Source organism: Sinohyriopsis cumingii, chromosome 6, assembly GCF_028554795.1.
Source record: "Sinohyriopsis cumingii isolate HCF-2022 chromosome 6, ASM2855479v2, whole genome shotgun sequence".
NCBI classification, from domain to species: domain Eukaryota; kingdom Metazoa; phylum Mollusca; class Bivalvia; order Unionida; family Unionidae; genus Sinohyriopsis; species Sinohyriopsis cumingii.
The window spans coordinates 74,076,937-74,221,115 of record NC_142966.1 but is presented as its reverse complement, the minus strand read 5'-3'; the positions used below and the strand labels follow the sequence as shown (position 1 = coordinate 74,221,115).

Genomic DNA, 144,179 nt, shown 5'->3' with positions numbered 1-144,179 from the left:
GGTTACATTACTTGTGCGACAAGGAAGACAAGTGGATTCAGCATGCCCGCAACGGAGGGGGCGAAAAGACCATCGGAACGTATTCGGTCGATGGCTGGGACTTAGAAAACCCCAAGATCGTGTACGAGTTTAACGGTTGCTTATTTCACGGATGTCCCGTCTGTTACCCTGACCGTGGCACTAAAAATCAGTTTTTGCAACGAACCATGGAAGACTTGTACCAGGACACTTGTCAGCGACGCCTAAAGTTAGAACAGCAAGGATACCAAGTGGTGGAAATGTGGGAACACGAGTACGATCACCGTATGAAAACCGATCCCGAGTTTAAACGCCTCGTGGAAAGTTACCAGTTCATGGACCCGCTGAACCCGAGGGATAGTTTGTACGGAGGAAGGACCAATGCCACCTGTTTGCTGTACCAAGCCGACGAAGAGATAGGAGAAGAAATCAAATACTTGGACGTGTGTTCGCTGTATCCCTACGTGTGCAAATATTGTCGCTTTCCTGTAGGGCACCCGCAATTGTTAACGGAACACATCGACCTGAAAAACATTCGACAATACGAAGGCTTGATCAAGTGTAAAGTTTTGCCTCCCACGAACCTATACCATCCCGTCTTACCTCACCATTGTCAAGGCAAATTGATGTTTCCCTTGTGCCGTACTTGTGCCGAAACGTGCAACCAAGATCAACCTTGTCAGCACAGCCAGGAAGAACGGGTCTTGACGGGAACCTGGGTCAGCGTAGAATTGTTCAAAGCTTTGGACATGGGATACCAACTGTTAGAAGTGTACGAAATTTGCCACTTTCCCAAGACACAACAGTATTGCAAGGGTGATCCCAGTCAGAAAGGTATTTTCGCAGACTACGTGGATGCCTTTTTGAAACTGAAGCAAGAAGCCAGCGGCTATCCTTCCTGGTGTCACACTCCCGAAGACCAAATACAATTCAAAGAGAAATACTACGAACAAGAAGGCATCACTTTGGACCACATCGAGAAAAACGAAGGCAGGCGATCGTTTGCCAAAGTGATGTTAAATTGCTTGTGGGGTAAAATGGCACAACGACCGTGTTTACCCAAGACGGAATATTTGACAGAACCTTCCCGCTACTTCCAGATGATTCACGACAAAACCAAATACATGAAACACGTGGACGTCGTTCGAGAGAATTTGATCTTGGTCAATTACGAAGAAGATCTGGACTTTGTGCAAGACGACCCTTTTGGAAATGTCATCATTGCGGCTTACGTGACAGCCCATGCTCGCTTAAAATTGTACGAAGCTTTAGAACTGTTAGAAGAACGCGTCCTGTACTTTGACACGGACAGTTGCATTTACATCCATCACCCGATTCAACATCACCCTAACATCGAAGGAGACCGTTTAGGAGCCTGGACAGACGAGCATCCCGACGACAAGATTCTAAGTTTCGTCAGTGGCGGTCCCAAAAATTACGGCTACGAATACCGGGACAAACAAGGAGAAGTGCACACGACGTGCAAAGTGAAAGGACTGACTCTGAATTATCGTACCAGTCGAGTGGTCAACTTTGGGGTATTGAAAGAAGCCTTGCAATCGGGAGAGGATGGAAACTTTAAAGTGACCACTCACCAACCGAACAAGATTGTACGTTTACCCACTCACCACATCGTCAGTCGACCCCTGGAAAAAGTCTATCAAATCGTGTACCAGAAGCGAGTTCGACTTCCCAATCATTTCACCTTACCGTACGGTCACGTCGGTATTGGTCTGTATATAAAAAAGGAACCCTAGGCAAGATCGATAGTTCATTGTGACTACCAAGACCGAGCGAACAAGATGAATACTTTGAAAGAGACATCGTTCCAGTTTGGGGATTGTAAAAAAGCTGTATCTTTCTCTAGTGTGACTAATACTGGATGGATAAGACCCAGACATTGCGACGGAAAATGTCCGGAAGGAAACTGCGATTGTCCATGTGGTTACCATTGTAATTGCGTAACGGAGTTTGCAGACGAGTGCGATTGTGAGCCTTGCGATGGGACCGATGCTGTACCTTGTGACCTGAGCGATGCCGTAAAGCATCATGGGAACTTTAGTGCCCCTACCCCTGTCATGGAAAGTGATGCTGTGCGTGTCAAACCTGTGGGATGCGAAAGCGATGCTGCTCGTCCTCTTGGACATTTTACTGGGTTTCGTTTTAAAGGGGAATGTCGACCTTCACGTTTACCTCCCTACGGATGTCATCCAGCCCTGAGCAAACTCCTGCCCATTTCACTCAACCCTCATCGAAACGAACCTGTGAAAAACGAATATTCGTTTCCTGTGCGTTTGTCGGAATACTGCGACTTTGAAAATCGTCTTCAATCGTTCAAAGGAAAATGGCCTAAGTATCTGGGAGGACCGACCCCCGAAGAATTAGCCAGAGCCGGATTTTTCTACTTGGGCGAAGGAGATAAAGTCAAGTGCTTCAGTTGCGATGTGTCACTTCACCACTGGGAACCGCAAGATTCGGCCTACGTAGAACATGCTCGATGGTCACCGAATTGTCATTACTTACCTTTAGTGGGACCGAGACATTGAAGTAACTTTTTACCATAATAATCTGTTCATGGATACTTTACAAGAGAACATTCGTGCTTTGCCTGTGGAGTTGAGAGAACGCATTTATCGAGAACTGGTCAAAATACAAGTGAAACGTAAAGAACAATTGCATCCGATACGTCACCGGTGTTTGAACCACTGGTACCTGAAGGCTATACAAGGACTGATTCAATTGAAAGTGTCCATTGGACAGACATTGATCAACGACCTCCTGGTTATAAAAAGGAATGGTTTGGTATTGACGATTCTATCTACTACATTGTAAACGTACTGCATCGAATTCCAGAGGAAGAGTTAACGAATTACCAACATCTTGAACACAATGTCAACTTGGTGAAAGAGGAAACTTCTGAACGAATTGTAATGTGTAGATTAGTGACTCAACGATTTAAATTCGACACTGAAGTGAAACCATGTTTGTGCAAAGAGTACATTTCTTGTGTCAGACCAAAGAGGATTTAGTATGACCTATTCATGGATACTTTGCTAGAGAACATTCGTGCTTTGCCTGTGGAGTTGAGAGAACGCATTTACCGAGAGCTGGTGAAAATACAAGTCAAACGTAAAGAACAATTGCATCCGTTACGTCACCAGATCTTTAACCACTGGTACCTGAATGGTATAAGAGAACTGATTCGTCAGAAATTGTTTCAGTGGTCAGACCTTGTTCAACACTTTGAGTTAGTGAATGATCGAAATGTTCATTATTTTGGTTACTTCGAGATTCACCTACAGCAATACATTGAGGAAGACAAGTTAAAGGATTATCAACATATTTTACGTGGAATCTACTTAGAGGAAGAGGAAACTTCTAAACGAACTCTGAAGTTTCGGTTACAGTATGCAAGATTTAGATTCCCTACTGGAGAACGAAGATCTCTGGCTAGAAAGTACGTGTATTGTTTCCGAAACAAAGAGACTATAAAAACAGGCTGCCATGCCACGACTTATGTCACATGTCATCCAACAGATTCCGTGGAAGGAACTCAATGACCATATTCAAACCGTGGATCATTACCATCGATTATTACAAGAACTGTATCCATTCAATTTGGGACGACAAGTGGTGTGTGTCTTAGTGACTTGTTTTTTGGGATTTCGTTTACCAGCCGATTCTTTGTGGACTCTTTACGATCAGTACTTACCACCTCCATGGCCTTAAATGGTCACGAAAAACTCCTTTTGCTCAAAGCCTTGCGTTTTCATCTGGATACTTCTCGACCTCTACGGGAAAAAAAGATTCGTCAACTTTTAGCTACCCAAGACGTGTATGACGATGTGTGTGTAGCTTGTGACTTATATCCCCATTGGACAGATGTCCGTGCCTGGAAAGAATGGGATTTTGAGGCTTGGACCCAAGAAGTGGCCCAGTATGCACGAGAGTTGTTCAAGGAAAAAAGTTACTTTTCAACCCGTGTTAGTGACGGTGCCAGAAGAACCCGTCACCCAGGACAGGACTGTCGTGGACAGACCTGAAAGACCCTTTCGGGAGGACACTTGTGTAACCTTACCCCCTGTTGAACTGGTTAGAACATTACCCAAAAGATGTGATTGTTGTACAGACACTTGTGTTTATTCCACGTTCATCGTTATCATGTGCCTTTTATCCTTGTACTTAAGCCTTTGGCTTTTATGTATTTTTGTCTTTCGTATTCATGTTTGAAAAAAAACATTCAATAAACGTGTTCTGAAAAAGTATATAAACTCTTGTCTTGTTTGTTTTCGTGTCACAAGTGACATTTCTCACACCATGGCTACCTCTACTGTCTCTGCTCCCTCTTCCTCTACTGTCAAAGTCATCGACGAACACTTAGATCGTGCCAGTTGGGAGGCTTTGTATCTTCGCCATCCCTTTAACATGCTCATTGCTGGACCTAGCGGTTCAGGCAAAACCGAATTCGTCAAACGTTTGATCGAACATGAACATCATTTGATCGATCGGCCCCCTCAACGGATCGTGTGGTGTTACAAAGAGTGGCAATCGGCGTACAACCTCTTGCGAGAAAGTCAAGGCGATTCCATCGTGTTTGTGGAAGGCATTCCTAAAGAAGACGATGGCATCGTCTCTGACTCCCGTCTAACCCATTTGGTCATTTTCGACGACATGTTAGGAGAAGACGAAGAAGAAATTAAATTGTGGTTCACGCGCAAAGGGCATCACCGTAATGCCAGTGTCGTTTACATCACCCAAAATTTGTTTCAACAAAGTAAAGCCCATCGCACCATCAGTCTCAATGCGCATTACGTGGTCTTGTTTAAAAGCCCTCGAGATAAATCGCAAGTGCAAGTCTTAGCCAAACAGTTAGGAACGCCTTGGCTGACTCAGGCGTACGACGATGCCACTCAAACTCCACACGCCTATTTACTCGTCGATTTGAAACCTACGACCCCCGAGGATTTGCGATTTCGTACCCACTTGTTTCACCACTGGTGCCAAGACGGAGGGCCTGTCCTGTACACGTCTCCGTCCTCGACTTCATTTCACTCCCCATGAAAAAATCTATAAAAACCTCAGACCCTTTTCGTCTGTCTCACACAACGTCAACATGACGTCCCTTCAGTCGCATCTTCCCGTCAAATTGATTCGTGCCTTGTATGGCATCAGTCGAGAAAAAGATCCACAAACACGAGCCCGTGTCTTAGAAGCTAGTCTCAAAGAAGTCTTACGATGGTTCACGGTGACGGCACGTCAATTACTCCAAGGAATCATTCAGATTCCTCATCAAACCCAACGCTTTTTCGATCGAAACAAAGTCGCTTTGGTCCAACTGGCCGATCCCCGCATCGACACTCAAACCAAAAAACAAATCATTTTGAAACCTGGAGGGAGCGGTACTCTAGGAGGGGTCATCATTCGCTCACTCTTAAGATGGGATCCTAATGCCCCCAAAGTTATCCCTAAGACAAAAGTCCAACGAAGCCCCAAGAAGAAAAAGAAAAAGACCAAGTCCCCAAGAAGAACTTCTTCAGTGGCGGGACCCTCCTCTTACCACACACCACCACCATCACCCCGGAAAAAGAAAAGAAGCCCAAAGAAAAAGAAACAGAGAAAAAGTCCTCAAAAAAAGAAAAGTCCACAGAAGAAAACTAGTCGCAAGAGAGGCACTTCGGCCAGGACGCAACCTTACACTCGCAAGCCACGACCTGCCACAGCGTCTCCGGCAGCCTCACGTTTGTCCACTTCTCCGTTGATGTCACCAGGAACTGAAGAGTACTTGGAGACGTTGATTACACCAAGAACTTCTCCGTTGATGACCCCCAAAAGAACTTCCCCAGTGGCAGGACCTTCCAATTTAGCGGCAGTGGCTGCTGCTCACAAAGTACCTTCTCCCAAAATCAAAGTTCAAGAAAGATCGGGCATGTTACAAAGTTTACTGGATTTGTCCAAGCAAGAACTGGCTCGATTTAGTCCGTTACGTACCCCTGCACGACGTGTCATGCCTGTCCTCAAACTGATAAAACGTAAAGACAATCAGTGGCGACGCGTTCCAGTATAAAAAAGGCCTGTGACCGAGTAGGGTATCAGTGTTTTTAGGTGCTCCTAAAGACTCAAAGATGTCACCCTCCAGAAAACCCCAAGGAAAGAAAAGAAAAGGACTACCACCACGTTTAGCCAAACATGGGGACCTGTTATCTGTCCTGTCCAAAGCTTCTCCACCCCTACGAAAAAAACTCATTCAAACGGCCTCCAAAGAGGTCATCGATACCGTGTGCGAATGTTGTTTGAACGTTTTGAAAGGCACGATCCCTTTGTCCAAACACCAGAAACAATGCTTAGGCAAACATCGTCACGTTCTTCGGAAAATGGTTCAAAAGAAAATTCCCATTCGTCAAAAAAAGAAGATGTTGGTCCAACGTGGAGGTATTTTACCTCTCTTGTTAGGCCCCATACTGAAAGGAGTCTTGGGAACCATGTTGGGAGGACTGGTGGGAGCAAGATAAAAAGGCCTTCGGAAGTCCCAAGATCTCAGAATTCACCCCTGACAACCCCATGGAAGGACGAAAACTAGCTTTAGTGCCTTACAAACGATGGATGGAATACCATCGGTGGCAAGAACAACGCACCCCGCATTTACCTCCCAATCCCAATTTGAGCGAGATGTCCCAGTTACAACACGAATTGCAATCCTTGCTGGATCGCCAAGATTTGTCCGAAACAGAAAAATCTCAAAAGTACGGTCAACTCTTGCAACGACTGCAACTCTTTCACCAGAAAGCTTTAGACGAAACAGCTTTACCCACTCTGAAAGATTTTAAGACCTTGATGAAAAGTCCAGCACCATCATCATCATTACCACCACTACTGTCATCCCCAACCGTCACCAGAGATGCCACCCCACAAAGACCTGAGGAAGAAGAGACGCGCGAAGTGTTTCAAACACCGTCAGCAGCTCCCATTTCGAGTAAGATTGCAGCATCCTTGTTGACCCCGTCCCCCACACCCCAACGAGAAGAAATGAAAGCTTGGGTTAAAAAGATGATGTCCACGCCTCCTTCGACAGAAGTGAAAAAGAAAGAAGGGAAACCAGAAGCGAAAAAAGAAAAGAAAACCAAAGCCATTCCATTGCCACCTCCACCACCACTACCTTCGACTTCTACTCCCGTAGCCCATCGGACACGTAAATCCGTTTCCAAACCACCCTTTCGACCCACCCAAAGTAGCATCACCGAAGAGTGGGTGACTTATTAACACACCAACACACAAAAAAATAAAAAAATGGAAAAAGTCTTAGCCAGCATTTACTACGATCCCTCGCATCCTGCAGGTTACGCAGGAGTTCAAAAATTGTATCGTGCTGCCAAAACTCGACTGAAAAGTCTCCGTTTACCTCAAGTGCAACGATGGTTACAAGAACAAGCTACCTACACTTTACACAAACCCATTCGACGCAAGTTTGCCAGAAGTCGCACCCGAGTGGAAGGCATCGATCATCAATGGCAAGCCGATTTAGCCGATGTCTCTCATTTGGCCAGCTACAATCGTGGTTACAAATATTTGTTTTGTGTCATCGACGTCTTTTCCAAATTTGCTTGGGTCGTGCCTTTGACTTCCAAATCCAGCAGCGAGTTAGTGCGAGCCCTGCAACGGGTGTTGAAACAAAGCGGTCGTCGCCCTCTTCGATGGCAAACGGACAAAGGCACCGAATTTCTGAACCAAGCTTTCCAAAAAGAATTAAAGAAACGTGACATTCATTTTTTTACCACCGAGAATCCCGAAACCAAAGCCAGCATCGTGGAACGTTTTCAACGCACTTTGAAAGAACGCATGTGGAAATATTGTACGCATCACCACACTCTGAAGTACATCGACATCTTACCGCACCTGGTGCAAGCGTACAACCAATCTTACCATCGAAGCATCGGACGTGCCCCGCAAGACGTGACTCCCGACAACGAAGTGCTGGTGTTCGAGCGCCTGTTCGGTACGTCCCCGACGAGGGCTGTCCCCAAGAAAAGTGGAGAGTTGACCGTAGGAGATTGGGTGCGCATTGGCAAAACCAAACGCACTTTCGACAAAGGTTACTTACCTAACTGGACGACCGAACTGTTTCGCGTCACTGGACGAGTACATGGCCGTCATCCTGCCGTTATAAATTGGAAGACATGAACGGAGAAGTACTCAAAGGAACGTTTTATTTGCCCGAGTTACAACGTGTCACCAAAAAAGAAGACGACGTGTACGACATCGAAAGCATTCTCGAACGCAGAACCCGTAAAGTGGGCAAACGACGTGTCAAAGAAGTCAAAGTACGTTGGAAAGGATATCCACCCAGTTTCGATTCTTGGATCGACGCTTCGCAAGTCATCGACTATAAAAAGAAGAAGTGACCATCGTGCCCTTTCACACAGCAGCAGACGCAGCTACGTCGACCAGTCCTTCTTCCCCTAGTTCTTCTGTGCAAGATTTACAAAAAACAACCCTTGTGGGTGTGGTGTGGAGAACGTGTGCCTAAAACACAAATCGTCTTTTTCTGCCAAATCTTCGTGGTGTATTGTGTCATCGGGGCAGCCATCGCCAATTTGAGTTTGCAACAAGGAGACAAACAATTGTGGACCATTTTATTGAGCAGTTGCATCGGTTACCTGCTTCCCAATCCCTCCCTGAAATTCTCCTCGAACGGGAACGTTGTGTCCAGTGCCAGTGCCAGTCACCACTCCAACATCCACAACCAAAACCCCATTTTGGGCGGAGACACGCCTCTGACATCCACTAACCCCTCGGACAGCCACAGAACTCTGGAATTATGAGTCACCAAAACCAATTTTACTTAACTTTACCCAGTGACAGTTCCATGGAGGTGTTTCCCAACAACACGTTGTGCTGTTACACGGCCAAATTACCTCAAGCCATCGCGTTAGATCACGAAGCCCATTGGGAAGTGGCTTTGGTAGAAATGATTCACCCGACCCAAGTCCACAATGTCCTTCCCAATCAAAATTATTTTAAGGTGGAAGTTCATGACCAACAATTGCAAGTGGAGTTGGATAAAATTGGCACATCTACCAATAGAACCTATGATGAGAAAACTAAAACGTGGACCTACAACTTGTCCATTCTGCCAGGCTATTATTTCAGTGGTCATCATTTGGTCAGCGCCATAGCCTCCAAGTTTAATGGCGTGTTTGGGGAAGCTTTTAAGAAGGACAATATCAAGAACAAAAGTGTCACCATGGAGTACCACAAAGTAGCTCGTCGCTTCTTGATGAAATTTGAGCGAAGTAAAATCGTGTCCATTGAATTTTGTCCTGAATTGTTTGACATGTTGGGCGGTGACATGGAGATGAGGAAGAAATTAGAACAAAAAACACCACCCGAATTACCCATCATTTACGACAACGTGACTTTTGGCCAGTATTTTCGTACCCCGGTAGAACTGAACCAAGGACTGAATTTGATCTTTGTGTACTCCGATGTAGTGGAATACAACGTGGTGGGACACACCTCCGTACCGTTACTGCGTGTCATTCCTTTCAAAGTGGATTCTGCCACGAACGCTGACGAGGAAGGTGGAAACACTTACCACGTCCACCGCGAATTTGTCCATCCTCACTATTTGCCTGTCAGCAAGTCGTATTTGGACACGGTCAACATTACTATAAAAGGAGATTTGGGACAAAATATTCCATTCACCAAAGGAAAAGTCACGGTGAAACTCCATTTTCGAAAACGGTTCTCTCACGATTCGTAAGTAAGTCATGTATCCAGTGTACCAAGGGGTGGCTCGACAGCGAGGACACGGTTTAGGAGACATGTTAAAATCGGCCTTTCGTTCGGTGGCCCCGGTGTTGAAACCGATGGTGACACGCGGATTGCACGCCTTGAAAGATGCGGCACTGACGCAAGGCAAAGAATTTCTCCAAAATGTCATCATCGACAAACAAAACCCTAAAGAAGCCTTCATGAGGGCAGGTAAAAATGTCTTGCTGCAAACGGGCAAAGACATTTTGGGCCGACGAGACACACCTATAAATGCCCTGCACGCTACCGAGTCAGGCATTCAGCAAGGACAAGGCAGAAAGAGACGACGAAGAAGAAAACACCCTTTCACCAGACTTCAAGCGAGAAAGGCCAAGAAAAGAAGAACCGTTCGAGACTTAGACGTTTTCGATTATTGAAACACAGCAACAACAAAAAATGATGCACCGAGAGTCTTGCGCTTGTTCCAAGACGGAACTGGATCTGTTTGCCATGCCCCCCACCATGATGACGATGCAAGAATCCCAATGGGTGGAATTTAATCCCATCTCCTCATTGACCGATTCCGCTCCCATCGAGTTTGAAATCAAGGGGCAGCCCGAAGATTACATCGATCTGAATAGCAGTTACTTGTACTTGAAAGTCCAAGTTCTAAAAAAAGATGATAAAGGAGTAGAAGACGATGATAATATAGCTCCCGTCAACAATTTCATGCATTCCTTGTTCAGCTCAGTGGATTTGTACTTGAATAACAAACTGGTCAGCAGCAGCATGGATACATACCCTTACCGTGCCTACCTGGAAAATCTCTTGACGTACGGAACAGATGCCAAGACAAGTCATCTCAATGCCTGTGTGCTGTGGGTAGATGACGAAGCGGAGAAGTTCGACACAACAGATGGAAGCAATTCCGGCTTTGAGCAAAGAGAAAACAAAATCCTAAATAAGAACAGTTTAGAACTGATGGATCGTTTGCATTTGGACATGTGGTTGCAAGAGAAATATTTGCTGAACGGGGTGAATGTTCGCTTGAGACTGAATCGCAGCAGTACCACTTTCCATTTGCAGGCTGTTGATTCTGCTAAGGCTCCTAAAAGCACAATTTTAGAGGCCAAACTCTACGTACGACGCGTAGAAGTGTTACCTAAAGTGGCAAACGACATCAGTCAGACGTTGAGCAGAACGACTGCCAAGTATCCCATCCGACGCGTGGAAGTGAAAACGTTCACCATTCCCGCTAACCTTCAATCCATAACCCAAGATCATCTGTTTCAAGGACAGCTACCCAAGCGTTTAATCCTTGGTATGGTCGAGAATGAAGCCTTCAACGGAGCCATCGCTAAAAATCCTTTCAACTTTCGACACTTTGGCGTGTCCAAGATCGAAGTCAGTCGCGATGGCAAGACCTTGTGTACCCGACCTTTCGAACCTAAATTTGATGACGAGAAGAATTACTTGAGATCGTACTTGTCCCTGTACGAAGCCACCGGCCAGTTAGGAACCAACACCACTCACGGCATTGAGTATGACGATTATGCAGGAGGCTATGCTTTGTGGGCTTTCGATTTCACTCCAGACCAAGGCAGCGACGAGGGACATTTCCACCCTATAAAATCCGGCCAGATTCGTGTGGAACTTCAGTTTGCAGCACCACTGAAACAGACAGTGAACGTCATCCTGTATGCAGAATTCGATAATACCATAGAAATCAACAGTTTGAGAGAAGTCATTCTAGATTATTAGAAGCTATGGAAGACTGTTATCCCTCTTTACCTAGTGGAGAAACTTTAAAGATGGAATGTGAGGAGACCGTGGAAGGAGAAGAATCTCAAGACAAAGAAGATATCATGATGAAGTCGAGATGGCCAGAACAAGAAGCCCATTTAGTCTCCTGTTTTGCCAAACACTTGGTCGACAAAATGACGGAATTGATCAAGAAAAATTGCTATGGATGTCAAAACGATCATCCCAGTCAAATTCAACACGATAAATGCCTGATGTTAAGTCAAGAAGAAAAATTGGACGAGTATCTGGACGAAGCTTGGAGTCTCATCTCGAACAAAGACGTGTTGCACCAGTGGTATAAAGACTTGCGTGAACATTCTTGTCCACCATTAACCACTCAAGAGATCCATCGTATCGAAGCTCTCCTGAATCAAAGTGAGGAAACAGAACGAATAACCGTTTATTCGTCAGACATTTTCAAGCAAAAAGTCAGGATCGAATTGACGACGTATTATTACCTGTGAAGAAAAAACACAAAACAATGGATACCTGGGAACTTTATTACCTTTTGAACCACAGTTCGTATACGGCTTCTTGGAATCCCGTCGTCTGTGCTAAAGATGAACTCCCTCATCGCAAACCTAAAGACCATCAAGCTTACGTGATCAACACGGACGACAGTCATCTCCCAGGAACCCACTGGGTAGCCGTCTACTTTCCTCAAGAAGGATGTGTGGAATATTTCGATTCGTACGGATTGCCCCCTTTGGAAGACGATATCATCGACTTTATGAGAAGAAATGCTCAGACCACCCGATTCAATAATGTGAAATTACAAGGCACAGATTCCTTGGTGTGTGGACAGTACTGTGTGTATTTTCTGCATCATCGCAGCCTGGGCTATTCCTTAGAACATTTAGTGACTCATTTCGATCCTCGTTCTTCTGCTAGAAACGATGTGAAAGTAGATCGATGGTTTTGTGACCATTATGCTTATCTTTTGTCTCAAGCTAGGAAACGTAGTGTCCATCAATGGCCTAATGATTTCCAACAGTGGAAATCACAATTTCATTCACAACGTTGTCAGCCTTGTTTAAAGTAGTTAGTAATTGAAGAAAAAAAATTGTTTGATGTTAAAGTGTTGGATTATTGTTAAAAATGTTGTTGTTTAGTGTTAAGTGATTTTTGAATAAAAAATGTTGTGTTTAGAAAAAAATGCCTTTGTCTTTTGTTTAGCTATAAGAATGTTGGATTGATGCTCTTTCATTTCTTACTATCCCTCTCATGAACGTTGCGGCTCGAAAACCGTGTGGGGGATGTTTTCCTTCACGTCCGCGCTTTCACTTTAAGAACCGGGTTGTTCCCAGTCTAGCCATCCATTGTCGACTCATCCTCCTAAGAAGATGTGCTCCAAACTAGCTAAGCTCAACGAAGCCTACGTGAATTTGCATAGGGTCAGACACAGTCTGATACCGAAGCCAGAAGAAATAGAGAATGTGAGAATGTTAAAAATCACTGAAGACCTGATAGAAGAGCTCTTCAGAGAAGAAATGAACAAGGAGAAAGAAGAATGGACAGAGAAGTACAGACTTCAGAGACAGCAGCAACAGCAGCAACAACAGCAACAGCAGCAGCAACCTGAAGCTGACAGAGGCTTTGTCGATTGTCGTATCGACACCAAAGAATTCTTCTTCTCTTTCCGAAGAAGCAGACCTATTGCCAGAAAGTCTATCCTCAGAGGACATCGCATTCTTAGAAACTAAAAAAAGAATGCCATAGCAAAACAAAAAAAACAGCCCTTTTCAGGGCTACCCAATACTCTAGAAAAGAAATAACGATCGATTTGCCAATGTGTGTAGGTAGAGTAGTGTGAAAATAAACACTAACTCTTTCTTAAAAAATGTGAGGGTATGTGTTTGTGTGATTGTGTTGGTAAGTGATAAAGTAGGTTGGTGTGGATAGTAGATTAAAATGATGTTTGTTTTTTTTTTGGGCTGCTTGAGGTGTATATTTGGGGTTAGATTGGATTGCTTTGAGTATGTGGATAGTCTATTGAAGTGATGGGTAGCATAAAAAAGTGAGCGAGTGTTTCTTTTAGGTCCGCGCGTTGTTGTTGTTTTTTTGGTCATGATCTAGGTAAGATGAATTTTATGTTTTTAGGGGGATGTTTTCCTTCACGTCCGCGCTTTCAGTATAAATTGAAACTCGTTCGGCAGTCCAGCTACCCTTGTTGATTGATCAACACAGCCAGAAGAATGACTAGCAGAATAGTGAAACTGTTAGAACTCCAGATGCACCTGGAATATGCCAGGCGCATAGTAAACGAACTATCAGCGGAGGCTATCGTAGAAGAAGCAAGAATAAAGAAGGAAGAAGAGGAGAGAAGACAGAGGGAAGAGGAGGAAAAGAAAAGAGAAGAGATGATGTCGTTTAATATTCCTGAAACAGAGGATTGGGGTGCTGAAGCGAATCATCCTCCCTCTGCGCTCCCCAGAAGAAAGGTGAAAGAAGATTGGGGAAGAAGATGCGTGTGCGGCGCCAGGCCAGGAAGGTGCAACCATTAGATAGGTGCATCTGGAGTTTAAAAAAACAGCCCTTTTCAGGGCTACCCAATACTCTAGAAAAGAAATAACTATTAATTTGCCAATGTGTGTAGGTAGAGTAGTGTGAAAATAAACACTAACTCTTTATTAATAGTGGAAGTGTATGTGTTTGTGTGTTTGTAAGAGCTCAGGTATGTTTGTGTGAATAGTAGATTATGGGTTTTTTAGCAAATGTGGAGAGTATAGTTAGGGTTATATTATATGAAATGAGAAAGTAGGGGGATGTTTTCCTTCACGTCCGCGCGATGTTGGGTCATCATCTAGGTAAGATCCATTTTATGTTTTAGGGGGATGTTTTCCTTCACGTTCGCGCTTTGAGTATAAAACTAACAGTGTTGGCCATTGGAACCCATTCTACGGAATAAGCAAACAAGAAGATGCCAGCAGCTTCAGCTTTATACAACGATCTTATGGGAAGTTGGTATTGGATGGTAGATGGATTGAGTGTAGTAGAAAGGGTTGAACAGGAATGGAGGTATGCAGTGACAAAAGACTTCGTCTCAAGACAAGTAACCAGCCTCCACTTATCCGTAAATATTGTAGAAGAAATGATAGAGGATGAGGAGAAGAGAATCAGAGGTTTAATTAACCCACCGTATGTCAAAGTGGGTAAGTTAAAAGAAGCGATAGATCATGTGACGAGTGCAAGGTGCTTTCTAGAAGACATTGTAGAATGGACAGATTGGTGTTTCGCGAAGTGGGGGTTAGAAAAACTTAAGAAAGCTGAAGAACTAATGAGGAATGTGCTGACCGAAGAGGTCAAGAAGATCAAAGAAAAGTGGTTAAAGGAAAGAAAAGAAGAAGAAAATAGAAAAAAAAGGGATGAATTCGAAAAACTGAACACAAACTGGATGAAAATCCAAGAGAAGTTCCGGGCCATGGGCCACCCGGACTGGTTGCCGGAAACAGAAAAGAAAAAGAAGAAAGGAATGATGGACAAAATAAGAGGATGGTGGAAGAAGTTAAGAAGTTAAAATAAGAAGAAGAAAAAACCCAAAGGCCCTTTTCAGGGCCCCCATATTTCTCGAAAAGAGATAGTCTTTGAATTGCCTACCCCTTTTTTAAAAAAAATTTTTTTAAAATTTAAAAAAAAAAAATCCCATGTTAAATTCCCCTTGTCCGTAGAGTGACCCACGATTTATTCCCATGTTAAATTCCCCTTGTCCGTAAAGTGACCCACGATTTTTTGCCATGTTAATTCCCCTTGTCCGTAATCTGACCCACGATTTTTCGCCATGTTAAATTTCCATTGTCCGTAATCTGACCCAGGGGTCCCTGTAATGCTAATTCCCATTGTCCGTAAAGTATCCCCTTTCACTACTCATACACACAGACACACACATACATACACGCATACACATACACACATACTCACACACACATACACACACACACACGCGCGCACACACACAGACACACACACACACACACACACACACACACACACACACACACATATATATATATATATATATATATATATATATATATATATATATATATATATATATATATATATATATATATATATATATATATATATATATATATATATATATATATATATATATACATATATTTCTGTATCCGGCGTGCTATACTTTCAGTTGCAAATCATTATTTATTGGAATGGTATTTTTCATTTATTGACAGCTTCAACGAAACAAAAGATTTTACAAAACGAAAACTATTCAGACCGTTATAAATACCCTTGCTTTTATATTGCTTAATCAAAGTATTTGTTTTACAAATGTAACAATAAAGAATTGCATAAAACATTAGGAAGATGAACGATCCAAATAAATGTAAAAGTTCAAATGAATATGTGGCCTATTAAATCAATGTAAAATTCAGGATGAATATCTGGACTATTAAGCAAATGTGAGTCCAGCCGAATATGTGGCCTATGAAAAAATTTAAAAGCCCCGATGAATGTTGCCTACTAAATAAATGTAACAGTCCCGATTTATATGTGGCATATGAAACAAATCTTGAAGTCCAGATGAATATATGACCTATTAAATAAATGGAACAGTCCAAATGAATATGTGGCCTATGAAATAAATGTAAATAGTCCAGGTGAATATGTGACCTGTGAAATAAATCTTAAAGTTCAGATGAAAATATGGCCTATTAAATAAATGTGAGTCCAAATGAATATGTTGTATATGAAATAAATGTAAAGAGTCCCGATTAATATGAGGCCTATGAAACAAATGTAAGAGTCCCGTTCGATAGGTGGCCTGTTAAATAAATGTTAGTCTTGATGCATATGTAGACTAACAAGTAAATTTAAAGGCTTTAATAAACATGTGCAGGTATATATAGCCTATAAAAATTATTAATGAACATCACTGTTGAAACTGCTAATTGATAATGGTCATTCCTATTGTACGACTGTATTACCCAGTAAGTGAGGGAAAATAAATGCCTTGCACGTGTAAAGACTTGATCTATTTTACTCATTCACTTACTTGGCCTTCTACTGACTGACTGACTTGTTTCAGGGACATTACATTTGGCGCACAAACGCGTACTTTGTTTGTATTGCTTTAAAGGGTACATTAAAAGGTACCTAAAATACACGAAAGCCCATCATTTCGTTATTTCGTTTCACTCATTTGCATCAATCTTTTTGACGTGTGAGACTTGTTGTGACTTCCAAATCAGATATGTTTCTGTAGTTGTTTGAATGGTGAACAAAGATCATGCCAATAAACATGTTATCAAGGAAGTAAATATCTATTCAGTGCTGTACATAAAAATAGCATCATTTCATCAAGGAAGCAAATGCTGCCAATAGGAACTCACTTTCTGAATAAATTATAGATGAAGTAGACACGGATTCGAATCATTATTATCCTTAGGCGTGTATGCCAAAAGATATTGTAGAATAAAGCTAATTCAAATCTAGTTAATCAGATTTGGGTGAACTCCAACGATTTACAGCTAAATTTGAAATGATGCTAACAATCAATATCTGGTTCAGGCATAGTTTGAAACTCAGGGCCCATGTTTACATCCGTTCAAAGCGACAATATGAAATGCTAGGCAATTCAACAGGCTTTCAGAGGTATAATATGAAGTGCAGGGGCCATGTTCACATACATTTAACAATAGTAAAAAGGTGTAATGTGAGAACCCGCTCTAATGGCTTAGTGGTTAGAATGTCCGCCCCTGATACTGGAGATCACGGGTTCGAACCCAGGTCGAGTCATACAAAAATACTAATAAAAATGGTACTAACAGCTGCCTCACTTGGCGCTCAGTTTTAAGAGGTTAGTGTTAGTAATGGTCGGCCTGGTGTGAGGATAATGTGACTGGGTGGAAAAACTGGCACACTGTAGACGTCATAGCTATATGACTGAAAAATATCGTATAGGTACGTTAAAATTCTAGATAACACAGAAACACACACATAATGAAATAAGAGTAAAATTAAGATACAGATTTTAAACATTCAGTGCTCAACGTTTACTTAGAAGTACCAATGTTTCACATTTTGACTAAAGCAATGCACACCTCTAGTTTCTACTTGTCTTTGTCTTCAAACCAAGTAGCAGCAGGGAAGGCCGGCGTACCAGTTTTCGCCGCGGGGAGGAACCTTCCTCGCAATTGCAGCAGGCCAGGTCATTATTTCTTTTAGTGCCTGCGTTTTCTTCTGCTCCATAATTGCAGTGAGGGTTATCTCATCATTATTTCTAGGACTGCAGTTCCTTTACCCGCATTAGCAGTGAGGCCATCCCACTGTTTTTCGCGTTGGCGGAAACGCAGCCCCCACAAAAAAACCCGCAGTACCAGTCTTCCATGCTACACCTTTGCAACGGTGTAAAACGAGACTTAAAATACATTTTGCTACTATGGTAATATCACCCTTGCGGAGCCTCGCTGTTAATGATTGCCAAAAATAAACTGAGTGTAATTCCACACTTCGTACCTGTTATGGTCACACTCTTCTGTTTGACCAAATAATAACGGAAGTCAGTCAGATCTGTCCGTCGTTTCCCCGCATAAATCCATCTTGCCACATACCTATTCAGTGTGTCGAATCTCAGGAAGAAATCAAGATTTGATAGATTTTACTAATCTTTAGTCTAGCTTGAGTCTCTGTTGTTCTAGCTCACATCCAAAATAATACTTAATTCATGTTACAACTTAATAACGGGACTAAACAACAACATGAAGTAAGTCTTGTGCTGGTAATGGAGGGGTTATGCTATTGTTTCTTTTCAATATTGCAATTACCTTTACACATTATTTTCACTTTTATATGTATATAAAATCCTAAGGCATAACCTCACAAGAAAAACAAACAAACAATCAAACAAACAAACAACACAAAAGGTGAAATTAGATTTAACGACACTACTGTTAATGTCCGAGTACACGATGAACTTAAAACAACAGAACAAATTTAACGTCGCTGATCAATACAAACATTTCCTGTTAGCGATTTATCGTGGAAAATGGATGTGCGTGATGTTCGCCACGCAGTTATTGGACTTGTCAATTAAAAACGCGACCACATTGACAAGGAGTTATATAATGCCATCATTTATATTGTTGGATAAACTGCGAACAACGACGTTGAACGAGAATTATAAGGAATCAGTTAAACAAATTATTTATTGACGCTATTGAAAACTTGAATTATTGGCTACATCTAGACCTGAACGTCGAACGAATCAGTTACGGCTTTGAACAATTGCAAACTAACAAACTGTCCGGAAGATATACATCTCCGTCAGAAAACATATTTGTAAAATTCAGACATGTGTGACTGATTCGTTGGCGACGCTACCGGCGAGTGACGTTGCTGTGTTTGTTCCGCTCGCCACCTCTACTGAAAGTTGAGACAGCGCTGTCACACGAATAGGAATGTATAAATGCATCACGAACGTAGCAAGGCAGTTGTGAGAAAGTATTGCGTCTGAAGTTGCTAAGGATAAATCCGTCACAGATAAAACCGCTGCGTTGGAGGATGCCAGAACTGGAGTAAAAAAGAATATTTTAGCGTTGATTATGTCATCGCAATTCTCTACCATGGGTGATATATCGGTGGCGTATTTTATCCGTTGCCTCTTGAGACGGCACGTGTTAATGTTTTGGTCTGTTTTATGTTATCTGATGAGTATTTGTCTTATGATGTATCATCAGATGATCTCTGCGATGCTAGACGTAGCTGATTTTATATGAGAGACTGCTTCAAGTTGTCAGCGGATCACGTTCAAACAATCGCAGCTCGATGTTTGTCCAATATCAAAGAGATAATCAGGGGTTGATATTTCTATTGCGGCGCTGTGCGTTGGTACATGAACAGTATTCTTTTGGATTCTTTTCCGGTTGTACTGTTGCATCCACGATGAAATTCATCCTTGATTTGCTCAATTTTATAAGTGCCAGTTGGAATTTCTACTACATTCCAGTCAGTCGAGGCATCGGGTTTGCTTTTGTACTAGAACACCAGCGAATTATTTGCGGGTAAATATAAATGGCCAACTGTAATAAAACCTCAACTGAGCAAGTTCAGTGCCGTTATCAGGGTCGGAAATTCAAAGTGCATTTGTGGACCTCTAGACGAGGGAATAGCGGCGATTTGCCAATCAAGTTAAACACAAGTGTTTCACAGCCACATATTGGTGTATCGCTCAGTGTTTGAGAGGGCAGCTGTGAATACCAGATGGTGTTACCGAATATAGACGCAAAGGTAGTTTCTGCCTCCTGTTTTTATCCGAATTATCGTCTGGGTCTTCCACCTGGACGTTCATCGATCCAAAGTCCATGTAAATGGCGTATGGGACATGCATATATGGCAATGTTGGTTCTGAAAGGCTATGATGACACTTGTGCTGCCTTTCTTTGCTAATGATACTGTGGCTTTCGCTTATAGTGAGGCAGTTCTTGGTGTAGTCTTCCAAAATGTTGTCCTGGCTGAAGATGCGAAGACAGCAGACGGGCTTTGTTTGTGTTTGTGTTGCATATATACTATACGGGTTATATCGTTAACCTAAACATACTGTCTCTTTTATAACTGACAAATTTGACACTATATATGTCATAATAGTTTAAATTGTCATTGTATATTCTCAATTGACGGCGCAAAAATGTACATTAGACCCCACGCTAACCATGTCAAGATCATATTCGACGTGATAACTGAGTTTGAAACCTGCATGTCATCGTACTTGGGTACTTTGGGGTCTGCATTCGCAGAGAAGTCACGGACATAAACAGCAGATCTTTTCATTTCTCGTCATACCATGTTAAATAAAAATTATTGTATAACACTATCATTTCTTGTTGCTGTGTGCGATGCCACATGAAAACTCGCACTGCAAATCCAGCGCGGGTTCAAACAGGTATTGACTGAAGTGCGCTTATTGGGACTTGTTTTCAGTGTGGAGCAAAGAAATTCACTTTTAGGAGAACTACTAGGGAGAAAAACACTCGTGTTTAAAAATGTCAGCTATCATATGACTGCTGAATTAAATAAGATACCCGGACCACAATAGATAAAATACTCTGGTGAAAAAATCTTGTAGCGATAATATCCACTGTTCGATGTCAGGGGAAAACGTACTTTAGTGCAAGGATACACACTCATCAGGCGTTTCTTTATCTGGATCAGATTTGTTGTTTGCTTGAATTCACTTCATTGCTGAAAACATTCTGCATCCATTATTTTTTAGAGCATTTTCGCCCTTTTTCATGATTTGAACCCATAACCATAGACCAGTAACTCTTGGGGCTCAGTCTTCCATATTCCTTGGCAAGTTTCCCCGAGGACTCATCTTTGAACTTATAGACAACCATTTTTTGTTCGTTACTAAACAGTGGGTTATCTTCCGGATAATCACTGGTGTCAAATTTGTTTATCAGCTACGTCTCATCCATGTTTTGCGTACACATCACTGTTGGTACCTTCATCAGCTAGAGTTTCGGACTACATTTTATTGTGTTCAGCACTCCACCTCAAACATCAATCGGGACCGGAAGGGTGTTAAATTCACAATAAACAGTTTGGTTGATTATTGTATATGAACCTGAAATGTAATTTTGCATTGAGATAATAGGCATGCCAAAATAATTTCTTAGTTAAGTCTTCTTCTCTATTAGAATTGAATGGCACGCCGGAAAAATACATTAACGCATCCTTATACAAGAGTCAATCCTGCTGTAGTAACAGTTAATATGGAGCATCACTATGACTGCATGAAAATATCAATCTGTCTGCCTACCAGCGGTTGTGCTGACAACTTGAAACTACACGGATGTTCAAAGGTTGTGTCTGTATTTGTGGCTACACTTATATGCAGAGGTTGTCAGTAATCTCTTTTCTATAATTCTTTTACTACTTCTTGAGCAACGATGCAAATCATGACATCGGTTATTGGATGTAGTCACAGCGTATCTGCGTTGTACTTGCTTTGTACCCTCGTATGTACTTGTCACATCAACAAGCAATCTCAGTGACTTGAAAAATAAATGTGAGCGTGGACAGCAGATTTTGTGGTCGTGTATGCAATTGTGCCTTGTACTTGCATTCTAATTGTACATGTCATATTGACGTTGACGGACAACCTCGGACACGTGAGTATTATGGTAATTGAGGTTTAGGTTTGATGCCGATTTAGGTTAATGTCTTCTACACCACATGACTTTCCTCTTGCATTGGAGAGTCACGACAACATTCACTCATGTGCGCGTGATACACGCTTTAACCTAGATCGGTAACGAAAATCTAAAGCTGCTATTATCATACTAGGGCGTTTTATTTAAGAGTACTTTGCTGCGAGCTAACAATTTATTAATTGCCAACTCAGATCACTGGTCAACCAAATGTTTTCACAGAGCTGCTAAAATTACCTGATTACCACTATTATCACTTGCTAGGTGTGAGGTTTATGTGATTTATAGCCAGATCAAAAGCTTGTCTCATCCTGTGTGGGTAGCGCCGACACCGTCATGATTGCAAAATCGTCTGATCATTACATCGAAATATGTTCCTATATAATATTCATGATTGTTTTCCTATATGTTGGCATCCGTTAGTCTCGAGAGACGATGGAACTGCGCCCATGAGAGATGTCCCGGTTGGTGGTTGTGCAGCGTCTGTTGTGGCTAAGTAGTCCAATGCGGGAGAGGCAGTCCCTGCTGCACTTGCTGCACTAGAAGGTTGTGTCAGGTGTTGGTTGGAGCTACTTCTTCTTCCTATGCGATCGTCTTTCATCAGCTAGCAAGCGTTGCTTGTCCTCTCCGGCTTTCAGACCAGTGATCAGAGCATGTCGCCAACTTTATCTGACTAGAGCGAGCTCTTCCCAGGTGTTGAGATCGATATCATGGGCTTTCATGTCATGCTTACAGACATGCGGAGATGTGGCCGTCCGATCGACCTTTTGCCAGAGGCTAGTTCCGAATAAAGAATGTTGTTGTTGTTGTGGGGTTTAACGCCATTTTTCAGCACACGATATGATATACATGGCGGCCAGTATTAATAGTGGAGGAAGAACCCGGGAAAATCGCGGAAAGAACCACCGACCCACGAGAAGCTACTGGCAAGCTTTCTCACATACCCACATTGGCTGAATCCGAGACTCGAACCGCCGCAGACAGAGGTGAGATGGCAGTGATCCGTAACGAAGAGCGCTTTAGACCACTCGGCCGAATAAAGAATGTCTTTGGGGATCCGTCCGTCAACCATCCGACGTACATGGCCCAGCCATCTGATACGGCGTTGGCGGAGGATTGTGATCATGCTGAGAATCTTGGCATGCTCGAGCACCTCGTTGTTTGTTACTCGATCGCTCCAGGTGATCCCGAGTACGCGTCGGAGGCATCGAATGTGAAAGGCACTCAGTCTTTTCTCTTGTGAGGCGTACAGAGTCCAGGTTTCACTGGCGTACATGAGATTGCTTAGCACGCATGCACGGTACACGGTGATTTTAGTGTTCATGGTCAGCATGCTGTTGTTCAACACTCTCTGCGACAACCTGGAGAGAGTTGTTGATACCTTTCTGATCCGCTTGTTGAGTTCAGCATCGAGAGAGAGGTTGTTGGTGATGGTAGAGCCAAGGTACATGAAGTGACTCACCACCTCAAGTTCGTAGTTGTTGATGATGATGCTTGGGGGGTCCGCGTCCTGAACCATCACGTTTGTTTTCTTTAGGCTTATGGTTAACCCAAACTCATCGCATGCTTTAGCAAAGCGGGCCATCAGGCGCTGAGGGTCAGCTCTTGTGTGGGTGGCTAGAGCAGCATCGTCTGCGAAGAGCATGTCCCTGATGGTTACTTCACGCACTTTGCTCTTTGCCTTTAGTCGTGCCAGGTTGAACAGTCTGCCGTCTGATCGTGTGTGCAGGTAAATCCCTTCTGTGGACGTCCCAAAGGCGTGCTTTAGCAGGACTGCGAAGAAGATGCCGAAGAGCGTGGGGGCAAGGACACAGCCCTGTTTAACTCCACTGCGGATGTCAAAGGGGTCGGATGTTGAGCCATCGTACTGCACTGTGCCTTTCATGTCATCGTGGAAGGACTGGATCATGCTTAGCAGTTTTGGAGGGCAACCAATTTTCGCCAGCATTGTGAAGAGTCCGTCTCTGCTTACCAGATCGAATGCCTTGGTGAGGTCTATAAAGGCCAGGAAGAGGGGTCTGTGTAGTTCTCTGCATTTTTCCTGCAGTTGCCTGACAGAGAAGATCATGTTGATTATGGACCTCTCTGCGAGGAATCCGCACTGTGACTCTGGGTAAACTCTGTCAGCAAGTGTCTGCAGTCTGTTCAAGATGACGCGAGCGAAAACGTTACCCACGATGCTGAGAAGTGATATGCCCCTGCAGTTGTTGCAGTCGCTTCTGTCGCCCTTGTTCTTGTACAGGGTTATGATGTTAGCATCTCTCATGTCCTGAGGCACTGCACCCTCGTCCCAGCACTGGCAGAGGAGGTCGTGCAGGTGTGTGAGCAGCACGCTACATCCACACTTGATGAGTTCTGCTGTGATGCCATCCTTCCTTGGGGCTTTACCTAGAGACAGTTTCTCTAAGGCCTTCTTTAGTTCGTCTACAGTAGGTTTCTCATCCAGATCGGCCATGAGAGGGAGGTTTTCAATGGCGTTGACTGCATCATTGGTCACGTGGTTCTCTTTGGAGTACAGTTCGGAGTAGTATTCCACCCAACGCTTCATCTGCTTGCCCTTGTTGTGGATGGTATCGCCTGTGACAGACTTCAGTGGTGCTGTCAGTTTCTTCGTGGGACCCATTGCTTTTTTATGCCATCGTACATGCCTCTGATGTTTCCAATATCTGCTGCTGACTGGATACTCTGACAGAGCTGAAGCCAGTATTCACTGGCACACTGCCGTACTAATCTCTGCACTTTGCTTCTGGTAGACCTGTATGCCTGTAGTGTCTTCTGACAGGGGGATCGCTTGTATTGCAGTTGAGCACTGCGACGCTCTTCTATGGCTGGCATGAGTGTGGCAGAGATAGCATCAAACCAGTCATTGTTCTTTGATTGCTTCTTACCAAAGATCCGTGTGGCTGTGCTGTATATAGTCTCTCTGATGTGATCCCATTTTTCTTTGGCACTGCCGTTGGGGGATTCTGAGTCAAACGTTTTGGAAAGAGCATAGGTGAATTCCTCAGCCTTGTCTGGATATGATGTCTTGCTCACATCAATGCGTGGTTGACCCTCTTGCCTAGAGCGGTGGATCTTCTTTGGCTGAAGCTTCATTTTACAGCACACCAGCGAGTGGTCGGTGTCGCAGTCAGCACTGTGGAAGGTACGGGTAAGAAGCACACCCTTCATGGCTGACCGTCTTGTAATGATCAAGTCCAGCTGGTGCCAGTGTTTAGACCGGTGATGCCTCCAAGACACTTTGTGCTATGGCTTTGTTTGAAAGAATGAATTGGTGATGCTGAGTTCGTGGTACGAGCACATCTCTAGAAGGCGCTGACCATTCTCATTCATCTTCCCAACTCCAAACTTGCCAAGACAGGAGGGCCAAGAGTCATGATCGGCATCCACCCTAGCATTGAAGTCGCCCATTAAAATCAAGTTTTCTTCCTTGGGAATTTTGTCGATGAGCGAGTTTAACTCATCATAAAACTCATCCTTGGTATCTGTGGAGGATCTTAGTGTGGAAGCGTAAACGCTGATCAGGTTGACAGGTCCGTTTGAGGTGTGGAGGCGGAGGAATAGCCGTCTTCCATTTCCTTGTTGGCAGGGTTCTATCATCCCCAGCAGAGAGTTCCTGACAGCGAATCCAACACCAAACTCTCTGGCTTCGTCTGCACTCTTTCCTTGCCAGAAGAATGTGTAGTTCTTTTCTCTGAGGGACCCAGAATCTGGTAGTCGTGTCTCCTGTAGTGGGGCGATGTCGACCTGGAGCCTTGCAAGTTCGTCGTTGATGACTGAAGTCTTACGAACATCACTGATTGTCTGGAAATCATCTGAAAGCCCAGTCAGCATGGTCCGGACATTCCAGGTACCTAGCTTGAGGATTGAAGTCTTCTTTTTTATTTTTATTTGGTTATTTCTTGGTGCAGTAGTTGCAGTCCGCTTGTCAGGTACTCGATACCTTAAGCCTTACGCACCCAGCAAGGCAGGCGAACTGTGGCGGGACGGCACCTTATTGGCTGGGGGCTGCCCAGTTTGAGGCGGGCGGTAGCTGTCCAGTGAAACATGTTGGTCTCTCCCACCGTCAGAAGCAACCCCTGGCGTCTGGCTCTACGCCAATCGAGCGGTGACTTATAACCGGTAAACTGCTGCTTCCGGTGTTGTGTCGACGCTATGGAGCGAAGCTGGAGTGTCCTCTCCAGGGCGCAAGCCTTGGCAGGGTGATATGGAGAATCAACTGTTGCCCATGCAGATGATCTCCCCTCTCCACGCAGCTGATGGATCCAAGGGAAAGGACAAGCCGATACGTCATGGCACCAGCTGCGTCGCAGGAGTTGCCGGGATGACACTGAAATCAATGCCAAGTCGCCTTAGGGACTCCGTCTCCGGATTTTCTGTTGGGGTTTACTCCCTTAGCCTTTCCCACGAGAGGGTATAGTCGCAAGGCAGCAAAGGTTTGAAATCGGAGTTTACCTTCTCCTAGATGGGCGACCACCCAAGGTTAACGAGCCCCATCTGCCCGAAGCATCTGGTTTTGAGGCGCCAGAAGTTCGCCTGTCATCCCTTCTTCAGTCAGTTTGAACAGGTTCTGCCACTCGTGAAGGCCTGGAGCTGGATTTGGCTGTCAGAGGCTCTATCAGTCGCAAGCGATTGGGAGATTTCCAAGGGAAGTGGGTGCTTATCTCCCACATCCGCCCCCGGCGATGACAACCCTTGAAACCCTTGGGTTTCCTATATACTGTGAAGTTAATGAGCAATAGATAATTGTCTATGTTATTGATCAGCTGGTGATATGTCTGTTTCTGCGCTCCAATTCACTAGTGTATGACCTAAATTGGCAAGCTCAGGAGTACTGGAAGCTGGACACAAGGATCGGCGAAGCGATTCATCATTTCATATGGTTTAGCGCAAATGCCACGTGTGCCGTCATTACTGTTTACACTGTACATGACTGAAATATATATCAAAAGATGTACAATTGGTCAATTCCTTGTAATTCAGACATATATGATAATTGGCTGCCTAGGGATTTGTCAACTCCGTGATTTACTATGGAATTTGTATCCGTGTACAATCGATCGACGAATCGCCAGTTCATTTGTAAACATGCCCGATAATTAGGATAGGATTTTCTTTAAAACGGATGAGTTTTTGTGGGTTTTTTTTAGAAAATTTTTAACACCTCAATATAGTAAAGTTGGATTTAACGAATAATGCATGACAGATGTTGAAATAATAGGCATTTTGGAATATTATGTAGTAAAATTCGCCAATGTGACAGGCCATCAGTTAACAATGCTTCCTAATTTAGCCTAATGCTAGAAACTATTTTAAGTACAGCAGGATAAACAGTTAATTTAATTTTTTAATTCCAATAGTGCGCTCTAATTTTATCTGGAAGAAAGGGTTAAACAGTTTTAAATGACCGTGTATTTTCTGCATGATAGGACGGACTTTGCATTATTCTTGATGTCCATTAGTGTGTTCTCTTTAGGTGTGATTCGAATCAAAAATTGTGATCGACATGGACTATTAGAAGACTAGTCATTTATCTTTCCTGGATGGTGGTGGTTGAATGGTTGAACATATCCTGACAATTTTCTATCTCCCTTTCTCATAAATCTAACTGATGAACAAACATATCTTGAATGGATAAAACTTATAATGCGCCGTTTCTGTTAGTGTGTTAGTTTAACAGAACATCGAAATATTCATTTTTTTTTCCATTTCTATTTTATTGTGGTGCACAATATTTGGAACAGATCTGATACAGTTGGATGGACTGAAGGGTTGACCCATAAGTTACGAGCGAAAAACAAAGGAAATAGATCGATGGTGTCTCAACGTTTCGTATCATCCTTTTCTGTAAATAGGAGAGGTGACCCGAATGACAAGCTGGCTTCAAAATCTTCAATGCTCCCCGTTTTCAAGTAAATTCTTATGTAGTATGCCGCCAGTTGTCGGTAAACCCTTATACCGAAATAAAGGTAGGTCAGTTGGTGGGATATGAGGCCCTGGTTCCTCCGAAGAAATTAGTTTCACTCGGATGGGACAAAAACAAATGGTGAAAACTGTTAACACCTCTCGCCTGAATAATATAATATCTTTTAATGGTTGAATAAGAGACGCCAATTACAGATGGTATCGAATAAATGGGTGATGGAACGCGTACTCAAAGCCATCGTCTTTGATTGGTGAGCTGGTTATGGCTGTTCTGATGTGGACAATTGATGACGTTTGATAAACTGTGCAAGACATTTTAATTATTAATTCTGTTACTAATATATTGAAGAATAAGTTGAAGCTCTAACAGGTTTGCGAAAGATAGAATCCGCATTTGTTGAAGGCTGAGCAAAAGCAGACTCGAGCTGAAATCGTCAAAGAAATAAACGTCAAATATCTAATGGCACCCGATACCTTGGATGAGATTGTCACAGGTGATGAAACATAGATTTCCTTTTTTTGAAGCTGACTCGAGAGAAAATAACAACAATAACGTTTGGATCGGAGAAAATTAGTAGAGATCGCTAATCGTCCCACTTAGTTGGCTGTCAATTTGTTTTCACCATATATATAGACGCAAAGGCCCGAACATCCAGGTTCCTGTATCCGACTCTGCTTTTGTCAATGGAAATTTTTATGATTCACAATTGTTGCGAAACATTGTGGAACACTACGGATATTCCACCATAACGAATAGGCGCAACAATCCGCTGTTATGACAGACATCCAGAAGGAGTACACCATCCATTGTCACATTCTACAGCTCTTATTCAGCTCCAAGTGATCTTTGGTTGAATACCGTTATAAAAGATCAAATATTCCCCTAGGGGCAGACAATTTCAAGGCCGCGATGCGGTTAGAATCCAGTGTTCCAGTGTATGAATTCCGCACAGAATAGCATTTACTAACTGGATGATCAGAGCAGGAATGTGTAGGGTATGTTAAGGGTTGTACTGATGTACTGTTGGCTCATAAAGGACTTTGTTGTACGGGCCTTATAACTTTTAAATATCCACCGTACATAATAGAGACAGACCTCTTTCATATCGGCTGATGCATTAAAACTGATTATCTAACATTCAAATGGTACAGTCCTCGTAAATACTATTTTTATTTTCACATATTATGAATAAAATAAGAATCGTTTTCTAATAAATTTGCCAAAAGCATCAAACAACTACAGTATTTCACATAATGTATGGATGGTTGATAAAGCAATGGTGCAATCAATCCACACCAAACTCAAAATGCGTAGAACACTATTAGAAACCTTAAAGTGCATAAAATAATTTACTAAAGCCTTTAGTGCCATCAAAATAGAAAAGTTCTACTCACTTTACAGATGTCATCTGATTTGTTGTTTTGTCTAAATGAATATAAGCAAAACATAAAGCGATGCTAAATTCAATTATTCACTAGTTGTAATTGTAGATTTTAAATTATTGAATTTACCCACTGGTTTTGCGTTTAGGTGGCGTTAGAACTTATTGGCTTCTTTTGCATTAACCCTATATTGGAAATGGATATATCTAATCCTCAGTGATTTGTCTGAAGTTGTCTTTATGTTCTGGTGTTTTTTTATATCTTGTTCTTCTCAGTTCATAATTTAGATCTTCCAATGTTTTACTTCACTACAGTTGGTCTTCAATAAACTGAGTTTCAGTCGTACCGAAATTAATATTGCTCTTTTGTATCTCCCCCTGACTCCACGTCTTTATCAAAATTCTTGCCGTCGTCTTTTGAAGGCAATGCATCATTCTCTGTTGATGATTTTTCAAGGTCCGGTTCTTGATGTGCTTTGTTGCGGTGTTTCCTTTTCTTCTTTCTCTTTTTCTTTTTCTGTGATTTCCGTGTCTTCTTAGAGTTCATGGGATCTTTCTGTGTAGCACTAGCTTCCAATCCTGTTGTTAGCACTAGAAAGCAATTATTCTCGGTGTTACTAGTGTGATGTAAATCTAAAGGATAGCCAGCAACACTGATCTTTCTTGTGTAAAACAAAATTCTAAATTTATCAACAAATGATTTTTTTAATTAAACGTAAAAAACCCCAGGATTAACATTAATTTCATACAAACTATGTGTGGAAGAATGGTTTTCTTAACAGAAAGAGATTGACATGCAAACAAAAACATTTCCAAAGTCACATGATATCTATTTTGATCCTTTTTCTGTTTTGTTATCCCGAATGATAAGGGGTTATGATGAGATCTTTTTATAAGGTACATTGTCATTTATGTTGTGAAGTATTGAACAGAAACGGAAACACACACACACACACACACACACACACACATACACACACACACATATACATATATATATATATATATATATATATATATATATATATATATATATATATATATATATATATATATATATATATATATATATATATATATATATATTTAGGTACTTACAAAACCAATTATTTGCTCATTCGCAACATTAGTATATCCCTTAAAAACTAATCGAAATTTAAATAAAATTGATTTTCTTCAATAAATAACACGTATCTTTGATTAATATACATGAAATATAAAGAAAATTAATGTGTATTGTTTTCGGCGTCTTCTCCATATAACCAAAAAATGAGTGTCACACAAACCTACACTCTGGAGATGATGCCGCAGGAATCTGCGATTGCTCCTCCGTGTTGGGGGTATAGGAGATAATTCAAACACTGACCAAAAGCTATTACCTAACTGACTGTTTGTGGATGTGCACATAAGGCGGAAATGGAAACTACGATTTTCAATTTGTTTCAACCGAACGAATCTCTATTTTCTGCTGCTCTAAACCTATATTTCTAAATGAGCACACATTCCGCTTAAGTACATAATAGCTAATCTGCCCATATTTGTTTTATTTCTATTTCTCCCTATTCTTCTCTCCATAAAATGTATGTCTATAAGTTACATTATCACCTAACTGATTATTTACCATTTGGCTTTGGAGTAGCGTTCTCCTGGAGATATGTAGACTTCGTTCTTCTTGTTTGTCTTCCTGTGGCAGAAGAAGGATCATCGGCCTGAAATTAGTAATACTAGCGGTAGTAGTAGCAGTAGCCGTAGTAGTAGTAGTAGAGGAAATAGAAGGAGAAATAGTAATAGTAGCAATAATATAGTACTAGTAGTACAGAAGTAGTAAATGGGGGCACTTTACCGTCAATGGGAATTAGCATTACAGAGACCCCTGGGTCAGATTAGCGTCAAGGGAAATTTAACATGGAGAAAAATCGTGGGTCAGATTAGCGTCAAGGGAAATTAACATGGAGAAAAATCGTGGGACGGTTTAGCGTCAAAGGAATTTAAACAGGGTGGGACTTTATAGCGTCAAGGGAAATTGAACATGGGATTTTTTTTTTTTATAAAATTTTTTTAAAAAAGGGGTAGGCAATGGAAAGACTATCTCTTTTCGAGAAATATGGCTGGCCCTGAAAAGGGCCTTTGGGTTTATGTTAATATTAATATTAACATAGATGGCATCTGTCACATCTTCTTCTTCTTCTTCTTAAACTCCTTCTAACTGCCGGTCCATACACAAGTACCCTCTTGAGACATCCTTGTCTTTCTATGTAAACTCTCCTCATCCATTGACTAGTATCTGTCCTATCAACAACAGTCCACTTGGACCTGACATACATGAGCATGTCCGTCCTAAACATCATGGAAGACACAAGGGTGGATGACTCAACTGTGGTCCACATCTTGAAGCGACGAGAATAGGTGAATCAATGCAGTGAACTGCGCTTATTTATAGGTACAGGAAGGATTGAAACAGATTGAATTCATTCACCAATCCGAACACGCGTTACAAAATTCAGTCAGCTCGCATCCAATCCGAAGAGAGCAGTCTGTGACGTCACGTGGTCTATATAGATTCGTTAGCGCTTGTGTGCAGTCAATCTATGCGACAGTGATTCAACATGACGGAAACTCAGAAAACGATCCATTGGGGTGCACCAGCAGGGGAGACTGCCCAAAGGAACCCGGACTTACTTTCAGAAGAGGTACATTGGGATTTTGTGGATTTTCTTACCTCGCAAGAATTTGTTCCGGAACCTTCGTTACCTTCTTCATTACCGCAAGTGGAGAATTTTAGACAGAGACAGAAAGAAGAATTGGAGAAATTTATGCAACGACAAAAGGAAGCGGAACAAGCTTTTCTCCTACAGCAACAGCAACAGCAACAAGAAGAGGTAAGAAAAAAACAACAGCAACAACAGCAAGAAGAAATAGCAGCAAAGAAACAAGAGGGTGAAAATCAAACGGCTACGGTACTGTTGAACATTTTAGCGGAGTTAAGAAGTCTGAAACAAATGTATCAGACTTCTTTATCACGAAGACCTTCCCGAGCTAAACACGCCAACCCTGTGACTAAGCCTGTCCTACCACCCTTAGTGATTTCAACCCAATCATCAGAAGTAGGCCTTGGCCGTGGCAAAGGCTTAAGGCAGTTAAAGTTGATTGGTTAAACTCACTCCTACACCATAAAGAAAAAAGGCCCTTTTCAGGGCCACCCACATTTCTCGAAAAGAAATACAATTTCAATTTGCCAATAACTCAAAAATAAACCCCACCCATTTTACCCTTATAGTACGTGTCTGTGTATGAGTGCTTGAGTGTAGCTTCTTATTTTAAAATCAAAACTCAAAGACACTTACCTTATATCATTCATGTATTCTTTTATCCATTTTTTACAATCCAATTCACAATTCACCACAGAACACTTTAAAAAGTTCGTACACTTCTTCTTTCTCATTATTTAGTCTCTCTGTTTTTTGAATTTCTTCACCGTTTTTTTCCTCATTTTCTTCCTTTCTTCTTTTCTTCTCCTGTTTCTTTGCCTCTTTTAAATAGAATTGTCTTCTTTCTTCCTCTTCTTCCTCTGAAGAATCCCTCTCTTCTTTCGAAGAATCCCTCTCTTCTTCCGAAGAATCCCTCTCTTCTTCTGAAGAATCCTTCTTTTCTTCTGACTCCTCTTGTTTCTTTTTTGGGCAATCTGGAGACCAATGTCCTTTTTCTTTACAATAATAACAGGTATCTTGACTTTTGTCTTTTTTAGCCCCTGTTTTTTTTCTTTTTTGACGGTCTGGACACTCTGAAGACCAATGCCCTTTCTTCTGACAGATATAGCAAGTATCTTGACTTTTATCTCGAAAGGAAGGAGAGTAGTCCGTCGGCTGGTCTGAAGAGAATTTTCTAATGACCCCTCGCAAAGCTCTGACGAAACGTTCCATCTTGGTAGTCTCTTCCATCGTTGTGCTCGGCTTGAGAGTGAAATGAATAGTGAAAGGACAAGACACACACCCTTTTTATATACGCTGGTTTACCAAGACTATAAATTAGTCTGTGGTGTTTAAACTTGAGTCATTTGACGTTTTGCACTCAAGATGAAACGATCCTATTCATTCGAGAAGAAAGAAGAAGAAAGTAAGAGGCAGAAACGTGATCTATCGCCTCGTACCAGGGCTGAAATCTTGGCACAAATTCATGCCAGTGATTTTGAAGAGGACATGAGTGAACCAGAATCCGAACCCTCTAAACCAAGTTCACCACCCTTAGTCAACCCTGAAAAGTACTATTCCATTCGAGAGACGGAAAAGCGCTCCTCTAGAAAATTTAGAACCACGGCTTACACCTACACGGTGAAGTTTAAAGATTTCAAGGCCGACGTACCCTTGGAGAAAGCAGAAGGGTTTATCACCGAGATGTGGGATTCTTTGCTCACCGCACTCAAGCGACAATGTCAACCCAAAGAAGACGATCGCTTGACACTATCCATAGATCACGACGGTTTGAAATCCCCTGTTTGGATCGAGTTTAGCAGACCCGCAGAACTGACCCCTTCCAAAGTCATGGACAAGATACAACAGGTGCAACAATCTAATGACCAGTTTGACATCACCGATGGTAAAGCCACACTGAAAATGGCCCACGTCTCTCCTCCTCAAGGGACAGGACGCAAAAAGATGTTATTGGTGGACGACCTTCGCAACACCAAAAAGAGTCTCGTCCGAATTAACAACCCTCAAGACCAGATGTGTTTAGCACGTGCCATCGTGGTGGGACGAACCTATGCCAACAAGAACGACACGGTAGAATGGAAAAGAACCTGGAACACTATTCAACAATCCGACCGAGCCAAACAACGAAATGAAGCAGAACTCCTGTTGCAACAAGCCGGACTGTCCAAAGACACACCCTGTGGCATTCCTGAGATGCAAAAATTGCAAGATGCCCTAGCTCCACGCTACACCTTGAAAGTGCACCCTCAAGAAATGCGTGGAACTCTGTTGTTTCGAGGCCAAGATTTTAAGGACGGAAAATACATTCATGTCTATCATCACGATGACCATTTCGATACCATTACCAGTATCACCGGATTCCTGGGATACAGTTATTATTGTGAGAAATGTGACTATGGTTATAACAATCGAGAGCAACACAAGCATTGTGGAATGAAATGCCCAGGATGTTTGGCCTCTCCACCCTGTCTGAGCGAAGGACCAGTGCCTTGTTCGACTTGTTTGCGCACGTTTGTCAGTCCTACCTGTTACCAACAACATCTGAAGACGCAAGGTTCACAGCAGAAATGTGCTTGTCAACTCTTGAGATTGTGCCCAACGTGTAGACAATGCATACGTACCAATAGTACCAAGGCACACGTATGTTCAGGAAAAAAAATGTCACATTTGTCACCGCATCGTGGACTTGGAACACCAATGCTACGTGCAAAAATACCAACCCCCACTAGAGAAAGAGGACGGTCACAAGAAGAAAGGCAATTTCATCTTTTTCGATTTCGAATGCATGCAAGAGACCGGCATTCACATTCCTAATTTCTGCGTGGCTCATCGAGCGTGCGAGAAGTGCATTCAAGAACCTATCTTCAGTCATTGCCCTCACTGCAGCAAGATTCCCGGAGGGCGTGAAAAAATCTTTCGGGGACCAAACACGTTAGCCGATTTTGCCCAATGGGTCTTAGACCCATCGACAAGACGTGGAGCCAAGAGGACATCGAACGTTACGGAAATTGTCATCGTCATGCCACGGTGATGGCTCACAATTTCTCCGGATACGATGGACAGTTTCTTCTCAGATACTATACGGAACAAGGCACCGAACGTCCTAAAGTCGCTTTGAACGGAGCCAAAATCATTTTCATGCAAGTGGGACAAGTACAGTTTAAAGATTCGATGAGTTACTTGGCCATGCCTTTGAGTCGAATGCCTAAAACGTTTGGAATGACAGAAATGGCTAAAGGGTACTTTCCACACTTTTTCAATACGGAAGCCAATCAACATGCCGTTCTACCCCATTTACCTGAGGCTCACTATTACGACCCCGACAACATGCGTACCGAACAACGAGAAGCTTTCTACGCTTGGTACCAGGCTCATGCCTCTGACCCCTTCGACTTTCAGGAAGAAATGTTAAAGTATTGTCGTTCCGACGTGGACATTTTACGACGTTGCTGTGGAAAATTTCGAGAACTGTTCATGGAACACGGAGGGGTCGATCCTTTGAAAGAAGCTTGCACCATTGCCAAAGCGTGTTCCTTAGTGTACCGCCAACGATTCATGCCTGAAAACACCGTGGCTGTCATCAGTCCTCAAACGACCCAATATGTCAAGCGTCAATACTCGGTCAAAGCCCTACGTTGGTTACATTACTTGTGCGACAAGGAAGACAAATGGATTCAGCATGCCCGCAACGGAGGAGGCGAAAAGACCATCGGAACGTATTCGGTAGATGGCTGGGACTTGGAAAACCCCAAGATCGTGTACGAGTTTAACGGTTGCTTATTTCACGGATGTCCCGTCTGTTACCCTGACCGTGACACTAAAAATCAGTTTTTGCAACGAACCATGGAAGACTTGTACCAGGACACTTGTCAGCGACGCCTAAAGTTAGAACAGCAAGGATACCAAGTGGTGGAAATGTGGGAACACGAGTACGATCACCGTTTGAAAACCGATCCCGAGTTTAAACGCCTCGTGGAAAGTTACCAGTTCATGGACCCGCTGAACCCGAGGGATAGTTTGTACGGAGGAAGGACCAATGCCACATGTTTGCTGTACCAAGCCGACGAAGAGAAAGGAGAAGAAATCAAATACTTGGACGTGTGTTCGCTGTATCCCTACGTGTGGAAATATTGTCGCTTTCCCGTAGGGCACCCGCAATTGTTGACGGAACACATCGACCTGAAAAACATTCGACAATACGAAGGCTTGATCAAGTGTAAAGTTTTGCCTCCCACGAACCTATACCATCCCGTCTTACCTCACCATTGTCAAGGCAAAGTGATGTTTCCCTTGTGCCGTACTTGTGCCGAAACGTGCAACCAGGACCAACCTTGCCATCACAGCCAGGAAGAACGTGCCTTGACGGGAACCTGGGTCAGCGTGGAATTGTTCAAAGCTCTGGACATGGGATACCAACTGTTAGAAGTGTACGAAATTTGCCACTTTCCCAAGACACAACAGTACCACAAGGGTGACCCTACTCAGAAAGGCATTTTCGCCGACTACGTGGATGCCTTTTTGAAACTGAAACAAGAAGCCAGCGGCTATCCTTCCTGGTGTCACACTCCCGAAGACCAAATACAATTCAAAGAGAAATGCTATGCACAAGAAGGCATCTCTTTAGACCACATCGAAAAAAACGAAGGCAGGCGATCATTTGCCAAAGTGATGTTAAATTGCTTGTGGGGTAAAATGGCACAACGACCGTGTTTACCCAAGACGGAATATTTGACAGAACCTTCCCGCTACTTCCAGATGATTCACGACAAAACCAAATACATGAAACACGTGGACGTCGTTCGAGAGGATTTGATCTTGGTCAATTACGAAGAAGATCTGGACTTTGTACAAGACGACCCTTTTGGAAATGTCATCATTGCGGCTTACGTGACAGCTCATGCTCGCTTAAAATTGTACGAAGCTTTAGAACTGTTAGAAGAACGCGTCCTGTACTTTGACACGGACAGTTGCATTTACATCCATCACCCGATTCAACAGCACCCTGACATCGAAGGAGACCGTTTAGGAGCCTGGACAGACGAGCATCCCGACGACAAGATTCTAAGTTTCGTCAGTGGTGGTCCCAAAAATTACGGCTACGAATACCGGGACAAACAAGGAGAAGTGCACACGACGTGCAAAGTGAAAGGACTGACTCTGAATCATCGTACCAGTCGAGTGGTCAACTTTGGGGTATTGAAAGAAGCCTTGCAATCGGGAGAGGATGGAAACTTTAAAGTGACCACTTATCAACCGAACAAGATTGTACGTTTACCCACTCACCACATCGTCAGTCGACCCCTGGAAAAAATCTGTCAAATCGTGTACCAGAAGCGAGTGAGACTTCCCAATCACTTTACGTTGCCGTACGGTCACATCGATATTGGTCAGCATATAAAAAGGGACAACGTCCAAGACCAATAGTTCATTGTTCATTGAAGTAACTTACCATGTCGTTGACGAAGAAGAAACCAGATTGGTTAGGAGTCAAATGTTGGACATCACCGAGGCCAGGGTTTTGAGGCTTGGACACAAGAGGTGGCCCAGTATGCACGAGAGTTATTCAAGGAAAAAAGTTACTTTTCAACCTGTGTTAGTGACGGTGCCAGAAGAACCCGTCACCCAGGACAGGACTGTCGTGGACAGGCCTGAAAGACCCTTTCGGGAGGACACTTGTGTGACCTTACACCCTACTATAGAACTGGTTAGAACTTTACCCAAAACATGTTGTACAGACACTTGTGTTTACTCCACGTTCATGGTTATCATGTGCCTTTTATTCTTGTACTTAAGCCTTTGGCTTTTATGTATTTTTGTCTTTCGTATTCATGTTTGAAAAAAACATTCAATAAACGTGTTCTGAAAAAGTATATAAACTCTTGTCTTGTTTGTTTTTCGTGTCACAAGTGACATTTCTCACACCATGGCTACCTCTGCTGTCTCTGCTCCCTCTTCCTCTACTGTCAAAGTCATCGACGAACACTTAGATCGTGCCAGTTGGGAGGCTTTGTATCTTCGCCATCCCTTTAACATGCTCATTGCTGGACCTAGCGGTTCGGGCAAAACCGAATTCGTCAAACGTTTGATCGAACATAAACATCATTTGATCGATCGACCCCCTCAACGAATCGTGTGGTGTTACAAAGAGTGGCAATCGGCGTACAGCCTCTTGCGAGAAAGTCAAGGCGATTCCATCGTGTTTGTGGAAGGCATTCCTAAAGAAGACGATGGCATCGTCTCAAACTCCCGTCTAACCCATTTGGTCATTTTCGACGACATGTTAGGAGAAGACGAATAAGAAATTAAACTGTGGTTCACGCACAAAGGGCATCACCGTAATGCCAGTGTCGTTTACATCACCCAAAATTTGTTTCAACAAAGTAAAGCCCATCGCACCATCAGTCTCAATGCGCATTACGTGGTCTTGTTTAAAAGCCCTCGAGATAAATCGCAAGTGCAAGTCTTAGCCAAACAGTTAGGAACGCCTTGGCTGACTCAGGCGTACGACGATGCCACTCAAACTCCACACGCCTATTTACTCGTCGATTTGAAACCTACGACTCCCGAGGATTTGCGATTTCGTACCCACTTGTTTCTCCACTGGTGCCAAGACGGAGGGCCTGTCCTGTACACGTCCTCGACTTCATTTCACTCTCCATAAAAAAATCTATAAAAACCTCAGACCCTTTTTCGTCTGTCTCACACAGTGTGAACATGACGTCCCTTCAGTCGCATCTTCCCGTCAAATTGATTCGTGCCTTGTATGGCATCAGTCGAGAAAAAAATCCACAAACACGAGCTCGTGTCTTAGAAGCTAGTCTCAAAGAAGTCTTACGATGGTTCACGGTGACGGCACGTCAATTACTCCAAGGAATCATTCAGATTCCTCATCAAACCAAACGCTTTTTCGATCGAAACAAAGTCGCTTTGGTCCAACTGGCCGATCCCCGCATCGACACTCAAACCAAAAAACAAATCATTTTGAAACCTGGAGGGAGCGGTACTCTAGGAGGGGTCATCATTCGCTCACTCTTAAGATGGGATCCTAATGCCCCCAAAGTTATACCCAAGACAAAAGTCCAACGAAGCCCCAAGAAGAAAAAGACCAGGTCCCCAAGGAGAACTTCTTCAGTGGCAGGACCCTCCTCTGACCAGACACCACCCCGGAAAAAGAAAAGAAGCCCCCAGAAAAAGAAAAGTCCACAGAAAACTAGTCGCAAGAGAGGCACTTCGGCCAGGACGCAACCTTACACTCGCAAACCACGACCTGCCACGGCGGTGACTGCGTGTCCGGCAGCTTCACGTTTGTCCACTTCTCCGTTAATGACACCCAGAACTGAAGAGTACTTGGAGACGTTGATCACACCGAGAACTTCTCCGTTGATGACCCCCAAAAGAACTTCCCCAGTGGCAGGACCTTCCAATTTAGTGGCAGTGGCTGCTGCTCACAAAGTACCTTCTCCCAAAATCAAAGTGCAAGAAAGATCGGGCATGTTACAAAGTTTACTGGATTTGTCCAAGCAAGAACTGGCTCGATTTAGTCCGTTGCGTACCCCTGCACGACGTGTCATGCCTGTCCTCAAACTGATACGACGTAAAGACAATCAGTGGCGACGCGTTCCAGTATAAAAAAGGCATGTGACCAAGTCGGGTATCAGTGTTTTTTCGCTGCCCCTGAAGACTCAAAGATGTCACCCTCCAGAAAACCCCAAGGAAAGAAAAGGAAAGGACTGCCACCACGTTGAGCCAAACATGGGGACATGTTATCTGTCCTGTCCAAAGCTTCTCCACCCCTACGAAAAAAACTCATTCAAACAGCCTCCAAAGAGGTCATCGATACCGTGTGCGAATGTTGTTTGAACGTTTTGAAAGGCACGATCCCTTTGTCCAAACACCAGAAACAATGCTTAAGCAAACATCGTCACGTTCTTCGCCAAATGGTTCGAAAGAAAATTCCCATTCGTCAAAAAAAGAAGATGTTAGTGCAACGTGGAGGTATTTTACCTCTCTTGTTAGGCCCCATACTGAAAGGAGTCTTGGGAACCATGTTGGGAGGACTGGTGGGAGCAAGATAAAAAGGCCCCCGGAAGTCACAAGATCTCAGAATCGACCCCTGACAACCCATGGAAGGACGAAAACTAGCTTTAGTGCCTTACAAACGATGGATGGAATACCATCGGTGGCAAGAACAACGCACCCCGCATTTACCTCCCAATCCCCATTTGAGCGAGATATCCCAGTTACAACACGAATTGCAGTCCTTGATGGATCGCCAAGATTTGTCCGAAACAGAAAAATCGCAAAAGTACGGTCAACTCTTGCAACGACTGCAACTCTTTCACCAGAAAGCTTTAGACGAAACAGCTCTACCCACTCTGAAAGATTTTAAGACCTTGATGAAAAGTCCAGCACCATCACCAGTACCAGTACCAGTACCACCAGTACCCGTGACCAAGACAGAAAAAGGAGAAGAAGAGGAAGGGTTTCAAACTCCACCAGAAAAAGTACGCAAGTTAACAACACCACCTACCTCCAGAATTGGATGGATTAAAAAGATGATGGCCACCCCTTCTTCCTCACAAGAGAAAAAGAAAGTGAAGACAGAAGTGAAGACAGAAGTGAAACAAGAACCGATATCCCCCGCTTAGACATCCTTCTCCTCTTCGACGCCTATTGCTGGCCGCACACGCAAAGCATTGCAATCCAAGAAAATACCACAAGAGAAAAAGAGTAGCATCCTCCAAGAGTGGGTGTCTTATTAACACACCAACCAACACAAAAAAATGGAAAAAGTCTTAGCCAGCATTTACTACGATCCATCCCATCCTGCAGGTTACGCAGGAGTTCAAAAATTGTATCGTGCTGCCAAAACGCGACTGAAAAGTCTCCGTTTACCTCAAGTGCAACGATGGTTACAAGAACAAGCTACCTACACTTTACACAAACCCATTCGACGCAAGTTTGCCAGAAGTCGCACCCGAGTGGAAGGCATCGATCATCAATGGCAAGCCGATTTAGCCGATGTCTCTCATTTGGCCAGCTACAATCGTGGCTACAAATATTTGTTTTGTGTCATCGACGTCTTTTCCAAATTTGCCTGGGTCGTACCCTTGACTTCCAAATCGAGCAGCGAGTTAGTGCGAGCCCTGCAACGGGTGTTGAAACAAAGCGGTCGTCACCCTCTTCGATGGCAAACGGACAAAGGCACCGAATTTCTGAACCAAGCTTTCCAAAAAGAATTAAAGAAACGTGACATTCATTTTTTTACCACCGAGAATCCCGAAACCAAAGCCAGCATTGTGGAACGTTTTCAACGCACTTTGAAAGAACGCATGTGGAAATATTTTACGCATCACCACACTCTGAAGTACATCGACATCTTACCGCACCTGGTGCAAGCGTACAACCAATCTTACCATCGAAGCATCGGACGTGCCCCGCAAGACGTGACTCCCGACAACGAAGTGTTGGTGTTTGAGCGTCTGTTTGGTACGTCCCCGACGAGGGCTGTCCCCGAGAAAAGTGGAATGTTGGCCGTAGGAGATTGGGTGCGCATTGGCAAAACCAAACGCACTTTCGACAAAGGTTACTTACCTAACTGGACGACCGAATTGTTTCGCGTCACTGGACGAGTGCATGGCCGTCATCCTGCCGTCTATAAATTGGAAGACATGAACGGAGAAGTGCTCAAAGGAACGTTTTATTTGCCCGAGTTACAACGTGTCACCAAAAAAGAAGACGACGTGTACGACATCGAAAGCATTCTCGAACGCAGAACCCGTAAAGTGGGCAAACGACGTGTCAAAGAAGTCAAAGTACGTTGGAAAGGATATCCACCCAGTTTCGATTCTTGGATCGACGCTTCGCAAGTCATCGACTATAAAAAGAAGTGACCATCATGCCTTTTCACACAGACGCAGCTACGTCGACCACTCCTCCTTCACCTAGTTCTTCTGTGCAAGATTTACAAAAACAACCCTTGTGGGTGTGGTGTGGAGAACGTGTGCCTAAAACGCAAATCGTCTTTTTCTGCCAAATCTTCGTGGTGTATTGTGTCATCGGGGCAGCCATCGCCAATTTGAGTTTGCAACAAGGAGACAAACAACTGTGGACCATTTTATTGAGCAGTTGCATCGGTTACCTGCTTCCTAATCCCTCTCTGAAATTCACCTCGAACGGGAACCACGGGAACCTTGTGTCCAGTGCCAGTGCCAGTCACCACTCCAACCACAACCAGAACCCCATTTTGGGCGGAGACACGCCTCTGACGTCCACTAACCCCTCGGACAGCCACAGAACTCTGGAATTATGAGTCACCAAAACCAATTTTACTTAACCTTACCCAGTGACAGTTCCATGGAGGTGTTTCCCAAGAACACGTTGTGCTGTTACACGGCCAAATTACCTCAAGCCATCCCCTTAGATCACGAAGCCCATTGGGAAGTGGCTTTAGTAGAAATGATTCACCCGACCCAAGTCCTCAATGTCCTTCCCAATCAAAATTTTTTTGATGTGGAAGTTCATGACGAACAATTGCAACAGTGGATGGATAGCAATGTCAAATATGACAAGAAAACCCGTACACAAAAGTACACCACCTATCACTTGTTCATTTCCCCAGGCTATTATTTTAGTGGTCAACATTTGGTCAGCACCATAGCCTCCAGGTTTAATGCCGTGTTTCTGAAAGCTTTGGAGCATGTTAACAAAAGTGTCACCATGGAGTACCACAAAACAGCTCGTCGCTTCTTGATGAAATTTGAACGGAGTAAAATCCTGTCCATTTTATTTTGTCCTGAATTGTATGACATGTTGGGCGGAGACATGAACCTGAGAATGAGCATGATGAAGAAAAGCGAATTACCCATCGTTTACGACAACGAGTCTTTTAGCAAGTTATTTCGTGCCCCGGTAGAACTGAACCAAGGACTGAATTTGATGTTTGTGTACTCCGATGTGGTGGAGTATAACGTGGTGGGACACACCTCCGTACCGTTACTGCGTGTCATTCCTTTCAAAGTGGATTCTGCCACGAACACTGACGAGGAAGGTGGAAACACTTACCACGTCCACCGCGAATTTGTACTTCCTCACTATTTGCCTGTCAGTAAGTCGTATTTGGACACGGTCAAGATTACTATAAAAGGAGATTTGGGACAAAATATTCCATTCACCAAAGGAAAAGTCACGGTGAACTCCATTTTCGAAAACGGTTTTCTCACGATTCGTAAGTCATGTATCCAGTGTACCGAGGGGTTGCTCGACAGCGAGGACACGGTTTAGGAGATATGTTAAAATCGGCCTTTCGTTCGGTGGCCCCGGTGTTGAAACCGATGGTGACACGCGGATTGCACGCCTTGAAAGATGCGGCACTGACGCAAGGCAAAGAATTTCTCCAAAATGTCATCATCGACAAACAAAACCCTAAAGAAGCCTTCATGAGGGCAGGCAAAAATGTCTTGCTGCAAACGGGCAAAGACATTTTGGGTCACCGAGAAACACCTATAAATGCCCTGCACGCTACCGAGTCAGGCATTCAGCAAGGACAAGGCAGAAAGAGACGACGAAGAAAACACTCTTTCACCAGACTTCAAGCGAGAAAGGCCAAGAAAAGAAGAACCGTTCGAGACTTAGACGTTTTCGATTATTGAGAAAAGAGACAAAAAAATGATGCACCGAGAGTCTTGCGCTTGTTCCAAGACGGAACTGGATCTGTTTGCCATGCCCCCCACGATGATGACGATGCAAGAATCCCAGTGGGTGGAATTTCACCCCGTCTCCTCATTGACCGATTCCGCTCCCATCGAGTTTGAAATCAAAGGACAGCCCGAAGATTACATCGATCTGAATAGCAGTTACTTGTACCTGAAAGTCAAAATTCTAGATAAGACTGGAGGTGCTATAGACGATGAAGCAGTAGCTCCCGTCAACAATTTCATGCATTCCTTGTTCAGTGGAGTGGACTTGTACTTGAATAACAAACTGGTCAGCAGCAGCATGGATACTTACCCTTATCGTGCCTACCTGGAAAATCTCTTGACGTACGGAATAGATGCCAAGAACACTCATCTCAATGCCTGTGTGGTATGGGAAGCTGACGAACCTACCAAGTTTGAAATATTGGAAACTGATGAAAAGAAAGACAACAATGATGGATTTGTAGAACGAAGAAAGAGAATCACGGGAGCCGACACAAGTTTAGTACTGATGGATCGTTTGCATTTGGACATGTGGTTGCAAGAAAAGTATTTGCTGAACGGGGTGGATGTCCGCCTGAGACTGAATCGTAGTAGTGCCGCTTTCCATTTGATGGCTGATAGTGACGGTTACAAAACCAAAATCCTAGAAGCCAGACTCTACGTACGCCGTGTGGAAGTGTTACCTAAAGTGGGAAACGACATCAGTCAGACGTTGAGCAGAACGACTGCCAAGTATCCCATACGACGCGTGGAAGTGAAAACCTTCACCATTCCCAAGGGACAGCGATCCATGATCCAAGATCATCTGTTCCAAGGACAGTTACCCAAACGTTTGATCGTTGGTATCGTCGAGAATACAGCCTTCAACGGAGCTGCCGAAAAAAATCCTTTCTACTTTCAACACTTTGGCGTGTCCAAAATCGAAGTCAGTCGCGATGGCAAGACCTTGTGTACCCGACCTTTCGAACCTGACTTTACCAAGAAGAATTACTTGAGATCGTACTTGTCCCTGTACGAAGCCACCGGACAGTTAGGAACCAATACCAGTCACGGTATTACGTACGAGGATTATGCAGGAGGCTACGCTTTGTGGGCTTTCGATTTCACTCCAGACCAAGGCAGCGACGAGGGACATTTCCACCCTATAAAATCCGGCCAGATTCGTGTGGAAATTCAGTTTAAAGACCGAGACCCTGATGAAACGGTGAACGTCATCCTGTATGCAGAATTCGATAATACCATAGAAATCAACAGTTTGAGAGAAGTCATCCTAGATTACTAGAAACCATGGAAGACTGTTATCCCTCTTTACCTAGTGGAGAAACTTTTAGTGTTGGATTATTGTTAAAAAATGTTAGAGTTGTTGTTGTTTAGTGTTAAGTGATTTTTGAATAAAAAATGTTGTGTTTTGAAAAAAATGCCTTTGTCTTTTGTTTAGCTATAAGAATGTTGGATTGATGCTCTTTCATTTCTTACTATCCCTCTCATGACACTCACTAAACGTTGCGACTCAAAAACCGTGTGGGGGATGTTTTCCTTCACGTCCGCGCTTTGACTTTAAGAACCGGGTTGTTTCCAGTCTAACCATCCATTGTCGACTCATCCTCCTAAGAAGATGTGCTCCAAACTAGCTAAACTCAACGAAGCCTACGTGAATTTGCATAGGGTCAGACACAGTCTGATACCGAAGCCAGAAGAAATAGAGAATGTGAGAATGTTAAAAATCACTGAAGACCTGATAGAAGAGCTCTTCAGAGAAGAAATGAACAGGGAAAAAGAAGAATGGAAGAGAAGTACAGACTTCAGAGACAGCAGCAACAACAACAACAAGAGCAGCAGCAGCAACCTGAAGCTGACAGAGGCTTTGCCGATTGTCGTATCGACACCAAATAGTTCTTCTTCTCTTTCCGAAGAAGCAGACCTATCGCCAGAAAGTCTATCCTCAGAGGACATCGCATTCTTAGAAACTAAAAAGAATGCCATAGCAAACAAAAAAAACCAGCCCTTTTCAGGGCTACCCAATACTCTAGAAAAGAAATAACAATCGATTTGCCAATGTGTGTAGGTAGAGTAGTGTGAAAATAAACACTAACTCTTTTTTAAAAAATGTGAGGGTATGTGTTTGTGTGTTTGTGTTTGTAAGTGGTTAAGTAAGTTGGTATGGATAGTAGATTAAAATGATGTCTTTTTTGGTGTTTGAGGTGTATATTTGGAGTTAGATTGGATTGCTTTGCGTATGTGGATAGTCTATTGAAGTGATTTATAAAAAATTTTAAAATAGTGATGGGTAGCATAAAAAAGTGAGTGAGTGTTTCTTTTAGGTCGGCGCGTTGTTTTATGGTCATGATCTAGGTAAGATCAATTTTATGTTTTTAGGGGATGTTTTCGTTCACGTCCGCGCTTTCACTATAAATTGAAACTCGTTCGGCAGTCCAGCTACCCTTGTTGATTGATCAACACCAAAAATGAACACGAGACTGGAGAAACTGTTGGAACTTCATGTGCATCTGGAATATGCCAGGCGCATATTAAATGAACTGGCCGCGGAAGCCATTGTGGAGGAGGGAAGGATAAGAGAGGAGGAGGAAAGAAGAAACAAAGAAGAGGAGGAGAGAAGATATAAAGAAGAGGAAAGAAGATACAAAGAGGAGGAGAGAAGATACAAAGAAGAGGAGGAGGAGGAAAAGGAGAGAAGAAGAAGAAATTTCAGAATCCCAGAGAGTGAAAATTGGGATTCTGAAGCGACATATCTTGCCTCTGCTCTCTCCCCCCAAAAGGTAAAATGTAATTGGGGGATAAGATGTGTATGCGGCGCCAGGCCTGGAAGGTGCCACCATTAACCAGGTGTCCATGAAGTTCCAAACAAAAAAAACAGCCCTTTTCAGGGCTACCCAATACTCTAGAAAAGAAATAACCATCAATTTGCCAATGTGTAGGTAGAGTAGTGTGAATATAAACACTAACTCTTTTTTAAGATAGTGTGAGGGTATGTGTTTGTGTGTTGGTGCTTGTAAGAGCTAAGGTATGTTTGTGTGAATAGTAGATTATGGGTTTCTTTATTGTTTCTTAGCGTAGGTGAAGAGTATAGTTAGGGTTCTGTAAGCGCTCACGTACGATTGTGTGGATAGTAGATTATGAATTTTGTTTATTGTTTCTTAGCGTATGTGAAGAGTATAGTTAGGGTTCTGTAAGCGCTCACGTACGATTGTGTGGATATTAGATTATGGATTTGTTTATTGTTTCTTAGCGTATGTGTTTGTGTGTTTGTGTTTGTGTGTTTGTGTTTGTACCCGCTCACGTACGATTGTGTGAATAGTAGATTATGGGTTTGTTTATTGTTTCTTAGCGTATGTGGAGAGTATAGTTTGGGTTTTGTAACCGCTCACGTACGATTGTGTGGATAGTAGATTATGGATTTTGTTTATTGTTTCTTAGCGTATGTGTTTGTGTGTTTGTGTTTGTGTGTTTGTGTTTGTGTGTTTGTGTTTGTACCCGCTCATTGAGTCATCCACCCTTGTGTCTTCCATGATGTTTAGGACGGACATGCTCATGTATGTCAGGTCCAAGTGGACTGTTGTTGATAGGACAGATACTAGTCAATGGATGAGGAGAGTTTACATAGAAAGACAAGGATGTCTCAAGAGGGTACTTGTGTATGGACCGGCAGTTAGAAGGAGTTTAAGAAGAAGAAGAAGAAGATGTGACAGATGCCATCTATGTTAATATTAATATTAACATAAACCCAAAGGCCCTTTTCAGGGCCAGCCATATTTCTCGAAAAGAGATAGTCTTTCCATTGCCTACCCCTTTTTTAAAAAAATTTTATAAAAAAAAAAAATCCCATGTTCAATTTCCCTTGACGCTATAAAGTCCCACCCTGTTTAAATTCCTTTGACGCTAAACCGTCCCACGATTTTTCTCCATGTTAATTTCCCTTGACGCTAATCTGACCCACGATTTTTCTCCATGTTAAATTTCCCTTGACGCTAATCTGACCCAGGGGTCTCTGTAATGCTAATTCCCATTGACGGTAAAGTGCCCCCATTTACTACTTACAGATACTATAGGTTGACATCGATCTTATAGCCTACGTCCTTCAGTTTAGACAACTTGAGCTTCATGTCATCAGTGTAATGAAATACAGATTAGTAGGCACTAATGAAACTTGACGTTCCATATGTCAGATCAAATTAAATTGCTCACAGTATATTTATTTTAAGATATTTGTATAAACAATATACAGAGAATGTTCTTCAATATATCAATTGCAAATGGCTAAGTTTAAGTGATGTAATCAAATGTTCGAATATAAAGATGTATGTAGTACCAGTTACATTAGTAGTCGTAGTGAGTAGGCAATGAATAAGTACCGTGTTAATAAGTACCGTGTTAATAAGTACCGTGTTAATAAGTACCGTGTCAATAAGTACCGTGTCAATAAGTACCGTGTTAATAAGTACCGTGTCAATAAGTACCGTGTTAATAAGTACCGTGTTAATAAGTACCGTGTCAATAAGTACCGTGTCAATAAGTACCGTGTCAATAAGTACCGTGTCAATAAGTACCGTGTTAATAAGTACCGTGTTAATAAGTACCGTGTTAATAGTCAAGGAGGAGGAGAAGTAAATGCATTTATAGCAGAATAGCTAGCTTGTCTGTCGTGGTAGTATACTTATGAATGCATAATTTGGTTTTGGAGTACATCTTTCTCATTATCTCTACCAACCCATAAAGGAGATATCGGAATAAAACGCTATTAATATTAAAAACGCGCCAATGGCGTAGTATTTCGGTCGAGTTATATAGTTTGTACTACGGGTAGATATAGAAGCAGTGTTAACTATAAATATTATTATTATTATTATTATTATTATTATTATTATTATTATTATTATTATTATTTTATTATTATTATTATTAAGAGCAGTGACGGAAATATCGGCTAATAATAATAATAATAATAACAACAATAATGATGATAATAAAAATTATACGGATGAAATAAACAATGATTATGATGTAAATAACGATGATGCTAATGACGATGATAAAACTGTACTGGTATGATCTATACATATGGGCTTAAAATTAAACCTAGCTCAGAGTTTAGACAAGAGCGGTAGTTGTGCCCAAACTTAGACAGCAGTGTTCTAAGTCAATTCACACATGCACGTATTTATTACAGGTAATGATCACAGTGATCTTCTTTTTACTACACATTCCTTCTATTCTAATCAGGGTGACAAAAGAACAATCAGTCATTGTCGAACAGGAACAAGAGTATGAGATCTTCTGTTTGTTTCAGCTATTAGGTGAATTGAAGCCACATAAGTACGAACTTTTTATTTTGCGAAAACGTTGCACCCACTAGTGACGAGAGACAAGTGAGCTATCAAGGTCATATCGACAGGAAATTCTAAGTCTATCACGAGGAGCTCCCTTGACTGCTCATTTACAAGTCAAGAAAACGTATCATCACAAGATCTTGAATAACATTTATTGGCCAAAATTTAAAAGAGATGCATCTAAAAATCGTAGATCTTGTTGTACTTGTCCAATGGTAGGAAAATCCCATAAGAAGTTGCATAAAGTTCATATGTAACCTCTTTTTCCATTTGACGAAACCTTAGCAGAATAATGGTTGACTGTGTCGATCCCTTACCTAAAACCAAGTCGGGAAACGTGTGCGAACAAAATATTTCCAGAGGCAATTTATTTGGGGATCATTAAAACTGAAATTGTAGTAGAAGTTTGTTAAAGCCTCTTTAAATACTTTTTGGCCATTCCAAATCTGTCCAGTCTGATCATGGGTCACATGTTATGTCTTGAATTTTCCAGTAAATTATGCATGAATTAGGTTTTTAGCATTTTAAATATTCTGCCTGTCATATTGAAAGTCAATGGGCTTTAAAAAGACTTCACCAAAGTTTGAAAAATAAGATTCGGTTATATAATTTTGATGTAAGAAAAATTGGGATGAGGGTGTTCATATACTTTTGTTAGATGTTAGGGAATTAGTTCAAGAATCTTTAGGTTTTATTCCTTTTGAACTAAGTTTTGGACATCCTATCCGTGAACCATTTGGGTTATTAAAAGAGGAACTACTTTCCTAAAAAGGTTCCAAGATGAACCCGCTTGACCACGTCTCGGATTGTAAATGTAAGTCGTCACAGGGTTGTGAAGTATCAAGAACTAATCTTCGCTCTACTCAGCTAACAATTAAATTAAGTTATGACCGAAATACAAATGAATGGAATGTTCAGCCCGGTGACATAGTTCTGGATTTCTTGTTTCCGATGCCAAGATATATAACTACATGGACCAATTGAAAATACAAAATATGTCACCAATTTTGACATTTTAAAAGGAATATAGCATATTCCAAAAGCGGAAAATGCAAACTAAATGATGGCATTTCCAACTCCCGATGGACTCTGTCGATGTGAAGTGAAGCCAGTAGATATGGACACGTCTCCGTCAAACATCTAGATTGGATAATGTTGACAATTAAATTGTGTAAACGTTAGTTTTCCGTGCTTGTGTTACGTTTTAGAACATATTGTGGGAGACGGTGAAGTTAAACATCTAGAAGCTAAGGTTAAGGATATATCTGAATCCCCAGTGCTGCTAGTAAAAACAAATGATGCGATTTTGGGGTATGGATAGATATTATCGGAAATTTTGTTCTAATTTCTCCGTAATTGCCGCGCCTCTTACAGATTTGTTGCATAAGAAATCCAACGTTCTTTCAGCTGCAAACTGCATACATTATTTAAACTGTCTGTTGATAGAAGTGATTTAGTGGCTGTTGGAATATTGATTCAGTAAGATTATAAAGGCGAGACTCATTATGTGAGTTATTTTTATAACAAACGTAACAAACACATAAGACACTATTCCACAACTGAGAAGGAATATTTGGCTTTGGTGATGACTTTGCAAGATTTTGAAGTGAATATTAGTTCATCAACTTCTCTGATTACTGTATTAAGTGATCACAACTCCCTGACTTTCATTAACAAAATGCAAAACAAACCATTTTTCGAAGTGGAGTTTGATGTTGCAGGGATATATCATTGACAAGAGGAGCATCAAGTTAAAAGTAATCTGATTGCAGATGCCATATCACGTGTATATAATTACTATATTGCTTTATGTTGCATGTATTTTGTACCATTCATAAGACATCTTGTTATTTAATTTGCGACCAATATTGTATCAAATGTATATTTGACAAATATGTTAAAAAGACCATTATTACTTACATCTTTAATTTTCTTTATGAGGGGAGGCATTATGTACATTTAATTTATAGTGTGTTTGACTTCTATCCAAGGTATAATTCGGGCCTACCTGACGATTAAATTTCTTTAAATATATTTGCTTGCCTTGAAATTAGTTTAAACTATATAACAGAGAAAAACATAAAAAAAGTTTGTCAAATTCAACAAAAACGTTATCTCCCTAAAATACAAAGTGAAATTGAAAATTAACTTACAGTCATGTGAATTAAATCCCAAATAATCCTAAATGTTCTATTACATATCCAAACATAGACTATTTAAAATAAATTCAAATATTATTGGATGTATTGATGTTTTCAATGAGTACACGAATCAACAGTCTTTGAGACTGTCGTCAATAATTCAAAATTTTTGAACGATTGATTTACCTCAAAAAGTCAATGCTCACTTTGCAATTCTAATGGACAGAATTCCTTTTAAATTATAGATAGGTGAATATCTGAACAGACATAAAAGTGATTCCACATAACGGAATAATTGTTTTTCCTACTCCTTTATATACAGATTTTCACCTAACATATCAGACAATAAAATGCCACGGATGTGGGGTTCGTTTTAATGGATATTTCCATAAAAGAATGTCAAGACGTTTTTGTAACCAGTACCGAATCTCAGTCACGGACAAAATACTAGGCGACAGTTACAAAGGCAGGGAGGGGTATATGGACAGCCACTGCCCTGGAAAGGCTTGGAATGCAGGAAGTTTCTCTGGCCTACGGCCGTATGACCACCCACCAGTCATTCGTTCCCTTGGATTCTTTGTCTACTTTTTTTAGACCCATTACCCTCCCCATGATATTTGTGATCATATTCTTGAATCAATCCTTGATAATCTCCCATATAACACACATAAACAAAACTATTAAAAAAAATTATTTCAATTATGGTAGTAAAATGGAAGGAAATCCATCCATATTGTGTATATAATGATATTATTATTACCGACACAACTGGACCTGCCATCATCCATTTTGTATTTCCAGGAATAATCTGTCGATTAAACAAAAATGCAGATAAATAACTTACAACAAACTATGAGACGTAAAACTAAATTATAAATCCTATTGTATAGTTCAACTAAAATTTTTTGTCATTGTTCACTCATACTTCCAATGCATTTTTTTTAAATTCGCAAAATATGCTTAAAGTAAAATATAAAACACGGCTGTGTTTGTAACATGCGTTTCGGCACCATAGATTGTTGAGACTAGAAGTGTTCTACCGCTCAAAATAAAAATCATGGTTGCATAAACGGGAAAAGAGATATGTGTCTTATTGGTTTGCAAAAGGGACTATTTACTTGTTCGATTAGATTTTGACATAGGTAGATGGATACCAGAATACATATTTTCTTCTTATATCTTACGCTGCAAAGTATCTCTAACGAGCTAATACTTCCTATATTGTGATACACTTCCGACTCAAATAAAACGTGTCTATGCCTACTGTAGTATTTCAAATCAAAGAATGCAAACATCCGGTCAGACATTCATTACACTAAAGTTGGACATTAATGAACTCTTTCCATAAACTCAATATTTTATCATTATTCACTTAAGATCCTCTATATAGTAAAAGCATACTTGTAAAATACACTGCTTAAACATTTAGTTAATAGATATTATAAAACGAAATCACTACTTTTCTACTGTTGCCCCGACCTATGCCGGATAGAAATGATACGGAGATCGACATTATAACATTTATATTGGGGCACAGACGATAGTAACGTTTAGCTGTTTTGTTTTGAAGAAAGACCCAAATGAAACTTATATCAAGCCACGTAGTATGCAAGAAAGTCGCAAGAGATGTTTCCCAACAAAAGATAATGAAAGCGATATATATAGGACACGCAATATATAATGTAAGAACATGGAGGGACCATATTGCATATAGGGGTGGAAGGTTGGCTGATGGTTCATTCATTCAATCGTTTTTTCGTTTCATTTACCTTCTTAATCACAAGTCTTGCTTTCTTCAAAATAGCATGCAAAGGTGAGAGTGTAATGTATTTAGTATCAGACAAACGTGAACCCATATTCTGTCAAAATGACTATTAAGTTACGAGGCATATAGCTTTCATTTACATTTTTTTTGTCATCTAGCCACAAATATAACGGTGCAGCTTCACAAATGTTCCGTCATGATTCATACAATAAGACTGATGTGACACTATTTGAACATTTTATACAACAACAATGCGCTCTGTAATTCACTAAAACGCACATTTGTAGAAAGCAAAGATGAAGCATAACGTTACGAGTCATATACATATACGATGACACTAATCTATAATTTAAGAAAGTGCGGAACACTATGCATATATAAATGTTCGTGCTTCCTATTGCTAAGACTCAAGTTACTTATTGTATAATACTGGGGAAGGATTTGATTGCTTCGTAGGATGAATACGTCCTTAAAACCTGATTTAAATTTCTAAAACGATTTGGCAATAATACACATTAGTGTTTACTCATTAATGATCAAACCATTTTAATACGAGTTTTAAAAATACTTTAAAGTAAACAACCACTGACACATTATTTTTAAACTCAGTCAAAACTTAGGAAGAATTTGAAGGTTGAATTTCCTTTGTTAAAGATAGCAATCCGGATCTCAACCAGCTAGAAAAAATCTCATTCTTTCATTTATTCTAGAAATTCCACTATTATATTTGTTATATCAGCTGCACAAAATAGAAATTATGATGTAAAATGAAACCCAATAGAAAAAACAAAACAACAATAATCCTCATCCCCGCTCACTGATATGCTAAATTAATATATAAAATTTATATTACCAGTACGGGTGATTTTGCTGACGTCCACTCAACATCGTTCGATTGGATCTAGTAATTTAATAAATAAATAAATAAATAAATAAATAAATACGAGAAAAATTTTAAAAACATCTGAAGCACAAGAGTCTTATATAATAAGATTCAAAACTTGCAATATGATTATTAAGCAATTTTAGTTTCATTTACAAATCTCTTAAACGTTTATTTGTATAATTTAACTTTATAACATTCATTTAATTTCATATTTTCAGTTAAAATATTATAAAATTACACAAACATCATAAGTGTTTGTCTTTGTGTATGCAACAGTAGTCATATAAACCAGTTTTCCATTAGCACATTAGGACAGTGCGGCAGGAAGAAGAGGGTGTGTTCGCCCATCAGAGGTTGAAGTCAAGGGACATAAATGTAACTCCTACAAAAAAGATCATGGCACTTAGTGATCGCAGGGCAGACAAGGGGGCAACCGGGGATATATCCCGGGCCGAACAAAACTTTTTGATTTTATTAAAGAAAAATTTTCTGTGAACAAAAACTTGGAGAGGCCTGGGTGTTTCTTAACCCAGGGCCCGTGATCGCTCTATATAGTCGTGACATTGTTTAATCTCAGTCACTGAATTTCATTGTACAAGCACATTTGTATTAGTAAGCAAAAAGTTCCAAGATTACCTGATTGGATCTCGCTGGCGTATCATCCGAACAACACTGTATGCAACAAATTACTAGAATAATTAGGAAAATAAGACTTCCTATAACAGCAATGATGATCCAGACAAGTGGAAGTCCTAAAATGAAATTACAGAGCAAACCAGGGTGACGTAAAATAAACAATGCAAGGATGGATACATACATAGACAAACGCACACATATCAACATATACATACATACGCATATAGACGCACAAACGTCAGCAAATAACTTGAATAAAGAACGTGGTCGATAATGTCAATTTGAGTGGATTTCTAGAAATAGCCTTAACTTTTTGCATACGTTTACACTTCGCTATGTACAGTGCTACGATCGATAATTATCATCCCACTGACCTATTAGGGAAGGTAATAATCTCGCTCAGCAGACGCGCACAAGATTTCTTAAATCTAGGCTTGTGGAGAATTGTAAAGATGATTGTTATTGACAGATGTCTCTCGTCTTTCGGTATCATAGAGTTGAGATTTGCAAGATTTTCTTGACAATGCAAAAATCCGATGTATCATTACAGGTTCCACCTAATGAGTATTATAAGGTGCAAAGATGAAAACGTACTGCATGGTAAGACTTGACCAAACTGAGCTGCTCGTCTGACCTTTTAATAGAATATTCATTAGGTGTTAATTCACTCGAATAGTAAGTACGGCAATGTAGCGATTTCTCCTACGTTCACTTTGATCAATAACATCCGGTTCTTGATTTTATGAGTACATATATTGACGTGTAATACTTAGTCCACTCTAATACTGGAAACAATATTTAACACGATACGAATTTTGAAAAGTACACTTGAACACTGGAGAATGACAATATACAGATCATTGTACCATAACAGGAGGGTGTAGGTGCGAAATCTGGTAGTGGAATTTCCTAAGCGCATTTAATGTATAAAACTGTATCAGATTTTATGAAATCAGTATGCATATTTGATGTTTATTTCAAGAAGGGAAAACTAATGTCTAAACATAACATAATTTATGTGACGAATCAGTATGCATATCTGATGTTGTTTACCAGATGGCAAAACTGATGTTTAAACGTTACATACTTTACCTGATAAATCGTTCAGAATTCAAACCGTACCAAATTAAAATAGCACATATGCACAATTTTATTTCATATGCACCAATAAATAATGTCCCAATTTAACAAAAAAAACAAAACAACAGAATATCTGCATTTTAGGAGCCTATCAGTGCTATTGTGTTGCAAACATAAATTGTAATCATAGAACACCATTGTTGAACATTGGGGAACATTGTCAGATGATAAAAAAAATTCTGTAGCAAACGTTAATGAATTTGTTGGACTTGCTTAATTGTGCAAGTTGTCCTCAAAGTATCAGGAGTTATACGACGAAAGAAAACGCCCTTCTCTGTATAGTCCATATAACACACTTTAAATAGTGAATGGGATTATTTTGTTTAAGAGAAAAGGATCTGTAAAATTTCAACAAGACATAACATATTCAAAAGGGAAATTTGAATGTGTTGCAGTGCTTGCGGTATCTACTTGATCATGAGTGGAAGGATACTATATACGTATGGTACGAGCTGTTCGTTTGTTACTATGCAGTAGCAAGATCTTTTGAAAACTGTGATTCAATTCCAAACCATCTAAATTAATGAGCTGAAAGGTGGATCTCTTCAAGCACCCCCCTCCCAAGTACAGTATATTAAATTCGAAGTTTGAGTGTTTATAAATGTGCTTTGTTAACCACACATAGTTTGAATTTCAGGATCTGTTGACAAGTATATTATCTAGTCTGTCTGGCTCACGTATACTGCAGATTGACAATACAATTTACGCGAGTGTCTTGCCCTCTCAGTCAGATATGATGAACAACACTATGATAATTTCATATATTTGGCACATTAAAAATACAAAAAAGCTAAATTATGATACACGAACTAGTCCTCAGAGAGAAGACATAACTATTTCATGAATTAACATAACTACAACAGTCCCATTATTGTTCGTTGACCTGTCTGGGTTTACAATCTGTATAAAGGTAAAGTAAAACAAAACAAGTAGTCTTACAAATGAAGACCATTATATAAAATTTAAATTTTAGTGTGATATATTTTGATACATAAAACCATGGTATCCCAAATGTTATTTAAGATAAAAATATAGAAATTACATGTAATGACGATAACATTCAGCTATCCATCACTGATCTCATACAAAACTTGTTAAACAAGTATCGACAAAACAAGGAACAAATGGCGTATTTTTATGTTAAAAAATCAACGAATAAATATGTCGCTAAATCTATGGTACATCTGAAAGATCTAACACATTACGAGATCGAGCGATAAGGATTTGTGAGCAACAGGTGTAGAATAATATAATGAACTATTATATGAGGTAGTCGTTTTTAAATCAATATCGATGAATAGTGGCAGGAAGACATTTCAGTCATGTAAGCATGAGAATCAGACGTCATCAATGAAATACACCTTATCACTGACTGTTGTCTTGAAAAACTAAGAAAACAATAAGTTGTTATACAATATGTTTTCAGACATATATGAAGAGACAGAAAAAACTGGATAGACACAAATTGATGAGTGAGAGAGTTTCACAACAGAAACGTTTAAAATTTGTTGAAAAAAGAAACCACGAAATACTTTTCAAAATACTTAGGCGAATCCTGAAATAAAGAATAAGGAAGCATTCATTTCAAAATTAAATCAGAAATGCGGTGATACTTTTACAAAGCAAACCGAAGAATGGTATCCACTCACAACACGCAAATTAATATTACCACACTTGAAATATCCAATGCATTCCTAAGAGTAAGAGCAATTTATAAAACAAAGCATGAACAAAAATTAAAAAGCTTATGCAAATACTGACAATGTAAGGTTAATGTCATAGATTATTTAGACGAAATGATGTGATGGATTATGTAGATATTGGTGATCAACAGAAAACTGAATTGATTTAAATAATTGTCACAAGAACAAGATATACATAGCAGTATCAAGTTTTTGAACGATAGCTCCAAATGGGAAAAATATTAGGTTTAATTCACAAATTATACATTCTATACATTTTATTGCTTTGTTGACTCACTCTGAAGTTAACATTAAGGTATCAGAGAGAGAGAGAGAGAGAGAGAGAGAGAGAGAGAGAGGAGTGAGTGTATGTGTGTGTGTGTGTGTGTGTGTGTGTACCCGGTGGAGGCGGACTGGGACCTCCAGGATTCGGTGTACTGCCGACGTCGCCATAACACTGAATAGTTACAGCATCTGTCCTCTCCGTCGCTGAAACATTTAAAAATATATTACTATCTTCCCATTTAACCTTATTACATTACGAGAGTTATATAAGGTTACAGCGACTCACCTGACGCCAAAATGTGCCCGTGTTTTGTTCGAAATGCAGCATGATTTCAGCAAAATGTTATCGTCGAATTAAAAATCATTTAACAAAATATCTCCTCATTTCGGCTGATGCATACACAAAACTACATATGTGGTTTTTTTTTCCGAGTCGGGGGTAAGAATACCGAGGAGTATTCATAAGCAGTATGAATCGAGTTCTTTACCGGACTCAGAATAAAACACGAATGCAGTTGTTTACTTTTTATGTATCTCTTTCATATAAGCTATCAAAATATTTTATGGATTGAATGAAATTCTAAACGAATTGGGAATTATACAAGTTCATTTTGGCGCATCTAATAATATCGAGGTGACAGAAAGATCATAAATAGTTCCCATCTAGGCGCATGATACAGAAATACGGATTGATAATCTCTATCGTACGCCATAATAAATAAGTCAGATGACATGCGTGTGAAACAAATATTTGTCAATAGCAGAAAATAGACATACGCCTCGGCCAACGGGTTCGGTCAAGATCTTATATTTTTCTTTCTTTTTCCCGGGTTGATAGCTACTCAAAAGTACACAGTGTTTAATTATGAGTCAGTGCAGAGAAAGAGCTACATATAGCGTATGAATATGTCGAGGCCCTTACAAGCCTTATATATTACGAGTTCTTTCCCCTGACTGAACAAAATATGAATGTGGTTTTGTATTAACTCACTCTCTCTCTCTCTCTCTCTCTCTCTCTCTCTCTCTCTCTCTCTCCATTTAGTAGTATCGTCATACAGATTTTGGATCTCAAATACTTATATAGGCCAAAACCTTTTTAAACCGATGCATTTATCCACGTATCACTTGCGAGTATATGATTCGAGCAATTCTAAACAAGCTCTTGGGAACCTTTGCCTCTGCGGGTATGAGTAAGTTACTCTACTAGAGTGCGCGGCAGTATCAGTGCGTTAATCAATACGCTCGATCAAACATGGATTCGATTCTCCAAAACCTGTATTTATGCGTGGAGTCACTGGTGGTTTTCGATTCCCACAAATACTACATCAGACTAGGAAATGCTAATTAGTGTATCCTCCATAGCCATCGAATGGTGTTAGTAGTAATGAGATTACTTTGTGCTCCCGCGAAAAGGTTCGCATAGACAAGTATTGAGGAACGTAACTGTATCGAAATTATTTTACCAATTTCACCAGTCACACCAGTTAATTTTGGCAGACGACACTACTCTACTAAGCTCTACGCAGAATGGATTGCAAATACTCGTGAATACAGCTTATCAGTATGCACATAAGTGGAAATTGAAATATAACTCTATCAAGAGTAATTGGATGATATTTAGTAAAACAAATGAAGTGTACTCATCAAATGGAATTACTCTGGGATCGCAGAATATTCCTAGAGCAAAAAAAGTGAAATATGCAGGAGTTACCTTTTCACAATCAATGAAAACTAATGATCGTATAGTCTATTCCTACGATAAAGCTAAACGTGTAACAAACTCGCTATACTCAATTGGATTAAATGCAAATGGGATGAATCCTATAGTTTCTGTGAAAGTCTGGGAAAGAGTTATATTGCCGTCTGCTTTGTATGGTTCAGAACTCTGGTTTAATATGTCATATCAGGGCATTGAATCAATGGAGAAAATACAACGATATTTCGCCCGGAGAGTACAAGGTTTCCCTCAAAGATCGCCTATTGGATCTACGACATCATGCTTGGGGATGATATCAGTGGAAGCTCGCATAGATAAACAAAAACTCGTATTCCTTGGTCGCATGTGTAGAACATCAGCAAACTTAACTGCTAAAAAGGTTTTCCTCTGGGTTGTTGGAAATTTGATTTTTGACCCCCAACATAGCTATAACTCTTTTATATATGATATAAATACTGTACTCAAAAAGTATGATTTAGAAGACTATCTCAACGACTTTATTTTCACTGGAAAATTTCCAAACAAAATAACATGGAAAAACTTAATTGGGACAATAATACAGATATTTGAGGAGAGAAAACATGAAATGAATATCAGAAATCCATCAGAGGGATTCGGTAGATTTTTAAAAATTAATCCAGGACTAAAAATGCATCATCTACGGAAAATAGCTTACACTGAATCAAGCAGAAAAATGGAATATGGGACATTAATTCGTATTGGAGGAATGCAAGCAAGACCCGGACTGTGTCCCCTATGTGGCAAAATGAGTCATGACCGTATTTTGCACATTTCGATGAATTGTGCCTTAACCTCAGACGACAGAAACCACTTGATGGAAAGTTTATTTTCGTATATGCCTCCAGTGATTTACCGTGATTTCTGTGATCAGATCGATGATATTATACTGATTATACTACTTGGTGGTTTAAATGATATATCAGAACGTTTAGAATTTGAGGCATGGATAAATGTGATCATACTATCTACCAAGTATTTCATTGAGATAAAGGATATTATATATTCGATTCAACAGAGAACTCACTCAAAATATAAGGAAAGAAATACTTGTACTGGATTGCAAAGCGATGAGGAAACTAACTATTTTTGCTGTGAGGATACATTTTCAAATGTTCTGTCGTATATATACATACATATATATATATATATATATATATATATATATATATATATATATATATATATATATATATATATATATATATATATATATATATATATATATATATATATAGCTTAGTAATGATTTTAATTTATTTATTCGTTTGCTATTGGAAATAATTCAATAAGTAACGAATCCACTATTTTTGTGATTTTATGTATTTCAATGCATTTCTTTTTTGTCTTAAAATCTTCAGAAAATGGAGAAATAAAAGAATATCATCATCATCTCTCTCTCTCTCACACACACACACCATTTAGTAGTATCGTCATACAGATTTTGGATCTCAAGTACTTATATAGGCCAAAACCTTTTTAAACCGATGCATTTATCCACGTATCATTTGCGAGTATATGATTCGAGCAATCCTAAACAAGCTCGTGGGAACCTTTGCCTCTGCGGGTATGAGTAAGTTACTCTACTAGAGTGCGCAGCAGTATCAGTGCGTTAATCAATACGCTCGATCAAACATGGATTCGATTCTCCAAAACCTGTATTTATGCGTGGAGTCACTGGTGGTTTTCGATTCCCACAAATACTACATCAGACTAGGAAATGCTAATTATTGTATCCTCCATAGCCATCGAATGGTGTTAGTAGTAATGAGATTACTTTGTGCTCCCGCGAAAAGGTTCGCATAGACAAGTATTGAGGAATGTAACTGTATCGAAATTATTTTACCAATTTCACCAGTCACACCAGTTAATATTTATATTGCTCCAGCCAAATTCGGATTGGCGAGCTTATTTTAGTTGAAGTGGTCGTGTTTCCCACCACACCACGACCAAGGGTGGTTGCCGTGGAGATTCGAAATGAGCATCTACAACCACACACAGTTTATGTCATTGTATTTCACATATGGTTCGGTTCTCTTGGCGATATTATCTCACAATTGTTCAGCTTCAATACATGTTATCGCGTTGGTAACATCGAGGGTTCAACATAGCTCTTCTATTAATAATGTAGTATAACTGCACGACAGGCACACCCTGTCCAGACTCATCAGATCCATTGCAACATGCACAAGCCCTTCATACCAATTGCTCCTTTTTATTGGTACAACTGTCATGCATTGATAATAATTCTCTGCCTAAAATATTTAAGTTTTCAACAATTCTGCGTCTGGTGGCTCGACATTACATTCATATAGAAATATATTGTGCCTGGTGTGTGAATTGATCGTTCTCGGTTTCGTCAAAGAACTGTTAATGGACAAGTCAGTCCATGTTGAATAACATCAAAGTCTTTCTTCTCTCAGCTGAGTCCATGTTCGATTTAATCTTCGTTGGTAAATGTAATCAAGATGGGTTCAACAGTGAGTTCCAATTCCTTGTTGTAGAAACGAATCATGAGTGTTTACATGCTTGTTGCTTCAGTCATAGAATGAGAGATTTTGTGTACTATCGCTGGCTTCGAGATGGTACATTAACGTCTGGATTGTTCCAACGGTCTATTTTTTATGCCCCATGTACGATTATATTGAATGTATACGAGGGTCTTCTAATACCGATATGGAGCAGATATTGATCGACAAGTTGAACAAAATTGCTATCAATATTAGCATCACTCGTCAGATGATCCATTAACTCGTCAGCAAATTCCGCAACCGCATCGGCACGGTCAGAATTCATCACTTATATGTAATAATAAATCCTAAACGTAAACGCCAAAGACACCAAAGCCCGGAGAGATGATGAATTGTTTTAAATGACTAACATTTGAGTGTGATGTTGATAATGTAAGTGTGAAACATTCCATCATAATATCGGTGTTTTACTGCGTGATATATGTGGTATCAAACCAAGATGCCTCTGTTCAATTATTACATTTCTGATTTTACCCTACCAACCATAATTTATGGTTATGACAAACAAGTATAATGAGGAGTAGCGCACATTTAGGATATGATGGTTAGGTCTATCAAAACCATTTTCAAGAGCACTGAATAAATACGACAATTTGCTAAGGCTGTATCATCAGATTTTTCCTCTGCTTCCTTGGTCATATTCCCATTCTTGCGCTGCATGAAGTGAATGTTTAAATCTCTCCACTAGCATCATCGGCGTAGTCTTTGATAAACGCAAATAACACGCCAGAATCTTTAATTCCCTAGTTTTTACTGATTCTGGCTTGGTTATTTCTGAGGCGACCTCTTTTCCTCTTGTCATGTTTGTGATTACTATAGAACAGCTGTCTTGGTATTCTGGTCTTCTCCATCCAAATGACGTGGCCAGCCAGACCTTCCGATCTGGGCTTTCAGTAGCAGTGCCTCAATGGTAGAAACATCAGCCATGTTCAGGGCTACTCAGCTGGACCCCTGTCTTTACGACGGATGTGCATGATTGACCGTAGTGAGCACACGTAGAATTTATCGAGCTCCTTCACATGCCTGCAGTGTACAGTCCACGTTTTACAGGCATAGAGCAGGGAGATGAGGACTAGAGCTATTTAGACCTTGATAGTTGTGAGCATCATAATGTATTTTTTGCTGATGGACACGAAGTCGTACAAGTGCTTGGCTTGCTTTCCCGGTCCTGGCTGTAATTTCGTTGTTCAGCAACCCATCTGAAGACATTGTGCTCCCCAGGTATGTAAAGCAACCCATCTGAAGACATTGTGCTCCCCAGGTATGTAAAGCAATCCACATTTTTCAACTGTTTCCTTCACCCTTGATGGTAGGTTGCGGTGGGTGTGTAAGTAACTAAGTAAAATGAACAAGTTCTTGTCGTGTTGAAGCTGAGGAAGCTTCGGTTTCCGCATGTGCACGCGACGCTTGAATAAAAAGATGTCCACATATTGGCCCATTCAGCCACGTTTTTAATGGTAGGGTTGAATAATATTGCGGTAAACGGTTTGCTTCGCCTCGGGTTAAATTATCAACAACTAGAGGTACAGACTCATAGAAATCAAAGTTCAAACGAGTTTTGGATGTCTCCACGTATGATATCCAATGAGGCTCCCCTTCTGTTGTTGAGTTCAGATTAACAATTCTGGTGTCGCACACATTTGAGAATCCCCAATACAGTTCATCCTGCATAAGGACACCATGAAGCTGTTTGACTGACCTTACCATCGCGAGTAAATCAAGATTTATTTGTCACGAGGTCCGTGAGATCTTCTGTGAGTCGTACAGGGTAGTCGATTACCTCTGCATTAGGGTATTCTGCAAATAGTTTCTAGTAACTGAAGACCTTTTACTTTTTTATTTGTTTATGAGACGAAAATTAGAAGATACTTCCACCAAGCGCCTTTTTCAGAGTCATCCCGGATACAATTATGACAGCCTCTAAGACAGCTGTTATTGCAACCACAGGAGCTGCAGTCGCTAATGAAAGTATTCTACCAGTCTTTGGCAGTTGCATCACCTCTGCTCCGGATAAATGTAATGTCACAGAAGTGTTCTTTTGTTTGGCCCCATCAAGCTGATCAAGGTATGCTTGAGTCAACCACTGGGGAAATTCAAATTAACGTTCCGCAGAAAGCGTCACTGTGATCCAACACATGTTTCTTATTGCAATCCTTATTTTGTAAAGCTGTTCTGGCTAAGGCGAAACTAACTTATTCTAACACATTATTATTTGATAATGATACAGAGATGTTCTAAATGAGCATCTATCATACCTATTCGATAACCAGTGCCCTCTAATAACAAAGTCTACCATGGCAAAACATATATAACAACCACCAGCCGTATCTCCTCGTGCATGATAGTACAGGTCGACCACGGACGATCGGAACAATTCCATCGAAAAGAAATAAATCATGAAAGTCTGAAGACGTTCTTAATATATTTGTTGTGGTGCGTATACAGCCATATATTGCTTGACTGATTATATAGTTAAGCACAATGTATGCACAGGGTTCCAACGGATGTGCATGATTGACCGTAGTGAGCACACGTATAATTTCTCGAGCTGCTTCAGTCAATTTCTAAGATATCAATTATCATCTCGATCTGCGTTTTGAAACTCTACGAATAAGTGTTTTGGAGCGGTAAGACCAGGTCAGGTACTTATTTGCTATGTTAGCTGTCCCGAAATATTACTTACCTGGTGCGCGTTTGTGGTCTGTGCGAGAAATGATTGGGTTAACGCGGTTTCCGAAGTCATAAACGTTAATAAACTTTCCTCTGTAGACAGAGAAAATTTTTTAGCGCGGGCACCTAAAATGTTAATGTTGAGAACTCAACTTTGAAAGCGACATCTCCTGTACGCAAGACTGCATCATTGGTGTTTTTACGAAATAATGTGTCTGTGTGTTTATTCCTATTATTTCTATTTCACTATTTATTCCTATTATTTTTATTTCTATTCCACTATTCCTACCTAGTATGGCTAGGATAAATCTTTTAAGACGGATCAGTTTATAAGGGTGGTGCAAAACATATAAAATTACAAGCCAGGTCTTATGTAGAGAGTATTTTGAATTAGGTTTGAAACTGTTAGATATAAACGTGTTTGTACATTCATTGAAACTGACTTGGGTGAGAAGACTTGTCTTCTCTAAACCTAAACTAACAACGTCCGCGTCAAATATAGAAATGTTATTCACTTTTTGTTTAGGTTTTAAGACAAAGTTGAGGAACACTTTGAATGCATTATGGACTGATGCTTTTGCAGAATAAATTGAATTACATAATAAATTTGCTGTAGAGAACTCAGACGAATTTCTTAAAATTCCAGTATTGTTGAATGCTAAAATTAAAGTTGGAAATTTTTGCGTTATGTACATGCAATTGGTGTGAAATGGAATTTTGTATGTAAATGATTAGTTAATGAAACCGGTTCACGGATTAATAAAGACGAGTTCCATAATAATAATTTTGATATGCATGTCAACATCTTTGACTTTCAAGGCACGCTCAGATCCATTCAGAATTTGCCAATAAAATTCATATAAACATTCATTCAAATATAGCTGGTCTATTTTTACATAAAGCTGTAATTTCGCTAAGTAAGTATAAAAGGGCTGTAAAAGTATATATCAGTAATTAAACGTTCATACTTCAAGGCCAATGTCAGTATTGCAAGAGAATCAAGAATATGGGTTCATACATGAGAGTGACAGCAATGAATACTCTTTTTCCTTTTAAATTAAGAAAAATCTCATTTAATGATTAGTACTATATTTTAAAATCACAGCTACAATTTTAATTAAACACAGATATGTCAATATATGAAATTAAACATGTGTGCAGTGATGGAGTTATGACCTCGTTCATTTTATTGTTTGGTATCTTAGAAAGGTAATATATAATAATTATATAATAAACACATCTACAAAGCAGAGTAATTGCAAAGGTGTTATTGCAGTGAATTGTTCAAGTAATATTTGTCTCCTGATTCACGCATCGGTTTTACTGGGAGATTGCTGAATAAGAGAAAATAATGATTGAAAACGATAACAGAAAGTTAATATTTTCAAACGAGAAAACAAAACAGTTAACGTATAAAACTTGTAATAAGTGAATAAGTGAATGTTGAATCTAGCAGTAACATGCATTTGTGCATGGTCTTATGCGAATATATTCGGACTTTATTTACTTTATGAGTGTTTAGGTACAATTTAGACATCAATACATAACCAGCCCTCATCATTTAATCCTAGCGTATATTGCATCAGTTTGTATTTGGTCATACAATGTGCTAAAGTATATCGAAATGAAAACTACAGCATGAAAATGGACAAACAAAATACTCAGCAGAACAGGAGATACATACAAACTACTGTACCGTTTACCTCTAAACCTGTCAGTGAGACCCCAAAAGTGTATGTATGTATGTATGTATGTATGTATGTATGTATGTATGTATGTATGCATGTGTGTTAGAATATAAAAGGGTGATACTATAAGACTAAATATTAATCCAAGTTTGTGAATATATATTTTCATCCAAAAAAAAAATGTCTGGATGTGTATTAGGCCGATAAATCAGCCTTTTACCCGCGATGATATTGATTTTCCTGAGAGGGGCTGATATCACATATTCACGAAAACCTGCAATTATCTGCTTCCAAATTTGGCTGTAGAAATTGGTGTACATGTTATACGCTTAACGGTATTTCTCGTGGCTGTGCAACTACCGTCGGCTGAAGGATTCGTTTGGTGACATGCAGATTATATTTTCTGAGCAAATCATATGTTTGGTGACATGTAAATCCACCTGGATTAGCAAAATCATCTGTCCTGTGGCCATTTTGAATTTCGCGCTTGATATGGCGGTTACCAGTTACCGGGTTGTGTCTAAAGTGTACGCGGGTTTGTTCCAGAATAATTTGCATGCAGCAAAATTGCACATTTTAATGAACAAGTGACATCATACTCACAACATCGTACATCATGTTGATACAACATAGACTTGTGGGGTTGATTTATTTGACTCAGTGTGTATGAATGTTGAGTTAAAGAGAGAGGAGAAGGAAAAAATATACCTTCGAAAGCAAACCAAAAGCTTCCATTTGTCTTCCCTGTATTAGTACTGAATATCATCCAAAGGTGATTGCTGGAACTTTCGGTCATTTTGCTGTTCGTTTGGCATATTACTTGCAGTTCTTTACTTCCATTACGATCAGTAAATAGTATGCTGGCATTATCGATGCAAGAGCCATTTGACTTCAGACCATTGTGGACAGTATGTATTTTAATGGTAGAGTTATGGGTTTCGATGGAACAGTTACAATCTCTTGCAATACGGCTGATGTAACCGTCGTTCCACAGGTAAACAACCTTCCCTTTCCGGCTAATTTTAGATGGACATGCTACAATGTTTGAAGCTGAAATTAAAGGTATTTGGAAATATAACTGTAAACAGAATATTACCAAACTGATGGTATACACAGATTCAAAACAGCAGTTATAAATTCAATTAATTTTTGTCAATCTCGTTTATAAGACACGCATTTTTTCGATAACTGGATATTCTCACTCAAGTTGGGAAAATACCATTTAGCAATCGTAAAATCTAAGAGCTTTGTTTTCGATTCTCTATGTTAACCGTACTTTTATTAAAATTGTCACTTTTATATACAGTTATGACCCAATGTGTCTACATTTACCAGAACCACTAACGTAGTCCCCATCCTGTATTTGGAATTCATTCCAAAGTTTTGTTTTGTGTGTTGGCAATTTTTATCGATACTATTTTAATCTTAACTTTTAATGGCCCTGTGTATCCAGCATTGTGCACTAGCGCCTTTAAACCTCTTCGTACAAATATGTATTTATAATTCAGTCAAGTGTATATCTACTATTTGCAGGACTTACGCCAGATTTGTAAAATATTGTTCAGTAAAATTATTTAAGAAATATACACATCAACCTAGTTTGTGATATTTCATCACAAGATCTTGAGAAGCGTGGCCCTGACACCAGGTAGCTTTTGTTTATCTTAGTAGTCCCTAGTGTCTCGTGTGAGCAAGAACCCGTGTTTTATTAATAACACAGTTAACATTATCTGGGTAGTCATTCTAGTCTACTTGCTTTCTGTTTGATGGGGACTTTTTATATAAAACGGTCTCTTATGCAGGGAGAGACTTTGTGCAGTTAACTGCAGTCTTCGATCAAGAGTAGTATGAGGGTGCTATCACAGGGTTTCTCCATCAATACAGTATCTTTTGGAACATGTGTATTAAAACCAACAATGCATTACCAGCAATGTACATGGTATAATATAATAACATAATGATTACACGGAATGCGTAGAGAGAGAGAGAGAGAGAGGGAGACATACATACAGACAGACAGAGAAATTCATTTGATTAATGTAATATCTTACCATCAATGCAATAATAATCAAATACCATGTAAGTGGAATGATTGGTCCCCTTATCTGAATAACCATAATTGCCATTGGGGCAATGATAAATAACTTGGTTGCTCACATGCAATTCTCGATCTCGATCACACATTCTTTTGCCAGAGCACCAATCATAAAGGTTGGGATAGTCATACGCAAACGTGCAATCATTACTGGGCGTAATATAATCTTCTTTGCAGCATTCATTAAAAAATGAGATATCGTCAGTTTTGTTCATTGGCCTCTGACATTGCACAATCGATGACAATTTTGCTCCAGCTCTGACTCCACTCACGGCTATGACGTCAGATTCAGAACAGTTGGTGTTCATTTTGGTGTAGAGGGCATGTTCTCCCCAGCAACCATACGCATAATTCAATACCTCATAAGGTAGTGTCAGGCCTGTAATAGGAATAGACAAAACAGTATGAACTCTAATAGTACTCTCTAATAAGGACAGTAATCATTTATTGTTAGATGAATCGAACGTGTTACATCTAATAAAAAGGTTTGTCCTTAACGTCTTTTGTTTAACCCCTTCTTAATTAATGTGGGTTGTTTGTGGGTTTTTGTGTTCTATGCCAACTTAATATATTTGCACATATGTAAAAGTATTTATACTATTTGTAGGTTTTTCACATGATCAGCTTCTTGCATAGTTTCTTTAGTGTTCCAACAAAGCACGTGCTCCAAAAATAAACGACGATTTTTTACTGGTATCATAGAATGCATTATTGCATGTATATTTCGTGAGCGGTGAACATTGCATTTTCCACCGGAAAGGAGTATCTTAAATTTTGATAAGATATAGTTTGGTAATTAATTATCTGAAATCACCTGCTTTACGGTATTTCATCTGCATTAAATTGTCAGGATACGGAAAAGGAAGATTCTTATAGATGATGATGGAAACCTGAGTGAGTTGTGGGCATATAAGTGAACTTGAAAAGACGATCTCACTTTTTTATCCCACAGGAATTATCTACCGTACTTCAAATACTTCTTCGAAAATAAGACGACTATCATTTTTTTCCCTATTACAAAAATAAACAAATACAACGTATGGCTGCGACACAACTGTAATATTTGCTAATATACGGAAACGTGATGAACTTCTGTACAATTTGGTATCCCGTTTTAAGGTACGCATCTTAAAATATATTTCACATAAATAAAATAAACTAATGCCCTGAAGGGAGACACTTAGCCACCATAAACTGTCACACTTCATTTCTTCGTTGTGATCTGTGATCACCGTTCACTAATCCGAGATCTCGTTGTTTTGAATCGATGGTATCAGTAAACAAATCCTAGATTAATCTGATCTCTCGATTTGTCAATCTAAAATCTCTAGTAATCCGATATCTCGGTTTCCCAATCTGAACTCTCAAATAAATAGAGATCTCGTATTAGTAAATCGAGATCTCAGATACTTAAACCGATATCTCGAATAAGAAAATGTATTACGTATGTCTCTTCAGGGATATCTCAGAAACAAACATTGATTTATTTGCACAATTATTTGGCTCAAAATTAAGATATTCTACCCATATCTTTCATGGAGTTCATTTTATATGTCGAACATACAATCTGCAATTGATATTAGTCAAAGGTACGGGTTTTGTTTCAACATGAAAACACGATTTATACACTAATTTAGCACTAGAAATGCATGTCGGTAAGGGAAATACAACATGATCATATCCGGTTCTAAGAGCTATGACGTATTGTTTCCAACTAAAAACTTATCATAATTAAGCCACAAATTTAAAGAGTATCTATTGATAAGATAACAAACATGAATATCAAAAGCTTTTATATAATCTCAGGTTATAACCGTATTTAAAATTTCTGAATTTAACATCTAATTAGCTTATATAATTCATCACTTCACAATATATCGATCAAAGGAGATAACTTGCCCACATCAATATTTCATGGATGTACATTTTTCGTCTATGAAAGCACATCACAAGTTGTAGGACGTAACCATATCGAGCTAATGCCAACATTCTACCTGAAAGCTTTCATGGTTCTTCAGAGATTTCAGGCGGTTTATGTACAGTTTTCTCATGGCTATTATTATTCAACTCACTCACCGAAGTATTGTGCACACACACACACACACACACACACACACACACACACACACACACATATATATATATATATATATATATATATATATATATATATATATATATATATATATATATATATATATATATATATATATATATATATATATATATACATATTCATGTAACGTTTTACAATGACAACGGTTTGTTTGGTTTATTTGTTTGTCTTGTCTCTGTTTTGTATCGCTTTTGAAAAAGACTCATTAAGTGTCGAAATCGCTTAGCTAGCTAGATACTAGTTTTGCACTTTTCGTAGTCAGTTTATTATTATTATATATATATATATATATATATATATATATATATATATATATATATATATATATATATATATATATATATATATATATATATATATGCTCCTTGCCTGGCGATGTTTCTATCCAGGGTTTTGGGTACTGGACTTAAAAAAGTGCTCTATCAATATTTCTGCATGCGAGATATATATATATATATATATATATATATATATATATATATATATATATATATATATATATATATATATATATATATATGTGTGTGTGTGTGTGTGTGTGTGTGTGTGGAGATATAAGCACCCGTATGCAACAGTCATATTATCTAAATTCAAACCAAGAGGTCACTTTGTTAGTAAGATAATAATAATCTATTGTAATTGCAATAATACTTAGCCATTTAACTCCATTGTCGTTATATATTTTGTGTACATGATAGTCAACAGCAATTAAGACTAGCTTTTGCACTATATAATATAAAATATTTTATGAAATATAATTTACACTATTGTGGCACTGGTATGGGGGAGGACAATGACATTATATCATATTCCATAGGTGAAAAATTAGTATGACTCTAGGATCACAAAGGAAACTGCAATTTTAAAAATACCCATAAGTCAAATAAGCACCATGATAATGGTAATGACAAAAATATTCATAGGCCGTTGAAATGTGGCTCTATGGCCTCTAACTGGAGAAGAGCTAAATCATTTCATAAGTGTTGCGAAAAGCTTTAAGGACAAAATCACAGGGAAAAGAATTATTCTCATCTATCAAACACCAATATAGCTAAAGGAGAATAGCGTGTCACTATGGCGTTAAACATGCACTATGGCTTGAAGGTCAACTAATATTACGGTTGCCGTTTTGCAAGTGTGACACAAAATGTCATAGTAAATGACACTCTTTCGTCAGGTAGAATTCAACTGTACGCCTCAGTTATGTCGTCAAATGGCTCTATGTCTTCAAGTGCAATTAGAATTACGACCGTCATCATGATAGCATGGCGATACATGGACGAAAAATCCCTTTGCGGACATATAGCTTCCTCACTATTAACTTGGGTGTTGGTGTGTGAAGGAAGTGTATCACGCGTTTGGATCGCAACAGGCCACACAGGAAGACCTCGCAGTGGGTTTCGAGTAAAAAATTCTGCCACTCATTAAATCAATAAACGAAATTATTGCAGTCACCGTGAAAATATTTATGGACGCCATATTTACTTCAGGAGCTATTACATACGCAGAGGAAGGCAATTCAGAAATTTTAAGTAGATCACCCTCACGTCTCATAAGAGAAGTCAGAAAACATCATGCTGTTTAACTAAGATCGAAGTGAAAGACAATCGGATGTACAAGAACTCGGTCTTAAACAGCTGACAGAGAGATTAAACCAGACAGTGCATACGAAACAACTAGTATGGCGGCATACGAATAAACTAATGGATAAGAGCTTATTGAAACATTACAAACACTAATCGGTCCCTATCCTGAATGAGATAAACCGCAACATCAATTCTCTTGCCGACGAAGCTTCCAAGCTGGTTTTGATAATCATATGCTGACAAACGTTTTAAGACCCACCAACAGGAAAAAAATTGTTGTGAAAATGCTTGCGAATGAGAAAACCCGTTACAGCAGCATTTCACGGAAATGGCATTGACGATGTCGTCCAATGATTGTTTATGGGAAAGCCAAATGTGCTCGTAGTACTGGAGTTGTGCGCATCACCGATCGCTATACAAATTGTAATTCAAGTCTTTGATAACATTAAAAAATGATGCAGTTTTGGTGGAAAATAAAACTGTAATATTAGTCAGCTCAGTAAATCCATAATAAACTACCTCTGTTACTAACTCTGTACCGTATGTTCGAGTTGCGCTCATGTCCAATCCAACACTGTTATCTCCAAATCGTAAAATCGTCAATGAAACTGCGAAACAAAGTCAAGCTGAGTGGTACATTGCAATGCCGACTCGATGATTCGTGTTCTGGCTAGTTCGAGCGAATTTCGGATACGCAAATGGTGTTAGACGAAACCAAACGTGTATAAAGTTTCATGTTGGAAAAAGCAAAGATCCATGCGCTGGACATGGTTGAGCCTGTGTTGTGAGATCAAAAGGTCAGAGACTACCATCATTATTCATACAAATGAACGTAGATAAACAAAATTACTAGAGGATGACACAAATAGACATTTCATTAATGGAATTCAAGGAAAACTATGATATGAATACAACGGTAACAATGTCGACGAAAATGTCAAGAATGGATTTATCAAGAACGGCCTCATGGCATTATCCAGCACGTCACAATATATCAGTAAAGAAAAGGAAACCTCAGCATGTTTGGTCCACTATGATGATGTTCAAGGATGCAGTCGACCCTGCTTATTAGTCATCTATTTGCTCAGGCTGTTTGCAGACATGCAATCTGCTGGTATGCCTACCGGACTAGGTGTTGCAGAGCACGTTTGCTGTTCAGCTCCAACACGGATCTCATCCTTGGACTAAGGACACGTCAAAGTCAAGTTCTCGAAGCCAGTTATTGTTTTCTTGTGAGATTAATTTCAGTCAAGTGTTCGGGTTCTGAAAAAATATTCGCAAGAATATTCTGGAAGTAAAGACACAGTTGTGTTAACCCGAAAGGGCAACGGTATCAATGTGACGTGGCACATTGCTGATGGTGCAGTTAATTGTCGCAATTGACAATCACACATTAACCGCATAAAAGCTTTTGTTGTCATTTATTGAATTGGGATGTACCTCAATGTTTTAACTTCTCCCGCTAATCACAGACTCGATACAAAACGCCCTCCATGGAGAGATTACATGGCAAATACGTACCCAACATGGTGTCAATCTATCAAGACACTTGTTTTGTGGCATTTTACAATATGAATCGATTGGACGGAGAAGCCCGTAATGTAATGCCTTTGGATCATATAGGGGTGTCTGAATATTCTCTGCTGTTATCCGGTCATCAGGAACAATCCGATGAATGTTTGCTAAATTTAAAACCAATAAAGTCGCACACGCTTATCAGAAGTTGTCGTCGTATATAGGCCGGGATCAAATCACCGACTGAAAGAATTTATTAAGTTGTAATGTTAATATCTCTTTGGGAATATTCTGTAACAAAGATAAAGCGTCAACAAACAAGTTTTGTATGATTCAAAATTATAAATATATTTGCCTAAAATACAAGTGAAAAAATTAAAAATAACTTACAGAGGTTAAAAAATTACTTAAATCCTAAATTGTTCTATTATTTCCAAGGCATCTAAGTAATCAAGGGGCATTCCGAATGGTAAATGTGTTGACAATATTGATTATGCACCAACTTTTCACAAGTAATGAATATGCTTTAAACTCTGAAATATCTTTGCATAGATGTTTATCTGTAGATACGTTCGAAACAAAGTCTCAAAACATTGCTTGGATACTTGAAAATGGATCTTTTGGAAATATAAATCCGTTAATTTCCCAGCTATTAAATAAATGTTTCTTTTCAGTACTGCAATTCCAGCATATGATATTAATTCCAATAAATAAATCAAACTACTCATTTATTCCAAGGCAGGTGTTATGTTACAGAATGAATAATGCTGCTTAATAATCTCTGATAATATTTAGTTAATACGCAGTAGAAAAACAATACTGTGAGTTTCAAGAATTAGTCATTATCTTATTTCGAAATTGTCAACACACCAATGGACGCCAACCGACGATGAAGAAGTTGCCATGAGCCTTTTCCAGAAACAAGCGTGACCTCCATTCACACCACTCGTGTCCTTATTGGACTATGCGATGTTACTACATCCGACCTTGGAATTGAATGAGTGAAAAACGTGCCACCCATTATACACATGACATGACCTCACCTTCAATGTTCACCCCTCTGATAGAACCCCAACGTAAAAAATTAAGAACTAAATGACGTTACAAAAATGATTTTGCAAATAGTATATTAGATGTAGATATGCATAACAGTACACTATTTGTATCGTTTTCGTTAGAGCACCTGGATCTGTCCAGGAAGTCTATGACCAACATACACTGTAATGCACGTGTTACTCTTGCTGGTGCCAACTGCAGATGCATTGTTGTTATACTCTTTGGGAAAACTTTGCTGTTGATGGGATAAGGTGGTCGGATGATTATCACTGACTAGCTTGGGGAAAACTCGCAATTAATTTGTTAAATATTGTAGTGTTTTCACGAATTTGTTGTTTGTCCAAACTAGTAATAGATAATAAAACCCGCATCATTTTCAAATAAAATTCCACATAAGCGTCTACTTGCCTCCTTGATAAGTTTGCGCCCAGCATTAAGAGGTTAGTGTTAGGACTGGTCGGCCTCGTGTCAGAATAATGTGACTGGATGGGACATAAAGCTACGTTAAAAATCCAAATCTCAAACACACACACGCACGTTGCCTCGTTGAGCCGATGTCAACATTTGAAAATCTCAACTGCAATGATAAAATCTAACGGGACTTTATTTAAAACTTTATTTGGGCATCTTATCCGGAAACACACAAATGTTAAAACAACCCAGTTGCAACAAGTTGAAACAGCCCAACGTAAGCGATATATGATAACTCTTAACGTGTCAGCGGATGGCGTCGCCGCGACGAAGCACGATAGAGAATATTTACATTCCTCGCAGTCATTCCAGCGCTATTGGAGGCCGCAGCTCCTGTGGTTTCAAAAGCAGCTGTGTTCTGAAAATGGCTCTGTGGGGGGCTTACGTCTGTCTGGAAAGTGTCTTCAATTCTGATCTCACAGTCTACCAGGTTTTATTAACTTGTGATGGCAAATTCAGTCTGACAATATAGTAATGTCTTTATGCGAAATCAACTCTGCGCCATAATTCTCCGCACGTTTCCCCGAGTGGTTCACCTTTACGGATCACTGTCATCTCAGCTCAGCGTGGGTTCCAGTGTCAGGCTTGGCCAATGTGGGCATATCAGAAACCTTGCAGGTAGCTTCTCGTGGGTCGGTGGTTCTTTCCGGGGTTTTCCGGGTTCTTCCTCCACCATTTATATTAACAGCCATGTATAGTCTATCTTGTGATCAAAATAGCGTTAAACCCTATAACAACAACAAATCTCCGTATTTGGGAAAACGAATATTCGACCTGTATTTGTTAACAAAGTATGGAACTCGCTGGGTCGCTTGAGTGATATCACCTCGACATATATTTATATTCTTAATTGTACGGACTTGCACCGCCAAGTGATGCAGTTTGGTTAAGTTATCCATCCGTCTTGACGTCGGTGTTTACCTAAAAGAGCTGTCGATTTTTCACAACAGAAGAGGAAAAGATGCAAACTTATAATGTAAACATCAACAACTTTGTTTTGAAGGCGCGAGCAGCAATCACAAAACAATCTTTTAGTATTCGATTACTAAGTCAACTTGCTGATAGGGGTTAGAGCGTCCGCCTAGGATGCGAGAGGTCGTGGGTTCGATCCTCGGTCGAGTCATACCAAAGACTTACAAGAATGGGACTATTAGCTTCCTCGCTTGGCGCTCAGCATTAAGAGGTTAGTGTTAGGACTGGTCGGCTTGGTGTCAAGATAATGTGACATAATGGGACATCATGCTACATGTCTGCGGCATGATGCCCCAGTGCTAGACATCACTTTAAACTGTCACACTGCAGACACCGTAGCGATATGACTGAAGAATTGTTAAAGCTATGTTAAAAATCCAAATCACCAACTCTCTCATACACACACACACACACACACACACACACACACACACAGCCTCAGAAGGAACGCTCTAGAAGGAATGGAGATACATGGCATAAATGTCCACGATGAAGAGTTAAAAATCTTTGGTATTTGTACTTAATGTCCGCTGACCTTGCATATAATGCGGACGGGACGCTTTTAAAAGCAGAGTTTTCTGGTGATAATGAAGAGAAAGTCTATGTAGTTTACAGTGATGGTGTGTTGGATCAGCTGCAAGAACGTACGAACATCATGGTGATTTTGTTCCACTTGTCGACAAATATCTTGAAAAGTTGAAAGTATAAAATAATTGAAACTCATATATAATTACATAGAGAAAAGTAGACAACCAGCCATAAAATATTGAGGAAATTAAAAGCTTATATAGTTCTGTTCCTGTAAAAGCTATCAAAGAATAATATGTAATCAGGACAGCGAGATTATATCAGATAAGAAACTCTCTCCAATATTGTCCAGATGTAAACAAAATGGTATCGACTAAAATATTTACAGTTAAATAATTCATAATATTCAGTCAGCATTATCTGGATTTACTGTTGGGGAGGAAAACATCGCGCTGGATAGGCACCTACCTGAAACTGAAGTTAATATTTTTGGAACAATGAAGAAAAAAACAACTTAATAACCCTTAATGTATGCTTCGCAATGAAATAAACTCTTAATGTATGCTTCGCAATGAAATAATTCCTTAATATAAACTCTTAATGTCTGCTTCGCAATGAAATAATCCCTTAATTTATGCTTTTGCAATGAAATAAACTCTTAAAGTATGCTTCGCAATGAAATAGACTATTAATGTATGCTTCGCAATGAAATAAACTCTTAATGTATGCTTCGCAATGAAATAGACTATTAATATATGATTCGCAATGAAATAGTCTCTTAGTGTATACTTCGCAATGAAATAGACTCTTAATATATGCTTCGCAAAGAAAATACTCTTAATGTATGCTTCACACTGAAATAAACTCTTAATGTATGCTTCGCAGTGAAATAAACTCTTAATGAATGCTTCGCAATGCAATAAACTCTTAATGTATGCTTTGTTTTCAGCAGCATCCGAAAGCTTGTATATACAGACCATAGAGCATCTTATGGTTTGGAAAAGACGAAAAAAGATCGAGAGTTTCAGATTGATTGGTAAAGTCTAAGGCAAGGTCCAGGAATAAAATGTAGGTCGGATAAGTCAATAGCTATGTTTCATGTTTAAACAATCTAACTTTGTTGTAGGCAGACCCGCGATCGATAGAGTAGCAAGGTTTGATCGCGGTTTGTGTGAATGTTTGTGCGAGTTTATGTATATGTATGTATATGTATTTGAGGAGGGGGCTATCATATGGTTTTCGGTCAACTGGCTGTCTCGCATAGGATTCAGGCTTCGGTCACTCATCCATGTTTTGTCGTCCAAGAAGATTCACACACACCTTATCCGCGTCTGCGGTGGGGGCAAATTCATGGGATATATATTGGGTGAACCCTGATCCGTACCCTAAATCACAAGCAATTAATGTTCCACTACAAGTGTACTGGAACATGTGGACTTTTCAAGAAGTAAATTGGTGAACAGAAAAATAGTATGACTTTACAACTAATTAGAAAGAGGAGGGATAGATACAATGAAACTGTCATTAGTGGAAGCCGCACATTATGATTATTTTCATATCGCACATGATAGCAAGTTAATTAACAGGACACATTGAACGACAGCACATACCGACACTGTCAAACATTCATGGATATATTGCCCGCATTAAAGGCACAATATAAACAAAAAAGTTGATTTGCTCGACCCGGCCGAGTCATACCAACGACTTACAAAAAATGGTACTAACAGCTGCCTCGCTTGGCGCTCAGCATTAAGAGGTTATTGTTAGGACAGGTTGACCTGGTGTCAGGATAATGTGACTGGATGGGACATTATGCTACATGTCTGCGGCTTGATCCCCCAGTGCTAGACATCACTGTAAACTGTCACACTGCAGACATAGTAGCGATATGACTGAAAAATTGTTAAAGCAACCTTAAAAATCAAAATCACACACACACACACACACACACACACACACACACACACGCTCTTGTTTTTATTACTTGCGAATATCAGACTAATTATGACGAATGTCAATATTCAAGGCATCTCTTTCAATTTAGAATTAAAAAATTCTCGATAAAGCTATGGACGTGTTTAAAATGAATCTTCAATAACAATTTGAAAAATAATCATACAATATGAACCAAACCTCTTGCATCAAATATGAGAAACCATTCTGAAGAGACACTGTGACACATATCCAGTCGATAATTAATGTTGAATAGTCGAAAAAACAGACTAACAGAAAGAGGACTTCGTGACATAAACATAAGCAATTATTATTGTATGCTCATTTTCTTCCCCGTTAACTTCACATTGTCAGTATCGTTCAATATTACCCGATACTGAACTCGAGCGACAATACACATGTAGCATTCACGTGCATAAAGGAACTACTTTCTATTGTAAACAAACAATGGACGCAGACGCCAGCACTTTTGATTTGTACACAAATCATGTACACTCCACTCGCGTAAGAGGCTCTTTACGTTGTGGTTATTTGAATTTGTTTCTGAATGAACTAAAACATGTTTCGTGGACTGAAAAAAGCCCCAGCTGTTCTGGCACATTCCGCGTTGATACATTGTTACGGATTTAGGCTAGCCACATTATATAACAGACGGAAGATAAGGTCCTTACAAATAACATACAAGTGACAAGTCTTATACTCTCTTCTTTAGCTGGTGATAAGAATGGCAAAATAAAATATACTTACAGTTTTACATCCTGAATTTCCTCAAAATGTATTTTCTTAATTCTGCTAATCCGAATTACATGAGCCATGTCATAGGTTTTCAATCTGGATTACACATTTAGAAATTCTGCTGTAATTTCGATGATAAGTGCAATTGCATCCTCCTTACTGCACTAAAAATGAAATAAGCATTAAATTCCATAGCGTCTTTTTGATAATTGCAATTGAAAGACTTCATATTTTCCCACATTATGATTTCAAACATTCAATGACAGAAACAGAAACACATTTGCAGATGTAAACACGCTTCTCCCGCGCCACTTCAATCCGATGTATTTCATGCATAATTTGCACAGATGAATCCAGTCAAAAATCACAAACTTTCGTCGAATCGAAACAAAATACCAAAATATATTAATTCCAGATCAAATGGAAAAATTGTTGCAATGCGCATTCATTCACAATATGACTGCAAATTTCAATTTTAACTAGACACTCCATTTTCTTTCGAAAGTTATGTCGAGCGCGCAACTATGTTCAAATTTATCTGGGCGGAGTTATGTGAGCATTAATAATGATGTCATTGTGTAATGACAAATCTGCGCTTGTGTATTTAGCTTGGAATATAGCATTCATTCGTTTACGTTGTTTTTTGTAGTGTATTTTGTTTATATAATTAAACATTAGGTAGAATAAAAAAATGAGCATATAATAAAAAGGTTACTGCATTTGTATGGGAAAATATGAACTCGTTTTGTCGGAAGGATATACTGCACTCCCAAGGTCGTGCAGTATTCTACCCCAAAACTCGTTCATATTTTCCCATACAAATGCAGTAACCTATAAGTGTTAAATTATTCCCAATCCGTTAAGAACGTTTTGAGATTAATATTAAGTTTTAAAATATTTAGGGACGATAATATATATCTTGTCGACTGTTTAATGTTGATATAAGAGATTAACCTTTTACAAAGTTTCAACACAGGTTTATAGTAAAGTTCTCGCAATATTGCAGCACAAATATATAGAATATCCTGCAAGGTATGGGCATGATTATATAATAACGTAGTAATAAAAATGTAACTTTCACTTATTTGCATAACATTTGAATTTCTTGAAATCTCAGCAGTTTATAAGAAGCAGCATATTATGCATCAAGGAACACTTTGGACATAGTGATCGGAATATGGATGTTGGCCTTGGATACAATGGTTTGGATATAGTGATCGGAATATGGATGCATATCCTAGCCTTGGATACAATGATTTGGATATAGTGATCGGAATATATATGCATATCCTAGCCTTGGATACAATGGTTTGGACATAGTGATCGGAATATGGATGCATATCCTAGCCTTGGATACAATGGTTTGGACATAGTGATCGGAATATGGATGCATATCCTAGCCTTGGATACAATGGTTTGGACAAAGTGATTGGAATATAGATGCATATCCTAGCCTTGGATACAATGGTTTGGACAAAGTGATTGGAATATGGATGCATATCCTAGCCTTGGATACAATGGTTTGGACATAGTGATCGGAATATGGATGTACATCCTAGCCTTGGATACAGTGGTTTGGACATAGTTATCGGAATATGGATGCATATCCTAGAATTGGATACAATGGTTTGGACATAGTGATAGGAATATGGATGCATATCCTAGCCTTGGATACAATGGTTTGGATATAGTGATCGGAATATGGAATCATATCCTAGCCTTGGATACAATGGTTTGGACAAAGTGATTGGAATATGGATGTACATCCTAGTCTTGGATACAATGGTTTGGACATAGTGATCGGAATATGGATGCATATCCTAGCCTTAGATACAATGGTTTGGACATAGTGATAGGAATATGGATGCATATCCTAGCCTTGGATACAATGGTTTGTATATAGTGATAGGAATATGGATGCATATCCTAGCCTTGGATACAATGGTTTGGATATAGTGATCGGAATATGGATGCATATCTTAGCCTTGGATACAATGGTTTGGATATAGTGATCGGAATATGGATTCATATATTTTAGCCTTGGATACAATGGTTTGGACATAGTGATGGGAATATGGACGCTAGCCTTGGATACAATGGTTAGGAAATAGTGATCGGAATATGAATGTATATAATTTAGCCTTGGTTACAATAGTTTGGACTTAGTGATAGGAATATGGATTCTAGCCTAGGATACAATGGTTTGGATATAGTGATCGGAATATGGATGCATGTCTTAGCCTTGGATACAATAGTTTGGACATAGTGATCGGAAGATGGATACATGTCTTAGCCTTGGATACAATAGTTTGGATATAGTGATCGGAATATGGATGCATGTCTTAGCCTTGGATACAATAGTTTGGACATAGTGATGGGAATATGGACGCTAGCCTTGGATACAATGGTTAGGAAATAGTGATCGGAATATGAATGCATATAATTTAGCCTTGGATACAATAGTTTGGACTTAGTGATATCAATATGGATGCTAGCCTAGGATACAATGGTTTGGATATAGTGATCGGAATATGGATGCATGTCTTAGCCTTGGATACAATAGTTTGGACATAGTGATCGGAAGATGGATGCTAGCCTTGGATACATTGGTTAGGAAATAGTGATCGGAATATGAATGGATATATTTTAGCCTTGGATACAACGGTTAGGAAAGAGAATACACAAGTGTGTATCGATTCAACAAGAAATGCTGAATTTCTCCAAATAGAAATTTACTCATATTAATAAATGAAGCTCTTTCATAACAAATATACTTTAGTCAATACAACGAATATGGACTTTTTATGCCAAATTAAAAATGATCCAAACAATTTAAAGTAATGTTATAGTTAATTATGATTGAGTTACAATAGACCAATTGCCGTCTACAAGTATCATTTCAACTGTTTTGGATGTGAGTGTAATTTTTAACCTGCGAACATTAGATGAAGAACAATGTAAACTTCACGAGTAGAAACAGTCGAGGTATCTTTGTGCAGATGTCAAATCCAAAATTTGTCATCATTATAGTGACCACAAATAGATGTAAAAAGATCTTGAATACATTGAAAGGGAAATGTAAGAACTTAATCTGTATGATCGCCATAAAAGTCACATTAACTATAGGTGAATAAACAAGGTTTGAAATTTCAGCATGTCATACCTTTAATTGACATACTTGGTATTGGTGGGGGACCGTTTTAAACAGAAGTCTCTAAAGTTTAGTACACAATTAAACACAATAGCGTTTGATATGCCAGTAAGTCTACACTAATAGATTAAAAGTAGAGAGTTAATGTTGATAAAGAAATAAAAAGTTCATTCAAATCCGTTAAGAGAATTTTGAGATATTTAAATAACAAAATATTTTGTGGAAATAACATCTATCTAGCTAAATGATATTCATGAATTTGATAATGCGACAGTTGTGATTACATTATTTTTAAGGTTTGATCGTCGTTTCAAGCAAATATTAATGTTAGTTTTACTCCTGTTACTAAGACAACAACCGCAACAGATTCTCAAACTCAACTGCATACTTATATGTGGGTTAGTTTAACAGCATTGAACATTAGGCTTTAAATACTTTACAACAATGTTGCCTCTCCTAAAATGGCTTCATCATATATGCATGATCGGACTCATACTTCACTAGGTGCATTTGAAATGTGTTTTAAGAATATAAATTTGATAATAGAAGGTTTTCTAATACACTGGAAATTGTGTCATAAGTTTTAAAAAACAGTTTGGGATATTTTAGGTTTAAAATAGTCAAAAGAATTAAGATTTATTATATATTTCATAATAAGGACAAAAACGATATCGCCTCAGTGGTAATATGACTTTGGAAGTACTTTTCGTCCTTATGCGATTCATATTTGCACTTATGTATGCTATGTTTACCTGTATTTCTGTATTCATGAGTGTTTAATATTTTCTTCTCTCTCTCCATCCATCTCTCTCTCTCTACACACACATACACACACAAAGGATAAATATACGTTAAAATGAGTTTCACTCTCTAGCATACATTTATTTAATTAATGAAAATGCGCCATTAAAGATGCCCAACAATTAATACCCAACAAAATAATGTGAACTTCAGCTATTAGCTTTCAGATTGAACATACATGAACTGTTTCTATTCGACATTCTTTGAGATCCATGTATTATTGTTATACCTCTTACATCACACATTTGTTTTAAGAAACGTCTTGATTAAATATAGCAACAGAACTGTTTAAGTAGCTGAATCAGCTCTCATTATAATCACATTTACGCCTGAAAACGATGGCGAAATCATGGATAAAGGAGTCTTAATTGTACCCGAAATTAAGTGATCCCCTTGAAATTTGGGTACAGTGCCTGTTACCGAATTAGACTAAAAGCTTGGCAGCATACAAAATGCATCTTTGAAAGCAGCAATAAACAAAAACAATAACCAAGATCCTTGCAAGTCAATTCACAATAATCTAAATCTGTTGTTTAATGCTGTGACGGTCTGAAGTCTGTCGGACTGTTTTATCTTGTGTCCTACATATTTTTCATCCCAACCGATGATTACTGTCCCAATCCATGGAAAACGTGTCTTTACACCCACCCACCCCCAGTATTTCCATTTCGGTATTTATAGGTTACTGCATTTCGATGGGAAAATGTGAACGTTTTTTTTTTGGATAGAAATACTGCACGACCTTGGGAGTGATTTATATCCATTTGACAAAACATACATACTGTTACAAGCCAGGGGTCCTTAGTTGACCGAGCGGTTGTCAAACCCTGGCGCGATTCTCGCTAGAAGTCATAAGTTTACCCCGACTTTACAAATACTTCCATACAACTTCAGTTGTAAATTAGAAAGCCCGACGTGTCCATTCTATACCTAAATTTTACTCTAATTAATGGAAGACCACAGATAAAACAACCTGCCAAATATCTATCAACCACACATCTAAATAGTTTATCTTCATCAGGTTTCCGTACCGCCAGCCGTTCACGCCTTAGAGAGTATCCCTTAACACTGGGAACCATTTTAACTCCGCCACCTTAGGCCGGTCAATGTATGCTTCCCAGGCACATTTCGCCAATATAGCTGCACCACATTTGCCTCCATGGTGACATAAACGGTATCTGCTGAGTCCTTTCTTATTATTTCCTTTGTGTAATTTACCGGTTTCCCAACGTAAATAGTGCCACTACAGTCACACCACCAATGTACACCACTCGATTTTAAAATGGACTATGTTACGACAGGGACATTCAATCGGTTTTGGCCTGAATTCACTACTAGTGAATCATGATATCATGGAAACTCACTAATACTTCACACCGTCATTACACAACACTAAAAACATTATTAATGCACACAAAACTCCGCCCAGACAAATTCGAACTTTGTCACAGACATAACGTTAGAATAAACATGGCGTTTTGGTCAACTTAAAATCGAAATTTGGAGTCATACTGTGAATAAATGCGCATTGCAACAACTTTTACATTTGATCTGGAATGAATAGATTTCGTGATCATGGACTGGATTTCTCTAATTCTATATGAGGTACATCGGATTTCAGCAGCGTGTTGATATCTGCAAGTGTGTTTCTGTTCTGTCATTGAGCATTTGAAATCATAATGTTGGGAAAATATGAAGACTTTTAGTTGCAATTATCAAAAAGACGTTATGGAATATAATGTTTATTTCATGTTAAGTGCAGAAAGGAGGCTGTAATTGGAATATAGTCGAAATTACAGTACAATTTCGAAATGTGTAATCATACTTGTGAACCCATGACATAGCTCATTTAATTAGGATTTGCAGAACTAAGAAAGTACATTTTGAGGAAATTCAGGATGTAAAACTGTAAATATATCGTTTGCCACTCCTATTACCAGCTAACGAAGACAGGTTATGCCTTGTCACTTGCATGTTATTTGTAAGGATACTGTCTGGCATCTATAGCTAGCCCAAATCCTAATATTGTATCAAAAAAGTTAACAACGAATGTGGCAAAGCAGCTGGTATGTGGCAGTCAACGAAACATCTGCTTTAGTTCATTCAGAAACAAATTTAATCAACCGCAACGTAAATTATTTGTTTACAAAGTAGTTCTTAATATACTATTTGGCACACGTGAGTGCAGTATGAAGCACACGTGAGTGCAATATCGTAAAATACTGAACGATTCTGACACTGTAAAGTTAACGGAGAAAAAAATGAGCATATATTAAAACAAATAGTCTTTCTCAAAATACACAATCTGAAGCATTATGTTTACAAAAAATATTGTACAACTTTGCTGGCATAAACTTATCGTAAACATTCGGCACTTCTTTTTATGGACGTAGCAATGCATTCGTTAATCGCGTGTACACGGAGTGAATAAATAAACTGATGCAAGTCGAAGACTTTTGCCTTGAAAAGTGTATTCAAAAATAAAATCTATTTTTTGTGGAGAAAGTATTAGGAAACGATTCGCTGGTAAAGTGGAAACATTGTATAGTTGTCACAAGTGGCGAAGTCATTCGTGACAATACAGAATACACTGGACAACAAATTTTTACAAAAGTCATGTTACTGAAATAAAATTAGTCAATTCTTATCAATTTTTATGTGCTGAACACGAATATGACAGTCAAATTGCAAAATTGGCTCTAGTTTTTTTGTAATCTGCAAGAAATTAATGTTTACATAACGAAATGCATTCCAATAGTAAAAGGTCAACTGTAATAGCCTACCTATAAAAAATCAAGTCATTGACTACATCTTAGATTTCTTCGCCTGTCTCTTGTACAGCTGTTCGGGAGCATCTCTGAGGAGTGTCCAGCAGTAGTCAGCCAGCATTGTAGTGGACCATTTTCCCTGGTATCTTTGTTCCATTGTTGCGATATCTTGATGAAAACGTTCGCCGTGTTCATCACTAACAATACCACAGTTGCTAGGAAAGAAATCCAAATGGGAATGAAGGAAGTGAATCTTTAGAGACATATTGCAGCCAAGTTTCTTATACTTCATCAACATGTCTTCTACTAGTTCCTTATAGTTTTCTGCCCTAACATTTCCGAGGAAGTTTGTAGAAACTAGGCGAAAAGCATTCCATGCTTGTTTCGCGTCACCTTCCAGCAAGTTGTTGAACCGATCATCTTTGAAAAGCTCTCGAATCTGAGGACCCACAGAAACTCCCTCTTTAATCTTTGCTTCGCTGAGTCGAGGGAATTTTTCATGCAGGTATCGGAATGCTGGCAAAGTCCGGTCAATGGCTTTCACGAAGTTCTTCATCAAACCTAGTTTGATGTGAAGGGGTGGTAGCAAGATTTTCTGAGCCTCAACCAGAGCTGGGTGTTGGATATTCTTCTCTCCAATGGCTACATTCTGCCTGTGAGTCCATTCCTTCCTCATGTAGTGCATTTCCCTTGCTCGGCTATCCCACTCGCATAACAAACACATGTATTTTGTATATCCTTGCTGCAGTCCCATTAAAAGGGCAACTACCTTCAAATCACCACAGAGGTGCCAGCTGTACTTGTTATACTCAATGGAATTCAGTAGCTGCCTTAAGTTATCGTATGTCTCTTTCATGTGGACAGCATACGCTACTGGAATAGATGGAAGAATGTTTCCATTGTGCAAAAGCACAGCCTTGAGACTCAGTTTCGAAGAGTCCACAAATAGTCTCCATTCTTGTGGGTCATGAGTGATTTTTAAAGCATTCATGAGGCCCTCAATATCGGAACAGAATATCAGATTACTTTCCTTTCTGAAGAAAGGCTCCAATTGCTGGTGGCGCTTTCGATATGCAGTAATTGTGACATCTTCTTCTAGAAGATTCCATTGTTGGAGTCTTGATCCTAGCAATTCTGCCTTGTTCTTTGATAAGTCCAAATCACGAATCAGGTCATTTAGTTCTTCCTGTGTTATTCTGTGTGGGGTTGATGATGCACCACAGTGAAAATCTGGATCACTGCATGCTGATGGACCAGGAGAAGAACAGGTCGACTCACCTTTGTCTTCGTCAGATGAATCAAGAGAATATTCTGCTGGAGGTTCTGGAATAGGAAGTCCCTCACCATGTGGAACTGGTCTCAATGCAGACGGAATGTTTGGGTAGACTATTCTCGACTTCTTTCGCTTCTTTATTCCGCCGGAAAGAGGAGGAACCAAGCAGAAGTAACAGTCATTTAGGTGGTTGCTTGGCTCTCTCCACACCATTGGGACTGCAAACGGCATTGATGACCTTTTGCAATTCAACCACTGTGAAAACTGTGTTGTACATGTAGCACAGCATATATGCGGAGCCCAAGGCTTGTCTTGGTCACCAACCTTGCATCCGAAGTAAAGATGATATGCCTTCTTCACTTGAGAATTGATACTTTTCTTCTGGTTGGCAAATGTCACTTCCCCACAAATATAGCAAAAATTGTCCGCGGTATTAACACACTTTCGAGGCATTACTGTTCTTTATTGTACGTAAATGGATAAAATAATAAGTTTTATGTAACAGTAGCTTGAACTGTCTCGCACAACGTCTAAAATATTTTAAATGCTGAACCTATCTGATTGGGCTTTATATAGTACACTGCTTACGTCAGCTTCAGCAGCCGCCTGGCATTAGTATAATAGGCCTACACATGTATAGTACACTGCTGACGTCAAATTACTTCAGCAGCCGCATGGCATTAGTATTGCATTGCATCAGAAAATGATGCAATCAACTGTGGATGATGTGAGCATGATGGTATTATGCAATGTTACATCATTATTCCGGATGTTGCTGCAGTCCTACTGGAGAAATTTACACAGTGAAACATAGAAAATGAGGTATATGAATATCTTCAAAACGAGAGCCAATACAAATTTTTCACGGTTATATTCGTGTTCGGCACACCAAAATACTACAGATTAGGGCCTTTTCAAGTCAGTAATGATTTCACTGTTGACCAGTGATATCCTTCTCACGCATGAAATTGAAAATGTGCTCTCTTTTGCTCGACCTATATAATAATCGTGACACTTGATCAAGTCGTGGAAGAGATTACAAAGTTTTGTTTTTTGTCTCCTTTTCTAAAGGAATCATATTTAAATAATTGTGTGCGTTGTGAATGAGTAGCAGTGGAGGATGAGCTAGGATTTGAAAAGTATGAATCATATTTCTAATCTGTATTTAGGTTTTAAACCATAGTTGCCTAACTATCGAGTTGAAATGTCTAGTCTGAATATCATCAAATTTAGCCACCTTCTAGCAGCTAGAGAGACTTGTGTAATAATCGAGGAACAACCTAATCAAAAGTAATGTAACAGGTGTGTCCGAGTTACATCCTATAACACAATTAACGTCCATTCAAACTTTTGGGGAGAAGAAAGTCCTAACCTAGGCAGAGGCCGATCTGTTGGTCGGCTAAATATTATGCAACGGACAATCCACTCAAACTATGCTGGCCAAATTGTACATTTGTTTGTAATTCGGGCGTCATAGTAACATTAAATACGATAGTGCAGACTTTACTTTTCGCTTGGTTCATTTTGAAATAAATAAATAGATTGAGAAATTCTAATTTCAATATTTTAAACATGCAAATAACTGTAAACAATGCTATACAAATAATATTTTGAACACAGAGAACAGGATTTTGTACACAGCGAAATTTCTACGCGGACCCAGCCTTGTAGATAGACAAGTGCATACACAATGTGATCGACTAATCTGTTCCAATTAAATGATGCGTGTAAAATAACATTTGCTATGATTTTGTCTCAGATGCGTAGAATACACACATTTAAACAAAATTATGGGATATAATAGTTGTTGCTTTTGTAAATAGATAGTTTAATTTGCAATGTTTCAGACGTTGTACTTTGTGTAGGTTTTGCCGTTTTGTCATCACTTGGTGTCCATGTGGCAAAGGTGCACTTATCGTTGGTTTTGACGTTATTCGTACATTCTGTCCTGTTGATTTTGGCTTAGAACATGTCTCTAATTTACAGATCTCAAGGAATTGGATAATCTGTTACTGTCTTTTAGAGCTGGGTACCGTGAACCATTTTGTACCTCATATACCGCGTTTTTTCGAACATAACGCAATACGGGTCAAGGTATGCCACTCTTATATTAGGAACCAATAATTCAATGTTCTGTGGCAGGAATCTTACGTTTTATTATTTAATTGCTCTCTGTCAATAGTTGGAAAATACCCATCTCTTTATTTTGGGGTGTTGTGGCGTGTTTCCTTTTTTCTCTCTGTTTGGTTTAAGTGTTGAACGTTTTAAAATGCTAGTTCACTGAACAATTCCCAAGCAGTTCCTTCCATAATCCGGCCTCTTCCGCAGACTTGCCATATACTTTGACCTTATGAGGACTGTTTAAATATTAATAAAAGTATACTAGACACCTTTTCGAAACAAATGTTTGAGGTGTCAATGCAAGCAAAATGCAAATAAAATAGTTCGTCTTTTGATGATGAATTAATATAAATTACAAAAGATTCATGTCTGCATATATATCACAATTACTAGAGATTTCAAATAGGAAGTATAATTGAACAAAATAGATTAACCACGTGATTTAACAAACCATTATTCCTTAATATAGGATTGTTTAATAATTAGAGCAAATTATAACACCGCAACCGCTGGGAATTATAATACACTCAGCTCTGTCTTGGTAACAAATTGGTATATAAGTTTGGATTCGCGGACATATTTGGGGATCATTGGATAGCGTATTTACATTATTGTTTAAGCCATGAATTAAATATTGCTCATTGTTGAACTGGACCTCAAATATATTTCATTTATTTAGGTCCAGATTATAAAAGTAAACCCACAATTTAACAACCATTTTATCGTGTTAAAGTACAACTAGAAGAATACAAATATGCATTCATATAAATTAATAACCTTCGCACATGTTTTCCACATTAATACCTGCGCAGTAGGGTAGGGGTTACAGACGTGTTATCAAACTACTATGTCTTACTTTCGATAATATTATATATATTTTCAGTCGCAATATTTATTTAAATCATTATTTCACAGTTATTGTGTACTTATGCAGCGGGTTTTATTAACATGTATAGAAAAGAATAAACATTTTAAAATTTTTTTCCCCAGATCTCAATTTAGATCTGTTTCCATCTTCAGATTTGTGTGTCAACCTTACGTATATCTTCCTAATTCCATAGTCTTAAACAACGTTTACATTGGCTCTTCCCGGTTATAAATCCATATTAAGGCCGTTTCGACTTGTACCTAAGCTCCTTCGTGCTTAGTTTAGTGTGTACATAACATTTGCCTGTGGAGGGATTAAAACTTACTACCTGTGTGGTGAATTACGTAGTTACTAGCAATCCCCTGTAATCAATAATTCTCTTGCGATGAGTAGACTTTAGGAACATTTATAAAACACAACGACAACAATAGAATCATCACCACAATCATGATCATAATGATGACGATGCTGATCAACACTCATAATAACATCAAGAAAGTATATCAACAATAATAACAACGATAGATGTAATGAAATACGAAGGAGCCATTCCTTCTATAATAATAATAAAAAGAAAAAGAAGAAGAAGAAGTAGCGTGCGCGTGTGTATATGTGTGCGTGTGATTTATATATAAACGGAGCTTTAACTATTTTTCAGTCATATCGATACGATGTCTGCAGTATGGCAGTTTATAGTGATGTCTAGTACTGGGGCATCAGGCTTCAGACATGAAGCATCATGTCCCACCCAGTCACAATATCCTGACATCAGGCCGACCAGTCCTAACACTAACCTCTTAACGCTGAGCGCCAATCCAGGCAGCTGCTAGTACCATTTTAGTAAGTCTTTGGTATGACTCGGTCGAGGTTCAAACCCCGACCTCCCGAGTCGGACGCTCTAACCACGTTTGACACCGGAGCGGTCAAGAGGAAGAAGAAGAGATAGTGTGTGTGTGTGTGTGTGTGTGTGTGTGTGTGTGTGTGTGTGTCTGTGTGTGTGTCTGTGTGTGTGTGTGTGTGTCTGATTTGGATTTTAACATAGCTTTCACAATTTTGCAGTGATATCGGTACGATGTCTGCAGTATGACAGTTTATAGTGATGTCCAACACTGGGTCATCATGCCGCAGACATGTAGCACTATGTCCCACCCAGTCACATTATCCTGACGCCAGTCCTAACACTAACCTCTTAATTCTGAGCGCCTAAGTAGGCAGATGTTAGTACCATTTTTATAAGTCTTTGGTATGACTTGGTCAGGGTTCGAACCCACGACCTCCCGCATCCGTTGGACGCTCTAACATTTAGGCCATCTAAGCGGTAGAAGAAGAAGAAGAATAAGAAGAAGAAGAAGGATAAAACGTATAGTTTATGATGAATTCAAGAAATCAAAGAAAATGTATTATCATAAATATATATTTAAAGCAATTTTCTTCTTTCGCGTAAACTCTGATTACTGTAAACTTACAGTCGTATTGAGTGCTCCACGACGTCGATGAGTGAACCATATATACATCAGATGACAATCTGCAAAGGAAGTTAGACGAAAAACAAAAGTTATGATGTACCAAAAAAATATAATGCACTGTTTAACTTACCCAGTACACAGCATAAGAAGGACTCCAAAACAAAAATTAATATAGTAAAGACTCTCATTGTATTTGACAAATATCCACCTTTCGAGGAATGTTTTGAATGAACGGTTTCTTCATGCTTCCAAAACCAGGAAGAAAGACGATTATAGTTAAGATCTTGCACGCGTTATGTCACATGCTTTGTTCAAACATCATGAACAGCAATATGCGTACAGCATACATAAGTTTTCAACGCGAAACAAGTAAAACTATTTGTGTAATAATGTATAGGGCTCTTAAACTCGAACGCCAAAATCACACCTTATCGCTGTGCAATTATCCCACCAGCCGTTAGTGATATAACAAGCTATAACTTGCGTAGTGCAAACAACATCCAGTCAGTACAACACATAAGAAGTCTTTATCATAACTTCATTTTTTATAATGATCATTCGAAAATGGAACACATTATCTGTCGAGACTCGTCAATCATTTCTCCGTTAACAACTTCCAAAGCGTATCGCGATACTCGTGAACCAGGCGCCGTTTATAGTGGTACAAAGACATTTTACATTCTTCATGCTCAACTTTGGACAAATATCCAGCTTAGTTTGTGAATACTTATTTTTAAAGGAAATAACTGGATTAACTATTTAAACATGTGGACTTAAAGAAAGTACACAATACTTGTTTTTTTCTTGTTGTTAGTACCATACAAAATCCATATAACTTTATCAAATCCTAACATCTTATGGTAATTTTACGTCACATACAATTTTCTAAGGTGATATACCGCTTCCAGATGAAGCAAGTATTCTTATTGCAAATAAGGATAATACATTTTGTCATTGGTTGACGGGGAAAAAACCGAGGTACTACGAATATGATGAAATGAGTAAAGGGCGAATTTGATGCACAGCATTTCAACATAGCAGTAGTATTAATCTCTATTTTACCTTTTTGTCCGAAGAAGAGAGTATCGTCGCGGAAACGTCTTGAGATGTTTTCATTAAGAAAAAAAATGTGTAGCTCATCGGAAAAAAGAGAGTGTGCCTGGCAGTTCGGGTGCACATATACGGCAGTTTGACAAAAACTACTAATTGTAGTTGAAAACTGCGTCAATCAGCACCATAATGTTATTGAGTTACTGGATTTAATATAAAATGCATTAGCATTTTAAACGTGTCTTATGACTGTAGGTACAACAAACACTCGTTCAACTTACACAAAAGTATGTTTCTGTTGAAGATATTATACACTGTGTTAAAACGATGCAATATTTGTCTGGCAGAAAAGGTCAAATGCCAGTTTTGCTTTGCTTTGGTGTCTCCACAATTCTTTGGTTGCTATTTTATCTCCAGACCTTATTTAATCCATAAACATATTGCAGACAGTTCATTACTAATGAGCGGTTGAAAATATGGATAAATATAACGATTCTGCACGCGCTACTAGCCAGCAGACCAAAAAGCAAATGTTAAATTTTGAGATATTGCTTGCACTCTGTTCCCGCAGGATTAGTCTTAAATGAAATGCAACAGAATGATATATACTTTAATGATACAGTATTCCTCTAATTTTGAATCAGAAAAAATATATTTATCGGTAAACCAGTACAAATTAAATATAAAAAAACGTATATTTTGTTCACAGTTAATTCGCTTGTAGTGTATAATCATCTATAAATATATTGCAGTTGGTTGACATCATATTGTATGTATGTATGTATGTATGTATGTATGCATGCATGCATGCATGCATGCATGCATGTATGTATGTATGTATGTATGTATGTATGTATGTAATGTACGCTGTATCAATAATATACCACAAGATGTACAAATGTTTCATTAAAATGTAACGAGGCTTGACGAGATTTCTTTTAATGAAAAATTTATACATCGACTGGCATATTATTAATACAGTGTACATACTATACATATATTTTATTTCTATCACATACAAATACATATATTTGCCATTTGAACGGAGTTAGATTAGGGCGAGGCTGATTGTATAGACTGGGTGAATGAACTCACATCCCTGCCAAGTGTGTCCGCTACAAAATGTAGTTCTGTCTTTTTGCGCCTATTCACAATCACATTTTCATATTGATAAGTTGATTGATTTCATTTTTAAGTTTCTGTTTTTATTTACATGGATTCAATCAATATCATTACAGACAACTGCATTTGCATGGGAAAATATGAGCGAATTTTTGGATGGATATACTTCGTATCATTGATTATATAAACACTTTAGATAGATCCCAATGGAAGTGGGCAAACATACCGTTATGAAGAACGATATTGTAGATTACTTGGTGCAATTTCAGTTTCAAGGTTTTTATCCATCCCAATGTCATTTTCTCTCTCACTTCAGATTTCTGCATATATTGTCCCTCGTGCATGAAAGGGAAGATGAAAACGGAAAAAGAAGGATTGAGATTAAATTGTGTGTCATATTAAATTTATTTAGAAAACGGGAATTAGAATTACCTTTTATCGTTATTTTCATACGTCACTAATGATTAATGAGTGGAATTTCATCATTGATCTATAAGAATCGAACCAACAGCACACAGTTCCAAGATGTTTATGTATGAGTATTTTTGCGGAATGGACGGATCACAATTTGATATACCATTAGTATTGGTATATCAAATTGCTTTATACCAACACTTTAAAAGCCATACTATTTTTAATGCATGTGGGTGGTCGCCCATCTAGGAGAAGGTAATCTCCGATTTCAAACCTTCGCTGCCTTGCGACTATACTCTCTCATGGGAAATGCTAAGGGAGTTCGCCTGCCTTACTGGGTGCGTAAGGCTTAAGGTACGCGAGTACCTGACAGGCGAAATGCACTTACTGCACCAAGCAATAAAAAACAGAAAATCAACAAGGAAACCTTCAATCCTCAAGGAATGTCCGGACCATGCTGACTGGGCTCTCAGATGATCTCCAGACAATCAGCGATGTTCGAAAGACTTCAGACATCAACGACGAACTTGCAAGACTCCAGATCGACATCGTCTCACTCAGGAGACACGGCTACCAGATTCCGGGTCCCCAAAAGAAAATAACTACACGTTCTTCTGGCAAGGAAAGAGCGCAGACGAAGCAAGAGAGTTTATTGTTGGATTCAGCATCAGGAACACTCTGATGGGGATAATAGAACCCTGCCAACAAGGAAACGGAAAAATGCTATCCCTCCGCCTCCACACCACAACCGGGTCTGTCAACTTGATCACCATTTACGTTCCCACACTAAGCGATACCGCAAATACCAAGGATGACTTCTACGACGAGTTAGACACGCTCATCGGCTAAATTCCCAATAAAGAGAACTTTATATCACTGGGCGACTTCAACGCCAGAGTGGGTGCCGACCATGACTCTATGCCTTCCTGTCTTGGCAAGTTTGGCGTTGGGATGATGAATGAGAACGGGCAGCCTCTCCTAGAGATGTGCTGGTACCACGAACTCAGTATCACCAATTCATTCTTTCAGACAAAGCCACAGCATAAAGTGTCTTGGAGGCATCCCCAGTCCAAACACTGGCACCATTTGGACTTGATCATTACGAGATGGTCTGCCATGAAGTGTGTGGTTCGTACGTGTACCTTTCACAGCGCTGACTGCGACACTGACCACTTGCTGGTGTACTGCAAAATGAAGCTTCAACCAAAGAAGATTCACCGCTCTATGCAAGAAGGTACACCACGCATTGATATGAGCAAAACTTCATATCCAGACAAGGCTGAAGAATTCATCTATGCCCTCTCCAAGATGTTTTATTAAAAACCTCCCAACGGCAGTGCCAAAGAGGGATGGGATCACATCAAAGAGACTGTGTACAGCACAGCCACACGGATAATTGGTAAGAAGCAGTCAAAGAACAATGACTGGTTTGATGCTATCTCTGCCACATACATGCCAGCCATAGAAGAGCGTCGCAGTGCTCAACTGCAATACAAGCGATCCCCCTGTCAGAAGACACTACAGGCATACAGGTCTACCAGATGCAAAGTACAGAGGTTAGCACCGCAGTGCGTTAATGAATACTGGCTTCAGCTCTGTCAAAACATCCAGTCAGCAGCAGATATCGGAAACATCAGAGTCATGTACGATGGCATAAAGAAAGCAATGGGTCCCACGAACAAAGTGACAGCGGCACTGAAGTCTGCAGCAGGCGATATCATCCACAACAAGGGTAAGTAGATGGAGCGCTGGGTGGAGTACTACTCTGAACTGTACTCCAGAGAGAGCCACGTGGCCAACGGTGCTCCCAACGCCATTGAAAACCTCCCTCTCTTGGTTGAACTGGACAAAAAACCTACTGCAGCCGAACTAAAGAAGGCCTTAGAGAAACTGTCGTTAGGTAAAGCCCCAGGGAAGGATGGCATCTCAGCAGAAGTCATCAAGTTCGGCTGCAGTGTACTGCTCATACACCTGCACGACCTCCTCTTCCAGTGCTAATATGAGGGTGCAGTGCATCAGGACATGAGAAACGTCAACATCGTAACCCTGTACAAGAACAAGAACGACAAAAACGACTGCAACAACTATAGGGGCATATCCCTTCTCAGCATCGTGGATATAGTCTTCGCACGCGTCATCCTAAAGACAGCAGACCCTTGCTGACAGAGTGTATCCAGAGTCGCAGTGCGGGTTCCGCGCAGAGGGGTCCACAATCTACATGGTCTTCTCCGTCAGGCAACTGTTGAAGAAATGCAGAGAACAACAGGCTACCCTCCTGGCCTTAATAGACCTCACCAAGGTGTTCGATCTGGTCATCAGAGACGGACTCTTCACAGTCCTGGCGAAGATTGGATGACCTCCAAAGCTGCTAAGCATGATCCAGTCCTTTCCCGATAACATGAAAGGCACAGTGCAGTACGATGGCTCAACGTCCGATCCATTTGACATCAGCAGCGGAGTGAAATAGGGCAGCGTATTTGTCCCCAAGCTCTTCGGCATTTTCTTCGATGTCCTGCTCAAGCACGCCTTTGAGATGTCCACATAAGCGATCTACCTGCACACGCGATCAGACGGTACGACTGAAGGCAAAGAGCAAAGTGCGTGAAGCAACCATCAGGGACATGCTCGTAGCAGACGATGCTGCTCTAGCCACTCACAAGAAGTTGAGCTAAGCGCCTGATGAACCGCATTGCTAAAGCATGCGATGCGTTTGGCCTGACCATAAGCTGAAAGAAAACAAACATGATGGCTCAGGACGCGGACCCCCAAGCATCATCATCAACAACTACGAACTTAAGGTAGTCAGTCAGTTTACGTACCTCAGCTCTATTATCACCAACAACCTCTCGCTCGATGCTGAACTCAACAAACGGATTGGAAAGGCATCAACAACTCTCTCCAGGTTGTCTCAGAGAGTGTGGAACAGCAGCATGCTGACCATGAACACCAAGATCTCTGTGTACCGTACCTGTGTGTAAAGCACTCTCCTGAACGCCAGTGAAACCTGGACCATGTACGCCTCACAAGAGCAAAGACTGAGTGCCTTTCACATGCGATGCCTCCGACGCATACTCGGGATCAACTGGAGCAATCGAATAACAAACAACGAGGTGTTTGAAGATGCCAAAATTCCCGGCATGGTCACACTCCTCTGCCAACATTGCATCAGATGGCTGGGCCATCTACGTCAGATGGATGACGGACGGGTCCCAAAAGACATTCTTTATTCGAAACTTGCATCTGGCAAAAGGTCGATGAAAGCCCTTGTCATCCATGTCAACACCTGGGAAGAGATTGCTCTAGACAGGTCCAGCTGGCGACATGCTCTGATCACTTGTCTGAAGGCTGGCGAGCACAAGCTACGCTTGCTAACTGATGGAAAGCAATCGCAGAGGTAGAAGAAGTAGCTCTAACCCACACCAGACTCAACCTTCAAGTGCAGCAAGGACTGCCATTCCCGTGTTGGGCTACATAGCCACAGCAGACGCTGCACAACCACCAACCTGGACATCTGTCATGGGCGCACTTCCATCTTCTCTCGCTCCGGTGGTCTAGTGGTTAGAGCGTCCGCCTCGGATGCGGGAGGTCGTGGGTTCGATCCCCGGCTGAGTCATATCAAAGACTTACAAAAATGGTACTAACAGCTTCCTCGCTTGGCGCTCAGCATGACGAGGTTAGTGTTAGGACTGGTCGGCCTGGTGTCAGGATAATGTGACTGGGTGGGACATCACGCTACATGTCTGCGACATGATGCCCCAGTGCTAGACATCACTAAAAACTGCCACACTGCAGACATCGTAGCGATATGACTGAAAAATTGTTAAAGCTACGTTAAAAATCCAAATCACACACACACACATACACACACACACCATCTTCTCTCGAGACTAACGGATGCCAACCTCTGTGTGTGTGCGTGTGTGTGTGTATTTGACCCCATCTTCACATCTACAGACCACCTATCGTTAGATGCAATTGTTCCAAAGTCTCCATTTTAAACAATCGATCTAAATAGTTTGAATTGACCCGACATGTTTTATGTAATTATATAGAGACACAAAATCCACTTACTCCAAGCTCTAACCATATGTTGTTGAGTCGCATAATAAACCCATGTGCAAGTTTACAGACCATCTTCATCATATCTCAAGGATTCAGTAATGTATTAGCTAAGGCGTATAAGTTATTGCAAGTACACTTGAACAGACATAATCTTATGAAACACGCATAGTCAGCTACCCTATATTCCCTAAAAGAAATCCACTGGACCATTATCGTAAGAGTTATTATATATATATATATATATATATATATATATATATATATATATATATATATATATATATATATATATATATATATATATATATATATATATATATATATATATATGAGGAAGCTAATTAGTTTTGTTGTGCCTATCATTGAATATTATTTAAATATAATCTAACTTACCAAGCAGAATTTGTTTTTAAAATTAAGTTTATATAGGCATTATTTTATTTTCTTAAGTGAAAATTTGATGAACCGTCCTTTCTGTAATCAGGCTCCATCTTCACACTTGCCATATCCCTTGCTTCTACTAAAGAGTCATTTAATACGACGAAAAAGCAGCTTGACACCCTTTTAAAACGGATACAGTTTTGATCCCTATCTGGTTTACCAGGCCAATAAAGTGACTTAAGAGGACAAATATTACAAAAGACATCTGACTCAAAAATTGCCATTCTTTGTAATTTCAACGAGGAAATAATAGCAACTACCAGATTAGTCACAGGTTTGAACAACCGAGTAATCCTTACTGCAGGACGGACAACAACTTATCTCCTCCACCAACCCACAAACAAAGAAATTACAGTCAAAAGACAACATTACTGTATATGTCTGAACTGGAAATACTTGGGAACTAATTTTTTTATGGTCTTTGCTTTTTTGTACAAAACAAGAGAATCAACCATAGGAAACTTATATGAAAATGTAAAGATACAAGTTACCCCAAAATGTTGTCTTGCAAAATAAAATTAGAGAAATATGTATTTGCACTGGGTTGGGACCCTTTGCAAAATCTGTTTTAATATAGAACCAGATAGACAGTATACATGTTTCTTTAAGCATTTTACTTCTCTTTATCTTCATATATTGATCTCTGTCCAGCTCTTTTTTCCAGATTTGCGTGTCAATTTTGAAGAATATCTTCCTCATTCCTTAGTCTTAAATACGAACCAGACGGTCGTTGAGGGCTGTAAACCCACGTGTACTCACTCGAATTTACCTGTTGGTGGAGGAGGGGGTGTTTAAATGTTTTACCTGCGTGCTGTTAAGATCACATACTAGACATAGTCGGTGCCTAGAAATATCTAGCTATGACGGTATTTGAGAAATATTTATCAAACACAATGGCAACAGTGCCATTACCACAGCCATGGTCGAGAGCATAAATAACACTGGACAACAAATTTTTACAAAAGTCATGTTACTGAAATAAAATTAGTCAATTCTTATCAATTTTTATGTGCTGAACACGAATATGACAGTCAAATTGCAAAATTGGCTCTAGTTTTTTTGTAATCTGCAAGAAATTAATGTTTACATAACGAAATGCATTCCAATAGTAAAAGGTCAACTGTAATAGCCTACCTATAAAAAATCAAGTCATTGACTACATCTTAGATTTCTTCGCCTGTCTCTTGTACAGCTGTTCGGGAGCATCTCTGAGGAGTGTCCAGCAGTAGTCAGCCAGCATTGTAGTGGACCATTTTCCCTGGTATCTTTGTTCCATTGTTGCGATATCTTGATGAAAACGTTCGCCGTGTTCATCACTAACAATACCACAGTTGCTAGGAAAGAAATCCAAATGGGAATGAAGGAAGTGAATCTTTAGAGACATATTGCAGCCAAGTTTCTTATACTTCATCAACATGTCTTCTACTAGTTCCTTATAGTTTTCTGCCCTAACATTTCCGAGGAAGTTTGTAGAAACTAGGCGAAAAGCATTCCATGCTTGTTTCGCGTCACCTTCCAGCAAGTTGTTGAACCGATCATCTTTGAAAAGCTCTCGAATCTGAGGACCCACAGAAACTCCCTCTTTAATCTTTGCTTCGCTGAGTCGAGGGAATTTTTCATGCAGGTATCGGAATGCTGGCAAAGTCCGGTCAATGGCTTTCACGAAGTTCTTCATCAAACCTAGTTTGATGTGAAGGGGTGGTAGCAAGATTTTCTGAGCCTCAACCAGAGCTGGGTGTTGGATATTCTTCTCTCCAATGGCTACATTCTGCCTGTGAGTCCATTCCTTCCTCATGTAGTGCATTTCCCTTGCTCGGCTATCCCACTCGCATAAGAAACACATGTATTTTGTATATCCTTGCTGCAGTCCCATTAAAAGGGCAACTACCTTCAAATCACCACAGAGGTGCCAGCTGTACTTGTTATACTCAATGGAATTCAGTAGCTGCCTTAAGTTATCGTATGTCTCTTTCATGTGGACAGCATACGCTACTGGAATAGATGGAAGAATGTTTCCATTGTGCAAAAGCACAGCCTTGAGACTCAGTTTCGAAGAGTCCACAAATAGTCTCCATTCTTGTGGGTCATGAGTGATTTTTAAAGCATTCATGAGGCCCTCAATATCGGAACAGAATATCAGATTACTTTCCTTTCTGAAGAAAGGCTCCAATTGCTGGTGGCGCTTTCGATATGCAGTAATTGTGACATCTTCTTCTAGAAGATTCCATTGTTGGAGTCTTGATCCTAGCAATTCTGCCTTGTTCTTTGATAAGTCCAAATCACGAATCAGGTCATTTAGTTCTTCCTGTGTTATTCTGTGTGGGGTTGATGATGCACCACAGTGAAAATCTGGATCACTGCATGCTGATGGACCAGGAGAAGAACAGGTCGACTCACCTTTGTCTTCGTCAGATGAATCAAGAGAATATTCTGCTGGAGGTTCTGGAATAGGAAGTCCCTCACCATGTGGAACTGGTCTCAATGCAGACGGAATGTTTGGGTAGACTATTCTCGACTTCTTTCGCTTCTTTATTCCGCCGGAAAGAGGAGGAACCAAGCAGAAGTAACAGTCATTTAGGTGGTTGCTTGGCTCTCTCCACACCATTGGGACTGCAAACGGCATTGATGACCTTTTGCAATTCAACCACTGTGAAAACTGTGTTGTACATGTAGCACAGCATATATGCGGAGCCCAAGGCTTGTCTTGGTCACCAACCTTGCATCCGAAGTAAAGATGATATGCCTTCTTCACTTGAGAATTGATACTTTTCTTCTGGTTGGCAAATGTCACTTCCCCACAAATATAGCAAAAATTGTCCGCGGTATTAACACACTTTCGAGGCATTACTGTTCTTTATTGTACGTAAATGGATAAAATAATAAGTTTTATGTAACAGTAGCTTGAACTGTCTCGCACAACGTCTAAAATATTTTAAATGCTGAACCTATCTGATTGGGCTTTATATAGTACACTGCTTACGTCAGCTTCAGCAGCCGCCTGGCATTAGTATAATAGGCCTACACATGTATAGTACACTGCTGACGTCAAATTACTTCAGCAGCCGCATGGCATTAGTATTGCATTGCATCAGAAAATGATGCAATCAACTGTGGATGATGTGAGCATGATGGTATTATGCAATGTTACATCATTATTCCGGATGTTGCTGCAGTCCTACTGGAGAAATTTACACAGTGAAACATAGAAAATGAGGTATATGAATATCTTCAAAACGAGAGCCAATACAAATTTTTCACGGTTATATTCGTGTTCGGCACACCAAAATACTACAGATTAGGGCCTTTTCAAGTCAGTAATGATTTCACTGTTGACCAGTGTAATAATAATAACAACGGCCATGATGGTATGACAAGAAGGCACATAATAATAATAATAATAATAATAACAATACTACTACTACTACAACTACTACTAATAAATGCAAATGTTGATTTCAATAAATAAAAGTAAACATATTGTCAGAAATATATATTTCATGCACTGACCATTGATGACAGCACTTTACAATGAGTATTAACTTACATACACCCAGAGTGATCCTTATTAACAGGATGACAATATGTAAACGAAGGTAGAAGACTAAATTAAGTTTGTGTGCACTTAAATAACACAACGCAATATTGAACTTTCACAGCACAGCGGACCAAATGGACTCCAAAACCAGTAAAAGTACCATCAAGTCTTCCATTGTGTTTGACTAGTGCTGACCTTTCGTAGAAAAGCAAATAACTGTTTCCTTATGCCTTCATAAAACCAGGAAGATAGATACTCACAATTTCTTTTCTTTACATCTCAGTGATAGAAATAAATCCGTTGTTCTATTCCTAATAAGATTATCAGGAACGGAACATCAAAGTGCATAATACATTCAATGCCTCTACCGATATGTCCCACTATAAGGCACACAAAAGTTGATTTATAGATTGATAGATAACCTCAGTAAAGGTCAACAAAACGTAACTAATAGTGGTGTCAAATTACGGCAAGGACATATCACTGCTTATCCTTTAGGAGATTTAATCTAACGCATAACCACAATCACGTCAAACGTTAACACTATTTTATACAGAGGACTATGGTCTGTTTGTACGCTCTTGAGGATGTGTGTGTGTGTGTGTGTGTGTGTGTGTGTGTGTTTGTGTGTGTGTGTTTGTGTGTGTGTGTGTGTGTGTGATTTGGATTTTAACGTAGCTGTAACAATATTTTAGTCATATCGTTACGATGTCTGCAGTGTGGCAGTTTATAGTGATATCTAGCACTGAGGCATCAAGTCGCAGACATGTAGCATGATGTCCCACCCAGCCACATTATCCTGGCACCAGGCCGACCAGTCCTAACACTAACCTCTTAATGCTGAGCGCCAAGCGAGGAAGCTGTTAGTACCATTTTTGTAAGTCCTTGATATGACTCGGCCGGGGATCAAACCCACGACTTCCCGCATCCGAGTCGGACGCTCTAACCACTAGACCACTGGAGCGGTCGCACTTGAGGAATGTGCCCAAGCAGCAGAGAGGGTGAACAGACCATAGAATTCCGACAAAACAAATAAAACAAACAAATAAAACATCTCGTAGAAAGGTCAAGATTTTACAAATGAACTTTTCCTTGAGATGTTTTATTTCTGTAATGGACGATTGTACTAATGAAACCTCAGTTCGAAATAGTAGCTGAAAAAATAAAGTACTCTACGTGTTTATTTATTTCTTGTTTATTTTTTTGACGACCAACGTTGGTAGGTACCCTCTCTGCTGCTGTTCTTCTGCTGATATTAATTAAATTATTATGTTATAATAAAATGATACATCCAGAATCTCATACTGCAAGAACAGCTCGAGAACGATTAGAAGCAATTAAAAAATTTCTTCCTGTCAAAGACTCATTTAGAAAAAATCTACCAGCGCAGCAAGAAGCAAAAGTTGAGTACGAAGAAGACACTAAAAAACTGTTTAAACCCGTCACTGCAGCTACTGAGAAAGTTGCAACTGTCATCAAAGAAGATCTTCTTCCGGTATCAGAAAAAATAGCAAGAAGAACTAAACAGGTAAAGAAGATTTTACGAGACCTTCCAACTGACATAGCTGCGGCTCAACCTCCACCTGTTGGTGAGGAAATACTTGAAGGTATTGGAGAACTTCGTACTGAAGTCGCCGATGTGAGAGAAAAACTTGCATCTAAATCCAAATCAGGAGGAGAGAGCTTAAAATTAATTGCAAGATTTAACGAAGGAGTTGTTGAGGAAATTAGAAAAACTGAAAGAGAGAAATTACCTGAGATGATATCAAAAAATATATCTAATAAATCTAATTTTTTAAAACCCTTTTATGGAAAAACAAATGATGATGATTTCATTAAATGGATATATCGCGTATATTACAATAAAAAACAAGCTAGAGGTCAAGAATTTAAAAGATTTAATGAAGAAGTAAATAGACTTAGAGGGAGACGGGAACAACCAAAACAAGGAAAGTCCTCCCAGTATCAGCTTCCTCCACCTCTGCAACAAATAGAACAACATCAATCTTCTTCGCCGCAGCAAAGGTTGAAGTCGGAAATTAAAAAGGCTAAAGAGTCACTTAAAAAATCACACTCCTCGAAGAAAATTCCTTCACCTTTACGTAAAATTTCTGCACCGGAAATAACATTTACACCGATAGATTCACCACATGGATTTCGAGAAGGTGACTCACCCCCGGTCACCACTGAAGTACTTACTCCGGTAATGCAACCACCAGTATTTAAAACACCTCAAGATGAACCTAAAACAGGACATGGTTTATGTCCTGATAATATCATCAATGACGTATCACGGTTAGAAGTTCTCATAGGAGGAAAACGTGCCGGAAATAATTCACCAGAAATAACCAATGAAGCAGCTGATATTTGTCGGCGACTATTTCAAGGTGGTATCATGGATATCGGCGTTTACCGAGAACTTATTGATGAGCTCGTTGATGACTAGTTGTTAGATAATGGTAAATAAAATAAGATGATTGTGCATGATAATCATCGTAAACCCACACAGGTCAGAGCGGTAAACTCACGATTACCAATCTATAGTGTTATTTACGGAGATGGACTTGGTGATGTCATTCGGGGATTATTCACGAGGATAGCTCCAAAAGTAGCACCTGTTGCAAAACAATTATCGATGAAGGCTATTGATATTGTTCGTGATAAAGCTCCTGGTGCAATTGTCAATGTTGCTGGTAAGGCGTTCTCGGCGATCAAAGAAAGATTAGCACGATTATTGCGACGAAAACAACAACCACCGGTGAAACTGGCAAGTACTGAGGTGATGCCCGCAGACGTAAGTAAAATAATAAATCAGGCTGCAAATCAAAAACTAGCGGCGATATCTGAAGAAGCAGAAAAAAATATAACAGCAAATTTAATAGCAGGAAGTGGTCTTCGTCGACGATGATCATCATTTGGAAAAATGGTAACTATAATAAAAATGTTCAGGCGCGAATCAGACCCAGCATTTGATATGGAGGCACCTGTCCTTAAGTACGAGTCGGTACGTGATTATCAATTTTATTCTTATGACGCAAGACTACCAAATCAGCGGGGGAGAATCGAATTACAGGTTCATGATACAAGTAGATATTTCTTGCCCGCTGAGGCGTTTATTGAAGTAGAAGGTAGACTTGTAAGGGGGGATGATACGGCATATGGTGCCAATCTGCGTGTTGGTTTTGTCAACAACGGAATTATGGCACTGTTTGATAGCGCCACATACATGATTGATGGAAAAAATATTGAATCAATTCAGAAGGATGTTGATGTTGCTACAACAATAGTTGGTCTGGCGAGATATTCTGACGACTTTACAAGATCAGCTGGTCCAACAATGATGTTCGCTAAAGATATCACCGACAACGCTAACCATAATCAGTATATCAAGGTACTCACACCAAGGAATACTGCTGTTGATCCACAGGCAGAAGCTGCCAACCCAGACCGTGAAGGTAGACCAGCTGCTGATTTTGAAATCATAAAAGATATTGCCCCGACTTACAACCTGGGGTTTGCAGCACGCCGGACGGCGCTGTCGGGAGATAATATAAATTTTTCGTGTGCAATTCCATTATCTCACATCTTTGGATTTTGCAGAAATGTTAGAAAGGTAATCTTTGGAGCTAAACACACAATTGTGCTCGTAAGAAAAGGTGATGATAATGATGCAATCTGGCGAGGTACTGGTGTTGCTGATGCTGGTAAAGTAGATATAACAAAACTTTCATTGTGGATGCCAGTAATGACACCATCTATTACTGAAGAACAAAAATTACTATCTTTTATGGATCAAGGTGGTAAATCATTGCTATCATGGTTAACAGTAACCACAGATGCTGCTCAAAGCAATATTAATGGTTTATTTACATGGCATATAGCATCACAGCAAGGTGTTTCTGCACCACGACATATTTTTATTGCATTGCAAAATATTAACCGGATAAATAATCAAGAACGTTCACATATGATATTTGATAACCTTGGAGTTAATGAAGTTTCCTTACGGATAAATGGACATCAAGAACCAACAGAAAATATACAACTAAATTTTGGTCAAAATCATGTAGCGCGCGCATATCATCGTTTAATGTCATTCATGGGACGTGATCAAAATATAGATACTGGTTTGCAAATATCACAACTAGATTTTAGAGGTCTATATTCGATTTATTATTTTTCACTAGAACATCTTGATTTATCCAAACAATCTGTTGTTGATATACACTTTCGAGCTCATGTTACTAACCCGCCAGGTGGTGGTGCTTTCTACAGAGCGATCGCGGTCATACTTAGCGACAAAGTCATGTTACTTGAAGGTGGTAGTGGTCGAATGAGGGTCGTTGATGCACCGGTGGAAAATATTTAATCGTGTTATTTAGAAAAATATATTTTATATAAAAATGTCGTACAGTCATGTTAATGTTACTCTGACTCCTGGTCAGGTGAAAAAGCTTCAATCAAAAACCGCCAACAAATGCGGAACTAAAATATCACTAAAACGAGATCATATTAGTGGTGGTCCAAACAAATTATCGTTGACAAATAATCAGATTAAACATTTCAATAAAGCCCTAGAATCAAAAACTGGAGTTCAATTCCATCTCTCCCCGAGCGCCATCAAAGACATGGTTAAAACCGGTGGTATATTCCCATTTCTCGCTGCCATTCCGGCATTACTAGCTGCAGCTGCTCCAGCCGTAGCAAAAGCGGCCGCGTTAGGTGTTGCTGGAGCGGCGGATAAAAAAATTTTCGAAAAAGTTACTGGTGGACGATATAACAAAAAAAAGGGACGCGGTCTAAGATTGCCAGGATCTCGTTGGGGGAGAGGCCTAAGGCTTCCAGGGTCGCTTCGTTAGACGTTCCAGCATCAAATTTTGATTTACTTGATGCCGCTAAAAAATTAAAAATATCCGCCTTTAGAGGTGTTTTTATGCGAGATCAATTACCGAAACAACCAAACAAACTCGAAACAGGTATTATTAATCTCGATGAACGTTCTGGACCTGGTACTCATTGGGTATCATACGCGGTTGACCCGCGTGGAATTGTTTATTTTGATTCGTACGGGTTAGCTCCACCTGTTGAATTTATCAAGTATGTCGCACCACTCCACGCAACAACCAGAGGTTCCAAAGTTTGGTATTCAACGCTACCCACACAAACAATGACAGATCCGCCAATATGCGGCCGTGAAGTAATTAATGTACTCGACGCTATATCAAAATCATCCAGGCCGCCACATAAAGTCGTGCACGATTATACAAGCAACCGATTTGTTGCGCGTAAGGCGTTTTAAACAACGGATCTTATATAATGGTTGACATTTACGGAAGATCTTCACGCGTTAAGAAAAAGCCCGGCGACGTTGATCTGTCAAAGTATGCGACTAAGGATGACCTCGCTGATATTATGAACCTTGCTGGAGTTGACCCAGATGAAGTTGTTATTTTTCAAGATCGATATGGTAAACTAAAAACCAGCAATATCAAATGGAATGATATAGTTCGACGAGTACTTGGTGCAGTTACAGATAATATTCCCGTGTTTACTGACGGTGGTAGAATCAGAGATTCAAGTATGTCACTTAAAACCATCAGAGATGAAATTGCAAAAAGTGTTGCTAATCGCGTGAGAAACACCGGTGACACAATGACAGGTGAACTTAGCATGAACGGGAACAAAATAGTAGCTGTAACAGCTCCAAAATCTGACAACGACGTCGCAAACAAACTATACGTCGACGACGTGGATGGAAAACTATCCACGCTGCGGGCCGAATATGATGTTCACGTAACCGGTTTTACAAGGCTTCGAAGAAATTTTCAGAAAACCGATGATGCCATAAATAAGTTCTTTGGAAATCCTTCCGTCATTGACATGAAACTCGTTGATATCAAAAGTAACCTAGACACGATCAAACGAACACAGCTAGACATCGTAGCGGGAGTTCCTGAGATTATCAGTAAAACCGGTCTGATTAAAATTCCAGCTGAAATAACTCCCGGGCATATCACAAACATCGTATGCACGGTATCATCGGGATTTGCAACATGGTCAAAACAAAATAATACTATCAAATATACCGCAACAAGCACTGGCGTGTACAGGCTATCTGTGTTTAGTGCTGCAAAATTTGAAATATTTACAACGTTTCCATGGCGTCATTCCACCGACAGGTTTTCCGGGGTTGTATCTGTTATATTAAATATCGGAACCGAAGAAATATTTATTCTGGAAGCAGCTGATAGGACATTAACCGCAACATCTTACTGGTGGTGTTTGGAATTTGTAGCTGAAGCACATCAATTGGTTACTGTATAAAAATATATATGGACGGTGCACAATACAGATACAATCAAGCGCGTGAATGGCAGGCTGCGCTAAAAGATCAAGTCGATCAATATACAGTAAAAGTAAAAAAATATCGACGACGATTGGTTATCGTTGATGTGATTGTTTATTCAGTATCCGCTGTTGTTGCTGGAACCGGTGTAATATTATCAGCGTTGACAACGATGGCACCAGTAGCTGTAACTATTTGTATTTCAGCAGCAACAACTATTGCAGGTGTGCTTAATATCATCACAAAAAAATATGTACTTGTACGAACGAAAAATTATCCGATTACAAAATAAAATTACATACAGCGACGGTAGCATACTCGAAATTATCCTCGTTGTTATCAGCAAGTCTCAGTGATGGAATTATATCTGATTTCGAATTTTCAATGATAACCAAAATATACGACGAAGGTATCGGTATTAAAGATACAAGTATCAATAATGACAGAATTACTGCAGCAGATCGTGACCAACACAACTCCGCCAAAGATAACGATGATCTCGGTAAGTTCAATTAATCCTGAATTTAGTGTTAATTTTCCTACTGCAATTCCAGTAAAAGAAATAGCGCTAGCACAATTACGAGTATATTACAGCTGGCCAAATATCAGATCAAAATCATTTAATGGTACACCAGCAAATAATTCGCTCGTATTTACTAAACAAGAACAAACCCGATGGAACACCTGACTGGGTTGTTGTTGGAATACCAACCGGCAGTTACCAGATTGAAGAGATCAGTGAGGAATTTGCGCGTAGAATAAAATCAATAACGGGAAAAGAATCAAAAATATCAATTAATGTTCATGAACCCACCCTGTCCTCGACGATTGAAATAAACTCGCCTGATTATGCCGTTGATATTTATAAATCTTCAATCAGATCCGTGCTAGGATGGCCTGAAATATCACCACCGATAACACCGATACCACCAGAACCAACTCGGGCTGATTTTATCACAGATGAAAGAAAATTTATGATAGTTCCTGAATATAGAGGTAAATATCCGTGGAGATGGGGGCCTTTTCCATTTTTTACAAGTGCTCCTGATGGTGAAAACCTTCCTAGAATAATAAATAATGTACATAATGCTCATTCAGGTGCTAGAGTATATCCACTCGTTGATGAAGAATTTATTAAATCATATTCTGATCCTGTTAATTTTGAATTTAAACAATCAATCAACAAACTACGAAATTTCTTTACTGATAGCTACAGCGATGACGTAAAACAAAAAATCATTGAGACGATAAAACATCTAAATCAGGTCATATCAGATATTAGATACGCTAATAAAACTATCATTGTGAACATGGTTAAATACGGTGATGAAAATATTGATAATTATAAAGCTAAACCATGGTTTCTCAATCATTACAAAATAACTGAACAACAATTACCAACATTTGTAATACCGGGGATTGATGCTGGAGAACTAGTAAAATTATTAAACGATCTTATCGACGAAAACTTCCCTAAAATACTCGATGCGTGGAAAAAATTAATTCCATCAGCAGCTGTTCTCAGATATGATAATGATCCACACGGCGGCGGAAGACACGTATCTCCGGGGATCGTTAATATAACACCGACGGTCGCGGTCAATCTGGTTTGTGACGTAATCGATGGCAGCTATCAAATAGATCTCGGAAGATCAAATCAAGCTCAACAAGGATACATCCTATACACGTTCACACCACAAGTTCCCCCTGGAAGTTTAATCGTGCAAGAACCAACTAATCCTGTGTATTTGCGGTGTCACAATAATATGTTAACACGAATAAATTTTAAACTCACAGACCACCTTAATCGCTTGATTGACATACGTGAAGAAGAGCTTGTAATAAATCTGTATGTAAAGTCGTAAGACTTTTGTCGTAAGACTTTATCGTAGATCTTTATGTAATGGAGGGTTTACCAACTCACCCATCAGAGTTATAAATAAATAATAATTCAGAAATAAAATAATAATTCAGAAATAAATAATTTGTAAAATTAAGAAATTTGTACAATTTTATGTTTTTGATGGGGTAAATGGTAGTCAAATTAAGAAATTTGTACAATTTTATGTTTTTGATGGGGTAAATGGTACTCAAATTAAGAAATTTGTACAATTTTATGTTTTTGATGGGGTAAATGGTAGTCAAATTAAGAAATTTGTACAATTTTGTTAAATTTCAGTAAAAATAAATAAATTAATTCAGTAAATAAATAAATTAATTAAGAAATAAATAAATTAATTCGGTGAATAAATAATTTGTAAAATTAAGAAATTTGTACAATTTTATGTTTTTGATGGGGTAAATGGTAGTCAAATTAAGAAATTTGTACAATTTTATGTTTTTGATGGGGTAAATGGTAGTCAAATTAAGAAATTTGTACAATTTTATGTTTTTGATGGGGTAAATGGTAGTCAAAATTAAGAAATTTGTACAATTTTGTTAAATTTCAGTAAAAAAAACAAATTAATTCAGTAAATAAATAAATTAATTCAGAAATAAATAAATTAATTCGGTGAATAAATAATTTGTAAAATTAAGAAATTTGTACAATTTTATGTTTTTGATGGGGTAAATGGTAGTCAAATTAAGAAATTTGTACAATTTTATGTTTTTGATGGGGTAAATGGTAGTCAAATTAAGAAATTTGTACAATTTTATGTTTTTGATGGGGTAAATGGTAGTCAAAATTAAGAAATTTGCACAATTTTGTTAAATTTCAGTAAAAAAAAAACAAATTACTAACCCATCAAATTCAGAAATAATATTTCTGATCAAAGATCTCAGTCATCTTCATCGGAATTACTACTTTGGATCGTTTCACCAGTAACGAGGTTACTCTGGACCGTTTCACCAGTAACGAGGTTACTCTGGATCGTTTCACGATCTAACATTATTTTTCTTAATATTCTTATACGGGTACTAATCGTTTTCTTTGCCTCATACTCGTGGGATAATAACGATTTAATTCTTTCTACGGCGGCAGAGAGAGGAACGAACTCCTTCACATGATCATCTTCTACGGTAGCTAGCGACTGAAACATTGCCGCCTGAATCCGTTTCATGAGCCTGTATTCAGATGATAGTGTGTGTGTTCCCTGGGTTTTATGTTCTTGTAAAATCTCAAAATCAGAAACTATTTTTTCAGGATTAAGTTCATCAGATATATTAATTCCATCTTTTTTCAATTTTTTAATAGCAACAATTACATCATTGATATTTTCATGGTTCATTTTATAATATATGAATCTTTAAAATAAAAAAAAATATCCCTAGAACACCTATCGAGTGTTTAGCGAGTTCGTCGGGATGTTTCAAGGACAGCACAAACATATAACTTAACTAGGACAGTACAAACATGTACGCTCAGCAAAAACCCACCCATAATAATTAATCCAGTGGGTGATACGAAAAATATGTATCAACCACAAGTCAATATTGTGGTTGGGAATTTTGCTGAGCGGGGGGGGGGGGGTTTGCGGTTCCCCCCACTATTATAAAAATCGCAATTATGCGTACACCACCGACAAATTGTCAGCCATGGGGGTTTGATCCTGGACCGCGAGCGTCACAGTCCAATACCATACTGATTGAGCTATCAAACCTTGTTACGAACATATGTTTTGGAAGTTAATATATAGTTAGCTATATAGCTAGCTATATAGCTAAGGAACCAATATTTACACTAAACAGCGGTTTCTGAATAATAACAGTTTCTGAATAATAACAGTTTCTGTATTTTTAACAGTTTCTGAATAATAACAGTTTCTGTATTTATAATAGCGGTTTCTGAATAATAACAGTTTCTGTATTTATAAACAGTTTCTGAATAATAACAGTTTCTGTTTTTATAACAGCGGTTTCTGAATAATAACAGTTTCTGAATAATAACAGTTTCTGAATAATAACAGTTTCTGTATTTATTCAGCGTTTTTCCTAAGCAGACTGAGAATCAATAATAACAGCGGTTTCTGAATAATAACAGCGTTTTTCCTAAGCAGACTGAGAATCAATAACAACAGTTTCTGTATTTATAACAGCATTTTTCCTAAGCAGACTGCGAATCAATAATAGCAGTGGCATGAACACACCTGCAGGTCGATTACCATGACAACGGTTTCTGTTCCACACACAGCTTCCTACGGATCAATAACATTGTCATGATCTCTCGTAATGTTGTATGATGGGGAAATATTTAAAAACCATAAATAATACTTCTACGAGTAATTAGTTAAACTGACTAATTACGATCATAAAAAATCAAAAATCTACGAAGAAAACTATATATTACAAAGTAATCTCCCTTTTATATAATCAAAAATTCAGTAGTGTATGGAGGACCTACTGTGACATAAATTAAAAAAATTAATTCAATGTGGTGATGATAGTTAATAATGTGGTGATGATAGTTATTGATACTGAAAGATGATTTTCTGCTTATATTTTTTCGATAAAGCTGTTTTATATATATTTTCTGCGACTTTTTGTACTGAATGCGAGTGAATATCAAAATATTTTGCAGCTGAATGCATTGAACGAAACATAATTTCTTTGCCAGTTTCTATGTTTGTGGAAATTACCGCCCTCTTTCCGATTGTCTTACATCTTCCTGTATTTCCACGTGTATTATTCTCGCTGTGAGAGATAGCTTGTAAATTGGATAAATTATTGTTTAGAGTATCCCCGTCAATATGATCAATAACAAGACCATCTTCGATCAATCCGTTGAAACACTCGTATGTAAATCTATGACATAGATAACACTGGACAACAAATTTTTACAAAAGTCATGTTACTGAAATAAAATTAGTCAATTCTTATCAATTTTTATGTGCTGAACACGAATATGACAGTCAAATTGCAAAATTGGCTCTAGTTTTTTTGTAATCTGCAAGAAATTAATGTTTACATAACGAAATGCATTCCAATAGTAAAAGGTCAACTGTAATAGCCTACCTATAAAAAATCAAGTCATTGACTACATCTTAGATTTCTTCGCCTGTCTCTTGTACAGCTGTTCGGGAGCATCTCTGAGGAGTGTCCAGCAGTAGTCAGCCAGCATTGTAGTGGACCATTTTCCCTGGTATCTTTGTTCCATTGTTGCGATATCTTGATGAAAACGTTCGCCGTGTTCATCACTAACAATACCACAGTTGCTAGGAAAGAAATCCAAATGGGAATGAAGGAAGTGAATCTTTAGAGACATATTGCAGCCAAGTTTCTTATACTTCATCAACATGTCTTCTACTAGTTCCTTATAGTTTTCTGCCCTAACATTTCCGAGGAAGTTTGTAGAAACTAGGCGAAAAGCATTCCATGCTTGTTTCGCGTCACCTTCCAGCAAGTTGTTGAACCGGCCATCTTTGAAAAGCTCTCGAATCTGAGGACCCACAAAAACTCCCTCTTTAATCTTTGCTTCGCTGAGTCGAGGGAATTTTTCATGCAGGTATCGGAATGCTGGCAAAGTCCGGTCAATGGCTTTCACGAAGTTCTTCATCAAACCTAGTTTGATGTGAAGGGGTGGTAGCAAGATTTTCTGAGCCTCAACCAGAGCTGGGTGTTGGATATTCTTCTCTCCAATGGCTACATTCTGCCTGTGAGTCCATTCCTTCCTCATGTAGTGCATTTCCCTTGCTCGGCTATCCCACTCGCATAAGAAACACATGTATTTTGTATATCCTTGCTGCAGTCCCATTAAAAGGGCAACTACCTTCAAATCACCACAGAGGTGCCAGCTGTACTTGTTATACTCAATGGAATTCAGTAGCTGCCTTAAGTTATCGTATGGCTCTTTCATGTGGACAGCATACGCTACTGGAATAGATGGAAGAATGTTTCCATTGTGCAAAAGCACAGCCTTGAGACTCAGTTTCGAAGAGTCCACAAATAGTCTCCATTCTTGTGGGTCATGAGTGATTTTTAAAGCATTCATGAGGCCCTCAATATCGGAACAGAATATCAGATTACTTTCCTTTCTGAAGAAAGGCTCCAATTGCTGGTGGCGCTTTCGATATGCAGTAATTGTGACATCTTCTTCTAGAAGATTCCATTGTTGGAGTCTTGATCCTAGCAATTCTGCCTTGTTCTTTGATAAGTCCAAATCACGAATCAGGTCATTTAGTTCTTCCTGTGTTATTCTGTGTGGGGTTGATGATGCACCACAGTGAAAATCTGGATCACTGCATGCTGATGGACCAGGAGAAGAACAGGTCGACTCACCTTTGTCTTCGTCAGATGAATCAAGAGAATATTCTGCTGGAGGTTCTGGAATAGGAAGTCCCTCACCATGTGGAACTGGTCTCAATGCAGACGGAATGTTTGGGTAGACTATTCTCGACTTCTTTCGCTTCGTTATTCCGCCGGAAAGAGGAGGAACCAAGCAGAAGTAACAGTCATTTAGGTGGTTGCTTGGCTCTCTCCACACCATTGGGACTGCAAACGGCATTGATGACCTTTTGCAATTCAACCACTGTGAAAGCTGTGTTGTACATGTAGCACAGCATATATGCGGAGCCCAAGGCTTGTCTTGGTCACCAACCTTGCATCCGAAGTAAAGATGATATGCCTTCTTCACTTGAGAATTGATACTTTTCTTCTGGTTGGCAAATGTCACTTCCCCACAAATATAGCAAAAATTGTCCGCGGTATTAACACACTTTCGAGGCATTACTGTTCTTTATTGTACGTAAATGGATAAAATAATAAGTTTTATGTAACAGTAGCTTGAACTGTCTCGCACAACGTCTAAAATATTTTAAATGCTGAACCTATCTGATTGGGCTTTATATAGTACACTGCTTACGTCAGCTTCAGCAGCCGCCTGGCATTAGTATAATAGGCCTACACATGTATAGTACACTGCTGACGTCAACTTACTTCAGCAGCCGCATGGCATTAGTATTGCATTGCATCAGAAAATGATGCAATCAACTGTGGATGATGTGAGCATGATGGTATTATGCAATGTTACATCATTATTCCGGATGTTGCTGCAGTCCTACTGGAGAAATTTACACAGTGAAACATAGAAAATGAGGTATATGAATATCTTCAAAACGAGAGCCAATACAAATTTTTCACGGTTATATTCGTGTTCGGCACACCAAAATACTACAGATTAGGGCCTTTTCAAGTCAGTAATGATTTCACTGTTGACCAGTGTAATGTTTTATCCCCCCAGCAGTAAACATTAGATAACCAACATTATTAATATAACCAACTGGTCTCTTCAACTTGCAGTGTCTGATGATACCATTAATATTTGATTCATAGTTTGTTATGACAGGATGTGGGACAAATATATTTTGCTCCATTATAATAATATTATGCGTTTAAATCATTGTTTGTCTGAAATCTTGATATATAATCCCTCACGGATTTTATAGCGTTTTCACCGCTATTATTTTTTTTGTCATAATATCTTTTAAGTTCTCTGAACCGTTTCCCGCCGCACTTCCCACATAATTCTGTTTTTCCTCGCACTCCAATACCACACCGTAGACATGGTATTGGTCCTAGACTTCCTCGTCGTATGTTTTGTGAGTGCATCCAACAAAATTCCTTTCTACAGGATTTGTTGCATCGATTTACTGAGCCGATCATCAACCATCTGCATTGGGACATTGTATATATATATATATATATATATATATATATATATATATATATATATATATATATATATATATATATATATATATATATATATATATATATATATATATATATATATAATTTTCTTTATTTAAATATTTGTTTTAATTATATGAACGAGTTTGAGAGATTATCCCAAACTAGGCCTGTTAAATATAAATTCAACCTTGACAGATTATCTTCTGACTTGCCAGTGCGAGATCTGGTTGATCCGAAAAATAAAAGTTTGATCTCGAAAATTCACGACGCCAAGAAAGAATTTTACACGGATGGTGCATCTCATACATGGTCAACGTTCAAGATCATACGCAACACTGACAAAGTCAGTGTCGACAAAGTCAAGGAAGCTGTCAAGGACGCTACAATGAATGACAAGCGAGCGGCAACTATCATTAACTACATCGCTGAATACGAGGGCAATCAAAAATATTTCTTCAGAGTAAAATTTATTGTATTAACAGAAACAGGTAGTTGGATTATCCGTGACAAATATAATCCTGTCCTTGGCAATAATAAAACTGTCATATTAAGTAAAAATTCCAGACCGGATCTACTGACGGGTATTGACAAACCGTATTATGAGCGAGCATATCCTGTAAAGGCGGTTATTTATGGAATCTATGAGATAAATAAAAAACCCAACGTTGATAAACTAGCGCCGATGAAATTTTCAAGGTTAAATTGTGTGGCTGAACGAGTAATAGAACACTTTACAAACGCGATGCGTGGAAATGGATTAACTGATTTAAGGCGTGAAAAAATAAACTCGTGGGCTGATTCGGTTAAGGACACCGGTGCTACAATAAAAGATGTTGCTGAGTTAGGAAAAATATTAAAATTTCCAATAACTGTGGCGACAATAACGGGAGAAGTACTGTACCAATCGAAATATAAATCGAAAGGAGCTCCAATAAATATTATCGATCATAACGCGCACGCATGGACTAACGCAGTAACAATATTTCCACGTGATCGAACTGTTAGATTTTACTCCCCAGATAATTCTGGGACAGATAATTCTGGGGGAGGTATGTTTGATTTTATTAAAGAAATAAGTAAAACCGATCCTGTATCGGTATGGTTATTTAAAAGTAATGAGGAGGGTGAATTTGATCAGTTTGTCAAACCGAACGGTGAAATATATCGCACAGAATCCCTCCATGACGAGATGAAAAATCTTGCGACGTTTTTCAAGTACAAGCACGCGGAAAATACTGACAAATTACTAACTAATTGTTTTACCGTTCCATCTGTTGCGGCTCTTTTCGCCAGAGAACGAAATTCATGGAAACCAACACGATTTGATTTACTCGGGGACGTACGCGCAAGTTGCGTCGAATATGGACATGGCGGATTATGGAATACCAAATACAATTACAATGATGTTATTTCGGTTGATATGGTTGCATGTTATCCAGGAAGTTTTCTGGGATACGGAGATTGTTCTGTGTACTTTGAAAGATTTGGTCACCCTACAAACGAGATGACGCGAGTGGCAATTAATGGACCATTACCTGATTTTGATCTGACTGGATTCGCCTGTATTGAATCATTCGAGCTTAACGAAAATCTTCACAAGATTTGTTATGTTTGGTTTGGCAGACATTTTTGTGAAAAACGTTGGGCACCTATAGTTTTGTTACGATATATGCTAGATTGTATGATACTGACATCGTTGGTGGTCAGTGAGGCAATTATATCATATCATGCACAGACCAAAGTTTGGTTGCCCATGTCAGATTCTGAAGTTATTAGCGAGTTTAAGGATGTTTCCGAAGATGATATTCCTAATAAACTCAAAACGGCAAAAGATCTCGGTAGAAAAATTATAGGAAAATTTACTCAAGGTGGTGCATATGATTATAAAAGACATCACGCACGATTAATTCTAGATGATGCCGAGTACGATTTTATAATCGCTGATACAACGGCGAAAAATACATTTGTAAATCGAGAGAGTGTTTATTTATCCGACGGAACAAAATTAGGTACGATCGTTAGTTACATAAATGACGTATCCCCGCAATATACTCATCTAAGATCTTCCATGTTGGCTTATGTTTCTATAAATTTATTATCGATGATTAATAGATTTCCTGAGACCGCAGTCAGAGTCGCAACGGACTCGTTTTATATTTCAAGTAAATATTTAGAACCTGTTATGAAATTTACAAGTAATGATGAACGATGGGGTTCGTGGAGAATAAAAAAGGAACTATTACACAATTACACAGAATCAGCAGATGTTCCAGTGAGAGATTTTTATCGTGAGGGTAATAAAATATCAGAAATGTCGAAGGCACCATCGTTGAGTGATCCAATAACCAGATATAAGACAGTATATCTAAATGGACCTGGTGGATGCGGCAAAACAACTCGAACGATTAATGTTTTTAGAAATTCAGATATAATCGTGCTGACACCCACACATAGACTTGCACGTGAGATGAAACAGCGGCAAGTACAATCGTGTACGTATCATAGTTTCTTTCGGTGGCGCGGAGATACATGGACTCCTGAACGGATGGGAGAAAAATATATACCTAAAATAATTATTTGGGATGAGATATGCACGGTCTCATTGGATACATTAAAAACGTTTCTTGATTGGTTGTTGACGAAAAATACCGCCATAATAATGTGTGGCGATCATGGTCAACCGCCGCCCTTTGTTGGACCATCTCCACATGATTGGTTAAAAAATTTCGTCGATTATTACGAAGAAATAGATGATGATCATAGAGCTCTTGATGCAAATTTGAAGGAGTTTAAAAAATTAATCAGATTACAATCAAACAAAATTCAGTGTGAAATAATACGTGGAGTGATCTCAGAGACCTCAATGAGTGATTTTTTGAACTCATGGAGACCCACCGATTTGATCGTAGCAAGTAGAAAAATAATCAGAGACGCTTTACAACAGCAGTTATTTCAGCTGCATAAAGAAAAATATTCAGAACTACCCGTACCGTTGTGTTATAGACCATCAGATACACGAAAACAGAATATTAATGTTGATATTCCAGGACCCTTGACAGAGTCAAGGAAAGAGAATCTCGTATTAAATGATATTGTCGCCGTTGATATCAGTGTGGTCGAAGATGCATTACGCGCTGACAAATCTCCATGGGTGTTGGGATACGCTATGACAATCCACTCATCACAGGGATTAACTATTTCTGACACACGAGTCTGGATTGTAGACGATCGCATCGAGTGGTCAAATTTAGTTTATTTAGCGGTATCAAGGGTCAGAAATATATCTCAATTACGTAGAATCATAATTCCTGAAATTGTTGATAAATTTAACATCATCGATGATGATATAATAAGAAAAAAATTAATCGGATACAAACAATCTGATAAAAAAAATAAACGTGACTTTGATCTTGATGTTGAATTTATTATTGAGTTAAAACAGCAGCAGAATAATCATTGCGCAAGTTGTAATTGTATAATGTTATGGCGGTATTCGAGTAATGATTCAAGGCAATTTACCGTAGATAGAAAAGATAATAGTCGCGGTCATACACGAGAAAATACCATGTTAACTTGTCTTGAGTGTAATCGACGTCGGGGTGCAGGCACCCTTAGCGCTGGCACTAGTGCTAGTTAAGTGATCGAAATCACCGGAGTGATTTTGGTGGTAGTTGTGTATCCGCGGAAATTATTTGTAGTTGTTCACGTGTAAATCCACGTTGAGGAGCGGCCGAATCTAATCTGTAGATTGCAGGTCTGGAAACGCCTACATTTCTTCCAGTGGATCTTGTCACGGTAGATATTTTGTGTGTGGTAACACTCCAAATAGGATCAGTTGCTCTCGCGCTACCACCTTCAAGTTCACCAGGCTCATATAAATATCTGACTGTGACATCACCTAATATTTTTTGTTTTCCAACATCTTTTCGTTGTGTTGGTATATTTATTTTTGTGACCGCGCTAGTGGGTTTCATGTTGGTTGTTCGTGTGATCTCATTATTTAATGCAGCTAACACGCCTGGTAATCTTGCCACCCATTCGCGAGATCTTTTATCCTGAATAAATTCCCTCGCGTATTGATATCCAAATAACCGCTCAGCAAGTGTTCGATTAAATCGCTCAACAATTGCTTGATCACGATGAATTGCGGTATGACCTCGTCGTATTTTGGTATTATGTTGTTTCATCAGCGATGATACTGGACCAAGAAATTCCTTACCAGGATCAACCTGTAGTAGCTGTGGCCATCGCAGACCACGAGGTGGTCCGAGTCCTCGTTGATAAATTCGTTCAAACGCATCGGCTACTTCAGATGATGTTTTCGCTGATAGCGGCTCTGCTTCTTTATATCTACTTGCAACATCAACTACGGTTAACGCGTATTTGTACGTTTTTCCACGCACAGTATCATGCGGTAAAAACAGAATATCAGCTTGATGAACTTCATTAGGAACACTGACATCGAAATACGCGTACTGAATTTGTTTAGGACGTGGTAGATAAATTTGCCATGTTGCCTGCCTGGACAACCACGTTTTAGCAGTAGAATGTTTAACCGCCGCTGCATCAGCAAGTTTACCAATTGCTGCTTTGCCTCTCCAGTATCCTCTCGGTGAATAATAAATTGATTCCATTATTAATTACCAGCCCCAATCGCTAATTTACCTTTCATCGAGGATCTTACTAACCAATTAGCTAATGATTCTCTAATATTTTTATTTTTTATAGAATTTAATGAATGAATTAATTTTACATCTGCAATATGCCTATGTTGTAGATTTTGACTTTTATAAGCTACATCATGAGCATGACAAGTTCGATCAATAGCGTTTATTGGTTCCTCGCCTGGTTTTGGTTGATCCTGATTATCGAGCCTGATATCGAGTCGAGTACCAGGACCGCAATAATTATATCCTGGTAGATGTTTTTCTCCACTGTATTTAGCCCATGGAGCACCTGGAAACTTTGACATCAAATTAGCAATATCACCACCGCGCTTATTAGGTAAAAACGAAAATTTCTTTCTACCGCATATAGAACATTTTCCACCGTACGCTATTTTTTTGTTTTTTGTTATAACCGTGGCTAAATCAGTAGTTGGAGTTTTAACTTTACAGCGTAAACAATATAAATTCATGTTATAATATATATGGATGTAATTGATTTCTCAGCAACTCGGCAACGAGAGCCAGTTAAGCATCATCCTGCGCTACCGAACTCCATCAGAATGATTATCATAGGACCATCTGGATCGGGTAAGACGCAATTATTACTTAATCTGATAATGAGATGGTTGAAATGGGATAAATTATATTTAGTAGCACCATCCGTTGATGATCAGCGATGTTATGATGTACTTAAAGATTTCAATGAAAACGCACGATTACTGGATGAGGATAATGATGTTATAGAGTTTATAACCGACATTGATGAAGCACCATCCGTAGATTCCATAGACGGATTTATTAATAATTTAGTTGTATACGACGATGTGATGCTAGATAAACAATCAAATCCAGCTAGGATTTTTTCCCGAGGGAGACACAAAAATACAGACGTGATCTATGTTACTCAACGATATACACAAATTCCGAAGGTGATCAGAGACAACTGCAACATTTTAGTTGTGTTTAATGGCGTAGACACACACACGCTGCGAAATATTCATCAAACCTGGTGTGGTGGTGACATGGATATAATTAAATTCAAAAATTTCTTCTCACGAGCGCAAGCTACTCCGCATGGATTTATAACAATAAATTTACATGATCCAAGAACAAGATATCGTGTGGGTATTGATAAAATATTTGGGTAGAAGAGGAGCAGCAGAGAGGGTACCTACCAACGTTGGTCGTCAAAAAAATAAACAAGAAATAAATAAACACGTAGAGTACTTTATTTTTCAGCTACTATTTCGAATTGAGGTTTTATTAGTATAATCGGCCATTACAGAAATAAAACATCTCAAGGAAAAGTTCATTTGTAAAAATCTTGACCTTTCTACGAGATGATTTATTTGTTTGTTTTATTTGTTTTGTCGGAATTCTATGGTCTGTTCACCCTCTCTGCTGCTGCCCAATTGTTACGGAAAACTCAAATCAGTCATCCGTCCAATATTTTCAGAATATGTCAAAAACAACCGCTTGTGTGTTTACATTAAAGGTAACCATTTTGAATGCAATTAATATATCGCCACATTGGAACTATCTCAATTCCATAATGGAAATATGTCTACGATTTACGTAGAGACGACTAACCGTTCACACTGGTTATATTATATGAAAGCGATAATCAGCTCTGAGAGGGTGATTCCACATCCAAAGAGGCCCGAGATGTTGCAATGTCCGAAACAAGATGCGGAGCATGCGAAAATAAGATATTTTTGCTTGTTATTTAAGCGTAAATTGGAAAAAATCTGAGCGTGAATGAAGGTAGGAGCTACATCACCATAATTTAATGTTATCTAAATGCTAGATTTTGGGAGAGTAATTACTAAACATGGGAAATGATTCAGGTAGTAATTGCTTAAAAGTGCATAGTAATGTATGAATTACTGTTATTTTGCAGCATAACATTTCTGATTCTTCCCTTACAAAGCGTTACCATACAAAAAGTAATTTTAGTGGATTGTATATTTCCAGACTATACTATACTATCAGACGCGTATTGATGACAGATCGTTACTTTTGAGAGTTGTAAAAAATGGACATTTGTTTGTAATCTTTTCTGTGCATATTAGGTTGGTAAGAGATATTATGACTGCATTAATTATTAATCTATGTAGGTCTTTTAAAACAAAATAGAGATAAACATGTTCACTTGTCAGATACGTTACGTTATAAGAAACGATGGTCTTCACAATATTTTGTCTCGCCTGCACTGGAATAGGCAACATATAATTTTCACTGGTTCCGGTGATGTTACAACAGTATCTGAAGAGTTAACTAATGTTGTTCTGTTTGGTAATAAGTTCTACACCAAACGACGAACCAACAAGATGTTCCACATCAAATAAAGTAGATTCATTGGGCTATTCCTATAGAGCGAGCAAGCACTTCGCAATCACATGTACGTCCTCCTCTAAGTTTTGCTCCCCATTCCCCTTCCACGCCAGGAACATATACGAATATTTATCAATATTGTTAAACGTTTCTGCTATAGATTTTCGGTTTAGTTATAAACACCAAATCACAGTGTCATGCTTGGACTGTAGGATAACCTCTGCCTCATTATATTCAAGCTTATATAATGATCGCTAGACAACAAGAAGCTTGTAAGAGAAACGTGTTATATTTTGGCTTACGTTTATCTATGGATTATAGGCCACACACACTGAAAAGGAAACTTCTGCAACTTGTATTATAGAGTCCCTGTACACTTCATGATTCATTAAACCAGTCTGAATAGTCAAATTTTACAAAGAAGACTTCTAAAAGTTGCAGGTGATTACTTACATTTTATTTCTGAAAATAATCACACGTGTATAATAAAGGTTTTTATTGTTTACAACAAAATTATGAAATGGAAATAAAATAGGTAACTTTCAAATTAACCAAGAAAAACTGAAATAAAAAAGCATGAATGTAAAAAAAAATATTAAAGCACAAACAATATGCAAATATTCAAATAAAGTAAACGAGGCACAAACGAAACAGACAAATGTCAAAAGAAATATAACAAAACTACAAATGAAACAAGCAAACGCCAAACGAAATTTTCCGTATCTAAAACTGAAATAAATGCTCAAATAAAATAAACAAGACCGAAATGAAACCGACAAATGTATAAAAAGCAAGCAACGCAGCATTGTTAGGGCTGATTACATATTCGGAGGTCTACACATTTGAACATATCAAATCAGGGGAGACAAAATGATATAAGTAACAATGTAAAGCTATTAAATGAAGTGGCCGATTAGTTGTCATGCGCCATAAAAATCAACACAGCTGAATCAAGATCGCAGCCTACCGCCTACTTATATGATCCTACTGTCACTGACAGCATCAAGATCGCCCCTCGAATTCCCTAGGTCAACATCAAAGATCACATACATTTTCAAGCGTTTCATATGTGACCAGGCTTAATTGGTTGTGCAACGTTTATTTTCCATTTCTGACCAATTCGGCTTAATTCATTAGAACCCCATAAAACAACCAATGGGTGTGTAGAGGGACTTGAAAGTATTTTAGTTGTGGTTCACAACCCTTAACCTCTTTAAGAGAGAGAGAGAGAGAGAGAGAGAGAGAGAGAGAGAGAGAGAGAGGTTACAGTATTGACTATTCGTGGATTCTAGTTTTGCTCCACATACTAGTCATAATGGATGTTCATTAACATATCCCTCTGAGTCGCTTTCCCTCTGAGTCGGTCAGTATTTTAACAGATGCCTCCACACATGAGGATAGAAAGTCTATGGTTACTAAACATTTTCAGGCATTCAAAAACATGATTGTAATGATTAAATGTAATAATAATTGTTGATCGATTTGATTGCATAACAACCACTGTCCAGCGAGAAGGTTACAGAAATTACTAAAGGTCAGTGCACATCGATTAATAGATATGTGATGGACAAAACTTCGAAAGGGTATGCAAGCTAAGAAAGACGATCTAAAATTATTATTTCAGAGAAAATGTAGAGATATTGAAAATACAGACACTGAATCAGTAAATATAACCGTTCATTGTTATTTTTAATGAACTTTTAGAAGATATATTATTTGGAAAATTCAACTATTCGTATCTTAAACAACATAAAAACGCTAAGAAATCATACGAGCACACATACTTTTAAACATGTAATATACATACATTATTCTGGTTATTTGGGAACTAAATTATCATTCCAGTAAATTAACTTAATCTTATCTAATCTGTACGTTGTTAAATTCGTGTTATTTAGCAAACCCACTAAATTAGTATGTATTTACATTTCTTAGGTACTTTTTTTACTTATATAATGTTTTCCAATTTCAGCAACATATTAATATTGTAAAGGATAGTAAAATCCACACAACTAAATTTGTTTTAAATATGTAAACATGTAAATTTGTTTTAAATATGTAAACATGTTGCCACTTTCCAGGCTATTAAAAAATGACGAACGGGAGACACATGAAGAGTAGAAAATCATATAGACTGACATCACCAGAAGGACAAGATAAATGAGTGAAGCAATATCTGAAGTTGGTATAGGAAACCGGTATAAATGCCACCATAAAATGGGCGAAATTAAATGTATCATATATTGTGCAAAGATCATTGGTAGAAGGTCTGAATGGCAACAATATTACCGTATGACGAAATGATACATTCCAATATATATATATATATATATATATATATATATATATATATATATATATATATATATATATATATATATATATATATATATATATATATATATATATATATATATATATATAACCAAGAAGACTAGAAAAATACAACCATGCATTAATACAATTATTCTTTGCAGCCGACACATTTTCTTTTAAATAATTCTCTAAATTTGCTTAATAGCCTATGACTACTATAACAATGAAATATCCGGGATATAATATGCGCTTACATTAATTTACATAAAAAAACAGATGTCGTTATGGCTCATCAATTTCTACATCAATACAAATATTTTCCAGTATCAGCAACAGGCTGAAATAAACTATTTGACACATAATAGAGTTGAAAGGTTGAATATCTGTAGAAACAGCCATGTAAAGTTTCGCAAACATAGCCGTTTTTCTGTTTTATTTGTTTGTTTTGTCTATGTTTTGTGTTAGTCTTTGAAAAAGACTCATTAAAGAGTCGAAAGCGCTCAAGCTAGCTAGATACTTGTTTCGCACTTTTCGTTGTCAGTTTGTTGCAATTATCTTAATCAATCCCTGACACACATGATCCCTTGTTGGATCCAGTTCACATTAAAGGAATATTATTCGCCATATGATTTGTATTCTTTATATATATATATATATATATATATATATATATATATATATATATATATATATATATATATATATATATATATGTGTGTGTGTGTGTGTGTGTGTGTGTGTGTGTGTGTGTGTGCGTGTGTGTGTGTGCGTGCAATAATGAAACTCAAGAAAGAGTTAGCCAACAACGATCAACGATACATATAAGGAGATTGACAGGGTCACAATGAAAGATATCGCCAAAGTTGTAGAAGAACCGGTAAACTATTTTTAGATTAATAACAAAATATTTTAATGAATTCTTGATGCCAAGAATCTTCAACTCTGGCAGCATGAAACGAAACCCGAAGATGTACTTGCACGGAAATCCATTGAGAACCAGTATAAATAGATAAAATCATCAACAAAAAACCTGAAATTAAATCCTTAATATAAACAAGGTGCTGAACGGAGCAGTCTATTTCTATATGGAAGATAAGGGCCTTATATTGTATTTTTCCCCACAAAGAATGTTTAAATGAACGCAGTATAGCACTTTGGAAAATTCAAGTAGAAGTAGTATTTATGACGATTGAAATAATGCTGACAAGAAGCAAATTTCATTTTGTTATAAAATATCGTCGCACATATGGAACGGCTATTGGATTGGGGCTTAAGATTAACAATACATCAACGTATACAGATAGCTAGGAGGCGGCAATACTTGAAAATGAGCAAATACATTATGTGTAAGGATGATATCTATTATGTATGGCTACATGGAGAAGGAGGAACGCTAAACATAAAAGTAAAGTTACAGTGTTAAAAGGAAGTGGCTGAATGTTGAATGTTGAAAAAAACCGAAAATATTCTTAAAGGCACAGTGAAACATTTTCATTAATTGTCAAAGACTATTACATACGTCGGAAAGGCAACAATTTATTTTTCCAAAGTGATCATTCTCCAGCTGTCAAATCAATAATCAAAATTCTTGCAGACGACCATGAAGAACAACTAACATCATATTAAGAAAAGGGAGTGTACAGTAATACCACTGTCAATACAGCAAACGATTATGGAATATCATAAATCATATAAATCTAGGAGATATATATAAGTAATTGGTTTTTAAAAATTTAAACTAGGTACTCTCGTGTGTGCATATATATATATATATATATATATATATATATATATATATATATATATATATATATATATATATATATATATATATATATAAAGAGATAGATAAACGGAGAGATAGAGACGCATGCTCACCATTCCCATATATCTGTCTCATCACATGGCATACAATAATGTTTCAGCTATAGGTGGAATTGAAATATAATATTTGCACTACTTCAATGGTCTCCATTTTAGTTGTTTCACTTCGTGTTCCTAGAAGAAAACATTAGCCATTGGATGAAATATAACCCTTTTGAAAGAATTAAAAAAAAAATGAGTGAAATGTGTCAACTAAATTTAAGTTAATTATTTTATATTTCAAGAATTGGTTAGACTTGGGTAATTTACACTGAATATCATTATGAGTGATTTAACTGACTTGGTGTTTATGGGAAGGAGGCGATAACGTGAACATATTGTATTCATTGAGAATCTAGATTTAAAATTACTTAGGTACTTCTGTTGTTTGGCAACAGTTTGCAGGCATACTTTTCAAAAGGTAACCGCAGAGGTTATGTTAATGTTTTTAATTATCCGCAAGTGCGTCTACAAAGTATTTAAACAAAAGCTGTAGTTTAAAATCTATTTTGATATTAATACATGTAAAATTATAAGCACTATAGTTATTAATTAAACGCATAAATTGAAAATGGCTATTAATTATAACATGAAGCCAAATGTTTCTTCAATAGCACCCACCCAATCCTAATGTTTTAGTAGTACAATAGATCAATCACAAATCTAGCCCTCAGAAGTTTGGTTTTAAGAACAAGAGTGCAGCAAGCCGTGTACCCACCTTTTGAGACTCAGGTGATTGTGATCGCCAAACGATCAAGGAAATGTCGTTACATTCCATCCATACTTCATTTACTATTTGAACGGATATACCGCTGTCAGGATTTTCATGTAAAAGGGGACGGGATGTGAGAAACAGGGAGAGTATGTCCATATTATGATCTTGTAAGTATTATCTAAGAAGCATAATTTACTTCAAAATTTGTTTATTTTTCAAAAGCATTATTGAATCGTAATTCATTGGGAGAATAAGCAGAAGGTGGAGAGAGTTACATCCCTTACCTTAAAGAAAAGGTCAACATACGGGTTCTTAATTTACGAGAAACGGCTTCAAATACTGTGAGATGCGAATTAGAGGTGAATGGCCAGACTCTGCTTGTAGAGAAAAAAATTATGCCTTCACCCCTATCACAACCCACCCACGAATGGCATCATCGTTGTGAGGCTGATGAAGGACCTTGCAATGTAACCTGTTTTTCTGCTGCTCAAGTTTGCAGTATGACAGAACGTCGTCGATGACGTCTATCCCAACGATTTAGTAACGGTTTTTTTACTGAGCTCATATGCACAAGAACCCATCTGTCCTTGGGTTTGTCTTTCATGAGCAGAGTGGATAACCCATCTTATTCAGAACAATAAAGCCTGAGTTGAGATATCATCCTTCCCTCCCTTCAAAAGTAGAGTGATTTGGGGCTCGCACCACTGGGAGAAAACCCTCTACTTTCCTGGGTATCTTGCAAAGTTGCAGGGTTTCTTGCCCTATATCTTCTGACCATCCATTACTCTTAACTGTGTTCATGACGGTTTGCGTAATATGAACCAGGCGTGAAGTTTTAAGACTTCTGCTTTCGCAGAAGCGTGAACAGAACGGCCCAAATTTTCCTGGGAATCTCCTCTGCTAAGTTCAGTATGTCGTTTCTCCCATTTGACTGGTGCAGTCAAGAACAAATAACAATCTGTGTCCTTTACTTCCTGCAAGACTTTCGAAAAGAAGAGGGGTCGAAGCGATGCTCATGAAGTTAGACCGCTCCAGTTCATAACGAGAGCGTCAGTTCACCATGCTTTTCGATATGGGACTTTTGAGACAGTGGTTAGTAACTTTGTGTTCCACCTTGTCGTAAACGGATCAACGACTGCTCAACCCCATCAGTCACATATTCGTCAACATACCGAGGATGAAATGACCAATCGGCTTGAATTAATTGATTTCGTTATACCATGAATTCGCTATGATATAAAGTCGGTCTGGGATATGGATGATTTAGGTGTGGATTTGTCGATAGTGAATACCACGAGCCAGTCGCATACAGGCATTGGATTCTGCCATGACTGAATAGCATTTACTATCCATTAATTAATTTCCTGAATGAGCTTTTCCGACAGAAATGCAGAGGTCAAGCACCTAGCCCGGTGTGTTGGCGTCCGTACTGTAAGCAATTAACAGATGTTGGATATGTAAGGAAGTACCCGTCGTACCACATGCGAGACTCTGCTCTTTGCTGAGATGGGATCTTATGTTTTCCTGAACTGGGATCGCGTAATCCAATTGGCAAAGCTTCAGTCGCCTATAGAAGAATAAATCATTTGCAGCGGCCTGACAAATAAGTCGTCTAATATGATGAGACACAATGTCACCCTATAAGATATGAAATTCAGTGTGGTTTCAAGGCACATTCTCGCGGGAGACAGTTCCCGTTAACCTCCATTACAAACTCCTTACCCAAGTGGGCAAAACATACTGAATAGTACAATATCAGATTTGTTCATATTGACGAGGCATCCAAAGTGGAGCCGAAATGAAACAAGCCAGCTGATCTTTTTTTCTTCTTCTCAAATTGTCATCCAGGTATTTATAAATCAAGGATGTGAATGTAGTGTTCAAATGCTACATGAATCTCACTGTACTTCTTTTGAAGACAATTGGGATGATGTTCATATCAAAGCAGTTAACTGAATTGTTATACCATATATATGTGCTGGAACGTTTTCTCTCCTGAATTGTGTTAAGAATTAGTCTAAGTGACTCCATTATAAATCACCATGGCGCCTAAATAAAAAGGAGGAGTGAACATATATCTATCAGTGGCCGAAGGTTGCAGTTGTAACCTGGAACTGTCCTGAGAAAAATCCCGGTGGGTTTAAAATTGAACCACCCCTATGTTTTGCAAGGTGTGAGTTGACGTTTTATACAAGGTCGCTCTGTATGATTCTCTTTCGACATATGTAATGGTAAGTAACGTTTATAGTTGACTAGTGGCATAGAATATTGTCTGGAAGGCACTCGGAAGCAACATGTATCCAGGGGTAAGAGTACTTGTGACATTATTAACGACTGCATAAAGAGAGGGTTTAGGAAGAATATCCCCCATTTACATTCCTTAGTTATTCGTCTTTGTTCTCTGAACTCTCCTAGAAATGAAAGAAATCCTAGAAAGAAAGGATTTAACTGGCTTGACCTGTGAGGGTTCCATCTTAGCTGATTATATTGTTTTATGTTACGTATTTAGGTTCTAATAAACAGTAATAAACCAAAAAGTGAAAACAACAAGCTTTGAAAAATTTAACAAGTACTGTATTTCCCTGAAGAAAAAAACAATGTAAAAATGAACAAAAAATAAAAACTCACGGTTTTAAGAATCAAATTGAAAAATAATCCAAGAATAATCCACTAATTAAATGTAGAGGTCCTAGTAATGAAATGTTCTAATAAAATTTGAGTTCGAGTCCCGACGAAAAATCCGAAATGAAGGGCGATGACATATAATGTAGTCAGTTGGGTGCTGTAGTGTCTACAGTTCTTTATTATTCCACAGACAAATTTAAAGAAATGTCTTTGTTCAAGCATTCTGTTTAAGCACTCAAATACCTCCAGGAAAAAAGAATTTTTTAGAATCCAAATAATTTGAATAAAAATTAAAACATAACTCAAAACTGGTCACAAACACTTTTCCAGTGTCCATGGTAAAAGCTCAAACTGAGAAATATCTCTCTAAATATAATTATTAAATCTAACTACTGCGCAATTTCAGAAAACCCAGAATTGCAAAATACAGGCTGTTTACATCTAAATTACGTACTCCCAGTATGACTTTCATACAAACCAATCATTTTACTATGAGAATACAATTAAAAAAACGAAAGTTGTTTACTTGTCTCACTGATTGCTGAATCAAGGTCGGGAAATAAGTCAAAACTAGAAACAGTATTTCTATTATTAGGTGTTTATGAAAAGAGGTCAAACTGAATTTTCTGGAAAATATCAAATTTCTAGTAAACAAAATTACATTACTTTGATATGTAATGAAATTAAAAATAAAAAGATTTTAAAACTTACAAACAAATAAATTAAATCAAATATAAATTAAATCAAATATACATAACAATTGCAATATAAACAATGAGGCTGTGGTGAACGCCAATATAGCTAATGTGGAGAGAAATGTATATCTTCGTAAAGAAGCTATGCCATTAGGTAAGTACTGACTTGCTCTATTACTGCACAAACCTTACAGAAATATCAAATCCCAAGTTAGAGTACCAGCATTTATTTTGTCTTAACTGGTTAGGCTATGCTATGATCGCTAAAACAATAACCATGGAAGCAAGCTGAATTTAGGTCCTATAACTTCAACACTTCAAAGCACTTGTTACTTGTCGAGGAGGGACTTTCTGACTTTGCACACGTATGAGTTATATAACTGTGCCTCGTAGCACATTAAAATAAAACTGTTGCTCGTTACCGGTGAAAAAGAAAAGAAATATTGACATCTGGATCCTGATTTTACTTTTCAAAGCAACAATGTATGTCAGCAACTTGACGAACCCGCTATAATTGCTTGAATTACGACTGGTCTTTTATTAACAATGATCAACTGAAGCGAGTTTTGATATGACTTGCTGGGTGGCTTAGTTGGTTTCAGTAGGTGGAAGCCAGAAAACGGATCAATGGGTGGAAGGCTGTGTTTTGGAACATACAGCCTCGGATTAAAACAGGAAGATGGTGCTTGTGGGCAGGATTCTTCGCAATTATGATAGCAGAGCCGCTTGTGAGTGGAAGGACGACAATACACAGGTAACAGGCTGTGCCGGACTTTAAAAAAAGCAAAGAGCGTCTGTCCTTATTCGGGTACATTTTTCTCCAGGCATTCATCGTGTGTATCCTTGAAAACCTGGGACTAGTCTTGGGCGTCCGGTAGTGGGATGTTGTTGTAGCTGATACCAGATCAAAGCGGAGCTTATATCTATTATGGAACAGTCCAGTGCTGATCATCTCTACTACCAAGGATCCAGTAATGGATTAGCATGAGACGGTTCAGCAATTCCGGATATGCTATCTTTATTTAGTTTCTGGGTCACACTCGTTTCTGGAAAACGTCGTTGTCAGGTGCAATGAGCTATCTGTGTCTTGATGATTAGAATGGATAAACTACGAAAATCAATCACCATATCTAATTTTGTAGTCGAATACTTGGGACTCGGACATTCGGAACTGGAAGCTAACCTTTGACGGTACTGGGTTATGGTAAAGCCCTGATCGTTGCCAGATGTGTCCGGTGTTTCGTGAGCAAATCGTCGATGGTCTGCGATGGGACACGAGTATCCAAAGCTGAAGCATCGCCTTAGCCGCTGCCGGATTGTGACATTGCCGGTGTCGGTACCCCAAGATCGAATTGTATTTCGTCTGAGAATAACAGCGAAAGTCTTGGACAATAGCTCCCCGTAGTCAGTGCCGGACTGTGATTCAACTGGTGTCGGCGAAGATATTGTCCGGTGTACCATGCACAAATTGTATATGGACCAGGGATGGTGTCAGGCAATCGAGGTTAGAGATACTTAACCAACATAAATCTTATTTATTAGTTAGCAAATCAAATATTAATCAATCCCACTAGGTAATTATGTGCGCGGAAATCACATGTACCGTATATATTTGTAGGAAGTCCGTAAAAAGACCATGCGTAATAGCATGAGTGGAAATAGCAATGAAAGTATGGATGGGATTTTGCGCCTAAGTGGGCAGACGATTTAGCTCTCCATTGTAGCTAAAATGTCTTGGGAGGGGAAAATTTCTTTACAGGTAGCGGGAAACGTGTTCCAAGAAAAAGGAATGGGTGAACATAGGCATTTAATTTGCATCACAAATGCCTCTTTTGTGTCAAGTGCCACCAACAGTAAGGATTGACATGACTCTAAATTACCACTTCACTGCAAAATAGACATAAAAAGTTGATGGCTTGTCGTAATACTAGAGCAAGAGTCTACAGTCGGTCATCTCAGCGTTTATTTAAAATTCCAGTGGTGAAGGCAGGCATTTACATCTGGATGTTTAGATAGCTCTTTGCCAGTCATTATTTCTTAATTCTAACCTGAAAACATTTTGTTTTTCTGTACAACAAATATAAAAGAGAGTGAAAATGGTGCAGACAAGCCTTATTTCATTACAGTTTGCGAGTTATAATCTAAATAATTACCTTAAAAGACGTATTGGCATTACAAAGTTCCATGATTTGTGAAGAGGTTTATTTTTAGATAATTGCATGTTCTCTATTTTGTATTTTTTACATATGAAAAACTTGCGAAATTTAAAACAGGAGGTACATCATTTGAAATAGATAATCCGTTTAAAAATCATTATTGCTTAGATATAGCTTCTGTGATATACAGAGAAGAAGTAATATATACTGATCTATTTCAGGATGTCTAATACTTTGAGGTCTAATACCATGCATGACTACCTTAATGAATACCCTCCTGCTATATAACTTGTTGTTCTCTGAAGCTGATTTTGGAGATTTATCGTTACAGTTATATTTATTATTTATCTTAATGTGTTTGCTTAATTAATTCTCACCATTGGCAAAGACACACTTCACACAATGCTTCGTGGAGAATCTATACATTACATCAAGATGGCCTCTTTTCTGCCAAGATCTCTATTTGTTCCTGGTGAAGTTATAATTGCAATCAATTTCACTTGTTTCAGACAGGGATGTTGAGTTTACTTGGAAAGGAGAATATCAGCGTAGTATCTGGCACGGACAAGATTAATCAAAGTATAGTGAACCATATTTTATGTATAAAATTATATTTTTACCTTCCTTTGTTACGAGTAACCACCAAGTTTTTAGATCGTTAATTATTTATACCTAATAGTCTCTGCTGCTTCGGTCAGTTATAGATCAATGTCTTACATTATAGATGTGTTGACTCTGGATTTAAGCGTGTTTATTTGCGTTTACGTAAAGATTGCATGGACCTCTATTAGATATGTCGGTGTTGCATAGACTATTTACAAGGCAACGTATTAGGACACTGCGTTCATGTATGAATGTGAGATACAGAACTGGATAGAAGCTTGCAATCGGTACACAGAGAAATTGAATGCTATTTAAATTCTTTAGTTTTAATATCGATTAAGAGATAGAAAATTAATTTGAAAAATACCAGGTAAAAAAGGATTTACTGAAAATGTGATGGAAATGGGAGACCAACAAACATGGAATACCACACATTCTTCACTACATTTGATTGAAGTGTTATTCTTGAGCATTCTTACTGGATCCATCTTTCATTTGTATGCAGGTACTGTAAATGATATCATATTTTGTTGTTCGTCATACTGAATATGTCGTGCTTGAACAGCAGTTACCAACTGAAAAAAATTGCTTGTATTTGGATACAATTTATAATATACTACAAATATAATATATGTTTTTATCCATAATGCACAAGGGTATATAGATCATGATACTTAAGACAACTATATAGTCCTTGTTTGAATAGAACAAAGAAGGGACGGGTTTAATCTGAACACAATTTGAAGCAGTTTGACCTTTCTTTATCACCATGCGTCCCTTCATTAACAACTTCCAAATGCGGTCATAAATTTGCACCTTTAAAGCCTAATTGCAGAATTTACTTAAATTATGAAATTATCTCTAAGAAAACTAATCACAACAATTAAGAAATGGGAAGAGATTTAAAAAATTGTGCAACAAACAAGCTTTTTTCTCGTCGCAGTTCAATAAAAAGAGTTCAAATCAAACGCTTTGATGTATCTAGGAATATTTCTTAAATGTTCATGGATTAGTCATTGATTAATGTTCTTGTCGACGGAACAAGAAGTGAACTTCATCATAAACATTTTGCAGTTTTTTATCTGTTATGCCGGGTAAACAAGAGGCATTTTCCTTCAACGTTTTGAAGGCAATAAACATTACTTTGCATATGTGCCTTTCTGATATGCTAGCTTGATTCAAAATATCCCTTCATTTTACAAACATAATGGCAAAGACAATCATTATCGGTAATGCATTATTTCCTTCATCGATTGTAATGGAAAATCATAAATATTATCATTACGGGTCATTTTGAAGTTTCTTCAACCAGTTATTGGAAAAGAGAATGGTATTAACACAAATTAATGAAATGTTTGGAGTAGCCAGTTTAAATTAGTATTAAGCTTTATCATTAACTAAGATTATGATATTAAATTCTTTTTTAGAAAATGGAATTACTTTGTATATATTCGAGAGGGAGCAAATAATAAATGAAGTTTACGTGATCAGTTGTCTCAGTCCAAACTATATATTCATTATACATTTATATTCCTTTTTTAACTGTCACTTATAACGTCATAACTAACCATTATAAATCTTATTTACTATTCAGCAAATCAAATATTAATCAATCCCACTAGGTAATTATGGGCGTGAAAATCACATGTATCGTATATATTCTGATAGAAACCGGATCCAATAGCATACTGCACACACCCAGATCTCCCGTCGTATAATGCGCCGAAAGATCTGGCTCCGTGCTGTATTCTGGGTCTAATAAGTTACAGTAAGCATCATAGACCCTGATCTGCCAGTGCATTTCACGTTGGAAGATTAGGCTCTTTGCTGTTTGAAATTGATGCTTGAGTACAGAAATAATCGATACGGTTCTCTCTCATTTAGGATAGCAACTTTATTGGATTAGACATTGGTGGGTTCAAGAACTCTGACTCTTAATTCCAAATGCAACCATGTGATTTTAATGAACCTCCTTTAATCGTTACGAGTCCTATGTGTGAAAATTAATTAATTTATTTCCATTAAATATTTAGCTCCAACCCTAAGGCGACTACGAGGCAGTAATTTAGTTACATACAGTGCATTGGCATCGAGACAACAATTTCGTGTCATAAGTTGCATTGGAAACTAGGCAATATTGTGGTTACATAACACATAGTGTAACAGTTTAGCTACTTCCGGCTTAACAGAGACAATTGCTAAATATAAAAATTACAGAAAATATTATGAATTATTTTTAGAGTTCTTCATGGATAACGGTAATATGTCATGGTTTTCCGTGTTCTTTAGGACACTATCCTAATTGTTCCACTCAAAATATATTCGTTCCGTCCATTCTAATATTTTGTTCCCAGGATAAGAATCAACTGACATGTTTTCTCTATAGTGCTTACAAAGTATTATTTGTCATATGTCATTCGCTATAATAAACTATTAATATACACTATTAATAGTTTATTATAGCGAATGAAATATGACATAGAATACTTTGTAAGCCCGATAGTGAAAACATATGTCAGTTGATTCTTATACTGGTAACAAAATATTAGATTGTCATGGCGATAACGTTAGGTTTCTACAGTAATGACTGATATTGTCATGCGCATCGTAGATAATCTACATCAAACTATATTATCACGTTTAATAGCAATATGTATGGATATATTTTTAAACAATTATTGTCAATTTTAAGCATGAAATCAGAGCGTTCACTATAGTGGTATTCACTGTTGCATAACAAAAGCAGATTAGGGCTTCAGCCGAATTGTAAACACATTGGTTTACAAAATATAACTTGCATCAATTCCTAGTTGATAATCGTTTATACTTATGTCGCAATTATAATTTAACATACATTCGACATCTGAAACCCAGTTAATGATAAAATGCTATATAGACTGTTTTTAATGCGTCTAACACTTTGTGAGTTAATTCCAAGTTTGTCTGGTGAAATTTTCAACTTTAAAAAGATTTTAAGTTTTGTTTGGTAAGTTATGCTTGAAACAAATACATGCCATCGCCAGTTTTTGTGTTCTAATAGTGCAATATGGGGTTTAAGCGAAATAATATTTTCGAATGAGATATTTAAATTTTTCAAAAGACCATATATTATCTTTAGTTTTAGTTGCTTAGTGAAAGTTTAAAAAATGTGTTCACAATCTCCCCGTTTACCTTCATCAGACGCCTTTTGTATAATAAAGCTGGATCATAGTTAGATCCCCAGGACACCTAATATTGTTCCAGACACGTTATGCAGTTGATGAAAGGGAAGTAATATTTGCTTTTTGTTTTTAAAAAATAATATTTCTCTCAATGAAATTATCATTGATGTATTGAAGTTTCTTTGTATAATGACTTCAAAAACCTGCAGAAAAAATGAGAATAGAGAAGAAGTCAGCATTTTCCAGTACCGGTTTCCTCAAATGCCAACTTTACTAGGAATATTATACAGCAATGGCCTCATTTAAATAGATGTACATTGTTTTGGTCTTCCTGCATATTATCCAAAAGCACGCCAATGATTTTTCAGCGAACGAGCCTGTACCGATCTTGACAATATTTAAAAAACAATACATTATTTTCTGCATTTCAGCGCAGATACTACCAAGCACAGTGGACACTCAGCATTGGGCATGTGTAGGAAATGGAGGAAGTTACGTACAAATGGATGCAAACTGTACCTCCGGTCAAGTGATCGCTGTAACAGCTGTCAAAGTCGGAGCTAAACCGAACGAATTGGCTTGCCCTAAGACTGTTAACTCCTCCACAATATTTGACCCGGATACTTGCTGCCAGCCCAACCATACTAATGACTGTATTATTGACTACCCAATATCCAATCTGAGATCATTTTGCTCCGGCCAAACACAATGCCAGTCCTCGTTGGCGGAAAGTATATCCTTTAATGACACCAGCTGTAATACAACTGTTTATGGAACAACGACGTCGTATATGTCACTTGAATATCAATGTCTTGAAGGTAAATTGGTTATATGCAATTGCTAATTCACTTTTATAGACGTTATTAATTGCGTTTTGTAGCATCATTGGATTTTATATGTTTCTGTGAGACCCTCAGTATCCGGTATATTATGTAATTACGAAAACGTTTTATTAAGATTTGTTCAGAAGAAGTTAGTGTTTGAATTAATGTAGAAAAGACTGATTGAAAATTTATACTATTCAATAGGAGTCAGCTTGTTTCTTCCAAAGTTTAGCAATAATGTGCTAGTGTTTAGTCAGATCGATATCTAGGCACAGAATTCAGTGGGTTCTGAGAGCAGCATGGTTTATGTCAGTTTCATATTTACCACTGGAGATGAAGAACTGTGATCTTGTCTGAATGTGTGTATGTTGCAAGTGAGAAATCATATAGGTATTTTCATACCATGTTGTGTGTAGCAGTCATGAGCGCTAATACAGATCTGTATTTGTCTGTAAATATTATTATGGCATACTCTATTTTTTCCAGCTTTCATAAGAGTCGCGTATTTTTAAGAGAAAAACATGCGACTGCTCTTTGTGAGACTCAAACCTTTAAGCGAGATCTGTAAATGGTGTACTCGTTGTACGTGTTACTTTGAACATGTAAAATCTATTGTCAATACACCTAATATTCTCTAATTTTGCATCAAAAATCAATATCAGTAGGGATTTAAAAAAAATAGCGATTGCTTTCGAATGATAATTGTTTTCTGCGAAATGCATATTCCAAATATTTCCCGTTGAAAATGGAGAAAACTCACTCTATCTGTAACACCAATAGAGTGAAAATAACACTGGACAACAAATTTTTACAAAAGTCATGTTACTGAAATAAAATTAGTCAATTCTTATCAATTTTTATGTGCTGAACACGAATATGACAGTCAAATTGCAAAATTGGCTCTAGTTTTTTTGTAATCTGCAAGAAATTAATGTTTACATAACGAAATACATTCCAGTAGTAAAAGGTCAACTGTAATAGCCTACCTATAAAAAATCAAGTCATTGACTACATCTTAGATTTCTTCGCCTGTCTCTTGTACAGCTGTTCGGGAGCATTTCTGCGGAGTGTCCAGCAGTAGTCAGCCAGCATTGTAGTGGACCATTTTCCCTGGTATCTTTGTTCCATTGTTGCGATATCTTGATGAAAACGTTCGCCGTGTTCATCACTAACAATACCACAGTTGCTAGGAAAGAAATCCAAATGGGAATGAAGGAAGTGAATCTTTAGAGACATATTGCAGCCAAGTTTCTTATACTTCATCAACATGTCTTCTACTAGTTCCTTATAGTTTTCTGCCCTAACATTTCCGAGGAAGTTTGTAGAAACTAGGCGAAAAGCATTCCATGCTTGTTTCGCGTCACCTTCCAGCAAGTTGTTGAACCGGTCATCTTTGAAAAGCTCTCGAATCTGAGGACCCACAAAAGCTCCCTCTTTAATCTTTGCTTCGCTGAGTCGAGGGAATTTTTCATGCAGGTATCGGAATGCTGGCAAAGTCCGGTCAATGGCTTTCACGAAGTTCTTCATCAAACCTAGTTTGATGTGAAAGGGTGGTAGCAAGATTTTCTGAGCCTCAACCAGAGCTGGGTGTTGGATATTCTTCTCTCCAATGGCTACATTCTGCCTGTGAGTCCATTCCTTCCTCATGTAGTGCATTTCCCTTGCTCGGCTATCCCACTCGCATAAGAAACACATGTATTTTGTATATCCTTGCTGCAGTCCCATTAAAAGGGCAACTACCTTCAAATCACCACAGAGGTGCCAGCTGTACTTGTTATACTCAATGGAATTCAGTAGCTGCCTTAAGTTATCGTATGTCTCTTTCATGTGGACAGCATACGCTACTGGAATAGATGGAAGAATGTTTCCATTGTGCAAAAGCACAGCCTTGAGACTCAGTTTCGAAGAGTCCACAAATAGTCTCCATTCTTGTGGGTCATGAGTGATTTTTAAAGCATTCATGAGGCCCTCAATATCGGAACAGAATATCAGATTACTTTCCTTTCTGAAGAAAGGCTCCAATTGCTGGTGGCGCTTTCGATATGCAGTAATTGTGACATCTTCTTCTAGAAGATTCCATTGTTGGAGTCTTGATCCTAGCAATTCTGCCTTGTTCTTTGATAAGTCCAAATCACGAATCAGGTCATTTAGTTCTTCCTGTGTTATTCTGTGTGGGGTTGATGATGCACCACAGTGAAAATCTGGATCACTGCATGCTGATGGACCAGGAGAAGAACAGGTCGACTCACCTTTGTCTTCGTCAGATGAATCAAGAGAATATTCTGCTGGAGGTTCTGGAATAGGAAGTCCCTCACCATGTGGAACTGGTCTCAATGCAGACGGAATGTTTGGGTAGACTATTCTCGACTTCTTTCGCTTCGTTATTCCGCCGGAAAGAGGAGGAACCAAGCAGAAGTAACAGTCATTTAGGTGGTTGCTTGGCTCTCTCCACACCATTGGGACTGCAAACGGCATTGATGACCTTTTGCAATTCAACCACTGTGAAAGCTGTGTTGTACATGTAGCACAGCATATATGCGGAGCCCAAGGCTTGTCTTGGTCACCAACCTTGCATCCGAAGTAAAGATGATATGCCTTCTTCACTTGAGAATTGATACTTTTCTTCTGGTTGGCAAATGTCACTTCCCCACAAATATAGCAAAAATTGTCCGCGGTATTAACACACTTTCGAGGCATTACTGTTCTTTATTGTACGTAAATGGATAAAATAATAAGTTTTATGTAACAGTAGCTTGAACTGTCTCGCACAACGTCTAAAATATTTTAAATGCTGAACCTATCTGATTGGGCTTTATATAGTACGCTGCTTACGTCAGCTTCAGCAGCCGCCTGGCATTAGTATAATAGGCCTACACATGTATAGTACACTGCTGACGTCAACTTACTTCAGCAGCCGCATGGCATTAGTATTGCATTGCATCAGAAAATGATGCAATCAACTGTGGATGATGTGAGCATGATGGTATTATGTAATGTTACATCATTATTCCGGATGTTGCTGCAGTCCTACTGGAGAAATTTACACAGTGAAACATAGAAAATGAGGTATATGAATATCTTCAAAACGAGAGCCAATACAAATTTTTCACGGTTATATTCGTGTTCGGCACACCAAAATACTACAGATTAGGGCCTTTTCAAGTCAGTAATGATTTCACTGTTGACCAGTGTAAGGGGCCTTTATGACTATATAAATGCAGTCACAACAGACTTCCGAATTTACTAACACTCCTCGTACAGCATAGACCGCCCATTTGCTGCTTCTGTAATTCATTATGCTTTTAACATAGTATTCATTGGCAGGAACCTTTGCACTATATCAGATTGTGACGATTATCTACATCCAGCAGGTTTAGGAATGCGCTTTACGTTATGTACACAAAATGTGTACTTGAATTCTGATCTCAGTTTGGTAATATTGAATGAAATTTTAAAAGCGAGTGACATAAAACCAAGACACGTACAATATTTTATCTTCATATGCGAAAGTAGCGCTTGGTGGTATAACAATACATTCGTTTTTTAAAGCATTTAGACTGTTTATCTAACCTTTTACCTCTGTCCTAGGCACAAGAGTATCAGAAATGTGTACAGCAGTGTCAATTTCTACCACTAGTTTTATTTATCTGTGGAATAGAAACTACGGTTCAACTCTGCCTCTAAATAACACTATCCCAGCCTCTGACACGTCCTGTACGTGCTCCGTAGAAATAGAGTCATGTGCGGCATCAATTGTAGTGTACAGCGTGCATACGGATCTTTCACACATCAACGGAACATGCCAGCAAGAATTGAAATTTACGGATGAAACCGGAGCTTCAGCTTTTAACCTGTCTTGTAACTCTTACCAAGTACGACATCTTTTCACCATTTCATCGAACTATATACATGTTAAGTTAGAGAATTCTCTTGGATACAGTGACGGCCGCTTCTGGCTTGGATTTCAAGGTAGGCCACTTCATCTCGATACTATAAAATCCGAAAAACCATTACCTACTTCATACATGAGCACCAATTCCGTCATAGTATACAGGCAACGGATATAAACTGTTTCCAGAAATAGCTATACTAAGTAAACTTAATGCACGTCGCATTTTATTGCATGGATGGCTCATTTCCTTTAATGTTTCTGGTTCTTTCAGCAAAAGTCACATTATAAAGCAGACAGAATGTGTATATATATATATATATATATATATATATATATATATATATATATATATATATATATATATATATATATATATATATATATATATATATTATGCAGAGTGTTCATTCATATTTTTCACTTGTAAAATATCACTTGTCTCTATGTCCCTCCGTTTCTCTGTTCTCTGCCTTCTTTCTCGCTCATCGAAACGCGAGTCGTATGGAGTAGTTAACACACATTAAACAAAGCACACTCAATACTAACGCGGTGTACTCAACATTTTTTATACGGAGGTCGTATGGAGTTGTTAACTCACATTAAAAAAACACGCTCAATACGAATTAACTCGAGACCTCCAACGTAACGGAGACCTGGCAGTCATCGATACGAGTTCCACTGACATTTCGTTTCACCTACTGCAACTGTCACAATTATGGAGACAAAACGACATTGGGAACGTAACGTTTCTAACGATTACTCCCATAGTACCCAACTGAAAATTGTATCCCATCGTTTATTTAAAACGAAGCTGCTGCGGATTACGGAGGTTACAACATTAGCCTTTATCCGTGCCTGCCATGTTCTTTTAGAACAAGTAGATCTTAACTTTTATCAGATTGGTAAGAAGACAACAATATAGAATTAAAGCTTTATTGTTGTCTACGATGGACTAATTTTATTAGTTAAATAATTTACTTACTATCTACATCCTTTCATATACTTGAACATTACACAATACATCAGAAAGGTGAAATCATATGTGTCATAGTATCGTAGAATTTCAAGAACTTGAAAATCGGTCACATTGAAAATTGTTTATTATGGTTCTTGAAATCACTACGAATTAGTAGCGTTACATTTTATTTTTAGTGATCTTTCAGAAAGGTGTGAAACATTTCGACCCTCTGTACATCCATTTTTAATGATTTTTTAAAATACAAAACTGCAAAATTATAATATTTGAAATCAACTACATCCCAAACTTCTTCACTGAGGGCATCCAATAATCAGCCATCTTTCTTGTTCAGCCAACTTCTGACTTTGTCTACTCGTTCATTTATACATACTACTGAGATACCTTTAATAGCAAAACATAAAAACTGGTCGAATACAGTATGCAGACGAGATCTTTCTATTTGTGTTTGATTTGGTAAGAACGTACTGTATCAGTTTTTATCCCCCCCCCCGAAAAAAGCCCCCATCGAGTTAAAAGTTTGTATTTAATCACAGCATCCGATTCGAGTTCCGAAATTCATCTCAACTGCCCTGCTGTAAACCGATCCTACTGCATCTACTCCAGTACGACTGAGAAACAGTATATTTCAACGTATGAAAGCGTTTCAATCAGTAGTGTGCCGACGACAACAAAAGTCAAGAAAACCAACGCAACAGACATAACTGGTGTCGCTGAAATAACTTTTCCAGCGGCAGGATCGACGAATGTTCAAAGTTCAACAGTCTTTACTGTGGACCCTGGAGAGGAAAAGAGCAACTCAGGTAATACCGTATGGTACAGAAGCTCTCGATTTGACACAGGAAGCAAATAGGAAACATTGCCTGCACAATTATAGATTTTAAAGAATTACAAACATTTATATGTTGTCTTGTTTTTGTGTGATAACCACTAAAGTCTAATTGAATGATAATGGACGTTTGTAATTCTAATATTACACCATATATGGTCAAAATCCTAATTTACACCACACATGGTCTAAATTTTAATTTTACACCACGAATGGTATAAATCCTTATTTCTAATTTTATATCACACGGTCTAAATTCTAAACAAATACAAATGTATTATACTACATGGCATTAATAATTCTCTAAGTTAGTGTTGTTTTCTCCTGATGAGGTGACATAAAAATCCCAAACCATTTTGTGTTTATTAAAGTATATTCATTTGAGGCATTCGAACGAGAAAACTGACGTGGTGCATAACAATAACAACCGTGATAAAAAAAGTTTAGAAGCTAACGTAATTGAAAAACAATCTCGTAAATTTTAAAAC

At 38.6% G+C, this 144,179-nt stretch overlaps 2 protein-coding genes across 5 annotated transcripts in view; one reads left to right on the top strand and one right to left on the bottom strand.

Moving 5' to 3' along the window:
• Positions 1–28,817: 28,817 nt before the first annotated feature.
• On the bottom strand, positions 28,818–102,411 carry LOC149797215 (uncharacterized). 4 transcript variants are annotated; one of them, XM_089961901.1, is made up of 10 exons: positions 102,321–102,411; positions 91,437–91,495; positions 68,010–68,432; positions 66,667–67,008; positions 57,449–57,538; positions 54,228–54,343; positions 53,559–53,606; positions 51,701–51,748; positions 30,669–30,756; positions 28,818–29,638 (listed from the first exon to the last, which is right to left on the bottom strand). In XM_089961901.1, exons 2-10 carry the CDS (start codon positions 91,474–91,476, stop codon positions 29,400–29,402), a joined length of 1,434 nt encoding a protein of 477 aa, XP_089818027.1. In that variant the 5' UTR covers positions 91,477–91,495; positions 102,321–102,411; the 3' UTR covers positions 28,818–29,399. The 4 variants fall into 4 exon arrangements, with proteins under 4 accessions (XP_089818027.1, XP_089818028.1, XP_089818026.1 ...); XM_089961902.1 differs by lacking the exons at positions 91,437–91,495; positions 102,321–102,411 and adding an exon at positions 91,567–92,005 and having other exon boundaries at positions 54,228–54,280; XM_089961900.1 differs by lacking the exons at positions 91,437–91,495; positions 102,321–102,411 and adding an exon at positions 91,567–92,003.
• Positions 102,412–141,586: 39,175 nt separating this feature from the next.
• Positions 141,587–144,179, top strand: part of LOC149797214 (uncharacterized) — a 6,623-nt gene continuing 4,030 nt past the window's right edge. The window contains exons 1-2 of the mRNA XM_089960731.1: positions 141,587–141,963; positions 143,399–143,665. Of these exons, the coding sequence (XP_089816857.1) occupies positions 141,600–141,963; positions 143,399–143,665 (631 nt within the window). The 5' untranslated portion in view covers positions 141,587–141,599. The remainder of the gene's footprint in view (positions 141,964–143,398; positions 143,666–144,179) is intronic.

Bases quoted from the DNA above. Each gene is read 5' to 3' on its own strand.
- LOC149797215 (XM_089961900.1), bottom strand. From the start codon at position 91,624: ATGAGAGTCTTTACTATATTAATTTTTGTTTTGGAGTCCTTCTTATGC. The intron at 67,009-68,009 runs GTAAGATATTAC...CTTTAATTTCAG, and splicing joins TGATTATTATTGCATTGATG to CTTCAAACATTGTAGCATGT. The intron at 53,607-54,227 runs GTAATCTTGGAA...TTAAATTACTAG, and splicing joins CGCCAGCGAGATCCAATCAG to ATCCAATCGAACGATGTTGA.